The sequence below is a fragment of the Bos indicus x Bos taurus genome, chromosome 18, assembly GCF_003369695.1.
Source record: "Bos indicus x Bos taurus breed Angus x Brahman F1 hybrid chromosome 18, Bos_hybrid_MaternalHap_v2.0, whole genome shotgun sequence".
Taxonomy (NCBI): Eukaryota; Metazoa; Chordata; class Mammalia; order Artiodactyla; family Bovidae; genus Bos; species Bos indicus x Bos taurus.
The window spans coordinates 15550058-15691717 of NC_040093.1; the positions used below are offsets into that span (position 1 = coordinate 15550058).

The window sequence follows — 141660 nt, forward strand, 5'->3', positions numbered from 1 at the left end:
ATTTATGAAATTGTCATTCTTTCTTTCTTTTTTTTTAAACTTTACAGTATTGTGTTGGTTTCGCCATACATCAACATGAATCTGCCATGGGTGTACAGGTGTCCAACTCTCACATCCATACATGACTACTTGAGAAACCATAGCCTTGACTAGACAGACCTTTGTCCGTCTAGTAATGTCTCTGCCTTTTTTTTTTTTTTTTTCAAAAATCACATTTTTATTATATCATCACGGTAAACAAAGCACACAGAAGCAACACATGCAAAGCACACGTGAGAGCGAAGCAGCAACCCCCGGGAGACTTTCTAAAACGGAAAGTCACTGGTGCATAATTCTGAGGTCAGGAGCTTCTAATGAAGGGCTGTGCTGAGCTGCCCATCGCCCCCAGGCTGGCCCGAGGCGCCACTGGTGCAGGCGGGCGGGTCCACGCCCGCTCAGCTGAGCCTCATCCATCACGTGCTGCACCAACCAGGGTGGCTTCTGAGGTGTTTTAAGGCCACGCGCTGCACCAACCAGGGTGGTGCCACCCTTCCCTCTGGACAATCCCAGAGGGATTAGAAGCTTAGCTTCTATTCTTAACTTCAAACGTTTGTGGGAAAGAGGAGCACCGTCGCCACAGGTTCCCACGGTGCCCGACATGCCTTTATCACGCGCAGGAAGCACGCGCCCCCCTCCCCCAGAGTATCAGCACCACTGTGAACACTAGAGGAACCATGGAGGTAAGAAAAGGAGACAAGAATTTGGACACTATACCCTTTTCTCTCTCTTTTTTTAAGTATTAAATTCAGAAGTAAACAGAAAGAAAAAAAAACCCATGAATCCATTACATTATGAACAAATCTTAAAGAATCTTATCTTGCACTTCTACCAAAAGTTACTAAAACTCTGGAAAATCTAAATAATGGACAGATCAATCAATGTAATTCTGTGGAGGTGGGGAGCAGCAGCTCCTTGGGCCTGGCAGACAAGCTCTGGCTTTCCGGGAGTGCAGAAATGCAGATCCACATGCTGAGGGACGGGTGGAGGAGGTGCAGTGGGTTTTCCCATGTGCCTCAGGGACCTTCCATGTTTGGATGGAAGAACTGACTTGAACTCAAAGGGGAGACTCAATTAACATTCAGGATCTTGAGATGGTTCATCCAGGATGGGCACGAAGGCGTCACACGGCCCCATGGAGACTGCTGATGAGGGTGCGCCTCTTGACACCAGCTCTGCGGTGAGGCCCTTTGGGGAGGTCACCCCACAAGGCGTGGGCGGCCACTGACTGCCGGCTTCAGCAGCCCCATTGCTCTTCCTTTGATGTCCAGGGTCCATGCAAGCCTGGGCCCACCGGGGCTACGAGCAGATGCATGAAAAAGATTCTCGCTGTGATCTTTCCTCTTTAAAATAACATCTCAGCCACCACCTCGGCTGAGGATTTGTCCATCTGCTCCCTGCTCAGCTCAAAGCACCTGAGGGCGAGATGCTGCTGCCGTGGATCCTCACTCAGCATCAGCTCCCCGTAGAGGTAGATGCCCATGGCCTGATCCTCCTGAAGGAACCTCTCCACGTCTCTGTACGCTTTTGTGTATTTGTGCTTAACAATGAGTTCACACCAGCGATGGCGAACCTCGGCATCCTGCTCCGAGAGGCGGTATATCCTCTCAAGGCTCTGCAGAGTTCGTGGAGTCACAGTCTTCTGCTCCAACAGATGCTCCAGAAGCAAGACCAGTTGGTCTGGAAGAAGCTTCTCAAACACTTCTTCTCTGTCCTTTCGTTTCCGTTTTCGGGGTCTCCGGTTCACTCGGACCCATTTCGCGACCTCGGCGCTCACTTGCTGCGCGAGTCCGCACTCCGCCAGGGCCTGGAGCTCCCTCTGCAGCGGCTCGCCCGCAATAGGTGAAGGTGAGAGCCGGGCGCCGGAGCCCGCGCTCAGAGCCGTCGCCCCGCCGGCCCGGCGGAAAGCGGCGGGCGCTAGAGGCCCGCAACACCTAAGGCCTGTCTCTGCTTTTTAATATGCTGTCTCGGTTGGTCATAACTTTCCTTCCAAGGAGTAAGTGTCTTTTAATTTCATGGCTGCAGTCACCATCTGCAGTGATTTTAGAGCACAGAAACATAAAATCAGCCACTGTTTCCACTGTTTCCCCATCTATTTGCCATGAAGTGATGGGACCGGATGCCATGGTCTTAGTTTTCTGAATGTTGAGTTTTAAGCCAACTTTTTCCCTTTCCTCTTTCACTTTCATCAAGAGACTCTTTAGTTCCTTTTCACTTTCTGCCATAAGGGTGGTGTCATCTGCATATCTGAGGTTATTGATATTTCACTTTGCTCCAAACTCACTGGCTCCCTCTCTGTTTCTGAACACAGTAGGCCCATCAACCTCAGGGGCTTTGCATTCACTGGTTCTTCTGCTGGGAATGCTCTCCCCCAGTATATCCAGATGGCTCCCACTCTCATCCCATCTAGGTCTTTGCTCAAAGACTCTCCTTCTCAGGGCAGCCTCTCCTCACTTATTTAAAATTACCACCCCCTCTGCCTAGCATTTGCTTTGTCCTCTCTTTGCTCTATTTTTGACCACAGCACTTATCACCATCTGATACACCATATATTTTTGATTTGTATTTTTAAATTTTAAGTATACCTGATCTGCAGTGTTGTATTAGTTTCTACTGTACAGCAAGGGGATTCAGATATATATATATATATCTGGCTTCCCAGGTGGCACAGATGGTAAAGAATCCACCTACAATGCAGAAGATCTGGGTTATCCCTGAGTCAAGAAGATCCCCTGGAGAAGGAAATGGAAACCCACTCCAGCATTCTGGCCTGGAGAATTCCATGGACAGAGGAGTCTGGAGTACTACAGCCCATGGGATTGCAAAGATTGTGAGTGACCAACCAGCTGGCACAAGTGGTAAAGAACCCACTTGCCAATAAAGGAGACATAGGAGACACAGTTTTGACCCCTCGGTGAGGAAGATCCCCTGGAGGAGGGTATGGTAGCCCACTCCAGTACTCTTGCCTGGAAAATCCCATGGACAGAGGAGTCTAGTAGGCTGCAGTCCATGGGGTTGACTGAGCAACTTCACTTTCACTTTTCACTTGCATGCATTGGAGAAGGAAATGGCAACCCACTCCAGTGTTCTTGCCTGGAGAATCCCAGGGGCGGTGGAGCCTGGTGGGCTGACGTCCATGGGGTCACACAGAGTCGGACACGACTGAAGTGACTTAGCAGCATACCATAGATGTACCTTGAGGACATTATGGTAAGTGAAGTAAAAGGTGAAAGTCACTCAGTTGTGTCCGACTCTCTGCGACCCCATGGACTACACAGGTCATGGAATTCTCCAGACCAGAATACCAGAGAGGGTTGCCATGCCCTCCTCCAGGGGATCTTCCCAACCCAGGGATCAAATCCCAGGTCTCCCACATTACAGGCAGATTCTTTTCCAGCTGAGCCACCAGGGAAGCCCTAAATGAAGTAAGCCAGTCACAAAAGGACAAATGCTACATGATTCCTCTTATATAAGGTACCCAGAGCAGCCAAATTCATAGAGACAGGAAGTGGAAAGGTGGTTGCCAGGGGCTGGGGGGAATGGAGGATGGGGATTTGTTTTTTTAATGGATACAGTTTTGCAAGATGAAAAACACCTTTGCAGATACATGGTGGTGACAGGTGCACCAACAACATGAATGTACTTAATGCCACTGAACTTCACTCTTAAAAACGGTTTATTTTATGTTATACCACTTCCAAGTGGTAAATTTTATGGTATGCATATTTTATCACAATTAAAAATAAATTAATCAATAATTTGAAAAAACCTGATAGGGGGCTCATGATATCTACTTCACAGGCTTGTGGTAAAGCTTCAGTAAGATGGTCCATGTGAGCAGCAGATAAATAAAGGTTGTGGTTCTCATGGCTGGAGAATTCTAAATTGTGGTGGCTCTGTGATGAGAGAAACAGCATAGCACTGTGATGTGGGACATGGCAAGTCCTGGTTTTCCCACCTACCAGCTGGCGACCACAGTGGCTCAGTTTCCTCCACTGTAACATGGAGATAACAGTACCTACTCTTGAGGTCATGAGAGGATGGAATGACTTAATAACTGTAAAATATTTACAACATGTCTGGCACAGAGGGAGTGGTTAATAAAGGCCAGCTATTCTGGTTGTTTGAAGAACTCATGATTCCAACATTTATTTATGATAAATATGATAAAAATAAATATTATTTCTTTATTTCTATAGCCCCTAAATTCACCCTCCACCGCCAGATAACTGGGCTGTAGAATCACTTAAACTAGAGACCCTATAATTTATTGCTACACCCAAATTTCTTTGAGCGTGCAAGAGGTGATATTAGTAACTGAGCCAGGGACTTCCCTGGTGGTCCAGTGGTTCGGACTCCAGGCTCCCAGTGCAGGGGGCACAGGTTCCATTCCTGGCCGGGGAACCGAGAATGGCCAAAGAACATGCCACGGCCAAAAAAAAGAATGAATTAATTCAAAGAATAATTAAGCCAGGACAAGAGGCAGTTAACCGGACTATCCCCAGCCCATCCTGGGCAAGAGCCATCCTTGCATAACATCCCTCCACAGAAGGCAGCAGAGAGCATGTCTCTTGAGTGATGTTACCAAACAGGGCTCACTGGTTCACCCACCTGGCAAGTTTTCTTTGCATCCTCAGTTTACTCAAGGACTGAGAGTTAAGCCAAAGACTGGTGGAAGCACATGAGCCCTCTCCCCAGTACAGGCTGTGGCTCAGAGGCAAGAACACAGTGGGAACCCAGCCCTGGGGCCCAGCCCCTGCTGAGTCTGGGTGTTGGCTGGGAGTTGGAGAAAAGGATTGCCAGGGCCCTGCCTCTATCTGCACATGCCTCAGAGGAGATGGCACTCTGAGGACATACAGGTGTGCAGCGAGTGGGATTCTTTAAAATATGTCAGACCACATTCCCTCCTCTGCTCAAAAACCTTCCACGGCTTCCATATCTTTCATGGAAAAAACCAAAGTCCTCTGCCATCAATCCTATCACCTCTCCTGTAACTGGCAAGCTCACTCATCCTGTCAGCCACACTGGCCGCCTGGTTGCTTCTCCAAACTCCAGGCACATTCCTGCCCCAGGGCCTTTTCACTGGCTGTTCCCACGGCCTGAAACTCTTCACTCGGATATCTGCATCAGTGCTTTCTCATTTCCTTCAAATTTCTCTTCCGAAGTCCCCTTCTTAGCATGGTCTTCCAGATCACTGAGTTGAAAACCACAGCTGGCCCCATCAACTACTCCTGCCCCTCTAATTTATTCTCCCACAGCTTTTTACATCACCTTCAAACATTCCGTGTTGCTGTCGTTCAGTCACCAAGTCATGTCTGACTCTTTGTGACTGCATGGACTGCAGCACGCCAGGGTTCTCTGTCTTCCACTATCTCCTGGATTTTGCTCAAATTCATGCCCATTGACTCAGTGATGCTATCTAACCATCTCATCCTCTGTCATCCCCTTCTTTTGCCTTCAATCTTTTCCAGATTCAGCATCTTTTCTAATGAGTCAGATCTTTGCATCAGGTTGTCAAAGTATTAGAGCTGCAGCTTCAGCATCAGTCCTTCCAATGAATATTCAGGGATGATTGCCTTTAGGATTGACTGGTTTGATCTACTTGCAGTCCAAGGGACTCTCAAGAGTCTTCTCTAGCACCACAATTCGAAAGCATCCTATACCATTTAGTTATTTCTTGTCTCTTAATTATTATCTATCCCCTCTCCCTCCCTCAACACACATAAATGTCAACTCCACAAATGTAAGTACCTTTTCCTGTTTGTCCACTGTGGTATTCTCAGCACCTAGCACAGAGCTGAGAATGTAGTAGATGTTTGATAAATAATTTGTTGAATGGTCTGTGAGGTAAGTATTTTTATTACCCCACTTTACAGGTGAGGAAACTGAGGCTGTGAGGTGGAAAATCACTTGACCAAGGTCACACAGTAGAGAAAGTGTCAGAGCTGGGACTTATTTAAGAAACATATTCATTCAGGATAAAGATGTGGTACATACATACAATGGAATATTACTCAGCCATAGAAAGAAGGAAATAATGCCATTTATAGAAACAGGGATGAACCTAGAGATTGTTATTCTAAGTGGGTTAAGTCAGACAGAGAAAGACAAAACCATGTATCACTTACAGAAAGAAAGTGAAAGTGAAGTCGTGTCCGACTCTTTGCGACCCCATGGACTGTAGCCCACCAGGCTCCTTCATCCATGGGATTTTCCAGGCAAGAGTACTGGAGTGGGTTGCCATTTCCTTCTCCAGAGGATCTTCCCAACCCAGGGATCAAACCCAGGTCTCCCGCATTGCAGGCAGATGCTTTACCGTCTGAGCCACCAGGGAAGATCTAAAATATGACCACAAATGAACTTACTTCAAAACAGAAACAGATTCACAGACACAGAGAGCAGACTTGCTGTTGCCAAAGAAAGGAAGGTGGGGGAGGAAAGGAGTGGGAGTTTGGGGTTAACAGATGCAAACTATTATACATGGAATGGATAAACAACAAGGCCCTCCTAAATAGTACAGGGAATTACATTCAATATTCTTTGATCAGCCATAATTGAAAAGAAGGTATGTATAACGGAATCACTTTGAAGTACAGAAGAAATTAACACAACATTGTAAATCAACTACACTTGAATAAAGTAGATTTTAAAAATGCAAAAGCAAAGCAAAACCCCCCTGCATTAATGCAGCAAATGTTTATTGAGCACCTGCTGTATGCCAGCTGCCATTCTGGGAGCTGGGGATAGAACTCCCAGTGATTGAAGGGAGCCCCAAACCAGGGTGTCAGACCCCAGAGCCTCTTTGTGGACACTAGTGTTGTGCATGTAGGGGAACTGAGGCCAGACAATGGAAGGAAGGCACAGGGTCCCAGCCAGGGGACAGGGGCTCAGTGTTGGAAGTGGGCTTGGCTCTGCAGGAGCTGTCCTGGTTGTAGGATGAGCTGGAAAGCTGTGCTGGGTCCACAGGTCCAGAACCACAGGAGGCAGTGGAGAGGTGGGTGAGAAGAGCTGTACCAGCCACGTCAGGTGGAGAAAGAGCTCAGTCCCGGCCAGAAACTCTCTGGGGTATACTCAGCACCCAAGGGGAGCAGGGAGACTGAGGTCAGAGATGAGGAGGGAGAGACAGAGAGAAGTGGGTGGGAAGCACAGATTAGAGGTAACAGGAGACCTGGAGAGAGAGACAGGTCAGAGATGACCTCTGAGCCACTGATGGTTTAAGATTGGGATTTCAGCTCAGAAATCTTTCCTGATTTCCTCCTTGAACATTGAAACTTCATTCTCCCATAAGCCAAGATGTCACATACTCTCGTCTACCCGTGAAGGCAGGTGCATCCCAGGTGATCACCTCAATGAGTGTGGACAGCTCCATCTGAGAAGCAAAGTTGCCCCTGGGTTTGGGGAGAAGATAGACTGAGGCATTTCAGTATCTTCCCAGAGATACTGGGAAAGTGAAGTTGTGGGACTTTCAAAGACCCCAGGAATCAACCATGTTTCAAATACACTGAAAAGTCGGGTGGGAAAATGATGGATTAGCCCTGCTTAAAATCATCCTTGGGTCTGCATCCTTTCGTCAAGGAGAACCAACCAGTCCATTCTGAAGGAGATCAGCCCTGGGATTTCTTTGGAGGGAATGATGCTGAAGCTGAAACTCCAGTACTTTGGCCACCTCATGTGAAGAGTTGACTCATTGGAAAAGACTCTGATGCTGGGAGGGATTGGGGGCAGGAGGAGAAGGGGACAACAGAGGATGAGATGGCTGGATGGCATCACTGACTCGATGGACGTGAGTCTGGGTGAACTCTGGGAGTTGGTGATGGACAGAGAGGCCTGGCGTGCTGTGATTCATGGGGTCGCAAAGAGTCAGACACAACTGAGCGACTGAACTGAACTGAACTGAGCAGCCCAAAGAATCAGGCAATTACTTCTTTTTTAAAAGCAATAATTTTATCTATTTATTTTTGGCTGTGCTGGGTCTTTGTTACTGGGCAGGTCTTTGTTACTGTTTCTCTAGTTGCAGCGAGAAGAGGCTACTCTCCAGTTGAGGTGCTCGGGCTTCTCATTGCGGTGGCTTCTCTTGCTGCAGAGCATGGACTCTAGGGTGCATGGGCTTCAGTAGCTGCAGCCCGGGGGCTCAGTGGTTGTGGCTTCTGGGCACTAGAGCACAGGCTCAATAGTTGTGGCACACGGGTTTAGCTGCTCCTTGGCATGTGGGATCTTCCTGGACTAGGGCTTGAAGCTGTGTCTCCTGCATTGGCAGGCAGAATCTTTACCACTGAGCCACCAGGGAAGCCCAGGTGATAGCTTCTGTTATTGAACTGTAGTTGATTTATGGTTTGTGTTAGTTTCAGCTGTACAGAAATTGAAAGCAGTAGCTTCTTCAATGAATGCGTGTGAGTCAAGAGTTTGCTCCTAGGGACTGCTCCTTCAGTAACACTCTCTGGGCGGGCTGGAGACCCATGTAGAACAGTATACACTATAACAAACAGAAAAACTCGAAACATCATGTTGATGTTTGGCAGAAATCAAACCAATATTGTAAAGCAATTATCCTTCAGTTAAAAATAAATAAATTTTAAAAAAAGCAAACTAAAAAAAAAACAACTTGAAACAATCCACTTCAATATGGGAATGAGTGAATACATCATGGTGTCTCAACAATAGAAGCCACACAAACATTAAGAAGAAAGAGTTAGAACTCTGCATGCTGCAAAGGTATAATAACCGAGATGGATGGCTAAAGAAAGTCCACAATGGGATGCTAAGAGCACTTATTTTTGTAAAACATATACATAGATTCATATTTATGTGTGCATTTGAACAAACAAAATTTGAAGGATGTGTAAGAAATCATTAGCCATGCTTGTCACTAAGTTTATAGCTTGTGATCTAGGAATACGATGGGGAGGAGGACTTTATTTTCATTTTATTATTAATTAATAATTAATTAATTAGACCATGTCTCATGTCTTGCAGAAGCTTAGTTTCGAGACCAGGGATTCCAGAACCTGGGCCCTGGCAGTGAAGGTGCCAAGTCCTTACCATAGGACTGCCAGGGGAACTGCCATACTCTCACTTTATATACTCTCATTCTGCAGGATTAATTTTTTATTAAGTGTTTGCTTTACCTTCATAGCTCAGTTGGTAAAGAATCCACCTGCAATGCAGGAGACCCTGGTTCGATCTGCTGGATTGAAGTTCTGCTGGAGAAGGGATAGACTACCCACTCCAGTATTCTTGGGTTTCCCCTGTGGCTCAGCTGGCAAAGAATCTGCCTGCAATGTGGGAGACCTGGGTTTGATCCCTGGGTCGGGATTCCTGGGATCCCTGGGGAAGGGAAAGGCTACCCACTCCAGTATTCTTGCCTGGAGAATTCCATGGACGGTATAGGCCATGGGGTCGCAAAGAGTCGGACACAACTGAGTGACTTTCACTTTACATGTATAATTAAAAAGTAGTTTAAATAAAATGATTAGCCAGTGTTTACAAAGCTGTATAATTTTTAGATAACTCTAACAAAACTGATCATTTTAAAAGCATTTTGTATTTTGAATTAAATGTGCTGTTTATTTTACCAAGAAGTTGGAGGATTGCCGGGAGCCAGAGTGAGGAGCTCCGCCCGTGGCAAAAGTCATGAGGAAGGAGGCTCGGCATACGCAAAGGCGGGATCGAGCCTCAGGAGTCCCCCTGGATATTCTTGAGCATCTACCCCCAAAAACCACAGTCTGCCTACTTTACTGCTTTGTGCTCTCACCTCTGACTTTACTTGGGCTGTCCCCCACCACCATCTTGCTCTCTCTGATAAAGAGTTAACTTACAGCTCCAGTTAATAAAGTTCCTGGGCATTAGGAGTGTTTAAATCCAAACCCCTCAGATAGCTCTCTAACTCGCCTGACAAGTTTACCTGGACTCCTAAAGCTATGCATACAATTGTTTACAGTCTCCCAGCCTCGAGAGGCACGGGAAGCTTAAGATATTCAAATAGCTTAGAGCCTCTCAGAGAGTTAGAAACTGTCAGAATAAAACTAGTATTTCATTGATGAGCCAATGCTTGCTGCCAGGTTTCCACATCCCCTGTATTGTATCCTTGAATGTGTATTAATTAATATAGTTGGTATGTAGAAAAAATAAGTAATGGCCTTGGTGTTAGCAACTTTAGACCCTTAAGGTAATAAATTCTTTCCTTTGTTGTAAACCCACTGCACTTCTGCCCTATAGGAATGCAACTTTATCTAACACCTTCGGAGGATGGCGCCAAACCTTAAAATAATTACTCTTAGAGAAAATAAGTCTTATGGATTGACAAACTTTTGTCAAGAGTCATAAAATGTTAATAGGCCTTCTGGCCAGAAAATGATGTAAATCACCTAAACCATTTGTATATGATAAATTTGCAGGAAAGAAACCCTGGTTTTGATAAGGATCAAAGACTGCTGACTTTGCATGATTTCACACCCCCTATTATCCTCTATGTACAACTTATGGTATAAAAGCCCCTGTTGAAAATAAAGCTACGGGCCTTGCTCACCGAAGCTTGGTCTCCCCATGTCATTCTTTCTTTCACATTCTGGCTGAGTCTCCATCTGGAGCGCGGAGGTTCTCTGCAACTATTTATTTGCCTGGGCTTGTAAGAACCACTTGAGAAGGTGCCTAAGGTGGGGCACCTTCTGGTATTTGAGAGGGCGCCTGCGGCCTCCGTGGTCAGAGCTAACCTGATGTCACAGGTTATATTGATTTTCCGAGTAAACCAAGCTACTCAGCCTCTTTTCTCCGCTGAATTTTCCTACTGAGCTATCGTCATTCTATTACTCTTTATATCTTTGATGAATATTTAAATTAATTGCCAACACTGTCTCCCCTTCTAATTCCCTGGATCAGCCGGAGCTGGACCCCGGCAGAAGATTATGTTTAATTAGTTTTTATTATTATTATTATTTAGCAAATGGGAAAAAAAAAAAAAAAAAACCTTTCGGTTGTTTTCCACAGGCTTGGCACAATCTATAGTTCCTGAGTGAGAACTGACCTCAGGATTAACCGTGGCTAGGGTATCTCTGTGCTTCCCATCTACCCTTCTTGCCTGAGCCTGGTCTCCAGTATGTGTTTTCCAAACCAATGAGAAATGGAGTACTTTCTTGCCAAATTGGCAAACAAGGATGTCACAGTCATCAGCAATTGCAGCCCTCCAAATGTGAACTTCTGAGCCCTGAGGAGACCCAGGAAGGAGAACAATACCAGCGATCCCACAGCCATTAGGCTGCAGCCACTCCCTATGGTAAACTCCGAGGAACTCAGGATGTGAATAAACACAAGATACTGGCCCCCAATAGGGGAGATGCATATGAAAGGAATGATTTCAGTGAGCCCAGACTCTTGCACTTTCCCATACATAGAAAAGCACTAAATTCTTTAACTTCGGATATCTGGTTTCCTTTAATTAACAATAATCTCTTACTGTTCAGGCTACCTGCCCTTTGTTGTAAAACTTCTATATAATCCGGCTCTTCCCCTAGCTTCCTATGAGCAGTTCTCTGGGTTACTTGAGATGCTGTCTGTCGGGCTTAAGTACTAAAAATTTCTGCCAAATAAAACATAACTCTCAACTTTTAGGTTGTGTCTATACAACTTTATAGGGTGTGTTACAACTTTTAGGTTGTGTTTAAGTTGACACCAGCAATCACAAAATTACTGGTTAGTGTTAAAGAGGGAGGTGCAGAGAGAGAAGGGATTCTCCCTGGAATCACACAGCAGCCCCTGACCTGGACAAAGTCATAGACACTGACCTGCAGAGAAGGGCAGAAAGGCGGGGCTCTTCTGAAAAGCTCCGTTGGCATCCAGAAACCTCTCGGGCTGGAAGGAAGAGGGATCCTGGAACTGGTCAGGGTTGTGGAGAATGGAGTGGAGCAGTGGGAACACCGTGGTGCCCTGTGAAGGGAGTCTGTCCAGATGTTCATGGCTGCCATACCCAGAAAAGCAACCAGAGGTGGGCTTCTCACATGTTGACCCCAAACCCCTGGTCTACTCAGCCCTGGGGAATAGCAGGGTGGGGAGACTGCGGACTTTGGGGTCTGTGGAGCCCAAAACCAAGGTCACAGGTGCGAGACCTTGCACCAAGACCATAGATGTGGAGTCCTGCCTGACTGAACCCCATTGTAATGGTTGCCAAAAGCCCTCCCAATCCTTACCGGCCAGCTTCCTGACCTCATATTAGGTAAAATGCCCATCCCTGTTCTCATCCTATAGTGCCCCAATCAATCACCTAATGCCACCCTTCCAGCAGGAGTTTTCTTTATCTTGAGGCTATAAAAACTGGCTGATAGCTCACGAAAGGCATCGACTCTTCCCTTGAGCTGGCCCAGTGTTGGCTCTCTCTGTCTGTCAGAAGGATGGTCTGCTGTGCTTGCAGTGCTCTCATTATCTCTGTTCTTTGTCCTTAATAAACTCACTCCTTTCTGAAATGCTCCATGTCTGGACAGTCTTTTCCAACCTGCCATCAGACTGCTACAACATTCAACCTGGGCTCGAATCCCAGCTCTGTCACTTCCCACCTGGGAGACCCAGCAAGCAACTTCTCCCTGAACCTCAGTATCTCCATCTGCAAAATGGGCATAAGAATAGCACCTGTTCACAAGAGTCCATGAAATAGTGAGAAATCAGTTGGCACATGCTAAATCTTCAATAAATGACTATTATTACTCAGGGCTATCACATGGACTGGGCTCTCCTGGTACCTCAGTGGAAAAGAATCTGCCTGCCAAAGCAGGAGACCTGGGTTTGATCCCTGGGTGGGGAAGATTCCCTGGGGAAGGAAATGGCAACTCACTCCTGTGCCTGTATTCTTGTCAGGGAAATCCCACAGACAGAGGAGTCTGGTGGGCCACCGTCAATGGGGTTGCAAAAGAATTGGATGCAACTTAGCAGCGACTAAACAACAACAATCACATGGGTATCACCACAGCAGGACTGAAATCCCAGAAGGGCCCTTTTTCTTCATACCATGCAATCCACAGGCCACTTGCTCAGAGAAGATTTTTTTTTTTTTAATTATCACAAAGATGCACTATAAAAGCTGGTGGCTCATCTGGTGTTACTTATATGGTTTCTGACCACAAAAACAGATTTCAGCTTCTGGTGAGAATACTCACGTGTTTCAGATTGTATTTAGCTATTCTGATGGCTTTTGAGCAACATCATAGATTTCTTAACCTCTCCACCCAAGAGTACATGTGTCATTAATTCAAGCAAAGAAGCAAACATTCCAGTCAACACTAAGGACATTCGGTAACTTTCAGGCCATTGAGGACCAAGGTTCAGGCACTCCCCTGGCAGCCTCTCTCCTCCTTAGCACTACTCACCACTTGCTATTGAAGGGGGAAGAAAGTCTCCATTCCATACAATAAAAGTGGTGTATGCAGGTAGATCTATCCTCAGATTTAGGGAGATTTATTTTCAGGAATAGTTTTATTTATTTATTTTACAGTTTTTTTTTTTTAAAGTCTATGTTTGAATTTTGAAAGTCGATTGAATTTGTTACATTATTTCTTCTATTTTAAAAATTTTGTATTTATTGTTTTAGGCTGTGCTGGGTTTTCATTGCTGCCTGTGGGCATTCTCTAGGTGGGGAGAGTGAGGGCTATTCTCTAGCTGCAGTGCAAGGGCTTCTCATTGCAGTGTCTTCTCTTGTTTGCAGAGCACAGGCTCTACTTAGGGAATGCGGGCTTCAGGAGTTGTGGCTCCCGGGCTCTAGAGCACAGGCTTAATAGTTGTGGTATACAGGCTTAGTTGCTCCGAGGTATGTGGGATCTTCCTGGATCAGGGACCGAAACCCATGTCTCCTACATTGGCAGGCAGATTCTTTACTCCTGAGCCACCAGGGAAGCCACTATTGCTTCTATTTTGTTTTCTTTTTTCTTTTTTTTTTTTGGCCACAAGGCATGTGAGATCTTAACTCCCTGACCAGGAATTCAACCTGCATCCCATGCACTGAACGGCAAAGTCTTAACCAATGGACTGTCAGGGAAGCCCCTACTTATTTATTTAACACTTATTAGTGATAGCTTATGGCAATGGCACCCCACTCCAGTACTCTTGCCTGGAAAATCCCATGGACGGAGGAGCCTGGAAGGCTGCAGTCCATGGGGTTACTGAGGGTGGGAGATGACTGAGCAACTTCACTTTCACTTTTCACTTTCCTGCATTGGAGAAGGAAATGGCAACTCACTCCATTGTTCTTGCCTGGAGAATCCCAGGGACAGGGGAGCCTGGTGGGCTGCCGTCTATGGGGTCACACAGAGTCGGACACGACTGAAGTGACTTAGCAGCAACTTAGCAGCAGTGGCCCTAAAATAGAAAAGGTGGATGAGGCACTGGTTTCTGATTTGATGTCCAACTCCCTCAGATGTGTCTGACTCTTTGTGACCCTATGGACTGCAGCCCAGCAGGCTCTCTGTCCATGAAGTTTCCCAGGCAAGAATAATGGCATGGATTGCCATTTCTTCCTCCAGGGGATCTTCCCAACTAAGGGATCGAACCCAAGTCTCCTGCACTGGCAGGCAGATTCTGTACCACTGAGTCACCTGGGAACTCTATGATTTCTGACCACCCTTGTTTTCTAAAACTCTATTTTCTAATACAAGGAGGAAGTAAAGAGAAACACTTATTGATATTACTACCTATAAAAAAGTGCTTAGCGTTTCCTTATTGTTACCTTGTTTTAGACTCTATTTTAAATATTTTATTTATACCCTACTTAATATCATAAAAACTCCAAGAAGCATATACTATTGTCCTCACTTTTATACACACAAAATAATTCAGGCTCAACTATATTATGTAACTGTTCCAATGTTATGAATATTCTGAGTCATGGCCAGGATTCAGATGCAGGCATCTGGCTCTGAACTGTTGTAATACATGACAGAAACTGCAAGCTAAGTAGGTTATACATAAAGTTATTTAGTTCCTACAACAATATTTTGAAATAATTTGTTATCCATGTGTGACGAATGAAGCAACTGAGACTTAAAGCAACTTAATAAGATGGTAAGTTGAACACAGATAATTGATTTTAGAACAAGACCCAGTCTAGCTTGAACATAATGGTCTATACCACCCAGTGCCCAATTTTCCTAAAGCAAATTTCTCCTTCTAAAAAAATACAGTAATCTTGATGCCTAAAAATAATAAAATTGAAAGGATCATTGAAGCCATTAAATCCTAATTTTATCTAATTCTTTTACTATTGACGTAGTAAACTTTTTACTAGAATGTTAATGAAGTTTGCCTTTGTGCCTTAGTTGTTTTAGTTCTTTGTCATTTTTCTTTTTCTTTTTTTAACCATCAGACAGATGGGATAATTATTAGGGACATATAACCTTTCCAGGTGGTTCAGCGGCAAAGAATCTGCCTGCCAAGCAGGACTTGGGTTCAACCCCTGGGTTGGGAGGATCCCCTGGAGAAGAAAATGGCAACCCATTACAGTATTCTTGTCTGGGAAATCCCACAAACAGCGGAGCCTGGTGGGTTACAAAAGAGTCAGACACAACTTAGTGACTAAACAAAACAAATAACCATAAAAGAGAAGCAAGGATAAAGGGTTTCAATAAAGGGGTGGCTGGATATGGGTGTGGATGGAGCTTGGCTCACTCAGGCTGGGGTGTACGATGGAGCTGTAAGTGGGAAGGAAAGGAGGTAGGTGGGGGTCTGGGGCCAGAGTTAGCTCTCCCCGGAACTGTCACATTCCTTTGAGGAAGTCTGAGAATATCCAGATAAAACGTTGCTTTTCACGTCACTGGGGAGTTCTCTCCGTAAGGGAAGGAGGAGGAAGCATGCTTTACCTGATGGTTGTTAGTTCATCTCCACATACTTAGAGAAGGTTGGACTTCCCCTGGTGTCCTGCCCCACGTAGTGGACACTATGGTGGCCACCCACACCTCCTTCAGGACTGAAGCATTTAGTTCTAGCTCCTGGGGACATCTGCTGCTAACAACTCAGACCTGATTCCTTTCCAAGAATTGCCTTTGACAAAGGGAGCTTACCTTGCCCTGGTCAGAGCCCCTCCCTGCAGAAAGCCATGGCCAGCCACTGTTGATGCAGGAGTATGAAGCCAGCCCCTTGCTCTGGTTTGGGACAGCTCTGTGGGCCCCACAGTCCCAGAGCCCCCGATGGGACTGACCGGGGCCTCTATGCAGCTGTGTCCCAGTCCAATACCACCTGCTCCCCATCCTGCAACCCCAGCTTCCCCAGGGGGATCACTCCCTGGAGGCTTCCCTGGTGAAACTCCTGCATGCATATCTCCATCTTGCCATCTATTTCTAGGAAACCAACATCAGACATGCTGTGCTCACAACAGTGAAACTGTCTTCAAGACCCTGGTGCCCTTGTCTTTTGAAGCAAAATACTGACTCAAGAGTTAATGATTGGGAAAAGTGAAGCTGTAGAAACAAAGGACAGCTGTTGGGCTAAGGAACTGTAACAATTTAGATGGTAACTCAGCCATGTAAGAGAGTCACCGAACTCCCGGTTCTCTGAAAGACATAGATAAAGCCTGACACACATTCATATGTTGTTTCTGTTTTTACAGGAAGAAGACCTCCCCCCACCCCAAATGAAAAAGAAGACCCTCCGCCCAGATGAAAACTGCCGACCACAAGAACATGGACCCTAGACTGGCTGAAACCAGAAGGTTGATGATGCTTGAAACTTACCTTGATGCCAACCAATCCAAGAACTGGCCATGAGTTGATCACATCCTGCTCCCTGAACACTATAAAACTCCTTACTACCCGCTCCAGGGTGGGCCACACGGTCTTCAGGGCATTAGCCCACTGTGGCCCCCTTTGCCTGGCAAAGAAATTGAAGCTACTCTTTTCTACTTCCCTCCAAATTCCGTCTCCATGTTTCTATTCGGCACTGGTGAACACAGGCTGAGTTTCAGCAACAAGAGTAGGCGTATACCTGGGACTTCTCACTCCAGGCAATTCCAGGGCAAAACACAACTTCCCATGAGCCTCCTCTCTCCTTCACAGTGACTGAGGCAAATGCGCCGTGTGGATGAGATCAGACAGACACTTCTCTCTACACTGTGCGCTTGTTCATCTGAGGGCCAGGGAAGGCCTTCTGGAGAAGGTAACTTCTAGCAAGTTCTAGGAGAGGAGAGAGTGAGCCATGAGGGTCTCTGAGTGAAGGGCATTTCCCCGGTGCAAAGCCCTGAAATGAGAGAAGCCCCGGAACATGCAAGGACAATGAGGAGGCCAAGTGGGCTGGAGTTAGCTAGGAAGACAATGCAGGAGGTGAGCTTACAGAGGGGACTGGAGGGCATCCGATGCAGGGTCACTTGGTTTTTGCTTAGAGATGGGAGCCATGGGGGAGTTTTAAGCAGAGGAGTGCTTCATCACTCAGTTGTGTCCAACTCTTTGCAACCCTTTGGACTATAGTCCACCAGGCTCCTCTGTCCATGGGATTTCCCAGGCAAGAATACTGGAGTGGGCTACCATTTCTTTCTCCAGGGTATCTTCCTGACCCAAGGATTGAACTCGAGTCTCCTGTGGCTCTTGCATTGTAGGTGGGATTCTTTTTACACACTGAGCCATCAGGGAAGCTCTCTAAGCAGAGGAGGGATATGACTTAACAGGAGTTATGAAAGTGAAAGAGGAGAGTGAAAAAGTTGGCTTAAAGCTCAACATTCAGAAAACGAAGATCATGGCATCTGGTCCCATCACTTCATGGGAAATAGATGGGGAAACAGTGGAAACAGTGTCAGACTTTATTTTTTGGGGCTCCAAAATCACTTCAGATGGTGACTGCAGCCATGAAATTAAAAGATGCTTACTCCTTGGAAGGAAAGTTATGACCAACCTAGATAGCATATTGCAAAGCAGAGTCATTACTTTGCCAACAAAGGTCTATCTAGTCAAGGCTATGGTTTTTCCAGTGGTCATGTATGGATGTGAGCGTTGGATTGTGAAGAAAGCTGAGCACCAAAGAATGGATGATTTTGAACTGTGGTGTTAGAGAAGACTCTTGAGAGTCCCTTGGACTGCAAGGAGATCCAACCATTCCATTCTAGAGGAGATCGGTCCTGGGTGTTCTTTGGAAGGAATGATGCTAAAGCTGAAACTGCAGTACTTTGGCTACCTCATGCGAAGAGTTGACTCATTGGAAAAGACTCTGATGCTGGGAGGGGTTGGGGGCAAGAGGAGAAGGGGACGACAGAGGATAAGATGGCTGGGTGGCATTACCGACTTGATGGACGTGAGTTTGAGTGAACTCCGGGAGTTGGTGATGGACAGGGAGGCCTGGTGTGCTGCGATTCATGGAGTCGTAAAGAGTTGGACACGACTGAGTGACTGAACTGAACTGAACTTATTAGGCTACTCTGGCTTTGGTGTTGACGATAGATGGAAAAATAACCAAAATAGCAAACATGTTTGAGCATTTACTATGTACCATCAATTCACTGAAGCCTCACAACCATACAGAGTATTGTGGTAGTATTATTATATCCATTGGATCATAGAGCAGACTGAGGCTCAGAGAGGTTGAGTCACTTTCCCAGAATTGCACAGCTGGGCAGTGGAGGTGCAGGGATTCTAGGTGACTCCAGAGGCCTACTTCTCAACGGTTGTGCTTTGGTGTTCCATCAGGGAGCTGGCAATCCCAGATCCCCTTGGGTTGGGGTGGGAGGTCAAGCTGTGGATGGATCCAGGAACCTTATACTGAGAGGCCCAGTCTTGCATCTCTACCTACAAGACTGGAAACACCAGCTGAACCCAGAGGATTCATACTCAGTCTGTACCTTGGACATACGGTATCTCCAGAACTGGGTGTCCTGGGTGGTGGCACGGGGCATGCCCAGAGGTAAGATGACAGCAAACCTCAGGATCTCATGGAGGACAGCATCTGTGAGTGGCATCTGGGCCATGTACCCCTGGCAGGGCCACCTCTCTGGCCCCACCACATGGTCAATCTCTTGCTGTATGAGTTCTGCTCCATTTAGAAAAGGGTGGGAAAAAGGAAGTCCTGACCTTGGGAAGACTTGTCATCCTGGGCACCCACCCCTACCCTCAACTTCCCAGGCTTCAAGCCCAGGATTGCATTAATGGCAGTCATCTTGCATGCTCTAAAATGGATATCCAGTCTTCCCTGGGGGTCCAGTGGTTAATAATCCACCTGCCAATGCAGGGGACATGGGTTTGATTTTCCTGGTCCAAGAAGATTCCAAATGACACAGGCAACTAAGCCTGTGCACCACAACTACTACCTAGAGCCCATGCTTGGCAACAAAAGAAGCCACCACAAAGAGAAGCCCGCACACTGCAAGAAAAAGGAGCCCCTGCTTGCTGGAATTAGAGAAAACCTATGCATAGCAAGGAAGACCCAGGGCAGCCAAAAGTAAATTTAAAAAATGGGTACTCCACTCCACCCCACTCCCCCAGCCTCCAAGCAAGGTGTTATTAGAAATTGATCCAGCTTGACAACATCAGAAGAGAAAGGGCTGGTCCTAACCTGTAACCGGTAGGTACTTCAGGAGGACCAGGAGCCCATATCTGAGGGTGGTGCTGGTTGTCTCCACCCTGGCAAAAAAGATGTTGAGAGCACAATTGAGCAAATTCTTTTCACTAAATTCTGAGTGGGGGGCTCCCTTTCCTCCTACATGCAAAAACACAGAATGCTGGAATTAGAGAGGAGCCAAAAGAGACTTTTCAGATAGCCAAAAGATCTATTCAGATCCCTGATTACACTTCTTCCTGACTCTCTGACCACAGCAGGCATCACCAATGAGTCACAGAACTCTTTGATACCAAACCTCAGAATCCTTCTCAGATGAACAAAGTTGACACCCAAAATGAAGCCGTTTATAGTTCCAGACCTAGAACAAAGGCTGCCTCATCAGAACTTCTATTTTACTGATGGAAAACCAGAGGCTCAGAGATGTGGGGGGAATTGTACCCTCTCACACAGTAAACTGAAAGGCAGAGTGGGAAATCCAGGAACCAAGTCTCTTGAGTCTCATCCAAAGATGAGACCCTCAGACCCCAAGACCCTTAGCTCCAATAGATCCCAGAATGCACTGCATCTTGCTCCAAGTCTCACCTACTGCATGCGAGTGAGGAAGGCATCCATGAAATCCCGGGGACTGAGCTGGGTCCAAGGAGACCTCATGCTTCCTCAATTCTCCAGCCACAAGCTCCTTCTGTTTCTCAAAGACCTCAAAGAGACAGCTGTGTGGACCAGGAAAGTGGCTCAGAAAAGCAGGGAAAAGGCTACATATCTTGGGGGGAAAAGAGGCCCTGGAGAGAATGTGTCTTGGCACATGCTATTCCCTCTGCCTGAAATCCTGTTCCCCATCCTTCCTCTCACTCTTGCTGGCTTACTCCTGTTCATCACTGAGGTTTCATGTTGGATGTGATCTCCTCCAGAAAGCCTTCCCTGACCTCCAGACAATAACAAGCAGTTTCTCTGTGCTGCCACGGCTGCGTGAGCATCAGCTCCCCCCGCCCCCTACACTCTGACATGTCACTGTCTGGTTACTGTTCTGTCTCCCCCTCTGGGATGAGAGTTCTGTGAGGGCACGTCCCAGTGAGATTGGCTGGGATCTTGGACCCTTTCTTTACTGGAGTGCTAGCTCTTGGACAAACATCTCCGGGAGCAACAGAAAACAAAGAAACTAGCAGCTGCTGAAAATAACTGAACGCATGTGCAGTTGGGGCAATTAGGAAGAAAAAGATACAGAGAGGCCACAAACCAAGGTCCACTTCTGAGGCTCACAGCAGGGTACTGTGCATGATCCGTCCTGCCCACAGCACCACCAAGGGAGTGGGTAGACCACCTAAGCTATACCTCTTGCCCAATCCACCTATCCACCCCTATCCTCACCCCGTTTAAGAAACCAGCTTGCCGCACCTTGGAGAGAGCAAAGGAACTTGTTTCCTATTTTCACTGTTTGGTATTGCAGCCTAGTTCAGTTCAGTTCAGTTCAGTCAGTCAGTTGTGTCCGACTCTTTGTGACCCCATGAACCACAGCACGCCAGGCCTCCCTGTCCATCACCAACTCCCAGAGTTCACTCAGACCCAAGTCCATCGAGTCAGTGATGCCATCCAGCCATCTCATCCTCTGTCATCCCCTTCTCCTCCTGCCCCCAATCCCTCCCAGCATCAGAGTCTTTTCCAATGAGTCAACTCTTCACATGAGGTGGCCAAAGTACTGCAGTTTCAGCTTTAGCATTATTCCTTCCAAAGAAATCCCAGGGCTGATCTCCTTCAGAATGGACTGGTTAGATCTCCTTGCCGTCCAGGGGCTCGCAAGAGTCTTCTCCAACACCACAGTTCAAAAGCATCAACTCTTCGGCACTTGGCCTTCTTCACAGTCCAATTTTCACATCCATACATGACCACAGGAAAAACCATAGCCTTGACTAGACGGACCTTTGTTGGCAAAGTAATGTCTCTGCTTTTGAATATGCTAACTAGGTTGGTCATAACTTTCCTTCCAAGAAGTAAGCGTCTTTTAATTTCATGGCTGCAATCACCATCTGCAGTGATTTTGGAGCCCCCAAAAATAAAGTCTGACACTGTTTCCACTGTTTCCCCATCTATTTCCCATGAAGTGATGGGACCAGATGCCATGATCTTCGTTTTCTAAATGTTGAGCTTTAAGCCAACTTTTTCACTCTCCTCTTTTACTTTCATCAAGAGGCTTTTGAGTTCCTCTTCACTTTCTGCCATAAGGGTGGTGTCATCTGCATATCTGAGGTTATTGATATTTCTCCCAGCAATCTTGATTCCAGCTTGTGTTTCTTCCAGTCCAGCGTTTCTCATGATGTACTCTGCATATAAGTTAAATAAACAGGGTGACAATATACAGCCTTGACGTACTCCTTTTCCTATTTGGAACCAGTCTGTTGTTCCATGTCCAGTTCTAACTGTTGCTTCCTGACCTGCATACAGATTTCTCAAGAGGAAGGTCAGGTGGTCTGGTATTCCCATCTCTTTCAGAATTTTCCACAGTTTATTGTGATCCACACAGTCAAAGGCTTTGGCATAGTCAATAAAGCAGAAATAGATGTCTTTCTGGAACTCTCTTGCTTTTTCCATGATTCAGTGGATGTTGGCAATTTGATCTCTGGTTCCTCTGCCTTTTCTAAAACCAGCTTGATCATCAGGAAGTTCACGGTTCACATATTGCTGAAGCCTGGCTTGGAGAATTTTGAGTATTATTTTACTAGTATGTGAAATGAGTGCAATTGTGCAAATTTGGCCTTGGAATATGGAATGAAGCAGGGCAAAGACTAATAGAGTTTGCCAAGAAAATGCACTGGTCATAGCAAACACCCTCTTCCAACAACACAAGAGAAGACTCTACACATGGACATCACCAGATGGTCAACACCGAAATCAGATTGATTATATTCTTTGCAGCCAAAGATGGAGAAGCTCTATACAGTCAACAAAAACAAGACCAGGAGCTGACTGTGGCTCAGATCATGAACTCCTTATTACCAAATTCAGACTTAAATTGAAGAAAGTAGGGAAAACCACTAGACCATTCAAGTATGACCTAAATCAAATCCCTTATGATTATACAGTGGAAGGGAGAAATAGATTTAAGGGCCTAGATCTGATAGATAGAGTGCCTGATGAACTATGGAATGAGCTTCATGACATCGTACAGGAGACAGGGATCAAGACCATCCCTATGGAAAAGAAATGCAAAAAAGCAGAATGGCTGTCTGGGGAGGCCTTATAAATAGCTGTGAAAAGAAGAGAAGCGAAAAGCAAAGGAGAAAAGGAAAGATATAAGCATCTGAATGCAGAGTTTCAAAGAATAGCAAGAAGAGATAAGAAAGCCTTCCTCAGCAATCAATTCAAAGAAATAGAGGAAAACAACAGAATGGGAAAGGCTAGAGATCTCTTCAAGAAAATTAGAGATATCAAGGGAACATTTAGAAAGCATCACTACGAACAAAGCTAGTGGAGGTGATGGAATTCCAGTTGAGCTCTTTCAAATCCTGAAAGATGATGCCGTGAAAGTGCTGCACTCAATATGCCAGCAAATTTGGAAAACTCAGCAGTGGCCACAGGACTGGAAAAGGTCAGTTTTCATTCCAATCCCAAAGAAAGGCAATGCCAAAGAATGCTCAAACTACCGCAACAATTGCAGCCTAAGCCCCCCAAAAAGCCTTGCCTGAAATTCTCCTCTGGTCTCTAGTCAATTTATATTGATTAAAAAGTTCAAGGTTCTATCAATGTAGCAAAAAAAACAAAACAAAACAAAACTGATGACTGGCTGGATTTTCTATGTCAAGATATACTTTTTTATTATGTTGTCACAAAAAAATACAGTATCATTCATTTTACTTAACAAACTTGTATGTGTATAGTCAACTAATAAACCATCTACAACAATTAAAAAAAAAAAAAAAAAGTTCAAGGTTACCGGTCAGGGCCACTATGGCTATCTGGGCCACCCTTTTGTCTTCTGCAGGTTGGTCAGTGCAGGTTGGCACAGGATAGCAGGTTCAGTGAGCATGGACTGAATGATTGTTAAATCTGTCATGGTCCTGATCCCTCTGGGCTATCAGGTTTGGTGACATGTCTGTCTACCCTGCTGGACTGTGGCCCCATGATGACACAGCTAGGTATATCTTGGCTCCTGGTGTGTCACCAGTATCCAACCAAGAGCTGAACATGCATACAGGCTTATTTATGTTGGCAGATGTTTGAACTGAAAAAAGAGACTTTGGAGGAAGGGCTGTGCGAGTGGGGTTGGGGTGGCTTCAGCAGGCACCTTCACCCCAAAATTGTCCACCTGCTGCAGGTTTTCAGCAAGCAGCCCTAGGAAGTCTTCATCCTGGGAGTCAAAACAATGGTCAAAGATCATGGAACAGATGATGTTGGAGACCAAGCAGCAAATCAGGAAGGTGGGGTGAAAGGATGTATCTGTGCCAAGGTCAAGAGAGGCTAGCTGTTCTCCCAGCCACTCTCCACTTGGTAGCCAGAGCACGATCCCTTCCAAGCACACATCTGACCATCTCACTCTCCTGCTCAAAGCCATTCCATGGCTCCTAGGACCTTCCTCAGGAATTTGTTGTTGTTCAGTCGCTGAGTTGTGTCTGACTCTTTGTGACCCTGTGGACTGCAGCATGCCAGGCTTCCCTGTTTTTCACTGTCTCCTGGAGTTCGCTCGCATTCACGTCCATTGAGTTGGTGATGAGAACCAACAGGGGTCTTATGCATGAATGTCCATCTCAGGGTCACTTCCCATGGACCCAGCCTGCAAAGTCCTGTGTAGTATCTCCCCACCTTGTGCCAAGGATCTCTGTATCCTAACCTTTACAACCTGAGAATATGTTAAAATATCTTTCATTGCATAGGGGGCTTTGCAGATGGGATGACATTAAGGATCTTGAGGTGGGGAGATTAACCTGGGTTATCTGGATGGACCCAAGGTAACATTAAGAGTTTTTATAAGAGGGAGGCAGAGCAAATTCCCTGGTGGTCCAGTGGCTGGGACTCCATGCTTCCACTGCAGGAGGCACAGGTTCTATCCCTGGTTGGGAAACTAAGATCCTGCAAGCCATATGGTATGTCCCCCCTGGGGAAAAAAAAAGGAAAGAGGCAGAAAGATCAGACACAGAGAAGATTTAAGGACAGTGGCAGAGGTCAGAGAAGAAAGAAGATGCTACGCTCCTGGCTTTGAAGACTGAGGAAGGGGCTATGAACCAAGAGATGCAGCATCTAGAAACTGAAGACGTGTAAGATAATAAGAATAAATAAAAAAGTTGTAAGATGATACAGCTAAATAAACAAGCTGTAAGATAGTATGTTTGTGTTATTTGAAGGCACTGAGTTTGTGATCGTTTTTTATATCAGCCGTAGGAAACTGATATATCATGTGACTTTCCATCTGGGGTCATCCCAGTCTATATTAGTTTTCTAAGTCTGCTGTAACAAGGATCATGGAGTCATCAGAGTTGATTCTTTCTAAAAGCCATGGGAAAGAATCTATTCCAGGCCTCTCCCCTCATGTCTGGTGGTTTGCTGGCCATCTTTGATGTTCCCTGACTTCTAGAAGCATCATCCTGATCTCTGCCTTCATCTTCCCATGGTATTTTCCCTGGGATGTGTCTGTGTCCTGAACTACCCCTTTCTTAAAGACACCAGTTGAACCAGATTGGGGCCCACACTAAGGACCTCTTTTTAACTTGATTACATTTGCAATGAATGAATGCATCTTCAAATAAGGTCACATGCTGAGGTACTGGGGGTTAAGGCTTCAATTCAGTTCAGTTCGATCTCTCAGTCATGTCTGACTCTTTGCGACCCCATGGACCGCAGCACACCAGGTCTCCCTGTCCATCACCAGCTCCCATTTACTCAGACTCATGTCCATTGAGTCGGACTTCAATGTATCAATTTTGGGGGTGACAGTTAAACCCAGAAAATTGTTATTCATGTCACAATATTCTTCTGGGCCCCTGCCATGACCCAAACATCCAACTGGGCACTGGAAACACCAGACACATTCAATCTGTGCCCTACAGGGACTGGGAGTTACATATCGTAAACTCTTCTGCTTCCTGACCTTTGTTTCCTGTTGGTCTTATTGTGGTGCATTTGAACACAGGGGTGAAACATGCACTTTCCTGACCTTGGAGAGGTGCCACCATGGACTTTCCTGACCCCAGGTCATGGTTCCTACTGTGCAGTGTGACCTGTGTGATTCACTGAGTAGCCACATTCTTGATGCAGTGTGTATAAACAATTTTAAAATGCCCCATTTTAGGAATATTACTTACTCATAAAAGGAATGCATTTGAGTCAGTTCTAATGAGGTGGATGAACTTAGAGCCTATTATACAGAGTGAAGTAAGTCAGAAAGAGAAAAACAAATGTCGCATACTGGCGCATATATATGGAATCTAGAAAGATGGTACTGATGAATCTATCTGTAGGGCAGCAGTGGTGATGCAGACATAGAAATGGACTTGGGGACGTGGGGGTGGGAAGAGAAAGGTGAGGGTGGGGTGAATGGAGAGAGTAGCAAGGAAGAATATACACTACCACATGTAAAATAGATAGCCATTGGGAATTTGCTCTATGACTCGGGGAACTCAAACCTGGGCTCTGTAACAACCTAGAGGGGTGAGATGGGGGTGGGAGGTGGGAGGGAGGTTCAAGCGGGAGGGGACATAGGTATACCTATGGCTGATTCATGTTGATGTATGGTGGAAATCAACACAATATTGTAAAGCGATTATCCTTCCATTGAAAATAAATGAATTTTAAAAATGATGAGAAAAAAATAAAAACTCCCCATTTTACAGATGACAAAATGGAGGCCTAGGGAGGACAGTCACTTGTTAAAGCTAATATGTGCCAGAGACAATGTTGAAATCCAGGCTTATAGGACTCCAGGGTCTAGATTTGAAGCCTCTAGACCTGGAAGTCTTTAATTGACGTCCAGGCACCCCTAGATTTCAGGGGCCCCAGGAACTTGGATGGAAAACAAAAATTGCATCTTTTTCACTAAACTCATTCTGAAATTTAGCCTTTTTCCCAATTATGAAGGCAGACTGCAGTCATGTCAGCAGTAACAGTGGCTTTGTCACTAATGGAAACCAGACATTTTCTTTTCTTTTTGGCCACACCCTGCAACATTTGGGATCTTATTTCCCCGACCTGGAATGGAACCCATTCAGTCCTGCTGCATTCCTGCTGCAGTGCTAACCACTGGACCATCAGGGAAGTCCCCAGAAACCACAGATATTTTCACAGCACGTTTCAATTGCAGCTCTGGAAATATCATTTAGACTTGTCACCAGTCTAAGATGATGCCCCTAGACCTTGTTTTTGAACACGTTTCTGAGAAGAATGCACTATATCACACATTTGGTTTATTTTTGACTTTTAATAAAATTGATTTTTGTGGGGATCTTATGAATTAAGGTGTTTTTTTTTTATCATGGTAAAGCAAATACAACATGAGGTTTACTATTTTTAAAAGTACAATTGAGTGCATTAAGTACACACACGATGTAAAACCATACCACTGTCTAGTTCCAGACACCCCAAAGGAAAACCCTGTATATATTAGGTAGGCACAGCCCATTCTCCCCTCCCATAGTCTCTGCCAACCACTGATCTGCTTTCTGTGTCCACAGATTTGCCAGTTCCGGATATTTCATGTAAATGGAATCATGTGCAATGTGTGACTTTGTGTGATTGACTTCTTCTTTTTCTGGTTTGACATTTATTTATGCTAAAAAGACTTTATAATGGTATACAAAGAATATTAGATATCCTAAAAAGTGCCTTTTTTTTTCTTTTGAACTTTATTTTGTATTGGGATATAGCCAAAAAACCAGGAGGGCATGGAAACCCATTTCAGTATTCTTCCCTGGAGAATCCCCATGGACAGAGGAGCCTGGCAGGCTACTGTCCACGGGGTCACAAAGAGTCGGACACGACTGAGCGACTAAGCGTAGCACATAGCCGATTAACAACGATGTTGTTAATAATAATTTAACAGGTGAACAGCAAAGGGACTCAGCCACACCATGTGCTTGACTTCTTTAAGGAATTTAACCTTATGCAGTTAAAAGCATTATTCTGAAACCATTGTGCACCTTCACGTGTGAATGGGCAAAAGAGGATTTGGAGCAAACCTCTCGATGTTTCAATTGACGTTAGCAGGAAAACAAGTGTGTAATGGGTATTACGTGCTAGAATCTATCTAAGTTGCTTTTTCTTTTTTAAAAATTATTTCTACTTTTTATTTATTTGGCTGTTCTGGGTCTTAGTGGTGGCATGCAGAATCTTTAGTTTGCAGCATGGGGGATCATTAGTTGCGATATGTGGGATCTCGTTCCCTGACCAGGGATGGAACCTGGGCCCCCTGCATTGGCAGCGCAGAGTCTTAGCCACTGGACCACCAGGGTATATACCAAGTGTAGGTATAACACCTGACCGAACTCTCACAACATCCCTGGGGATGGGGTTGGACATTATCCGCATTTTACAGGTGAGGGAAGAGAGGCACAGAGGGGTTCGAGAACCAGCCAGCATATAGACAGTGCTGGTGGGGCTGGGGTTTGAACTCGGGTCCTCTGGCTCCTGACATGAAGAGCCAACTCATTAGAAAAGACCCTGATTCTAGGAAAGACTGAAGCCAGGAGGAGAAGGGGATGACAGAGGATGAGACGGTTGGATGGCATCACCGACTCAATGGACGTGAGTTTGAGCAAACTCTGGGAGATGGTGAAGGACAGGGAAGCCTGGCATGCCTCAGTCTTGGGGGCCGTAAAGAGTTGAACACGATTGAGCAACTAAACAATGACAACCTCTGACTCTAGGGCCTGAGCCCTAACTTAACGACTGGGCTGAGCTGCATCTTGCAGGCGGTCTGCTGGGTGTGAAGTGACCCCTGAGCCGGGCACCCCCACCTCACCACCAACCCATGGGGTCCTCTGGGCGATGGCTGTGCCCAGTGTGCCCAGTGAAGGCATCCACCTCTCCAGCAGGGCCTCACACTGCCTGGTAGTCATACAGCAATGACCGTGGGCATTGGGCCCAGGAGCCCCGTGAACACTGGCCCCTGCCAGGCCCTCAGCTGTGGTGACAGGGGGTGGCCCGAGAGACCACCACCCATGTGTCTGTCCATCGTGGTCTCTGGATAGGCAGCTGTCGCTGCGGCTGCCCTGGGTCCCCATTGCACAGTGTTGCCCTCTTTTCTGGGTCTCTCCGTGTCTCTGTGTTTCTATGTCTCTGATCCTGAGTGTCACCTTGCTTTACCCTCAGCCTCTCAGTCTGCCTCAGGTGGCCCCTGACTTCCCTTCAGAATCTCACCAGTTCCATCAGCTCCTCACTAGTTCTCCGAGCCCCTTGTGGGTTCCCTCAGCCCAGAGCCCCTTCTTCAGCCCCTCACTAGTCCTGCCACTAGTCCCCTCGCTGGCCCCCTCTCTAGTTCCCTCAGCTTCTCACCAGTTCTCTCAGGATACACGTCTGTCCTTTGCTGTCTCTTAGTGTGCCTTCATTTAGGGCTTCCCTGGCGGCTCTGTGGTAAAGAACCCGCCTGCCAATGCGGGAGACATGGGTTTGATCCCTTTGCCGGGAAGATCCCCTGGAGAAGGGGATGGCAACCCACTCCAGTGTTCTTACCTGGAGAATCCCATGGACAGAGAACTCTGGAGGGCTAGAGCCTATGGGGTCGCAAGGAGGTGGACATGACTCAGGAGCTAAACAGCTACAGCAACAAGTGCCTTCATTTCTCCCATGTTCATGTCTGTCTTTCTGTCCTTCTGTCTCTGGGCTTCTGTGTTTCCCTCATCATGTCTCATTATCTCTGTGCCTGCCTCTTGGCCACACCTGTTGTTTCACAATCTCAGGTATAAGCATTTCCACCTGTGTGCCTCTTTCCTGACAATAAAACTTGTCACACTCCCAGGGTGATTATCTACCCAGTGTAGATAATCTACCCAGTGGAGGTGGATGCTGATCAAACAGAATGCGCACAGGTGATAAGACAACCAGGAAGGACAGCCCAAGGCTTGATCAAGCCTGTGTATTACCTGTCACTATGTGAATTTACTGACTGTGTCACCATTTTATTGTTATCTGATCCTCCTGCTAGAATGTAAGCTCTGTGAGAGCGAAGATATCCATGTTTTGTTCACTGCTGTGTCCCCAGTGCCTAAAACAGGGCCTGGCACACAGTAGGTACCCAATAATGGCTTACTGAGTGAGTGAGTAAATGTTTGCTGTGTCCTTTGAGGTCTCACCATAGCCTTGTCTTGGGTGTCTCTCTCAGTCATGTCTCAAGTCTCTCTTTCTGGGTCTGTCTCTCTACCTTCCTCAGTCTTGGTCTCATCAGTCTCTGTGTCTCTCGCTGTGGCTACAGTGCATTCATAGAACACTTACTATGGGCCAGGCCCCCTGCACATTGGGTCTCATTTTCATTATCATAAATATCCTATAGGCTAGGTATCCACATTTCCCTGATGAGCAAACACTTGCCCAAGAGATTGTGATGTGTCCTCCAAATAGACTGGGAGCTCCTGTCAAGTCCCCTCCCCTCTTGATGAGTTATTGACAGCTCATGTTAGCAATCTAAGGGCTCTGAGAAGTCCTGTAGGAAAGAAAGCAGTTTGTTTAACCAAGCTTTTCCCTTGCTTACTTACCCAGAGAACTCTTTCCCTTAGAACGTACTGCCCTCTTCTGCCTCTCACCCTTTCTTTTTCCTTCTGCTTCTCTCTGTCTGTTATCTTGCTCTGCATCTCTGCCTCTGTCTCAGAAAGGCAGCCTAGTCAAATGGTTGGAAGAACAGACTCTGGAGCTAGACTGTCTGGGTTTGACTCCTGAGGCTACCACAGGATGGCTGTGTGACTTTGGGCAAGATCTTAACCTCTCTGTGATTCACTGCATTAACGGAGTGAGGATCAGGTGATTTCCTCTATGTAAAGCATTTCGTGTCTCCCCATCAGTGATTCCTAGGCCTGGAATAAGGACCCAAGTTCACTGCCAGTTCACACAGCACAGCAGAACCCAGGACCTGGGTTGAGGAAAGTTCATGGTGGCCTCTCTCCAAGGTCAGGAAAGTACAGGTCCCATCTCTTCAAGAGATCAAGGGACACTGGGTTGGAGGAGTCTGACTCAACTGCTGGGATCAGAGTTTTGGTTCCTCAAGAAGTTTGCCTAACATTGCAAGAAAGAGACTGCCACCCTCCGTCGAAAGAGGAGAGACAGAGAGAGGTGGAAACCCAGACCCAGGCCACGACAAGTGGACACAGACACAATCATTAGCATATTTGGTAAATACGAATGGAGCCTACCAAAAGCTCAGGGGAATTCTGGAGACAGGCAAGCTCAGTGGGCATTGATCAAACTGCATGCAGTCTCTGTGCTCCTGGAGCTCAGAGTTTAAGGAATGAAACAGAGACACAGAGACAGAGAGAGATAGCAGGAGAGAGAGACACACACACACATATAGACTATCATCGAGGGACAGAAAAAAGTTCTGCAACTGTGAAGACAGAGCAGGAGGCAGGGAGAAAACTCAGGGCAATCAGAGATCTGAAGACTCCAGAACTGTCTCTCACCCCCTATTGTTTTTCCTCTCCTGCCTCTCCCATCTACGGCTCTCACAGAAGGGAGGGTGAAGGAAGCCGGGCTGGAGAGGTAAAGGCTGAGTGTCTGCAAGCCCTGTAGTGACAGGGACTGTCTGATGCGGACACACACACACACATACACACAGACTCACACACATGGACCCACCCCACCACTACCACCATGAAAACACAGACACACCTTCAGGTGTGAGACACCACACAAATACATACAAGTCCACACACGTGCAGAGACACATGAGTAAGCACACTCACACTCATGTACAGAAACACACATGGGCATGTTCACATAAATACAAACCCTCTTTCATGTGTAAGAATCACGCAAGCAGGTATGTACCAAAGTATGTAAACACAAACCCACTAACACAGCTAAAGCAAGGAGACAACGAGTTCTCTCCATACCCACAAAGTAAACAGGCTTATGCGGACCTTGTTATTGCTACCATGGTGTCTCTGCCAGTATCTAGGGAAGGGCTGTAGAGGTATCAGGGGAGAAGGTCAGCTGACTGTCAGAGCAGGAAGTGTGTGCTCCTTCTCTTTTGAGTTCAGACTCTCGAAGGACACCAGGGAATGGATGGTGTTACATAACTGGGTGTTGGCGCAGGCTTAGTATAAAAGGCTCAGCCAGAAGCCCAGCAGGTTGGAAGACCGTCGGACTTCGGCCATGGAGCTCAGCGTGCTCCTTCTCTTTGCTCTGCTCACTGGACTCTTGGTCCTCCTGGCCAGAGGCCGCCCAAAGGCCCATGGCCGCCTCCCGCCTGGCCCCCGTCCTCTGCCCTTCCTGGGGAACCTTCTGCAGATGGACAGAAAAGGCCTGCTCAAATCCTTCCTGAGGGTGAGACTCAGGTGGGTGGGATCTGAGGGTGGATCCTTGCCTCCGTCCTTGGGGATCATTCACCAGCAGATGTGAGGCACCCTTCTAGGCTCAGGGGTGGGCTGTGGGAAGTTCGGTGAGGAAGGGATGTGGAGCTGAAGTGTGGTGGATCAGGCAGTCAGAGGTGTCCCTTGCTCATATGGAAGTGTGTGGGCACTGTCCCTGGAGAGGGTAGGCGGGCATGAAGAGGTGTCTGGGTGTGAGCCAGGGGTATAGAAATCCCTGCTCCTCTGTCCCCTTCTCCCAAGGCAGAGACTTGGGAGAGAGGGAGAAAAGAGGTGGTAGTACCTGTCAATAGGTTTCTCCTCTGGCAACAAAAGCTGACAAAGATTAGTCCCAGCCAGCGCCAGACAAAGAGGAGGAGGGAGGGAGAATGGAACGAGAGGCCAAGTCCAAAGTTCTTACTAATCATAAACATTAATGTGCAATGAGTAGCTGACACTGGAGTGTTTACCAGGTCCTGTATCACTGCTCTCTAGGCATGATTTCCTGATTGATGATCTATTCATGTATTAATAATGTAATCCGTGGGCTTCCCAGGTGGTGCAGTGGTAAAGAATCTGCCTGTCAGTGGGTTCAAATCCTCGGTTGGGAATATCCCTTGGAGTAGGAAATGGCAACCCACTCCAGTAGTCTTGCCTGGAAAATTCCATGGACAGAGGAGCCTGAGGGGCTACAGTCCATGGGGCTGCAAGGAGTCAGATGTGACCGAGCAACCGAGCACATGCACCATGTAATCTACACCTGTGAGCCCACATCCCAACAGGTTAGGCTTAGGGAACACTTGACAGTAACTTCCAGCAGCCCCAGGTGCCTCTGTCCCCTCCCCCCAAACCTGCAGTGACCACACTCCTGAGTCTTGGGCTTGTCATCTGTTTAATTTTTGTTGTTGCTGAGCTCCGCTGGTTCTTTGTTGTGGTGTGCAAACTTCTTCTAGTTGTGGTGTGCCAGGTTCACTTGCTGTAGCCCATGGGCTCTAGAGTGTGCAGGCTCAGAGCTCAAGCGCTCTCTAGTTGCAGCCCTCCAGTTTAGTTCCTCTGTGGCATGTGGGATCTTAGTTTCCCGACCAGGGATCGAAACTGTGTCCTCTGCATTGGAAACTGGATTTTTAACCACTGGACCACCCTTTGATTTTAAGGGAGAGTGTTTTATCACAGACGTGGAGCCCCCAATTGGGTATTATTTCATTTTCATCACAAGGGTAAACACCATGACTTTTGTGGAAACACCTGGACTTAGTTTCTTCACTCAGAACTATGTGGCTAGGATTTATTTGTATCGTGGAGGGAATTCATCAGGTCTCGGTTACAGCACCTCGTGGGCCAGAAGAGGTGTCGCCCTCACCTTAGAGAAATAGATAGTGAGGGCAGCCCAGGGAAGGCACTGGTCCGTACTTACACCCTGGGACTTCACAGAGGGGATGTGCGAGTCCAGATGGAGGCCTTTTCTTCTCCTTCATAGACGGAAGTGCCTAACACTTTGTTATTTTATTTATTGTTATCACATGCATACTCAGTTGTGTCCGACTCTTTGTGACCCCATGGACTGTAGACTGGCAGGCTGCTCTGTCCATGGGATTCTCCAGGCAGGAATACTGGTGTGGGTTGCCATGTTCTACTCCAGGGGATCTTCCCCACCCAGGGATCAAAACCCCTTCTCCTGGGTCTCCTGACAACTTGGGGATCACTAAATCCTTTGGGAGTTTAAGGCACAATGGATCCCCTCCCCCACAAATATTCACAGATATTTTGCATAAATTTTTGCTAGCTCCAGACCCCCTAAATCTCTTCTATAGTCCTCGCAAGGATCCTCTGTGTGTCCGTGATCCTCTTTTTTCCCGGTCCTGTCATGTGGGCATGTGGGATCTTAATTCCCCAACCAGGGATTGAACTCGTGCCCCCTACAGTGGGAGCTTGGAATTCCAACCACTGGGCCACCAGGGAATTTCCCCATGATCCTCCATTCTCATTGCGTCTTTGGAGAGAGAGAGAGAGGTTGAGAGAGACAGATGGAGGGAGGGAGAGAAAGAGGTCGTAGGTTAGTAGGTGTCATGATTTATTTCCAAATCCTCTGGAGTCAGACAGATGAGGGTTTGTGTTCCAGATTCAACTCTTACTCATTGAATCTTAGCTTCTCTTCAGCAAGATGAGGTCGTGATGATAAGAATGCCTGCCTCATAAGAGAGTTGTGAGGACTAGACAGTGCATAGAGCTTGGTATACAGCAAGTGCTCATTAATACTCAATCTATTCATTCATTCAATGGTAACTTACTGGGCACCTTCTGTGTGTCAGAAAATGTTCTGGGCATTGGTGGTGTGGCATTAGGGCACACAAACAGAGAAGGACATATTAGGTTGGTAAGAACTGTGATTAAAATAAAGCAAGGTGATATTCTCAAGAGTGGCGGGAGCTACAAACCAGGGCTCTGTGACAACCTGGAGCAGTGGGGTGGGGCGGGAGGTGGGAAGGAGGTTCAAGAGGGAGGGGACATAGGTGTACCTACGACTGATTCATGTTGACATATGGCAGAAATCAACATAATGTTGTAAAGTCATTATCCTCTGATTAAAAATAAATACATATATTTTAAAAGTGACAGGAGTTCCTTGAAGCTACTTTAGAATGAGTGGCGAAGGAAAGGCTCCATCTTGCCTTGTTGCTGATCAGACACCCTGAAAGATGCCTGTGGAAGATATCAATGAGCGACAGGTATCAGTTCCAAAACTCAGAAGCAGGAGCAAGCTCAGCATGTTTGGGGAGCCACAGGGAACCTGGATCTGTGCAATCAAAGGATCTGTGTGTGTGTGGGTGGAGATATCAGAGGGGTAATGGGGCAACATCATGGGGGCTCTGTCCACTATGGGGAAACTTCAGGTCTTACTTTCAGGGTAGTAGGAGTGCTAGATGGTTTGACACAGGTTAGGGATATTAATCAATTTACCTTTTAATCAGACAGCTCTGGTTTCAAGATAGGGTGGGGTGTGTAGTGAAAGGATTGTGGGTAACACAGGAAAGGAAGTTTGCAGAGATCACTGTGAGAGAGTTTTCAATACACTTAACCTTTTTATAATTTTAAGTCAACTTTTTAAATCAATTTTTGAAATGGCGGTATCGTTGATTTACCAAGTTTTGCTGATTTCTGCTGTAGAGCAAAGTGATTCAGTTGCACATATATATGCATTCCTTTTTAAAAATCTTCTTTTCCATTATGATTTATCTCAGGATATTGAATATAGTTCCCTGTGCTATACAATAGGACTTGATTGTCTATCCATTCCATATGTAAAAGCTTACATCTGCTATGCCCCACCTCCCACTCCATTCACATGGCCTCCCCCTTGACAACAACTGTTTCTGTTTCCTAGGGATGTTCATTTGTGTCATATTTGTTTCATTTGTGTCACTTTTTCTTTCTTTTTTACACTGTTACCTTAATTTAATTATTATTTCTTTGGCCACGTTGTGCAGCATGCAGAGTCTTAGTTCCCTGACTGTGTCATAGTTTAGATTCCACATATAAGTGATATCATATGCTGTTTGTCTTTCTTGTTCTGTAAGTCAATTTGTAATTGAAGTTTAACCTTTAGGGTAAAGTACACAAATCCTGAGTGCTCAGTTCAGTGAATTTTCTCAAATGAAGATACTAATAGAGTTGACGTACAGATACGTAAGAACTTGGCTCATGCCCAGAAACCTTCTTCAGTCCCCCTTCCAGTCACTACCCTCCTATTATTCTGACACCATAAGTTCCTGTTATCTGTTTCTGAATTTCATATAAATACAATTATGGCATAGGAACTCTTCTGGGTCTAGTTGCTTTCACTCCACATTGCATCTGTGAGTTTCATTCTTGTTGCTTGCAGCAGTGGTTTGTTTTCATTTTCATGGTTGCATAGTATCCACGATATGAATTCATCACTAGTTGTTTATTCCCTATGTTGCAGAGCATTTTATTATAAGGCATCTATGAATCTCCTTGTGTTTTATTTTGCTGAGCACTTGTATGCATTTTAGTTGAGTGTGTTTCTGGGAATGAAGTGGCTGAGTTACTCAGCATACATGCCTCCAGCTTCAACAAATACTGTTGAGCTGTTGGCCCAGTGGCAAGACTTGATGTTATGACTTTTTCAAATTTCATGATAACCCCCAGAAGGCCATCACTTTACCTTCATGCCTCCCAAGTGGTTGGGTGGTTCTCTGGGCAAATTGCCAGGAGGCAGATGGGGGCTGAAGGTGGGTCACAAGAAGGATGGTTTTTTAAAAAATATTTAATTTATTTTGCTTGTGCTAGGTCTTAGCTGCTTTTCACTGCAGCATGCAAATGCTTAGTGGGGTCCAGTTCCCTGAGCAGGGATTGAACGTGGGCCCCTGCATTGGGAGCTCGGAGTCTTAGCCAGTGGACCACCAGGGAAGTTCCAAGAAGGATGATTCTTTAGTTGAGATGCCAGGGAGATCTCACCAGATTCAACTAATATCACCTGCTGCTGCTAAGTCGCTTCAGTCGTGTCCGACTCTGTGCGACCCCATAGACGGCGGCCCACCAGGCTCCCCCGTCCCTGGGATTCTCCAGGCAAGAACACTGGAGTGGGTTGCCATTTCCTTCTCCAATGCATGAAAGTGAAAAGTGAAAGAGAAGTTGCTCAGTCCTGTCCAACTCTCAGCGACCCCATGGACTGCAGCCCACCAGGCTCCTCCGTCCATGGGATTTTCCAGGCAAGAGTACTGGAGTGGGGTGCCATTGCCTTCTCCACCTGGGCTTGGGTGAAATTAAATAGGAATATTTAACCATCTGTGCTTCTTAGGGGGCTTTCCAGGTGGTGCTAGTGGTAAAGAACCCACTTGTCAATGCAGGAGATGTAAGAGACGTTGGTTCGATCCCTGGGTCAGAAAGATCCCCTGGAGGAGAGCATGGAACCCACCCCAGTATTCTTGCCTCAAGAATCCTATGGATAGAGGAGTCTGGCGGACTATGGTCCATAGGATCGTAAAGAGTTGGACACAACTGAAGTGACTTAGCACACACACGCTGCTTAAGACACCAACCAAGCCGAACACTGTGGACTGGGCTGGATCATGGGTTAATCTTTTAATCGCTGGGTTCTGGGAAGCAAAAAGGCAGACTAGGGTGTAAGGTCTTGGGGCAGTGGCTAGTTATTAATCTATATGCAAGTGTTTAATTACCAATCTCTATATAAGTGTTTTAGGGCTTCCTTGGTGGCTCAGATGGTAAAGAGTTTGCTTGCAATACAGGAGACCCAGGTTTGATCCCTGGGTTGGGAAGATCCCCTGGAGAAGGGCATGGCAACCCATTCCAGTATTCTTGCCTGGAGAATTCCATGGATAGAGAAGTCTGGTGAGCTACAGTCTATGGGGTCACAAAGAGTCAGAAACAACTGACTAACACACACACACACACAAGTGTTTTACTGGTTTAAAACTGGAGATGGCGACAGAGGTGCATACTGACTAATAGCAACACTGGCTGTGGGTGTGCTTGGCAGTTCCAACAGAAATATGGGGATGTCTTCACGGTGTACCTGGGGCCAAGGCCAGTGGTCATAATATGTGGGACAGAGGCCATTCGGGAGGCCCTGGTGGACCAGGCCGAGGTCTTCTCTGGCCGAGCGAAGATCGCCGTTGTTGACCCAATTTTCCAGGGATATGGTAAGGACCTCAGGGCCACTGGGAAGGGACAGGGGATGGAGGATGGGGATTGGGGTGCATGAGGCTGGGAAGGGAAGGGAAAGGGTGGAGCGGGACCCAGAGTCTCCTTGAAAATTCCTCTGCAACCCAAGCCTCTCCTAAACCCCAGGTGTTATCTTTGCCAATGGGGAACGTTGGAAGGCCCTTCGGCGATTCTCTCTGGCCACCATGAGGGACTTCGGGATGGGAAAGCGGAGCGTGGAGGAGCGGATTCAGGACGAGGCTCAGTGTCTGGTGGAGGAGCTTCGGAAATCCCAGGGTGAGCCCTGGGGCGGGGGTGGGCAGGAGAGAAACACGGGAAGCTGCGAGAGGACTGTAGCCCAAAGAGAGAGGGTATAGTTGGGCAGAGAGAGAGATGTAGAGACAGAGAGGAGACAGAGCTTGGGAGACCGTCAGAGGAGCAGGGACAGAGAGAGGGGCAGAGAGAAGGGGCAGAGGTGGGTAGGTGAGAAATGCAGGGGCAGGAGAGATACAGAAGTGTAGTGTCAAGAGGAACTCGAAGATGACTCAGACAGTAAATAGCACGTTAATTGCCTGTGTTCAAGGGAACCAGTTCATGGTCTGATTGTATCTGTCAAGGGCCAAAATGTGACTTCAGTAAAAAGACAGTAAAGAGAGAAAAAGAGAAAACTACAGATTTTTTTTTCTTAAAAGGACAAACTGTGTTTTCCTTTCTTTGGGTGAACAACTGGCAGTGAGCAAGGGGGGCAGTCAGGGTTTTCTGCTCTTAGGAAGTCAGGTGGGCACTTCCGGTGGGTTTAGGATTCCTCAGAAACGTGTGTCTGAGACATAGAGGTGACAAGATGCTTTCTTAAGAGATTTTGAGACATAAATGGAGAGTTTGGGAAGAAGAGGCAGAGCCACAGGGAGCTATAGAGGTATAAGGACGGAGGGACTCAGAAGGGAGACCAGAGGAGACAGAGGGATTCGGATGGAGACACAGAGAGGAAGAAAGAGAGAGATGGAGGGACTGAGCCAAAAAGAGAAGAGACTCAGAGAGGCAGGAAGGAGCAACGGCAGAGAGAAACTGAGGCACGAAGGTTAGAGAGAGACAGACAGGCTCAGGAAAGGGTGTGCAAGGGAACAAGAGATGATGGCCAGGCGAGACCCAGGGAGAGAGACTGCACTGACCTGACACTCCTGGGTGCACAGCCCACCCTCCCTCTGACTGGGGTGAGCTTGGCACATCTAAACATCAACAATCAAGTGCAGAACAGTTCCTAAAAGACCAGAGAACTCTAGAGGTGGACAAAAAAGATGGCAGGGGGTGGGGCGCAGGGTGGACAGTTAAGGAACCAGGAGAACAGAGCTTTGTAAATGGCACATGCAATTGATTGAACACCTGTTCTGCACCTTCTTCACAGGACTGAGATGAGAATTTAATACAATAATATGTGAAGTGCTTAGAATAGGGCCTGGCACAACTTCCAGGCTAGCGAGTGTTGGCTGTTATGATGTGTGTGTGGTTTTTTTTTTTTTTTTCCCTTTATTCATTGTGACTGAGTGACAGAGGAGAGTCACACAGAGACAGCTCCCCAGGCATTTGAGTCTGTGCCCTGTCACCCACTCCTTTCCCTCTAGGAGCCCTCCAGGATCCCGTCTTCTACTTCCACTCCATCACCGCCAACATCATCTGCTCCATTGTCTTTGGAAAACGCTTTGACTACAGAGATCCTGAGTTCCTGAGGCTGCTGGAGTTGTTATTCCAATCTTTCGTGCTCATCAGCTCCCTGTCCAGCCAGGTCTGAGAGGGCAGAGCTCGAGTGGACATCCAGGCAGGGGAGAGGGGTGATTTGCTTTTGTGAACCGGAAATGCAGCTTCCAGCCAGAAGAGGGGCAAAGACAACACATAGAGAGAGAGAGAGAGACAGGGACACAGAGACCTGGGGGAAGGGAGAGATGGTGAGACAAGAACTGAGAGAGTAAGAGGAAGAAAAGGGAGTAATGGAGGAGGGAGAAACAGAAAGAGGAATCAAAGACACACACATGAACATGCTCCTCTTTTAAAACAAAATGATAAAGTTTGTCTTTCCCAATTAACCTAGAAATACCCCTATTGTGAAAAGTGAAAGTGTTAGTACCTCAGTCGTGTCTGACTCTGTGATCGCAAGGACTGTAGCCTGCCAGGCTCCTCTGTCCGTGCAGTTCTCCAGGCATGAATGCTGGAAGGGGTTGCATTTCCTCCTCCAGGGGATCTTCCCGACCCAGGGATCTAACCCAGACAGATTGTAGGCAGATTCTTTACCTTCTGGGCCACCAGGGAAGCCCCACCCCTATTGTATGTTAAGTTAAAAAGTGAAACTTCAGAAAAGTCTGCCTGGCTGTTGTTCTCAACCAAAAGTGCAGGTCAGAGTCACAGGAACGAATATCAAAAATACAAATTCCCATGACCTCCTAGTGGAGAGTCAGGCCTGGAAAATCTGGAAGGAGCTTCAGATGAGTACTTGCACAAGTCCAACATGGGGTTTCAATTTTCTCCTCTCACAGAGAACCACAGAGAGGGGAAAAGTCTGAAAGGAGATCTGCCGAACAGTTAACCATGTTATCTCTAGAAGGATAGGTGAAGGAGGAATTCCACATTATAATTTATACTATCCTGCATTTTTTGCAATTGTTGGCAACAAGTTAGATGTTACATTCTCGTTAGGCAAAGCAATAGACATATGCTCCCAAATAGTCAGCAGCTTCATTCTGTGTAAGCATCATGATATCAACGCCTGACACAGCAAGGATGATGCAACAGGTGGAAAGAGACAGAGAGAGGTTTGAGCAGAACAGATAAAATGGCTGGGGTAGGCAGGGACAGGCCAGAGGGTGGATGAGCAGGAGACCCATGGAGATGAGGAGAGGTGGAAAGGAGAGAGAGACAGGTGGGCGAGAGACTAACAAGAAGACACAAGGAGAGGGGGAAGGATGCAGAAAGAGAAAAATGTGATCTCTTACACAAAGGAGACACAGAAGCAGTGAGTGAGGGGCTCAGATACAGAGTAAGAGCCAGAGGGAGACAGAGGCTGAGAGGTGGAGAGAGAGACAGAGACAGGGAGACCAAGATACCCCAGAGAGGCAGAGAGAGATGGAGAGAGAGACAGGAAAACAGAGATCCTTGTGAAGGTACTGGGGGCCAGAAGGGCTGTCCCTCCCTGTGACTGGCTAGCTCAACCCGGCAAGGGCCTCACAGCCCTTTCTCTCCCGCAGCTGTTCGAGCTCTACTCCAGCTTCTTGAAGTACTTTCCTGGCTCACACAGGCAAATCTACAAAAACCTGCAGGAAATCAACGTCTTCATTGGCCGCAGTGTGGAGCAGCACCGTGAGACCCTCGACCCCAACGCCCCCCGGGATTTCATTGACTGCTACCTGCTCCGCATGGAAAAAGTGGGATTTGGGAGAGGCAATGGGGGTGGAAGGGAGGAGAACAAAAGATGCAGAGTGAGAAGGGACGGGAAAGGAGTAGAGCAGTGGCGGGAGGGAGAGGGAAGGGGAGATTCGGAAGGGAGCAGAGGGAGAGAGGAAAGAGCGGGGAGATGGTAGTGAGGAGACAGAGGTACGGGAAATACAGGACAAGGGGGAAAACTACAGCAGCTGGTGAAAAAGTCACAGAGGCAGAAAGAGACTGGGAGAGGAAGGGGGACAAACACACCAAAGAGATGCAAGATGATTGAAACAGAGCAAGACAGAGCAAAGAGTGATTGAGACCGAGATAGAGAGATGGTGGGACACACAGAGCATAGAGGAAAGGGGGAAGGGCCAGACGGTGTGAGACCCAGAACCAGGTGGAGGGACCCGGAGAGAAGAGGGGTGGACAGCAGGGCCCCCGGCCTCCCCTGATGTGAACCCCACCCATCTGGTTTCAGGATAAGTCCAACCCCCAAAGCCAGTTCGATCATCAGAACCTCATCATGTCTGTTCTGTCTCTCTTCTTTGCTGGCACGGAGACAACCAGCACCACGCTCCGCTATGGGTTCCTGCTCATGCTCAAATACCCCCACATCACAGGTGGGTGAGCTGGGGGCAGACACTGGGGAGGGGGTTCTGACCCCTTTGCAGGTACAGAAATGGGGCTAGAGGTCTTTGGTGAATGAGAGAGGCAGCATCCCCCTCTTATACCAGGAGCCCTGAGGGTTGTTTTGGTTTTTGTTTTTCACTTGGCCCCTGACCAGGGATGGAATTTGCACCTCATGCTGTGGCAGTGTGCAGTCTTAACCACTGGACCACCAGGGAAGTCCCCCGAGCAGTGCAGGTCTTGAATGATCTACCCAACTAAGCCAGCCCTGTTAGTAGAAGGATTAATGAAGAATCTGTCAATTTGGGGAGTTCCCTGGAGGTCCAGTGGTTAGGACTCAGTGCTTTCACTACCATGGCCCTGGGTTCAATCCCCGGTCAGGAAACTAAGATTTGGCAAGTAGTGCAGCATCACCAAAAAAAAAAAAAAAAAATCTGTCAATCTGTTTTCTCACTGTTTTTCCTATCATTTAAAGATTGACCCATCATTTATCCATCTGTCCTTTCAACTCATCAATCAACCTGTGCACTCAGATTCTTTCATCTATGACTCATCTAGGATATATATATCCATGCTTTATTTGGACAAGCTGATTCATCTGTTGATCATTTGAAATAGCAATTCATTGAATGAACTGTTTGTCACTGATTCATCTGTTCCTTCATTCATTCATCCATCCATCTGTTTTTCTAAAACTAGGTTACCTACCTTAATCCTTCCATCGCTTGTTTTTCACTTCATCCTTCATCCATCTATCTTTTCATTTATTTATTTAATAATTCACTCATTTATTCACCTTGATTTATACATCTATCATTCAGTCCATCCAACCACCCACTTATTCCTGTTTACCTGTTCCTTTAAATGTATTCATTCACAATGTTCTTCCATAAATTTAGCCATCCAACCACTCATATGAGTTATTGGTTCATCAAGTTCATTTATTTATTTGTCTATGGATCATTTAGTAATAAATTAATCTTTGATAAGTTAATAATACATCCATTCATTAGCATTCTTCCATTTACCAGTCTTTCCATTCATGAATTGATCTACTGCTTGATGTATTTATTTATTTATCCAGTTGTTCATGGGTTAATCCACTGATGTGTTTTACAATTATATTCCTGAGGACCTAGCACAGTGCCTCATCTATAATATACACACAATAAATATTAGTTCATTTTCTACTCATCTTAGAGGAGGAACTTTGATAGGTTCATAGCTTTGGGTTTTTAGTCTGAAATTCTGAGCAAAACTGGGGTTCACGTGTGTGTGTTTGCTTGTGTATGTTGGGAGAAAATCCATAATATTCATTAGATATTAAAGAGTGAAAATTCTTGTAGTTTTCCCATTGCTCCTCCCACCCCAGGCTGGTTACTCAGAGGGGTGTCAATGACCTAACCATTTCCTATATGTTTTCTGGGCTCATTGGCCTGGAAATGAACAGACCAATGTTCATAGAACATTGAACTGTGTTCCAACATAGGAATATAAATGAGGTTCACTGGCTCCATTCTTCTGTGCAGAGAGAATCCAAAAGGAGATTGACCAGGTGATTGGCTCATATCGCCCTCCAGCCCTGGATGACAGAGCCCAAATGCCATACACAGACGCAGTCATCCATGAGATTCAGAGATTTGCGGACCTCATCCCCATTGGTGTGCCCCACATGGTCACTAAAGATACTCATTTCCGAGGGTACATCCTTCCCAAGGTATAGCACCTCACTGGGCTCCCATCTCTACCTTGTGTGGGTCTCCTGGGTTCTCCTTCATCTGCCAACATTGACCTCTTTTTGGTTTTATCACTCACCCTTGGTTCATTATGTGTAGGGGTGGGTTGGGGAGGAAATGGCGATATCTTTCAATCTTGTGACCCTCCCTCAGGGCACAGAAGTCTATCCCGTCCTGAGCTCTGCTCTTCATGAATCGTGTTACTTTGAGAAACCAGATGACTTCAACCCTGACCACTTTCTGGATGCCAACGGGGTAGTGAAGAAAAATGATGCTTTTATGCCCTTCTCCATAGGTAAGCTGGGCCTGCATTCCAGACTGCAGGTGCCGTGACCTCTTGAAGACAATCCAAGAGAGGTCTTTGTTCATTGAGCAGTTTCTTTGTGCCAGTTGCTTTACCTGTATTAATTCATCTCATCTTCACACCAACACTAGAGGGGGCTTGAGAACCAAGATCACATCCCAAAGGCACAGCTCTGTAAGGGACACAATTACACCTCTCTACACACAGGCATCAAATCTGTTGAGCACCACTATGAAAGGAACATTTCATCAGAGGTTGAAGATAACGCATCAGACAAGTCATGAAGAGACACAGTTCCTGCCCCAGGAAGTTTACAGTCCAACAAAGGAGATAAGCATGGGTCATAAGGTTACAGAAAAATCTATGATTAAATGAATAAATGTTGCAGTGGGCTTAGAACTCCTTGACTAAAGTAAGTGCTCCGAGGTCAACTCTTATTCATGTAACGAATCGTAATTATGATAACTGCTGTAATGGGGGTTTGGGGAACATCAAATAGGGAATACTGACTACTCCTGGTGGGTATGTGAGGAAAAGCTTACCCTAAACAGTGTCTTCTAAGCTACGACATCATGCGGGAGTATCAACCAGCCACTGGAAGGCATGTTCTCTAAGAGGGAGAAGCAAGGGCAGAGCCTGAAGGTGGAGATGGCATGGCTCATCTGAAAAAGAACTCAGGAAGACTGGGATGTGGGTTACAGAAGAGAAGGGCAAAGAAGAGATAAGTGAAGAGGAACTAAAGAGCCACTTGATGAGGGTGAAAGAACATTTAAAATATGAAGATCATGGCATCCAGTCCTATCACTTCATGGCAAATAGATGGAGAGAAAGTGGAAACTGGTAGATTTCATTTTCTTGGGCTCCAAAATCACTGCAGATGATGATTGCAGCCATGAAATTAAAAGATGCTTGCTCCTTGGAAGAAAAGCCATGACAAACCTAGACGGTGTATTAAAAATAAGAGACATCACTTTGCAGACAAAGATCCATATAGTCAAAGCTATGGTTTTTCATTAGTCATGTATGGATGTGAGAGATGGACCATAAAGAAGGCTGAACACTGAAGAATGGATGCTTTTGAATTCTGATGCTAGAGAAGACTCTTGAGAGTCCCTTGGACTGCAAGTAGATCAAACCAGTCAATCCTAAAGGAAATCAACCCTGAATATTCATTGGAAGGGCTGATGCTGAAGCTGAAGCTCCAATACTTTGGCCACCTGATGAGAAGAACTGACTTATTTGAAAAGACCCCGATGTTGGGAAAGACTGAGGGCAGGAGGAGAGGAGGGTGACAGAGGATGAGATGGTTGGCTAGTATCACTGACTCAATGGACATGAGTTTGAGCAAACTCTCAGTGATGGTAAAGGATAGGGAAGCCTGGCATGCTGCAGTCTGTAGGGTCGCAAAGAGCTGGACACGACTTAGCAACTGAACAAGAAGGGTGAAGAGCTCAGCTGGGTGGGGCCTTGAAGACTGGAAGTCTGAATTTGTTCTGCTGGAACTAGGGAGCCAGGGAGGGTCTTGACCTGCTTTGATTTCACTCTCTCCCTATTCTCTGCTCTTTGACCCCAACCAGAGGAAATCCCAATGCCCAGGTTCTCCTCCTTGGGGAGGAAGGTGGATCCCAGCATCAAGTCCCTAGTTTTGAATCGCACCGGTGACTCCAGTGACTCAGGGCCTCTAGCTCTGCCCAGTGCAATGGCTTCCTCTCTCATTTCTTTCTAAATTTTTGGCTGCGCTGGGTGTTGTGTTGCAGGGGCTCTAGAGCATGTGGACTCAGTAGTTGCTGCACAGGCTTGATTGCGGTATGTGGGAATCTTATTACTAGTTCCCCGACCAGGGATCGAACTAGTTACCTTGCATTGGGAGCTTGGAGTCTTGTCCACTGGATCAGCAGGGGTGGCCCCTCCCTCCTTAGTTCTTCTTCAGTGAGAGCCAGGGGACCTGTGGGGTCTGGGCGGTGGGTGAGGGTCAGTTTCTCCATTAAACAGTCTTGTCCTAAGTTTTAAGAGAGGCAGAGATGTGGCAAACAAAAACAGAGACAGACAGACAGATAAAGATAGAGTGAGTGAGAAACAGAGAGAGAGAGAGACAGAGAAAGACAGGAGAGATAACACTAGGAAGAGACTTAAAGTGAATATGAGGTAATAGAGGGAGGTGGAGAAAGAAGAGGCTGAGAAAGAGTAAGACAGAGAGAGGAAAAGAGAGTGACATAAGCAGCGAGGAAGAAACACTGAAGGAGAGGAAAGGAGAGATTGTGCAGGGAGACTGAAAAAACCAAGGGCACTGAAGGGAGAATCAGACTCAAATAGACAGAGAAAGGGAGTTACATAAGATTCAAGAAGGCGGAACAGGGAAGAGAAAAAGAAAAATACAGTGCCTGGCAGAAGGTATAGACAGAGAAAAAGACTGAGGCAGACGGCCATGGGCAGAGAGAAAGAGCCAGAGGGTGTCCAGTTGCAGAGCCTGAGTAATGGGAAGGAGTGGGTTGGAGGGAGCAGGAGTCAGACTGTTCTTGGAAGAGCGTTGTTGCAGAACCAGTTACAGGAGAAGAATCAGCTGGGAGCACCACTCTGAGTATTGTTATGCTCCTGTGTCTTAACTTCTAAATGAGCCTAGAAGATGTAGACCCTTCTCCAGTTACCTCCAATGGGCATAAAGTCTAACCACTTGGAAGACTTGAGGGGGAATTCCTTGGTCATCCAGGGGTTGACTCTGGGCTTCCACAGCAGGGACTAAAGGTTCGATCATTGGTCAGGGAACTGAGGTTCTCAAAGGCCGCTCGGTGCAGCCAAAAAAAATCAAATCAAATTAAATTTTTTTAAAAAGAGAGAGGCTGTCAGGGTCTCAGCCTTTCTTCTGGCTCCTTCCGTTCTCACTTCCCTCCAAGTTCATGGTTTAGAACTGTGGTGGGGGGGGATCCATATCCCTCTGAGAATCTCGTGGAAGCTGTCCACTCACATCCCATGACCATCAGTCCTGCACACAATGTTACATACTTTTTTTTTTTTTAGAACTCCTGGAGCCCATGGCTCCCAGGCTGAGATAAGGAGAAAACACAGAGACATGTAAATATACATAGGGCCAGAGACACACCTGGCATACAAATTCCCCACTACACACACCCAGAAACCAACACAGGTACTCACTACATTTGCCTTTAGTAACAGTCCATCCTAAAGGAGATCAGTCCTGAATATTCATTGGAAGGAGTGATGCTGAAGCTGAAGTTCCAATACTTTGGCCACATGATGAGAAGAACTGACTAATATGAAAAGACCCTGATGCTGGGAAAGATTGAAGGTGGGAGGAGAAGGGGATGACAGAAGATGAGATGGTTGGATTGCATCACTGACTCGATGGACATGAGTTTGGGTAAACTCCGGGACTTGGTGATGGACAGGGAGGCCTGGCGTGCTGCAGTCTATGGGTTGCAAAGAGCTGGACACGACTGAGCGACTGAACTGAACTGAACTGAACTGGTCAGGTCTTCTAAAAATTTTAGAAAACACTAACTTCTTTATCTTCAAAAGAGCCCTACTAGATAGGTACCATTCTTCCCATATTAGGTATGACAGACATGAAAAATATTAAGTCAGAAATATGCACCAGTCTGTATGTGCAGGCAGATGAACACACACATACAGTCAAGCATGCTTCCATTCTCTGGAGCCACAGAACTCTCTGGAAATTGAACAGAAGCTTACAAACTCTGTCCCAGAAAAATGAGCAAGGTACATTCACCCCACAGTTGTCACTGGCTTTCAGAGAGTTTTGAAATCCCTTAAGAGTCTACCGTGACTACAGGTTAAAGGCTAATCCCACACAACTTTGTTGCAATGAACACAGGTGTCTGGGCTTTGGGGTGTGACAAGGCAAAGTATGTGTATCTGCTCCTGATGTACACTGTGATCCGAGATTCTGTGCCTTGTGTCCACATTGTGAACCTCTGTTCTGTCCTCACAGGGAAGCGTATCTGTCTTGGTGAAGGCATTGCCCGCATCGAATTATTCCTCTTCTTCACCACCATCCTCCAGAACTTCTCCGTGGCCAGCCCCGTGGCCCCTGAGGACATCGACCTTACTCCCCAGGAGAGTGGAGTGGGCAACGTGCCCCCAAACTATCGGATCCAGTTCCTGCCCCGTCAAAGAGGCTGAGGGAAGGTGATCAAGGATACCAGGGTCACGTGTGTCCCCACCTTTGGAGAGAGTGGCTCCTGAACTCTCTCCCTGTCTTTCTGCCTCTGGACAGGCTGTGCTCTGAGCGAGCATCCCTCCCCTCCATGGATGCCACCTCCATGGGAAAGTCGCATCTGCATCTCACCTCCTTCCGTCCTTCTGCAGCTCTTCTAAACTCAAGGAGGTGTCTTCCTTTCACCTATTAATAGAATTATACAAGTGATGTATACATACATACATATATATATATATATATTTATTATTTATATTATTTTATATTTATATTTATATTTATATAAATATATTATATTATATATTATATATTATATATTATATATTATATATTATATATTATATATTATATTATATATTATATATTATAAATATATATTTATATTTATATTATATTATTATATAATATATATATTATATATATATATTTATTTAGCCAAATATATATATATATATATATATATATATATATATATATATATATTTGGCTAAATAAATGAGGCAAAGAATGAAAACTTGCCTCAGTATCTCTCGGCATTTCTGCCTCTGAGGCCAGAGCTTACCCAAGTGACTATTCCCATCTTGAGAATAACCACAGCCTCCCTTTGTCCACACCTTGGGCTCCATAATCTGTGCATCCATGAGCTCACTTGAGTCCTTCCAGTAGCCCTATGCAGTGAGTACAATGATCATGCCCATTGTACAGATGAGTAAACAGAGGCCATGCAATGACCAGCATAGTCTGAGGTGACCTGGCTAATGAGTGGAGAAGCGAGATTCACACTCTGGGTCCCTGGCTCTTGAACCCAAACTCTTTACACAGCTCCTCTCTGTCCCTGAGATAGAGTTTAAAATGAAGATGAAGTTCATATCTTGTAACTAACCAATCTCAAGTGTGTAACAAGGTGGCACTTAGTTCATTCACAATCCTGGCCATCACCATCATCTAGTTTCAAACATTTTCATCACCCAGAGGAAAGCCTGGTACCCTTTAGTAGTCATTCCCCATTTTCCCTTATGCTCAACCCCTGGCAAAATCAAATGCTTGCTGTCTCCATGAATTTGCTATTCTGCACATTTCATATAAACGGATCATGCAATGTGTGTTCTTTCGTGTCTGGATTCTTTCACTTAGTGTGGTGTTTTTGAGGTACATCCATGTTGTAGACCATGGGTTACACAGAGTGGTCCTCCTTCTTATTTATCTTCCTGCTTCTCCCACCCCCTTCCTCCCATGAAGGACCTCAGCCCACGGCCCCTGAGCTGTGTGGCTCTATACAGGAGTCTTGGATTCCCTGACATCCCCCCTCCAATGCCCCAAGTTGCAAATAAACATCAGAAGCCTGACATCCCTGGGTCTGGTGGTGATCCCTGCCAGCTTACAGACGACTCATTGATTGTCAGATCACTGGAGATCATTCCAGAAGGTGAGAACTGCTTCATCTCAATGCCTGTTCCTTGAGGGAAAACCTATTGTCTTGTTTAACACTCCACCGTCAGCACTTGAGGCAGTGTGTGGTAGGAGACAAGTATCTACAATATTTGCTGATGGATGAATGAAAAAAGCAATGAACCCCTAAACCCAGACCACACGGAGTTAGGTCTTCCATCAGACCCCGCCTCCTCCTCTACACCTCATGCTCCACAGATGCGCAGACACACCCCCTGTCCCCAGTGGGCACAGGAGGCCCACTTCTGCTGGCCAGCTAAGCTTAATCTCTTATGTTCCAATGCAACTCACAGATAAAATGTCTGAGAGCCACCCTTGCAGGGCCACCACCCTAAGTGCAGCCCCTACAAATTCCTTCAGCTGGCACCACCCCTCTTCCGTGGGGGACGTGCTCTCTGTTCAATGGCATCGCCCACCAGGCCACAACTCCAGCCCATCAAAGGCCCGTGGGGAGCTGGCTTGGGATCTGCTGAGATGATAAAACTTCATGGCCTCTGCAACCCCTGCAAATTTTGGGCTCTGTCTTGTCTCTGGAGAGTTAGCAGGAGTTCTGCCAAGGCAGGATCCTGGCACAACCTCCACACCCATCGGGCAAAATAACAAAGAACAGAGACATCTACATTTTTAGAGGAACGTCGGATGGAAGGTAGGCATGGACCATGGCTCTCTCTGCCATCCTGCTTCTCATTCTCTTCACTGGCCTCCTGCTCCTCTGGGGCTGCCCTGCCTCCCGGGGCCACCTCCCCACTGGACCCTGGCCTATGCCCGTCCTGGGAAACATTTTGCAAATGAACCCCAAGGATTTACTCAAGTCATTGTAGGCAGTGAGATGGAAGGGGCACCAGGGGGTGGAAAGCAAGAGGTGGATGAATGGGAAAGAGCTCCCAGTTAGCAAGGGAGCTCAGGGAGGCAGGTCAACTTTGGATGGGGTTCCCCAGACTCCCTTGGGAGCTGTCTTCTTCCAGCCATGATCTGGCCCTAGATATGGGATAGAGAAGCTACCAGAATTCCTACGAGAAGGAGTGGAGGATGGGTTGAGTTAAGAAAGAAGTATCTTTGTTTTTTTTAATTAAAATAGTTTATTGGAGTATAGTGGATTTACACTCTTGTGCTAGTTTCAGATGTACAGAGAAGTGATTCAGTTAAACATATACATATATTCATTCTTTTCAAATTCTTTGCCCATATAGGTTATTACAGAATATTGAGTAGAGTTCCCTGCTATATAGAGGTCCTTGTTGATTACCTGTTTTATATTAATATATAGATGGGTGTGTATGTTAACCCCAAACTCCTAATTTATCCTGTCCTGCCTCTCTGCCTTATATTTTCTCTTCAGTAACCATAAATTTGTTTCTACATTTGTGACTCTGTTTCTTCTATTTTGGAAATAAGTTCATTTATATCATTTTTAAAAATTGTATTCCACATATTAACAACATCATAAGACACTTGTTCTCTTTCTTACTTCACTTCATTTGATAATCTAGGTCCATCCACGTTGCTGCAAATGGCATTATTTTGTTCTTTTTTATGGCTAAGTAATATTTCACTGTATACATACACCATATCTTCTTACCCAAGCCTCTGTCAATGGACATGTACTTTGCTTCTGTTTCTTCCTTATTGTGAAGAGTGCTGCAGTCAACATTAGGGTGCCAGAATCTTTTCTTTAAAAAAAAAAAAAAAAAAACTTTTAACACAGTTCCCTGTACAGTTTAATAACAAGTGCCAAATGGGTTTTCAAAAAGTAGTCATAGTAAGGATAGATAATGATCATTAGTACTTTGGAAGGTGCAGTGAAAGAGTTGCTTCTTAAGGCCTTCTTTTTTAAACAAAATTTTTAAAATTTTTGGTCGAGCTGAGTCTTTGAGGCTGCTTGTGGGTTCTCTTTAGTTGCAGAGAGCAGGGGCTACTCTCTAGTTGAGGGTGTGGGCTTCGCATTGTGGTGGCTTCTCTTGTTGAGGAGAACGGGCTCTAGGCACATGGACTTCAGTAGTTGTGGTACATGGACTTAGCTACTCTGTAGCATGTGGAATCCTCTCGGGCCAGGGATCAAACCCGTGTCCCCTGCAGTGGCAGGAGGATTCTTACCCACTGTACCACAGAGAAATCCTGTATCATTTCTCTAATTCACTTTATATTGGAGTATAGTTGATTTAGAATGTTTTGTTAGTTTCTGCTGTCTAGCAAAGTGAATCAATTATACATGTAGATATATCCACTCTTCTTATGGTCTTCCCTAATGGCTCACACAGTAAAGAATCTGCCTGCAGTGTGGGAGACCTAGGTTTAATCTCTGGGTTGAGAGATCCCCTGGAGAAGGGAATGGCAATCCACTCCAATATTCTTGCCTGGAAAATCCCACAGGCAGAGGAGCCTGGTGGGCTACAGTCCATGGGATCACAGTTGGACATGACTCAGTGACTAACACACACACACTCTTTTTAAGATTCTTTTCTCATATAAGTCACTATAGAATATTGAGTAGAGTTCCCTGTGCTGTACAGTAAATTCTTATTAGTTATCTATTTTATGTCTATTAATGTATATGTGTTAATCCCAATCTCCCAAGTAATCCCTCCCTTCTTTTATCCTTGGTTACTGTAAGTATGTTTTTTGTGTGACAATTTCTGTTTCACAATTTTAATTAATTTTTTATTGGAGAATAGTTGATTTCTAATGGCGTGTTGGTCTCTGGTGCAGCAAAGTGAATCAGCCACACACACACACACACACATATATATCCACTCTCTTTTAGACTCCATTCCCATATAGGTCATTACAGAGAACTGAGTAGACTTCTCTGTGTTATGCAGGAAGTTCATATCAGTTACCTATTTTGTATATTATCCTGAGTATATGTCAAACCAGTCTCCCACGTTTATCCTTCCCCACTTTCCCTCTAGGTAACCATAAGTTTGTTTTCTACATCTGTGACTCAGTTACTGTGTCTAGGTGTTTTAGCACCATTTTTTTTAGATTCCACGTATATGTGACACCATATATTTGCCTTTTCTATCTGCCTTACTTCACTCAGTTTGACAATCCCAGGTTCATCTGTGTCAGTGCAAATGGCATTACTTCATTCTCTTTTATGGCTGAGTAATTGTCCATTGAATATATGTGCCACACTTTTTTTATCCACTCCTCTATGGATGGACATTGCTTCCATGGCCTGGCTATTGTAAATAGTGCCGCAGTAAACACTGGACTGCATGTATCTTTTTGAATTATGGTTTTCTCCAGACATATGCCTAGGAGTGGGATGGCGGGGTCATATGGAAACTCTATTTTTAGTATTTCTGAGGAACATCCATTCTGTTCTCTACAGTGGCTGCACCATAGTGGCTACATCAGCAGTGTAGGAGGGTTTCCTTTGAAGAGAGAGATTCTGATAGACTTGAGACATTGAGCTGTGGTCCTGTGTGGGTTGAGAAGGAGAGATTCTATAGCTTGGATGTAGGAGTCTCTGTAATTCTTAAAAGCAAAGCTAGGAGGGCTCTTGGAAAAGCCAAGAGAGGAGGATACTCGGGGTCAGGTAATATATGTGAGGCTCGGAGGAGACCACAGAGTTCCAGTCTCTGCTCTTCCCTGATGGGGCTGCAGCCTGCAGGGTAGGCTAACTGGGAGGTGTGATCCAGGGGTTAGGTGGAGATCCGTCTCTTGAGTTAGAGAGTGAGACCTGGACTCTGCCCTCACAGCTCCAGGAGAAATACAGGGATGTCTTTACCGTTCACCTGGGGTTTCGGCCTGCTGTCATCCTGTAGGGGTACGAGGTGATGAGGGAGGCCCTGGTGGATCAGGCCAAGGCGTTCTCTGGCCGAGTGCAAGTCACCATCCTTGACCCTGTCTTCCAGGGATCAGGTGAGTGGGGGACGAGGGTGAGAATTAGGGAGGGGAGGAGGGAACATCCCATGCGCCTTCAAAACCTTTCTTTCATGCCCCACCATCAGGTGTGGGTTTGCCAATGGAAAGTCTTGGAAGGTTCTACAGTGATTCTCTGTAACCACCATGAAGGACTTTGGGATGGGGAAGCACAGTATTGAGGAATGAATCAAGGAGGAGTCTCGGTGTCTGGTGGAGGAGCTTCGGAAATCCCAGGGTGAGTGCGGGCTGGGTGGAGGTGGGGGTGAGATGGGGACAGAAAGAAGAAGAGAGAAATGCGGAGACAGGTTCAGGAATAGAGAGAAGGAGACATAGACAGAAAAACAGAAAATGGTAGAGAGAGAGACAAAGTGAGACTAGCAGAGACAGAGAGAGAAACAGGCAGAGAAAGCAGCCAGAAGCACAAGAGACCAGAGACAGAGAGAAAACAAAAGACAGAGATACTGAGGACACTGGCAAAATGAATCTGGGAGCAGAAACTGCAAGAAAAAGCCATACAAAGATAAAGGTAAAGAGAGATACAGAGTCAGAAGAACATGGAGTGTCAGTGAGGTCAAGGGTAGATGGGGAGTTGGAGAGAGAACGGAGAAGAAGGGGTGAGCCTGAAATAAAGAGTCAAAGATAAGACCAGAGAAAGTCGGCCCAAGACAGAGAGCAAGAAAAACTACAAGAGACACAGATGTGGACATTCCCAGAAAGAAAAATAGGAGACAGAGAGGAACAATGAAAGCAAAGAAAAAAAGAGGAAAACCATCAAACAAGCTAGGCTGGCACCAGTCAGGTCAGTCTCCTGGAAGGACAATACAGGGCACCCCCATGACAGACCTCTTCTCCTCAGGGACCTACCTGGATCCCCACTTCTTCTTGAACTCCATCCCTGCGAACATCATCTCCTCCATTGTCTTTGGCAAGCACTTTAATTACCAGGCCCCTCAATTATTACAGCTCCTACATTTAATGAATGAAGGCTCTGTCATTATCAGCTCCTTCCATAGCTAGGTGAGGCTAAAGATTCCACGGTGGGCCAGGAATCAGGGTGGGTAGACCCTGGGAAGAGGTCAGATGCTTTCTGTCCTGATCACCAAAGGCAGAAGGCATTGAGAGATCAGTTTTATGTGCACACTCCAAGCCCTGACCCCTCCCAGGTGAAGCCATCCGTCAGTCTGGGTGTCAGAATCAGGCCTTGGACAAGGATGGGCTTCGAGAGAAGAAACCTCAGCAGATGAGACAGTGACTGGGGCTGGATGCAGAGGTCCATGTAGCACTGTGTGTGTGTATGAATGTGTGTGTGAGTGTCAGTGTATGTGTGTGAGTGAGTATGCTCAGGTGGGAGGCACACCTTCCAAGTCTGCAGGGTAAATAATAGCCTTTGTTGTTGTTGCTACATGTGCAGCTCAGAATATCAACACTCACAGAACCAGTCCAGCGAGTATAATGGGTTCTGGGACCTTGTCTGCACCCTGTAGGTGTTGGAAATCTCCCCGGGCATTTTAAAGCACTTTCCTGGCACACACACATGCTTGTACAGCATGATTCAAGAGGTGAAATATTTTATCACTGAGAACAGGGAGAGGCACCAGAAGATGCTGGATCCCAGTGGCCCTAAGGACTTCAAGGATTCCATCCTGCTTTGCATGGACAAAACAAGACCTGCCCCAGATGGGCATTGGGAATGGGAAACGGAGTGATGGAAACTGTACTGACATTGAACTAATATCTTTGGATGTGATTACATGTTTTTTAAATGTTGAAATATTTCCCTAAGGATTAGCAAGAAAGCCAAGGTCCATAATCTCCCACCATTTTTTCCTATGCCTCCCCAAGCCTTCCTCCCAGCAGCCTTTAAAGAGCTGGTAATTAAGCAGTTAACATGTGTCCAGTAAGCTCTCTCTGAGACACAGCTCACTCCTTCCCCAGTTCTGACAGAGTCAAGTCTGTTCTGATTGGTCAGGCTCCACGTATATGCAGATTGATAGAGACCAGTGGCTGTTCTGCTTGGTCTGGCATGTGCCGTGTGCTGTGCTGTGTTTAGTGGCTCAGTGGTATCCAACCCTTTGTGACCCCATGGACTGCAGCCCACCAGGGTCCTCTGTCCATGGGGCTTCTCCAGGCAAGAATACTGGGGTGGGTTGCCATGCCCTCCTCCAGCGGGAATCTTCCCAACCCAGGTCTCCAGCATTGCAGGCAGATTCTTTACTGACTGAGCCACCATGAAAGCCCAAGAATACTGGAGTGGGGAACCTATCCCTTCTCCAGGGAATCTTCCCTACCCAGGAATCCAAGTGGGGTCTCCTGCATTGCAGGCAGATTCTTTACCAGCTGAGCTACCAGGGAAGCTTGGCAGTTGTTAAATGTCTTCATTCGCATCTCTGGAATGTCAGCTGCAAGGACCAAACAGGAGTGCAATGACATCCAAAGACAGAAAAACAACAACAGGAGAACAACAATCTCAACAATTTAAACTCTACATTCATTGAGCTTGAAAAGTAAAAGTGTTAGTCATTCAGTTGTGTCCAACTCTTTGTGAGCCCATGGACTGTAACCTGCCAGGCTCCTCAGATTGGAATTCTCCAGGCAAGAATACTGGAGTGGTTGCCACTTCCTTCTCCAGAGGATCTTCCTGACCCAGGGATCAAACCTGGGTCTCCTGCATTGCAGGCAGATTTTTTGCCATCTGAGCTACTAGGGAAGCCCATTGAGCTTATTATACATTATATCATGACAACCCACCTGATAAACTAAGCACATAGAATTTTTATTTCTTGCATAAAGGCACACAGTAGGACCTGTGTTTTAAATCCAGAGCTTTGGCTCCAGAGCTCACCCTTTTAGTATCTTATTGGCCTTGGCTAGAGAAAAACAGATCAGGAAAAAGAATGATGGGCACAGAGGAATGTGGTGCTGGTAGAGAGGGAAGAAGACTCTAAAAAGTGAAATCTTTGCAAGGCGAGACATTAAGAAGCATCCATCACTGTCTCTAGGAGCACTCAGATCCTGAGAGTGAGTTTCACCAGAAAAATCTCCTTAACACAGTGCTCTCACTGTTCATTGCTGGCACAGAGACCTCCAGTGCCACTCTCAGCTATGGGTTTCTACTCCTTAAAAATCCTGATGTCTTTAGGTGAGCTGGGCTTATGGGAGGTGGGGACGATGGAGGGTTGAGTGTCCCTGAGGCCATACTGGAAGGTGGTTGTCTGATGAACTAAGACAAATAAGTTTTGTCCTGAGTAGTCTGAAAAATAAAAAATCACTGCTATTTGGGCTTATAATAAAAGCACAAAGCATTTGAAGTGGATTACGCCAGTTTACGAAAGTACATGGTTTTTGACAGCTACTCTTTGAGTTTGACAAAAAAACTTGACTTTCTGAAGTATATTGCCCATTTACAATTAATTAAAGAGCCCCTCCATTCAAGTTAATGGTCTGCAGATCAGACTTGGAGATGCTCTCACCTGATCAGACACCGTTATTTCACAAGAATGAATTTAAGGCCAGAGTGGGGAATGACGTATATAAAATTACATAGCATGTGAGTGGGACAAAAAGAGATGACACCAGTTTTACCTGCAACTCATTTTTAGCTGAAAAGAAAAAAACACATCCTGAAGTGTTGAATGAATTTCCACCCACCCATCTTTATCCAAGTTATCCTTATGTTGTAACTAGAGTGGAAACATCACACAAGACTTCCCTCAAAGAAGCTTCTAACTTCCTTTTTGATGCTTTCATTAAGAAGGAATGGTAGCCTAACATCTTTAGTAAAGAATTTACAAGATCCTCCCATCAGGCTGCAGGTCATTTTTAGGTCACTTGGTTGAGTCCACTGTTATGGATATTTATTGACACACCCTCCTCCCATCCTAACAATCCTTAGAGGAAGTCCAGGCAGAAATCGACAGAGTAATTGGTGCACACCATCTCCCAGCACTGGAAGATCGGGTAAACATGCCTTATACAGATGCTGTCATCCATGAGATTCAGATTCATTGACTCTGTCCCACTTGGCTTACCCTACTCTGTCATCAGGGACACTCACTTCCGGGGATATTATTTCCCAAATAATGAGAGATAATTATTATCTCTCATTATATATATTATATAATCTGGTCTCAAATAATAATGTGAAACCAGAGGGCCACAGACTATTGGTTGGAAGGTGTTGGCCACCTCCAGTCTTATGGTTTGTGTCAGGTTCGTGACTACAAGAAGAATTCTTATTTCCAGATTTTTGTGGGAGGGAGGGAGATTTTAGAAAGAGAAAAGTCCTCTCCCTTTTGCTCTGTTGTATTTTTTTTCTTTTTTTACCTTTATAAGATGTTATGTTTGCTGAAAAAAGTACCATGTACTTATTGAAACTTGTTATACAGTTGACCACAGGAAAAACCATAGCCTTGACTAGACGAACCTTTGTTGGCAAAGTACGTCTCTGCTTTTGAATATGCTATCTAGGTTGATCATAACTTTCCTTCCAAGGAGTAAGCATATTTTAATTTCATGGCTGCAGTCACCATCTGCAGTGATTTTGGAGCCCCCCAAAATAAAGTCTGACACTATTTGCACTGTTTCCCCATCTATTCGCCATGAAGTGATGGGACCGGATGCCATGATCTTCGTTTTCTGAATGTTGAGCTTTAAGCCAACTTTTTCACTCTCCACTTGCACTTTCATCAAGAGGCTTCTTAGTTCCTCTTCAGTTTCTGCCATAAGGGTGGTGTCATCTGCATACCTGAGGTTATTGATATTTCTCCTGGCAATCTTGATTCCAGCTTGTTTCTTCCAGTCCAGCGTTTCTTATGACTGTGGTCATGTATGGATGTGAGAGTTGGACTGTGAAGAAGGCTGAGCGCCGAAGAATTGATGCTTTTGAACTGTGGTGTTGGAGAAGACTCTTGAGGGTCCCTTGGACTGCAAGGAGATCCAACCAGTCCATTCTGAAGGAGATCAGCCCTGGGATTTCTTTGGAAGGAATGATGCTAAAGCTGAAACTGCAGTACTTTGGCCACCTCATGCGAAGAGTTGACTCATTGGAAAAGACTGTGATGCTGGGAGGGATTGGGGGCAGGAGGAGAAGGGGACAACAGAGGATGAGATGGCTGGATGGCATCACTGACTCGATGGACTTGAGTCTGAGTGAACTCCGGGAGTTGGTGATGGACAGGGAGACCTGGCGTGCTGCGATTCATGGGGTCGCAAAGAGTCAGACACGACTGAGCGACTGATCTGATCTGCTCTGATACAGTTGACTGGTTTTATAATCTGTGTTATAATCTCTCCTTTATATGAACCCATATGTTTATATATACCTATAAACACAATGATTGGTTCCTACTGCATCTGTTACTTTGCAATTTATGTGTCCAGTGTTCATGTCACCTTCCCCTCTGGTCTTTATGTCCATACCAATGTAATTTGCAATTTGTGTGTGTGGCTTTCATTTTGAAATATAACCATACTCTGTAGATATATTTTTCAGGTCAATGCCTATGTTCTAACTCTTATCTTCATCCTTGATTATGTTACTGAGTATTGGTGTTTCTAGGTGTATCACCTAGATATCTAGGTGATCAGGTGCATCTAGATACACCTGATATTTGTGTATCAAGTTGATATAATGTATCAATTTGCCCAATGAACAGTATCAAATTGCCCAATGAACAGCACCCATCTGATTATATTCAGGCCCCAGTCTGAAGTCCTGGAGACAGCTTCTTACAGGGCTCTGTTGAGTCAGATGTGAACCTTTCAGTCGACAGATCATAAAGAAGACCCAGGGGTCTTGGGGATAAGGAATCAGGGTGGTTGGTGAGGATACCTGGAGGGATGGGACACTATTGACCAAATAGGGCAGAATTATTTCAACATTCCTGCCACCAACTATGGAGCCACACAGTAAGTGAAGCTCCTTATCTGCTGAAAATCCAGCCGCTCTTTGTTGATGGCCATGTGGGCCCATTTGTCTTTGACGTCCTCTTAGGGCATTACTGTGTACCCCATCCTGAGTTCTGCCGTCCACGACCCACGCCACTTTGAGAAGCCAGATGCCTTCTACCCTGGCCACTTCCTGGATGCTCAGGGGAAGTTCAAGAAGCCACAAGTCTTCATTCCATTCTCCATAAGTAAGTCATGTTCTTTCTCCCCCATGGGAATGTCTGCTCACTCCCACTCTGTATGTGACTCTCTTGATCCAACTCCAAACCCTGTGTGAACAGTTTGGGAGAAGATGAGGAGTCTAAAGGGAAGAGAAAGCAAGACATCTTCAGAGATAAGAATAGTGTGAGGGGGAAGGATAGGGATGACGTATGATGGGGAAGGAAGATGGAGACTCAGTCAGTGATAGAGATAAAGTGAGAGGCAGAGAAACATACTTGCACACAGAGAACAGACAAATAAATGATCCAATATTGAGCACCTCCTATGTGGCAAGAATGGGGAAAGGTGTTTATAATTTTTCTTTCAAAATTAAATAATGACATTTCTCTCATTTTTATACAAAAAATGAGGTATGAAGTAAAAGTGAAAATCGTCCGTAATTCATCACTAAACCTGACCTATTAGTACTACAGAGAATGTCCTTTAATGGTTTTATTAATATTTGCTCACACACAAAGGTAGGTGGTGGATAGGTAAATAGATAATAGGTAGGTAACTTAATTAAAAGTAACAAGAAAGGAAGAAAAAGAAAGAAAACTCCTTAATTTGTTTCTTGTTAGCTGATTTCATATTTAAAAATACAAGCAAGACTAGAGTGAGATATATGAGACACTTAAGGCACAGAAATGTAAGGAATATTCAGTCCTAGGTTAACCCTGATTCAAAATGCATTCCTAGGATTATTCTGTTATCATCACTTATGAAATAATTCAGTTTTGGCCACTGACTTGAAATTCATCATATTTGAAGTGGTTATTCTCCTCAGGTCTATTTCTGTTTTGGGGTTCTTTTTTTTTTTTGGTAATAATCCATATCCACACTGATTCTCTAATCTGTCTTTTTCAGCTATATAATATTCTTTGAATTATTAATATTATATCTGTACATATATTTAAATATTTTCCAGGGGACATTACTCTTCCTTTTTTTTGTAACGCATTTTATTTTTCTTGAGTGTATTTTAGAATTATTTTGTCAAAGGCCCAAAATATCCCACTGGGATTCTACTAGGATTAATCTAAATTTGTATTTTGATTCTGATGCTTTGCCAAATCTCCATTTTTGATAGTAATGGTTTAGTCACTAAGTCATGTCTGACTCTTGCGACCCTATGGACTGTAGCCTGCAAGGCTCCTCTGTCCATGGGATTCTCCAGGCAAGTAGACCTGAGTGGATTGCCATGCCATTCTCCAGATCTTCCCGACCCAGGACCCAGGGATCTAACAGGTGTCTCTTATGTTTCCTGCATTGGCAGACGGATTCTTTACCATGAGCACCACCTGAAGCCCATTTTTGATATGTCCTAAGCAGCAGCAGAAGCAGATAAAAGATAGTGTGTTCATTTAGTCCTTGTACCACTGGTGGCATCTTGAACTTTTTTAAAACTAGGTTTTGCATATTTTTTGCTAAATTTATTCCTAAGAAACACGGGAGAAGATTGTGGCTATTGTTTGTAGGGCCTCTTTGTCAGCTCAGCTGTGGGCTGCCATAACAAAATGCCGTAGACTGGGTGGCTTAAAAAAATAAATTTATTTTCTCACAGGTCTGGAAGCCACAAGTCTGCAATCAGGGAGCCAGCATGGTCAGGTTCTGGTGAGGTCTCTTCGTGGTTTGCATGCGGCCACTATCTTGCTGTGGATTCGCATGCAGCCTGGGGACCGTGGTCTTACTTCTTCTTCTAAGAACGCTCTCCTCTCAGGGAGACCCCACCCTAATGAGCTAATTTAAACCTAATTACCTCCCAGATCCCTTCTCAAGATACCGCCGTGGGCATTAGGACTGCAACATATAAATTTTGGGAAGATAGGCTTCAGTCCAGAGCACTCTTCTAAAGGCATTTCAAATTGTTTTACTAAGTATATCAGAAATCCACTCACCTTTTGGGGTGTGTATGTCTGTCGTAATTGAACAAATTCCCTATATTACTTTTATACCTTACAATGTTTCATTTTATTCTCTTGGATTTTCCTAATAACTGATGTTAGCAGCTGTAAATGATGATATTTTGAGTTAATTGTTTCTTATGTTAAGGTCACATGTCATGTTTTCCCTAATATCAAGGACTAGCACTTCTGGAATCACATGAAGCAATAGCACTGATAGTGAGCGATCTTGTCCAAGTCCTAACTTTAAGGAGAATATTTTTATTTTCTCTATGAAGCTGAATGCTGGCTATTGCCTATTCCAGATATTTTATGGCTACTCTACCATATATTTTTCTCAACTGTAAATCAAACTAAGGAAATGTTTTTTTCTCCATATTTTACAGTAAATTCTTTTTAAATTTTTAACCAAGATATTACACTGAGTATTCTCAATAATCTTTTCAGCTCTTGTCAAGAGGATCAAATTGTCTTCCTCCTTTGATCACTTAAAAAATAGTCGCTGTCTCAGTGTTGAATCATTCTCTGTTGTAGAAGTGGAACAAGAGAGGCTGGCAGGGTGAGCAGGTTACTTGCTCAAGGCCCGGTAGGAAGTCATGTTCTGCGGAGGTGAGGGCGGGGCTAGGCTGTAATAAATAATCTGAATATCTCAACAACTTAAAATTAAAAGGTTATTATTTTCCTGCTCATGCTACATGCCCATCCCTGACCATAACAGTCATGTAGAAATGGGGGCTAGTGGGGACTCTCTCCTGACATATGAAGAAACAGGGAAAAATGTATGACATGCATAAGTTTAGACCTCATTTCACCAGATAAAGGAAATCTCATCCAAGTTCAATGTGGCAGAGAAGTTTATGCACCAAGAGATGTACTGGGAATACTTAATGAATGAACAGTAATGAACTTGGCCACACACACAAGGCAGCTCTCTGGGCTCCTTTCCTTCCCATGAGACTGTGGGTCAACAAGATGCAGTTGAAACTCTTGCCCAACCCAGGAACGTGCTGGTCCCTCTCTTGGATACTCCAGTGGACACAGCCTATGCTGAAGTCGGTCAAGGATATTCAGGGTTCCACCTAGATGGACCCATTGGTGATAGTTGACCCCGTGTGGCAGGACGATGTGAGGAGTGGTCATGAGAGTCAGAAAAATGGGTGCAAATGTGGGCAGGGTGTTATTTAAAGTCTCTATCAAGCATGATGTGGGCATGACTAGACAGTACCTCCATGGGTTGGGGTGTAGGGATTGAGTCTGGGAGGCTGACTCTGTTGCCTGCTGATGGTGGGCAGAACCAGGGTGCTGGGAGGAGGGTTGAAGTGACCAGAAGAGTGTGGACACTCAGAAGCTTAGAGCAAGCACCATGTATCCACTGGGTAGAAGTAGGTCAGTATTTGATCAGCCAAGTCCCCACCTACACCAGGGTAGGCCAGAGGTTTCAGCTCCCCTCTACCCCTCTCTGGGAAGGTCCTCTGGAGGAGGAAATGGCAACCCATGCCAGTACTTGCCCGGGTCCAGCCCTGGCTGATCCAGGGTATTCGAAGGAGAGACGGCATAGGCAACCTATTTATTTAAATATTTATCAAAGATATAAAGAGTAATAGTATGAGGATAGCTCAGTGAGGAAATTCAGTGGAGAAAAGAGGTTGAGTAGCTTGGTTTACGCGGGAGACCAATAAAACTTCAAGACAAGAAGTTTGCACCACTTACGTAGGCCGCAGGCATCCTTCCGTTCTCCCGAAGGAGAGGAGACACTGAGGCCTCCCTGGTCGGATCTTAGAAGCGCAGGCATAATTAGTAAGCATGGTGGGTTCCGCGCTCCAGATGGAGACTCAGCCAGAGTGAGAGAGAGCGCGACATGGGGAGACCAAGTTTCGGTGAACAAGGCCCGCACTTTATTTTCCAAAGTAGTTTTTATACCATAAGTTATGCATAGAGGATAATGGGGGAAGGGGTGGAGTCATGCAAGGACAGAAGTTCCTGGTTCTAATTGAAGCCAGGCTTTCAAACTTATCATATGCAAAAGTTCAGGTGATTTACATCATGGCCTGTTAACATTTTAAGAAACATATTTCTCTAAAGGTGATTATTCCAAAGTCAGGCACCAGCCTCCAAAAAAGCATTGGACAAAGCTGCGTTCCTATAGGGCAATGGTGAGGTGGGCTCAATCAAGAAAAGAATTAACTCAAGGGTCCAAAGTTACAAACATTGAGGCTACTACTTACATGTCTATACACCCATTATATCAATCAATACACTGCCAAGGACACAGTAGGTAAGGGGTATGGAGACTTAGCAGCTAACATTGGCCCAGTAAGTGAAAAACCCTTCACCAATACAATTTCTAATCAATCTTTTAACTACTCAAAAGAATCTGTATTTAGACAGTTTAGAACATCTCCTGCCTCTCACAGTTGGGAGGCTCTGAACAATCACATGTGGCCGGAAAAACCTATTCAGGCAGGCTAGAGGATTTCCAAAGGAGTTTGTAGGTTGAAACACTGTCACACCCAGGAATTATTAACTGGAGCTGTAAGCTAACTCTTTTTTCAGAGAGGTAGTGGGGGACAGCCCCCCGTAAAGTCAGAGGTGTGGGTGGAAGCACAAAGCAGAAAGTAGGCAGACTCTGGTTTTGGGGGTAGATGCTCGAGAATTTCCAGGGAGACTCCTGAGGCTCGATCCCGCCTTTGCATATGCCGAGCCTCCTTCCTCATGACCTTTGTCATGTGTGGAGCTCCTCGTGCTGGCTCCCTGCAGTGATAGAATTCCAGTTGAGCTATTCCAGATCCTGAAAGATGATGCTGTGGAAAGTGCTGCACTCAATATGCAATATGCACTCAATATGCAATATGCCGGCTCCTGGCAAGTACTCTTCCCTGGAAAATCCCATGGACGGAGGACCATGGGGTTGTGAAGAGTTGGACACAACTTAGCAACTAACCATCACCAACATAGAATTAGAAGTGCTTGACATGTAAATCTATGTAAATGAGCATGCAAATATCCTTAGATTTTCACGGTGGGCAACCAAGTGCTCTGTAGGGCTCTCCTCATTGACACTGTCTCCCTTACACCCGCAGGAAAATGCCTCTGTCTGGGTGAGAGTTTGGCCCGCTCCAGCCCTTCCTCATCTTTACCTCTTGCTGCAGAATTTCTCCTTGGGGTTTCCCAAGGCCCCTGTGAACACTGACCTTACACCAGGGGTGAATGGGCTGGGGAGACTGCCCCCTGTGTTCCAGGTCAGCTTTCTACCCTGCAGGGGAGGGGGAAGGCAGGAAGAGGCTCAGATCCCCTCTGAGTCCTTGTATGCAGCCCCTCCCTCTGTCCAGAATTAACATGTGCAGGTTCCTGACTCCTCCCTACTCACTCTCTCCTGTGGAAAGTCCCTTCTGTGGTCTCCCCATCATCCAGCCTGCTGTAGTCACCCTCATCCCCAGATGGCCTGTGTTGTTGAGGATATTTCAGGGTCAAGAAATACCTACAATATATCAGTGTTACCACCCCGCTAGCACAGTCTGGATAACTGAAGCCCCAGAGGAGGACAAGATTTAGACCCAAGCTTACCCAGAGCAGCAGCAGCAGCACCAGGTTTGCTGCCTCTCTTCTTTGTCTCATTTACTCTGCTCACCCCTGCCCTCCTCCTCTCTCCTTAAACTGAAATGGCTAGTCCAGCCCTCAGTGCTGTTTTCCTGTGTGACTTCTAAATATCTCCCTCCCCTCTTTGATTTTATCCTTTAAAACCCATGAGACCAAAATAATGTTCTGTTCTCTCTGGCCAATGGCTATCTGTGCTCCCTTTGCTCTCTCTCTTTTAGATAAATTCACATATCTTAACATTAACCATAACAATTTTAAGGCGTACACCTCAATGGTATTTAGTACAATCATGTTGTGTAACCATCAATTTTATCTGTTCTGAAACATTTTCATCACCCCATAAAAACCTCCATGCCATTAACATGTCAGTCCCCAATTCTCTCCTCCAATTAACCCCTGATAACCATGACTATGCCTTTGGCTTTTATTTTTCAGATGAACTCATCAATTCTGGAAATTTAATATAAATGGCATCATACATGAAGTGATTGTTTCGGCTTTTTCATTTAGCTTAATGTTTTTAAGTTTCATTCACATTTTGGCAGGTATCAGTACTTCATATCAGTACTTCATCTCCTTCATGGCTGAATAGTATTGTGTTATGTGGAAAAACCACTTTTATGTATTCCTTCATTAGTGGACCAAATCAGTCAATCCTAAGGGAATGAAGTGAAAGTCACTCAGTCGTGTCTGACTCTTTGCGACCCCATGGACTATACAGTCCATGGAATTCTCCAGCCCAGAATACTGGAGTGGGTAGCCTTTCCCTTCTCCAGGGGATCTTCCCAACACAGGGATTGAACCCAGGTCTCCTGCATTGCAGGGGATTCTTTACTGGCTGAGCCACAAGGGAAGCCCAAGAATACTGGAATGGGTAGTCTATCCCTTCTCCAGCGGATCTTCCCGACCCAGGAATCAAACTGGGGTCTCCTGCATTGCAGGTGGATTCTTTACCAACTGAGCTATCATGGAAGCCCAATCCTAAGGGAAATCAACCCTGAAAATTCATTGGAAAGACTGATGCCGAAGCTCCAATACTTTGGCCACTTGATGCAAAGAGCCAGCTCATTGGAAAAGACCCTGATGCTGGGAAAGATTGAGGGCAAGAGGAGAAGGGGGTGTAAGAGGATGAGGTGATTAGATAGTATCATTAACTCAATGGACATGAGTTTGAACAAACTCCCAGAGATAATGAATGACAGGGAAACATGGTGTGGTGCAGTTCACGGGGTTGCAAAGATTCAGACATGACTTGGTGACTGAACAACAAATAGGTACTTTGTACTTTATTGCTGGAGGAGAGGTGTGCCCAAGTGCAAGCCCTGAGGTGAAGCATCCAGATCCCAGGTCGTCCTCATCTCCCCTGACCCATTCTAAACTGTTGTTCGTAAGGGGTCAGGGATTGACTATCTCCTCTTCTGAAACTTCTTTCTGCTGGAGAGACCCTAGCCTTCCCTAGCTTATAGAATCCCTCACTGAATATTCTCAGACCTGTAGGGACCTGGACCACTCTGCTGGAATGGGTTGATTTCCTTGAGTAATCATAAGGTTTAGTTCCAACTATTGGAGCCTGGAAGACACAAACTTAACCTAACCTTTAAACAAACAGGGGCTGAAAAGAAGAACAACAATAGCCTTGAAGGGTCTAGAAAGGAAAGGAACCACATTAACGTTGGAAGGGCTTTCTTAACCGTTGACCAGATGGGGAGGCGATGTCACCCCTTTCAAGAAGCCACTCTGCTTTGGTATATATTTTTGTTAATCTCGAGATTCAAGTTTAATATGTTTCTCTATTTTTATAATGGAAGTTCTGGACCTATTGGTCTCAGATGTCTTTATTGGACCAAAAATTCTTAGTCATAGGTTGACCACAGTAGGGTAGATAACAGAGCATGAGACATACGTAGTAATATGAATTTATATGACTGGAAAAGAAAAAGGGTTATAAGAAAATGAAAACCTGCTGCCAGCAAGTTTGTTAAACCTCATAGGATCCTGTAGAACAAAGTAGAGAATCAGTTTCTAATTTTCTCTCCTATATTAAATAACAGGATTGGTGGTTATTTGTCTGCTGAAGCCTAGCAGCTTGTTGTCAAATTTTCTCCATGTTTGTTTCTACTGATACCTGAGTCAGGAAGATCCCCTGGAGAAGGATACGGCAACCATTCCAGTATGCTTGCCTGGGAAATCCCATGGATAAGAGGAGCCTGGAAGGCTGCAGTCCATGGGGTCTCAAAGAGTTGGACATGACTCAGCAACTAAACACACGCGCGCGCACACACACACACACACATACACACATCTTTAATGGTCATCAGGTCTGTGGCTGTTTTCTTTGCCTCCCGATCTGCCATTTTTTGTTCCCCTGGGTAATTTGTGAATTTTCCTTTTGGTGTCCACAGCAGGGAATAACTACTACTAGTTTTGGCTTTTGAGCCCTTTCTATGAGCTGTAAAATCGCAGGTCCATATTTTACAGGGGAATTTTTTGCATATAAAAATCCTCTTTCTTTTCATATGGTAGCATGGGCATGTATAAGACAAGGAAGGCATATTTTGAGTCTCTGTATATATTTATAATCTTTCCTTCCCCTAAGGTTAAGGCTCAAGTTGGGGCTATTAGCTCAGCCCTTTGGGATGAAGTATTACTGATAAAGGTTTTGCTTTTACGAAGTATAAGGGTTCATAATAGCATGGCCTGCCCTCCCAATGGAGAAGGCAATGGCACCCCACTCCAGTATTCTTGCCTGGAAAATCCCACGGATGGAGGAGCCTGGTGGGCTGCAGTCCATGGGGTCGCTAAGAGTCGGACACGACTGAGCAACTTCACTTTCACTTTTCACTTTCATGCATTGGAGAAGGAAATGGCAACCCACTCCAGTGTCCTTGCCTGGAGAATCCCAGGGACGGTGGAGCCTGGTAGACTGCCCTCTATGGGGTCGCACAGAGTCGGACACGACTGAAGCGATTTAGCAGCATCAGCAGCAGCCCTCCCAACTCTATCTTTAAGGCAACTACTGACATAAGTAAACCATTCCTCCTCAGGTTTTTCTATGGCCTGGTCAGTAAGATCAGATCCATAGGCATAAACCTAGTCAAGGGTTTCAAGGCAGGAATGTCTTAGTTCTGGGGCCTGAGTAGGCGTTAGTGTTGCTGGGTTGAGGGTGTGGCAAGTTTTGAAGGTTACATCTGGGAAGTCAAGAAGTAAAGCGTGGTATTCAGTAAGGTGGCCTCCAGCTAACGAATGGTGGCCTTTAATTTCCAGAATCCCTTGTCCTCAATGAGGGGTCTGGACTTCCGGTGGCTGTCCACAGGTGGGCTTGTTTGCTTCTTCCACTAATAAAGCAGGGGCAGCTATCACCCAGATGCAGCCAGGCCACCCTCAGGCCATGGAATCCAGTTGTTTGGGAAAAATAGCCAATAGGCTTAGGAACTTCTAGCTTTCGTACAAGGACCCCCAGAGCAGTGCCCTGTTTTTCAGCTTCATACAAGATAAATGGCTTTTTAAATTGGGGAGTGCTATATCTTAAAAAAAAAAAAAATTCTCCTGGGGACTTCCCTAGTGGTCCAGTGGGTAAGACTCTGTGCTTCCACTTCAGGGCACAGGTTCAATCCATGGTCAGGGAACTAACATCCCATACAAAATTTCCTCCCAGATTACAAAGCAACATGCTCCTCTTTTAAGGCAAAATAATAGAGACTTCCCTGGTGGTCCAGTGGTTTAGAATCCACCTGCCAATGAAGGAGACATGGGTTTGATCCCTATTCTGGGAAGATTCATATGCCTTGGGGCAAAGAAGGCAGTGTGCCACAACTATGGAGCCCTTGCGCTACAACTACTGAAGCCAAGTTCCTGGAACCCGTGCTGCACAACAAGAGAGGCCAGCACAGTGAGAAGCCTGAGCACCGCAATCAGAGAGTAGCCCCAACTTCCCGCAACTAAAGAAAAGTTGGCGCACAGCATGCAAGACCCAGCATCACCAAAAATAAGTAAAGAAATAATAAAAATAAAACAGAATGATAAAGCTTCTCTTTCTCAACTAACCTGGAAATACCTCTATGGTACATTAAGCTAAAAGGTAAACTTGAAAAAGTCTGACTGGCTGTTGTTCTCAACTGGGAGTGCGGGTCAGAGTCACACGAATGAATGTTGCAAATAAAAATTCCCATGACCTCCTAGTGGAGAGTCAGATCCAGAAAAGCTGGAAGGAGGTTCAGGTGAGTATTTGCACAAGGCCAACAATGGTTTCATTTTTCTCCTCTCACAGGGAATCAAAAGTCTGGAAGGAGATCTGCCAAACAGTTAATCATGGTTATGTCTAGAAGGACAGGTGAAGGAGGAATTTTACATCAGACTTTATACAATTTTGCATTCTTTTTTTGCAATTGTTGATGTTAGGTATTACATTTCTCTGTAAGCCAAACACAGAGATATGCTCTTAAATACATAAATTGTCTTAAATAGTCAGCAAATTTATCCTGTGTAACCATTATGTTATCAACATCTGACACAGCAAAGAAGATGCGAGAGGTGGAAAGAGACAGAAAGAGGGGCAGGGCAGAGGGTGGATGAGAAGGAGACACAGGGAGATGAGGAGAGGTGGAAAGGAGAGGAAGAGAGGCGGGCAGAGACCAACAAAAAGACATGAGAAGAGGGGGAAAGATGCCCAAAGAGAAAAATGTGACAATAAGAGATCAAAGGAGACACAGAAACAGTGAGTGAGGGGCTCAGAAACACAGAGGGAAACACAGACACAGGGAGACAGACACCGAGACAGAGAGATGGAGAGAGAAACAGAGGGAGACAGATCTCTTGTGAAGGTTCTGGGGGCCAGGAGGGCTGCCTTCCCTGTGACCTGCTAGCTCAGCCCCGGGAGGACCTTACAGCCCCTTCTTTCTCACAGCGGTTCAAGCTCTACTCTGGCTTCTTGAAGCACCTTCCTGGTGCTCACAGGCAAGTCTACAAAAACCTGCAGGAAGTCAACGCCTTCATCGACCATGGTGTGGAGAAGACCCATGAAACCCTGGACCCCAATGCGCCCCCCTACTTCCACCCTGCTCCTCCCAGACCTCATCGGCTCCTGCCTGCTCTGCTTGGATACAATGGGATTCCAGAGAGGCAATGGGTGGTGGGAGGGGATGAGAAAAAGACATGGGGTGAGAAGGGAGGAGAAAGGAGTAGAAGAATCGGGTGAGGGGAGATTCTGAAGGGGAAAAACATTAGCAAGTGGTGAAAAGAGCTACAGAGGCAGAAAGAAGCTGGGAGAGGAAGGGGGACAAATACACCAAAGAGATGGAGAGACGGATTGCAACCAAGCAAGGCTGAGGCAGGAGAGAGATGGTTGAGCATAGAGGAAGGAAAAAGGGCCAGACGACGTGAGACCCAGAAAGAGGTGGAGGGACCCAGAGACATGTATGTGCAGCAGGGCCCCAGTCTCTCCTGACATGAACCCTGCACCTCTGGACCCAGGAGAAGTCCATCTTCAACAGCAAGTGCCACGAGCGCAACCTCATCGTCACTGCTCTGTTGCTCTTCTTCCCTGGCCCTGAGACCACCAGCACCACACTCCGCTATGGATTCCTGTTCATACTCACATACCTGCACGTTGCAGGTGGGCGGACTGGGGACAGCCACTTGGGGGAGGGGCGTTCTGACCCCTCTGGGGGCTGCAGAAATGGGTCTAGTGGTCTTCTGTGAACCAGAAAGGCAGTGTTCCCCTCTTATACCAGGAGCACTGTAGGGTTTCTTTCCCTCTTTGGCCGTACCCTATAGCAAGACAATCATATTTCCCCCACCAGGGATTGAACCCATGCCCCCTGCATTGGAAGCTCAAAGTCTTAACTACTGGACCACCAGGGAAGTCCTGGAGCACTGGAGGTTCTGAATGACTCCAAAACTAAGCCAGCCTAGTTGGTGGATGGATGATGAAGAATCTGCCAATGTAGGGGGTTCCTTGGTGGTCCAGTGTTTAGGACTCAGTGCTTTTACTGTCTTGGCCCCAGGTTCAATCCCTGGCAGAGGAACTAAGATCCTGGAAGCAGGACAGCATGGCTAAAAAGAGAGAAAGAGAGAGAAGCTGTCAATGTCTTTTCCTCCATCACTTAAGGATAGACCCATCCATTTATCCATCTGTCTATTCCTTGATTCACCAATTAAACTAATTCATCATCTGATTCTTTCATCTATGATTCATCTAAGGACATACACTTCCATTCTTTATTTGGATAATTGATTCCTCTGTTGATCTTTTAAAATAATTATTCACTGAATGAATTGTCATCGATACATTGGTCCCTTTATTCATTCATTCATCCACATAGTTTTCTAAAACTAGGTAACATACCCTAATCCTTCCATCATCCAGTTTTTCAATTCATCCTTCATCCAATCTATCTTTTGATTTATGTACTTAGTAATTGACTCCTTTATTCTCCCTTTGTTTATATATCTATTATTCAATCCATCTAACCACCCACTTATTCCTCTATTTATTCCTTTAAAACAATTCATTCACTTTATTCTTCCATAAATTTAACCATCCACCATTCATGTGGTTTACTGGCTAATCATGCTCATTTATTTATTTGTCTATGGATCATTTATTAATAAATGATTAATTGATCTTTGATAAGGAAATAATATATCCATTCATTAACATTCTTCTATTCATCAGCCTTTCCATTCATGAATTGACCCACTGCTTGATTGATTGATGTATTCATTTATTTTTTCCAGTTGTTTGTGGGTTAATTCACTGATCTGTTTTATTATTATATTCCTGAGGACCTAGCACATTGGCACATCTATAATACACTCACAATAAATATTAGTTCTTCTTAGAGGAGGAGTTTCTACAGGTTCATACCTTGAGTTCTCAGTCTGAAATTCTGAGCAAAACGTGGGTGCACATGTGTGTGCATGCTTGCCTGTGCATGTTGGGAGAGTATCCATAACATTCATTAGATACCAACAGGTGAGAAATTTACAATTGTTCCACTTCGCCTCCTGCTACAAGCTGGTTACTCAGAGGGGCGTCAATGATCTAACCATTTCCTATAGGTTTTTCTGGTTTCATTGGCCTGGAAATGAATGGGCTAATGTTCACAGAACACTGAACTGTGTTCCAACATAGAAAGCAGTGTTCCTGGAGAAATGTCTCTATAAACAAGTTTCACTCGTCCCACGCTTCTGTGCAGAGAGAATCCACAAGGAGATTGACCAGGTAATTGGCTCATATTGCCCTCCAGCCCTGGATGACAGAGCCCAAATGCCATACACAGACACAGTCATCCATGAAATTCAGAGATTTGCGGACCTCATCTCCATTGGCGTGTCCCACATGGATACTAAAGATGCTCATTTCTGAGGGTACATCCTCCCGAAGGTACAGCACCTTACTGGGCTCCCATATCTCCTTTGCGTGAGCCTCCTACAACAACTCTTTTGGTTGGATCACTCACTCTTGTTTCATTATGTCTGGGGGTGGGTTGGAGAGGGAACGGAAGTGTCTTTTAATCTTGTGACCCTCCCCTCAGGGCACAGCAGTCTATCCCATCCTGAGCTCTGCTCTCCATGATCCGGGTTACTTTGAAAAACCAGATGCCTTCAACCCTGACCACTTTCTGTTTGTTTGGGTTTGTTTCTTAAATTTTTGGGTCACTCTGTGGGGCATATGGGATCTTGGTTGCCTGACTAGGGATTGAAATGGCACTCCCTGCATTGGAAGTGTAGAGTCTTAACTGCCAACAAGGTCCCCAAGGTCCCCCTGACCACATTCAGGATGCCAATAAAAGTAGGCTGGACCTGCATTCCAGAGTACAGGTGCCATGGTCTCCTTGAGACAACAGAGGTCTTAGTTCATGGGGCAGTTAGCTTACACCAGTTGCTTTACCTGTATTCACCCATCCCATCTTCACTCCAAGCCTAGAGGGGGCTAGAGAAGTGAAACCACATCCTAAGGCACATCTTGGGAAGCTAGACCTTGGGCAATTACTTTTAACCTCTTGATTGGTATGTTGCCATTTTCTCTTCCAGGGTATCTTCCAGACACAAGGATCGAACCTGCGTCTCTTCTGCATTGGGCAGGCAAATTCTTCATCACTGAGCCACCTGGGAAGCTCCACACACATTGGTATCAAATATCTGTTGAGCACTATGCTGATCCCAAATATTTTATTGGGGTTTGAAGGTAGTGCAGCAGGTAAGTCACATCGAAACACAGTTTTTGCCCCAGGAAATTTACAGTCCAGTAGGGAAGATGAGCATAATTCATGGTCACAAAATAACCTATAATTAAACGACTGCTTGCAATATGTTTAAAACTGCTTGGCTAAAGTACATGCTCAGAGGGCAACTCTTTTTTTTTTTTTAACTTTTCTTTTTTTAAATAATAATTTTCTTTCTTTCTTTTTTTTTGTGGCCATGCTGGGTCTTCTGTTGATGCCCAAGCTTTTCTCCAGTTGCAGCGAGCAGGGGATAGCTGCAGTACTCGAGTTTCTCATCGTGGTGGCTTCTCTTGTTGCAGACTGCATGCTCTAAAGGTCTTCAGTAGTTGCAGCACGGTGGGCTCAGTAGCTGCGGCTCCTGGGCCATAGAGCACCGGCTCAGCAGTTGTGGTGCATGGGCTTTGTTGCTCCAAGGCATGTGGGATTGTCCCAGATCAAGGACGGAACCCATGTCTCCTGTGCTGGCAGGCAGATTCTTTACCAGTAAGCCACTAGGAAAGACCAAGGGCAACTCTTATTCAGATAATTAATCATAATTGTGATAAGTGCGCTAAAGCTGGCTTTGGGAACATAAAATAGGAAGTACTGACTCCCCCTCGTGGATCGGTGAGGAAAAGCTTACCTGAAGCAGGGGCTTCTAAGCTATGACATCATGGGGGAGTATCAACCAGCCACTGGAAGGGGTGTTCCTTCAGAGGAAGAAGCAAGGGCAGAGCCTGCAGGTGGACATGGCATGGCCCATCTTAGAAAGTAGAACTCTGGAAGACCCGGTTACAGAAGTCGTGTCCGACTCTTTGCGACCCCATGGACTATAGGCTACCAGTCTTCTCAGTCCGTCCATGAAATTTTCCAGGCAAGAATACTGTAGTGGGTTGTCATTTCCTTCTCCAGAAGATAGCAGTGAAGAGCTCAGCTGGGCGGGGCCTTGACATGGGGAGGAGTCTGGATTTGTCCGGCCTGCCAGGGATGGGCTGGAGGCGGGGAGGGGGAGCTGGAGGCGGGGTGGTGGGGATTATCGGGGGAAGTCAGGAGGATCTTGACCTGCTCTGGCTTCTCTCTCTCCCCATTCTCCACTCTTTGACCCCATCCAGAAAAAATCCCAATGCCCAGAGTCTCCTTGGGGAGAAAGGTAGACCCCAGCATCACGTCCCTAATCTTGAATCTCACAGGTGACTTCAGTGACCGGGGACTCCTAGCTCCTTGCAATGCAATGGCCTCTTCCCTCGTTTCATCTTCATGAGAATCAGGCGACACGTGGGGTCGGGGAGCTGAGGGTCAATTTCTCCATCCATGAGTCCTTTCTGAAGTTTAGAGAATGACAGAGATGTGGCAAATAAACAGACACAGACAGATAAGGACAAAGGAGTGAGGAACACAGAGAAAGACAGGAGAGATGATGGCAGAAAGAGACTGACAAATGATGGCAGAAAGAGAGTGAATATGAGATAATAAAAGAAAGTGGAGGGTGAAGTGAAGCGAAGTGAAAGTCGCTCAGTCGTATCTAACTCTTTGCAACCCCATGGACTGTATAGTCCATGGAATTCTCCAGGCCAGAATACTGGAGTGGGTAGCCTTTCCCTTCTCCAGGGGATCTTTCCAACTGAGGGATCCAACCCAGGTCTCCTGCATTGGAGGCAGATTCTTTACCAGCTGAGCTACAAGGGAAGCCCAAGGTGGAAGGTGGAGGAGGGATAAAAGGTAGAGAAACAGAGTAAGACAAAGAGAGGAAAAGAGAAAGTGATGTAAGGAGCAATGAAGAAACACTGAAGGAGAGAAGAGGGAACTGTACAGGAATACTGAAAAATGAGAGCACTGCAGAGAGAATCAGACCCGTACAGACAGACAAAGGGAGTTAAACAAGATTGGCGAGGACAAGGAAGAGGAACAAGGAAGGGAACAAGAGAAGACAGACAGAGAAACAGTGCCTGGCAGAAAGTATAGCCATATAAAAATACTGAGGAGATGGCCATCAGCAGAGAGAAAGAGCCAAAGGGTGTCCAGTTGCAAAGCCCCAGGGATGGGGAGGACTGATTAGGAGGAAGCAGAAGTCAGGCTGTTTTGGAAAAGCCTGGTTGCAGAACCAGTTACTGGAGGTGAACCAGCTGGGAGCTCCATTCCAAATATTCGTGAGCTTATGTATCCTAACCTGTAAAAGTGCCTAGAAGATGTGGGTTAAGTGTTACTCGAAAAATTTTGACAAACACTAACTTCTTTATCTTCATAATAGCCCTACAAAATAGGTGCTGTTCTTCACACATTAGACATGACAGGCATCAAAAATGTCAAGTCAGAAATATGAACCTGCCTATATGTGGAGGATTCTCAGGTGGCACAGTGGTAAAGAATCAGCCTGCAAATGCAGAAGATGCAAGGGATGCAGGTTTATCCCTGGGTTGGGAAGATACCCTGGAGTAGAAAATGCAACCTGCCATTTTCTTTTTTTTTTTAATTTATTTATTTATTTTAATTGGAGGCTAATTTCTTTACAATATTGTAGTGGTTTTTGCCGTACATTGACATGAATCAGCCATGGGTGTACCTGTGCTCCCCATTCTGAACGCCCCTCCCACCTCCCTCCCCATGCCATCCCTCTGGGTCATCCCAGTGCACCAGCCCTGAGCACCCTGTCTCATGCATCGAACCCGGACTGATGATCTGTTTCACATATGGTAATATACATGTTTCAATGCTATTCTCTCAAATCATCCCACCCTCGCCTTCTCCCACAGAGTCCAAAAGTCTGTTCTTTACATCTGTGTCTCTTTTGTTGTCTCACATATAGGGTCATTGTTACCATCTTTCTAAATTCCATATATATGCGTTAATACTCTATTGGTGTTTTTCTTTCTGACTTACTTCACTCTGTATAATAGGCTCCAGTTTCATCTACCTGATTAGAACTGATTCAAATGCATTCTTTTTAATAGCTGAGTAATATTCCATTGTGTATATGTACCACAGCTTTCTTATCCATTCATCTTCCAATGGACATTTAGGTTGCTTCCATGTCCTGGCTATTATAAACAGTGCTGCGATGAACATCGGGGTACACATGTCTCTTTCAAGTCTGGTTTCCTCGCTGTGTATGCCCAGCAGTGGGATTGCTGGGTCATATGGCAGTTCTATTTCCAGTTTTTTAAGGAATCTCCACACTGTTCTCCATAGTTGCTGTACTAGTTTGCATTCCCACCAACAGTGTAAGAGGGTTCCCTTTTCTCCACACCCTCTCCAGCATTTATTGTTTGTAGATTTTTGGATAGTAGCCATTCTGAGTGGTGTGAGATGGTACCTTATTGTGGTTTTGATTTGCATTTTTCTGGTGCTGGAGAAGACTCTTGAGAGTCCCTTGGACTGCAAGGAGATCCAACCAGTCCATTCTGAAGGAGATCAGCCCTGGGTGTTCTTTGGAAGGAATGATGCTAAAGCTGAAACTCCAATACTTTGGCCACCTCATGAGAAGAGTTGACTCATTGGAAAAGACTCTGATGCTGGGAGGGATTGGGGGCAGGAGGAGAAGGGGACGACAGAGGATGAGATGGCTGGATGGCTTCACCGACTCGATGGACATGAGTTTGAGTGAACTCCAGGAGTTGGTGATGGACAGAGAGGCCTGGTGTGCTGCAATTCATGGGGTTGCAAAGAGTCGGACACGACTGAGTGACTGAACTGAACTGAACTGATAATGAGTGATGTTGAGGATCTTTTCATGTGTTTGTTAGCCATCTGTATGTCTTCCTTGGAGAAATGTCTATTTAGTTCTTTGGCCCATTTTTTGATTGGGTCATTTATTTTTGTGGAATTGAGCTACACGAGCTGCTTGTATATTTTTGAGATTAATTCTTTGTCCGTTGCTTCATTTGCTATTATTTTCTCCCATTGTGAAGGCTGTCTTTTCACCTTGCTTATAGTTTCCTTCGTTGTGCAAAAGCTTTTAAGTTTAATTAGGTCCCATTTGTTTATTTTTGCTTTTATTTCCATTACTCTGGGAGGTGGGTCATAGAGGACCTTGCTGCGATTTATGTCAGAGAGTGTTTTGCCTATGTTTTCCTCTAGGAGTTTTATAGTTTCTGGTCTTACTATAAAGAAACTGGTCTTACTGTAAAGAAACTGGTCTTTCTGGTCTGATCTGTTTAGATCTTTAATCCATTATGAGTTTATTTTTGTGTATGGTGTTAGAAAATGTTCTAGTTTCATTCTTTTACAAGTGGTTGACCAGTTTTCCCAGCACCACTTGTTAAAGAGATTGTCTTTTCTCCATTGTATATTCTTGCCTCCTTTGTCAAAGATAAGATGTCCATGGGTGCGTGGATTTATCTCTGGGCTTTCTATTTTGTTCCATTGATCTCTATTTCTGTCTTTGTGCCAGTACCATACTGTCTTGATGACTGTAGCTTTGTAGTATATTCTGAAGTTAGGCAGCAACCTGCCACTTTCTAATGATATTCATGCCTGGAAATGAAATGGTATTCATGCCTGGAAAATCCCATGGAGAGAGGAGCTTAGTGGGCTACAGTCCATGGGGCTGTGAAGAGTTGGACATGACAGAGTGCACACACATACCTATGTGCAGGCAGATGCGTGTGCATGCGCATGCACACACACACACACACACAAGCAGCAATATCTTCTTATGTTCTGTGGGGCCACAGAACTCTTCAAAAATTGAACAGAAGTTACAAACTCTGTTACAAATAAGCAAGGTGCATCACCCAATGACTTGCAACTGCTTTCAAAGGATTTGGTAGTCTTCTACCAGTCTACTGTAACTGCGAGTTAAAGGCTAATCCCATACAAATCTATTGCAATGGACAGAGGTGTCTGGGTTTTGGGGTGTGACAGGGCAAAGAATGTGCATGCATCCTGTGTCCACATTGTGAACTTCTGTTCTGTGCTAGTGAAGGCATTGCTTGCACAGATTTATTCCTCTTCTTCACCATCACCCTCCAGAACTTCTCCATGGCCAGTCCCATGATCTCTGAGGACATCAACCAGACTCTCCAGGAGAGTGGAGTGGGCAAAGTGTCCTCAGTCTACCAGATCCAGTTCCTGCCCCGTCAAAGAGGCTGAAGGAAGGTGATCAAGGATACCAGGGTCATGTGTGTCCCCACCTCTGCAGAGAGTGGCCGCTGGACTCTCTCCCTGTCTTCCTGCCTCTGAGGAGACTGTGCTGTGATTCAGCATGCCTCCCCTCCATGGATGACACCTCCATGGTGAAATCCCATCTACGTCTCACCTCCTTCTGTCTTTCTGCAACTTGGCTCAGGATCTCTCTGTACTTCTGTCTCCAAGGCTACAGTTCACCCTGAGTGACTTCTCCCCTCTTGAGAATAGCCACAGCCTCCCTTTCTCAACTCTTGGGCTCCATGATCTGTGCATCCATGAGCTCACTTGAGTCCTTTCAGTAGCCCCATTCAGTGGGTAAAGTGATCATGCCCATCATATAGATGAGTAAACAGATGCTAGTAAACTGGTAAACTAGCCAGAGGTCATCTGGCTAGTAAGTGGAGATGCGAGATTCACACTCTGGGTCCCTGGCTGTTGAACTCAAACTCTTCACACAACTCCTTTCTGTGCCCAAGATAGAGTTTAAAATGAAGATGAAGTTCACTTCTGGTAACAAACCAGTTTAAAGTGCATAATGAAGTGGCATTTAGTTCATTCACAATCCTGGCCATCACCAGCCCTATCTAGTTCCAAACACTTTCATCACCCAGAAGAAGACTCAGTACCCATTAGTAGTCAATCCCCAGTTGCCCTTGCGCTTAGCCCCTGCCAACACCAAATGCTTGCTATCTCCATGGATTTGCTATTCTGCACATTTCATATAAGTAGATCATAAAATGTTTGGTCTTTCATGTCTGGCTTCTTTCACTTAGTGTGGTGTTTTTGCGGTACATTGACACTGTAGACCATAGGTGTACACAGAGTGGACCCCCCACTTATTCATCTTCCTGCTTCTCCCACCTCCTTCCATCCATCAAGGCCCCATCAGCCCATGCCCCCTGAGCTGTGTAGCTCTATATAGGGATCTTGAGTCCCTGTCAGTTCAGTTCAGTCGCTCAAACTCATATCCATTGAATCAGTGATGCCATCCAGCCATCGCATCCTCTATTGTCCCCTTCTCCTCCTGCCTTCAATCTTTATCATCAGGGTCTTTTCCAATGAGTTAGTTCTTCGCATCAGGTGGCCAAAGTATTGGAGCTTCAGCTTCAGCATCAGTCCTTCCAATGAATATTCAGGACTGATTTCCTTTAGGATTGACTGGTTTGACCTCCTTGCCTATATTTCCCTCCTAATGCCCTGCCACCCAAATAATCTGAAGCCTGACATCCCTGGGGCAGGTGATGATCCCTGCCAGCTTAGTTGTGAACCGTTTATTGTCAGGTCACTAAAGAGCCTCAAAAAAGTGAGAATTCTCTTTCACACCTCCATGCCTGTTCCTTGAGGGAAAATCTGTTGTCTTGGTCATCACTATACTCTCAGGACCTAGAGTAGTGTGTATCAGATGACAGGCATCTAAAATATTTGCTGAGTGGGCTTCCATGGTGATCCAGTGGTTAAGATTCTATGCTTCCACTCTAAGGGACTGGGTTACACCCCTGGCTGGGGAAAATCCCACATGCCGTGATGTGTGGCAAAATAACATAAGATAAAATAAAATTTTCCATGGGGAAAAATGAATGAGTCAAGAAACCCATTGGGGCTTCCCTGGTCCCTCAGTGGTAAAAGAATCTGCCTCCCAATGCAGGAGATGTGGGTTCGATCCCTGGTCCAAGGAGACCCCACAATCTCCTTGGTGGAGCAATAAGCCTGTGCACCACAGCTACTGAGCCTGCATTCTAGAGCCCAGGAGCTGCGGCTACTGAACCCACGTATCACTGCTACTGAAGCCTGCATGCCTCAAACCCGAGTTCCCCAATAAGAGAGGACACTGCAGTGAGAAGACCCTTGAACTGCCACCTCTGCCCCTCAACCCTTGCTCCTGCTCGCTGCAACTAGAGAAAAGAAGTGCAGCAATGGATCCAGCACAGCCAAAAATAAATAAATAAATAAAATTATATATATATTAAAAAATACAACCCTCCAAACCCAGACCACACAGAGTTAGGTCTCCCATCAGACCCTACCTCCTCCTCCACACCTCACTCTTCACAGATGCCCATCCTCAGCGGGCACAGGACACCCCACTTCTGCTGGCCAGCTAACCTCCATCCCTCATGATGCAATGCCACAAGCCCATAAAACTCTCTGAGAGCTGCCCTTGTGGTGCCACCACACTGTACCCAGCCTCCACATGTTCTTGGAGCTGACACTGCCTCCCACCATCTTGGGGGATGTGCTCTCTGTTCAAGGGCATCACCCACCAAGACACTTCCAGCCTGTTAGGGGCCCGTGGGGAGCTGGCTTAGGATCTGCTGAGATGATAAACTTCATGGCCTCTGCAGCTCCTGCAAACTTTGGGCTCCCTCTTGTCTCTGGAGAGTTAGCAGGACCTCTGCCAAGGTAGGATCCTGGCACACCTTCCCCACCCATAGGGCAAAATAACAAACAGTGGAGCAGACTACCTTTAAGAGAGACAGCAGGATCGAAGGCAGGCACGGACCATGGCTCTCTCCACCATCCTGCTCCTCATTCTCTTCATTGGCCTCCTGCTCCTCTGGGGCCGCCCTGCCTCCCAGGGCCACCTCCCCCCTGGACCCTGACCTCTGCCCTTCCCGGGAAACGTCTTGCAAATGGATCAGAAGGGCCTCCTCAAGTCATTGCAGATGGTAGATGGAAAGGGCAGGTGGGGGTGGGGGGAAAAGGAGGTGGGTGGATGGAAAACAGCTGAGGCAGCAAGGGACCTGGGGGTCAAGTTCGGGTGTGACTTCCCAGGCCCCCTTGGGGACTGTCTTCTTCCAGCCATGATCTGGCCCTAGATACACGATAGAGAAGCCACCAGAATTCTTATGAGAAGGAGTGAAGACAAGGTTGGGTGGAGAGAGAAATTAAAAAAAAATTTTCTTTAATTATTTATTTTTGTTTGGAGGATAACTGGTTTACAATATTGTACTGGTTTTATTTTACAAATTTATTGGAGTATAATTGATTTACAGTGTTGCATTAGTCAGGTGTACAGAAAAGTGATCCAGTTTATATATATATATATATATCATATATTTATTCTTTTTCAGATTCTTTATCCATATAGGTTATTACAGAATACTGAGTCGAGTTCCCTGTATTATACAAGTAGGTCTTTGTTGGTGATCTACTTTGTATATAGTAGTGTGTATGAAAGTATTTTTTAGTGTGTGTATATTAATCCCAAGCTCCTGATTTATCCTATCCCACCACCCATGTTTCCTCTTCAGTAACCATAAATTTGTTTTCTATATCTGTGACTCTGTTACTGTTTGTAAATAAGTTCATCTGTATGATTTGTTAAAAAAATGAGATTCTATAGAGTGCTATTATACATTTGTCTTACTGTATCTAACTTCACTTACTATGATAATCTCTAGGTTCAACCATGTTGTTGCAAATGGCATTATTTCTTTTTTTTTTTTAATGGCTGGGTAATATTCCTCTGTATATAAGTAACATATCTTCTTTACCAATCCTCCGTCAATACACATTTAGGTTACTTCCCCGTCTTGGCTATTGCAAATATTGCTACAATCACATTGGGGTGCATGTATCTTGTTCTTTTTTTAAAAAAAAAGACTTTTAATATAGTCCCTAGTACAGTTTAATAATACATGCCAAATGAGTGTTCAAAAGTAGTCATAATAAAGATTGACAATAATAATTATCAATACTTTGAATGGTCTGGTGGAAGAACTCATCCTTAATGCCTCTTGTGCAGTATTTTGTAATTAATTTTTATTGACGTATAATTGATTTACAATGTTGTGTTAGTTTCTGCTGTACAGCAAAATGAATCACTTATGCGTACACATATATCCACTCTTTTTAAGATTTTTTTCCAAATAGGTTAGGTTATTATGGAGTATTGAGTCGAGATCCCCGTGCTCTACAGTAGTTTCTTATTAGTTATCTATTGTTGGGGGCCAGCGTGAGGCACTCCGCCCGTGGCAAAGGTCATGAGGAAGGAGGCTCGACATACGCAAAGGCGGGATCGAGCCTCAGGAGTCCCCCTGGAAATTCTCGAGCATCTACCCCCATAACCAGAGCCTGCCTACTTTACTACTTTGTGCTCTCACCTACACCTCTGACTTTACGGGGGGCTGTCCCTCACCACCTCTTTCGGAGAAGGAGTTAACTTAGAGCTCCAGTTAATAATAATTCCTGGGCGTGACAGGAGTGTTTCAACCTACAAACTCCTCTGAAGGTTCTCTAGCCTGCCTCACAGGCTTGTCCAGCCACATGTGATTGCTCACAGCCTCCCAACCGTGAGAGGCATGAGATGCTTTAAACCTTCTAAAAACAGGTTCCTTAGAAAAGTTAGAGATTAGAGATTGTATTGGTGAAGGGTTTTTCATTTGTTGAGCCAATGTTTACTGCTAAGTCTCCACATCCCCTGCCCTTATATACATTAATGAATATATAGAAGAAATAAGTATTAACCTTTGATATTAATCACGTTAGACCTTAGGCTAAGCAAATTCTTTCCTTAATTAAAACCCACTACACCCTCACCCTATAGGAATGTAACTTTATCTGGTACCTTTGGAAGGTGGCGTCTGTTTTAAGAATAATCACCCTTGGAGAAATAAGTGTTCTGGTTGACTGACCGCTGTCACAAGGAGAGGGTCATAAATTGTCAGCAGGCCCCCTGGCCAGAAGATGATGTCACACCCCTAAGACCTCTGTATACAATTGTATGAAGCACCTGACTTTAATAAAAGTCAGGACTGCTGTCCCCGCGTGACTTTTGTATAACACCTCAGTGTATAAAAACAGACCCTGGAAAATAAAGAGTTGGGATCAGTTCCTCGAAAGACTGGTCTCCCCATGTCGCTCTCTCTCTCAAACTCTGGCTGAGTCTCCATCTGGAGCGTGGAACCCGCCATGCTTACTAATTATGCCTGCGCTTCTAAGATCCGACCAGGGAGGCCTCAGTGTCTCCTCTCCTTCGGGAGAACAGAAGGATGCCTGCGGCCTACGTAAGTGGTGCAAACTTCTTGTCTTGAAGTTTTATTGGTCTCCCGCGTAAACCAAGCTACTCAGCCTCTTTTCTCCACTGAATTTTCATACTGAGCTATCCTCATTCTATTACTCTTTATATCTCTAATTAATATCTAATTGAAGCTATTGTATCCTGATCCTCGCTGACGCCGTCTCCCCTTTGAATACCCTGGATCAGCTGGGGCTGGACCCCAGCAATCTATTTTTATACTAATGTGTATATGTTATATTTTATTGAGGTATAGTGGACTTACAATGTTTCAGGTGCACAGCAAAGTGATTCAGTTATACAGATACACATATACTGCTTTTGAAATTATTTTTCATCATTGGTTATTACAAAATATTGACTATAGTTCCCTATGCTATACAGTAAACTTTTGTTGCTTCTTGCAATCTATTTTTTAATTAGAAATCTAGCATTCTATTCATATTAAGTCAAACAAGTAGAATCAAATGCCATAATTTTTAACTTAGGCAAAAAGTCACAAGTTTTCAAAAATAAATATAGTATACATATTATACAGATATACATACACATACAAAAGCTTTTCTACTACACTTGATAAGCTTTGAGAAAAAAGATAAAAAAGCAGATGGAGAAATTGAAGAACATAAACGAAATGAAATGGGGGCACTGGATATGAAATAGAAAAAGTGAAACAAATTAGATAAAAGTAGATCATCATATAGTCCAGTTGTTTTTAAACATGACTGCTCATTAGAAGCATATCTAGAGTGGTGTGTATATGTTAATCCTAGTCTCAATTTATCCCTCCCACCTGTTATTCCTTGGTAAACATATGTTTGTTTTGTTCTGTAACTCTATTTTTGTTTTTCAATTTTAGGATTATGTCAAGGCTGTATATTGTCACCCTGCTTATTTAACTTATATGCAGAGTACATTATGAGAAACGCTGGACTGGAAGAAGTACACGCTGGAATCAAGATTTCCGGGAGAAATATCAATAACCTCAGATATGCAGATGACACCACCCTTATGGCAGAAAGGGTGGCCAAAGTATTGGAGGCCAAAGTATTGGAGTTTCAGCTTTAGCATCAGTCTTTCCAATGAACACCTGGGACTGATCTCCTTTAGAATGGACTGGTTGGATCTCCTTGCAGTCCAAGGGACTCTCAAGAGTCTTCTCCAACACCACAGTTCAAAAGCATCAAGTCTTCTTTATACCCTTGGGGGTATAAATTTGGGGAAGACACATTTCAGTACAGAGCACTCTTCTAATGTATTTTAAATTGTTTTAATATGTATATCAGAAATCCACTGAAGTTTTGGGGTACATATTTCTGTCTTAACTGAACAAATTCCTTATATTATGTTTATGATTAACAGTTTTTCATTTATTCTCTTTTCTTTTCCTAATAAATGGTGTTAACATCTGTAAATGATGATATTTTGACTTAAATGTTTCTTAGGCTAAAGTCACATGTCATGCTTTCCTAACACTTCTGGATCATGTGAAGAAATAGTACTGATAGTGAGCAATCTCCTCTAATTCCTAACTTTAAGGAGAATGTTTTTATTTTCTCTATTAAGTTTAATGCTGGCTATGATGTATTCTAAATATTTTATAGCTATTCTACCATATGTTTTTATCAATTGTAAATCAAATTAAGGAAATACCTTGTTTCTATTTTACAAGTTCTTCCTTGTAAAATTTTTTTACCAGGATGTTATACTGAGTATTAACAATGATTTTCTTAGCTCCTATCAAATGATCAAATTATATTTTCCTTTGACCACTTAAATAAATAGTCAATGTCTTCATGTTGAATCATTCTCTTTCTTGTAGAACTGGAACAAGAGAGACCTCAGGGGACAGGGGACTGGCTTAAAGCCCTGTAGGAAGCCATGGTCTATGGAGGTCAGGGCAGGGCTAAGGTGTGATAAATACTCTGAACATCTCAGTGACTTAATATCAAAAGGTTATTTTCCTGCACATGCAGCATGCTCATCCCAGGCCATGAGAGTCTTGTAGAATGGGAGCTAATGAAGGCTCTATCTTACATATTAGACACAGAAAACAGCATGACATGCAAAACTGAGCCCTCACTTCACTGGACAAAGCAAATACCATCCAAATTCAATGTGGCAGAGATGTTTATGCACTCAGAGATGAGCTATGAATACTAATGAGCAGTAATTAACTTTGCCACACACATGCACAAGGCAACTCTTTGGGCTCCCTTCCTTCCCATGAGACTGTGGGTCAACAGGATGCAGTCGAAATTTTAGCCCAGCCCAAGGACACATTGCTCTCACCCTTGGTTACTCCGGTGGACAGTCAACTGAGATACTAAGGGCTCCACCTGCATGGATGCTTTTGTGGGAGTTGAACCCATCTTACAGGGAGATATGAGAGGTGGTTTTGACAGTCAGAACTGTGGCAGATTCATGTCAATGTATGGCAAAACCACTACAATATTGTAAAGTAATTAGCCTCCAATTAAAATAAATCAATTTATTAAAAAAAGAAAGAAAAATGGGGGCAAGAGTGGATGTGGTCCTAGTCAAAGTTTTTAAAGCATGATGTGGGCATGAGCAGTCAGACTCTCCACAGATTGGGGTGTGGGCATGGGTCTGGGAGGCTTATTTGGTTGATTGCTGATTGTGGGCAGGACCAGGGGGCTGAGAGGAGGGTCAAGGTGACCAGAAGAGTGTGGACACTCAGAAACTTAGAGCAAGGCTGTGCATCCACTGATCAGAAGTAGGTCACCAGGACAGACCAGAGGTTTCATCTCTCCTCTACCTCTCTCCCATTGTCCTCATACCCAGGGCATGCTGCCACAGATTTCTCCATTGTTTTCCCATATTCTCATAAATTGGCTTAGTTGAGATTATAGTTAACACATAAAGGCACATGAGAACTCCAGACGGGAAAAAACTAGGTTCCAGGAGGAATAGAGGAGGGCACCATATGAGATAGGCTGAGAAGAGGAAGGACTTAGAACATATAGATACCCCTCCAGCACGGAGGCAAACACACACACACAGAGGTTTGTTAGTACTGAGAACAAGAACAGGATCAGAAGTACCTCACCTGTTATGCTATGCTATGCTAAGTCACTTCAGTCGTGTCCGACTCTGTGTGACCCCATAGACGGTAGCCTACCAGGCTCCCCCGTCCCTGGGATTCTCCAGGCAAGAACACTAGAGTGGGTTGCCATTTCCTTCTCCAATGCATGAAAGTGAAAAGTGAAAGTGAAGTCGCTCAGCCGTGTCTGACTCTTAGCGACCCCATGGACTGCAGCCTACCAGGTTCCTCCATCCATGGGATTTTCCAGGCAAGAGTACTGGGGTGGGGTGCCATTGTGGGGGTGGAGCAACCAAGTACTCTGCAGGACTCCGCCCACTGACTCTCCCTACACTACACCTCTCCCTCCCTCCCGCTCAGAGCTCTTCCTCTGCTTGACCGTCTCTTCTGTAGAACTTCTCCTTGGATTCTCCCAAGACCCCAGAAGACAACGATCTCATGCTGTGAGCAAATGTGGCAGGGAGGCCACCCCCTGTGTTCCAGGTCTGCTTCCTGACCTGCAGGGGAGGGGGATGGTGAGAAGCGGAGCAGTTGCCCTCGGAGTCCTTCCATCCAGCCCCTGCCTCTGTCCAAAATTAACATGTGCAGGTTCCTGACTCCTCTCTGCTCCCTCTCTTGGTGGAAGTCTTTTCTCTGGTCTCTCCTTCATCCGGCCTGCTATAGTCACCACTCATCCCCAGATGGCCCGCTCTGTTGACTGACAGTATTTCAGGGTCAAGAAATATCTTCAAAAACTTAGTGTTACCACTACCCTTGGGCTTCCCAGGCGGCACAAGTGGTAAAGAACCCACCTGCCAATGCAGAAGACATAAAATCCTAAGTTTGATCCCTGGGTTGAGAAGATCCCCTGAAGGAAGTCATGGCATTCCATGGCAGTATTCTTGCCTGGAGAATCCCATGGACAGAGGAGCCTGGTGGGCTACATTATTTAGGGCTGCAAAGAGTTTGACATGCTGAAGCAACTCAGCATGCAAGCACTACCGCCCCTAACACAGTTAGGGTAACTGAGGCACCAAAGGAGGGCAAGATTTAGATCCAAGCTTACTGGAGAAGGAAATGGCAACCCACTACAGTACTCTTGCCGGGAGAATCCCATGGACAGAGGGGCTTGGTACGCTATAGTCCATGGGGCTGCAAAGAGTCAGACATGACTGAACTACTTCACTTTACCCAGAACAGCAGCATCAGCACCAGGTCCTGTGCTTCCCTCCCTTGTCTCCTTCTACTCTGCACATCCGTGCCCTTCTCCTCCCTCCTTGAATTGAATTGTCTTGTTCAGCCCTCAACTGCTGTGCTACGTGACTTAATACTTCCGTTATTTCTCTGACTTGACACATGACAACCAGTGAACCATTGTCTTTATGGACAATGGTTATGTCTGCTGCCTTGTTTCCCTGTCTCTTATTTAGGTAAAATACACATATTGTAAAATTAACCATAAGCATTTTAAGGTGTCCATTTCCATGGCATTTTGTACAATCATAATGTTGTGTAACCATCAATTTTATCTATTCCAAACTGTTTTCATAACCTCTTAAAAAAACTCCATCCCACACATCAATATAAACTAGCCATCACAATAAAGTAATTATCCTCCAGTTAAAATAAATAAATAATTTTTTCAAAAAACTCCATCCCATTAAGATGTCAGGTCCTGATTCTTTTTTCCCATAGGCCCCTGACAACCATCAGAATGCTTTTTTTTTTTTTTGGTATGAATTTACCTATTCTGGAAATTTCATATAAATGGCATTATACAATAAGTGACTATCTCTGGCTCTTTCATTTACCATAATGTTTTCAAGGTTCATCCACATTGTAGCAGATATTAGTATGTCATTTGTTTAATGGCTGACTAGTATTCCATTGTGTGGAAATACATTTTGTGTCTTCTTTCATCAGTTAATTGACATGTTGATTGTTCCACCTTTTGTCTACTGTGGAGCGGTATGTCCATATGCAAGCGTTGTAGCACTGCAGTGAAGGGGCCCAGGTTCCACATCTGTTTCATTTCCTTACTGAAACACTTTCTACCCTTACTCTTTTTTTTAACTTTTTACTTTGTATTGAGGTATCCCTGGTGACTCACAAGATGAGGAATCTTCCTGCAGTGTGGGAGACCCAAGTTCAATACCTGAGTTTGGAAGATCCCCTGGAGAAGGGAATGGCCACTCACTCCAGTATTCTTGCCTGGAGAATTCCACGGGCAGAGGAGCCTGGAGGGCTACAGTCCACAGAGTTGCAAAGAGTCGGACATGACTGAGTGACTAACACTTACAATTTCACATAGCCAATTAACAAACAAGATTGTGATTGTTTCAAGTGAACAGTGAAGTGATTCAGCCATATGTGTACATGTATCCATTCTCCTCCAAATTTCTGTGCCATCCAGGCTGCCACATAACATTGAGCAGGGTTCCTTGTGCTATACAGCAGGTCCTTGTTGGTTATCCATTTTAAGTATAGCAGTGTGTACACATCGGTCCCAAACTCCCTAAATATCCCTTCCCTGCATCCTCCTCCTCAACCATAAATTTGTTCTCTAAGTCTGTGAGTCTCTTTTTGTTTTGTAAGTTCATTTGTATCATTTCTTTTTAGACTCCACGTATGAGGGGTGTCATCTGATATTTCTCCTTCTCTGACTAACTCCAGTCAGTATGACAATCTCTAGATCCACCCATGTTGCTGCAAATGGCATTATTTCATTCTTTTTAAAGGCTAAGTAATATTCTATTGTATATATATACCATATATTTCTGGGGTTTTATCTTGTTCATTCATCTGAGGCATAATCCTCTGCCTTTTCATTTTGTTTAGTTTTCTGTGATTGTGGTTTTCATTATCATTAAGTCCCTAGTCTTGAATTGTACCAGTGACTTCACTGACCCAGGAACCCTAGCTCTGCCCAGTGCAGTGGCCTCCTCCTTCAATTTATCTTCAGCTGGGGGCACATGTGGGTTGATGCATGAGAGTCAGTTTATCCATTCAACAGTCCTCTTCTAAGCTTAGAGAGAGGCAAAGATGTAGCAAGTAAAGAGAGAGACAGACAGATCAGGATATAGTGAGAGAAAGACAGAGAGACAAGACAGAGACAGAGAAAGACAGGAGAAATACTGGCAGAAAGATTGAGAGAGATGTGAGGTAACACAAGTAGATGGAGGAGAAGGATGAAGAGGAAGAGGAGGACGAAGAAGGAGAGAAACAGGGTAAGACAGAGAGAGGAAAAGAGAGATTGACATAAATAGCAAAGAAGAAACACTGAAGCAGAGAAAAGGGAACTCAATAGGGAGACTGCAAAATGAGAAAGCATTGCAGATAGAATCAGACTGGCATAGACAGAGAAGGTGAGTTAAATAAGATTGAAGAAGGCAGAACAAGGAAGAGGAAAAGAGTATAGAAAGAAACAGTGCCCGACGGGAGGTATAGACAGGAAAAAGGATTGAGGCAGATGACCACGGGCAGAGAGAGCCCAAGGGTGTCTGGTTGCAGAGCCCAAGGGATGGGGAGGACCGGGTGGGAGGGAGCAGAAATCAGGCTCTTTTGAAAGAGCCTGGTTGCAGAACCAGTTACAGAATAATCACATGGGAGCTCTTCCCTGAGTATTGCTAAGTTCATGTGTCCTAATTTCTAAATGGGCCTAGATGTGGGTCAGGTGTTATTCTAAGAATTTTAACAGACATTAACCTCTTTTACTTCATAATAGCCCTACAAGATAGGTACTGTTCTTCCCATATCAGACATGAAAGACAGTAAAACTGTCAAGTCAGAAATATGCCCATACCTCCATGTGGAAGCACACACACACTCACACACACATCCGAGCAGAAGTATCTCCTTACATTCTGTGGAACCACTGAACTCTTTGGAAATCAAACAAATGCTACAAACAGTGACATGGAAAGATGAGAAAGTTACATCCACCCAACAAAACACACCTACTTTCACAGGGTCTGGGACTTCTCTAGGAGTCAACTTTGAATGGCAGGTTAAAAGTCAATCTCACACAAATATATTGCACTGGACACAGGTGTCTGAGCTTTGGGAGGTGACAGGGCAAAGAATGTGGAAGCACCTGTTGTCCACATTGTGAACCTCTGAGCTCACAGGAAAGCCTATTTGTCTAAGCGAAGGCATCTCCCACACAAAATTACTCCTCTTCTTCACTGCCATCCTCCAGAACTTCTCCATGGCCAGCCCCTAAACCTCTGAAGACATTGACCTCACTCCCCAGGACAGTGGGGTGGGCAAAGTTTCCTTGATGTTCCAGATCCACTTCCTGCCCATCAAAGAGGCTGAGGGAAGGTGATCAAGGATGCCAGGGTCACGTGTGTCCCCACCTCTGCAGAGAACTGCCCCTGGACTCTCTCCCTATCTTCCTGCCTCTGATCAGGCTGTGTTGTGAGCCAGCATCTCTCCCCTCCATGGATGCCACCTCCATGAGAAAGTCCCATCTGCAGTCTCACCTCCTTCCATCCTTCCACAGCTCTTCTAAACTCAAGGAAGTCTTTTTCTTCCCCCATTTACAGAATTTCAGCCATGTTCTATGTGTAGAAAATAGGGCTAAATGGGAAAACATGGCTAGTATCTCTCTCCACTTCTGCCTCTGAGACCACAACTCACCCCAAGTGACTTCTCCCCTCTTCAGCACAACCACAGCTTCCTTTTCTCATCACCTTGTGCTCCTTAATCTGTGCATCCATGAGCTTCCTTGAGTCCTCCTTCCAGTAACCCCTTGAAGTGGGTTCAATTGATTTTGCACACCTTACAGATGAGTAAACAGGAGCTAGGCAATGGCCAGAGTGCTCCAAGATCACCTGGTTAGTGAGTGGAGAAGCGAGATTCACACTCTGGGTCCCTGGCTCTTGAGCTCAAACTTTTCACTCAGCTCCTTTCTGCCCACGAGATAGTTTAAAATGAGGCTGAAGTTCACATCATGTAACTAACTAGTTTAAAGTGTATAATTTGGTGGCATTTAGTTCATTCACAAACCTGACCATCACCACTACTCTCTCTAGTTCCAAACATTTTCATCACCCAGAGGAAATTCTGGTATCCATTAGTAGTCATTCCCCATTTGCCCTTCCCCTCAGCCCCTGGTAACACCAAATGCTTGCTGTCTCCAGGGATTTACCAGTTCAGTACATTTCATATAAATGAGTTATACAATCTTGGTCTTTCGTGTCTGGCTTCTTTTACTTAATGTGGTGTTGTCCAGTTACATCCATGTTGGAGATCATAGTTGTACAGAGTGGTCCTCCCTCATCTTCATCTTCTTGCCTCTCCCTCCTCCTTCCCTTCATGAAGGGGCCCATCAGCCCATGGCCCCTGAGCTGTGTGGTTCTATAATGGGGTCTTGGATTCCCTGATATTCTCCTTCCAGTACCCTGAGCCACAAATAAACATCCTATATCTGTCATCCCTGGGGCAGGTGATCCTAGCAGGTTACATATTTATTGTCTAATCACTAGAGGTCTTTTGAGAGGTGAGAATTCTCCTTCCATTTTTGCATGAAATGTTCCCTTGGTATATGTAATTTTCTTGAAGAGATCTCTAGTCTTTCCCATTCTATTGTTTTTCTATATTTCTTTACAATGTTTACTTAGGAAGGCTTTCTTATCTCTCCTTGCTTTACTTTGGAACTCTGCATTCAAATGGGTATACTTTTCCTTTTCTCCTTTGCCTTTAGCTTCTCTTTTGCCTTTATTTCAAAGCTTTCTGCTTTGTCCTTGCACTCATCTCACACCCTAGCAAAGTAATGCCCAAGCCAGGCTTCAACAGTATGTGAACTGTGAACTTTCAGATGTTCAAGCTGGATTTAGAAAAGGCAGAGGAACCAGAGATCAAATTGCCAACATCTGTTGGATCATCAAAAAAAAGCAAGAGAATACCAGAAAAACATCTACTTCTATTTTACTGACTATGCCAAGTCTTTGACTGTGTAGATCACAACAAACTGTGGAAAACTCTTCAAGAGATGGAAATACCAGACCACCTTACCTGTTTCCTGAGAAATCAGTATGAAGGTCAAGAAGCAACATAGAACTGGACATGGAACAACAGACTGGTTCCAAACTGGGAAAGGAGTATGTCAAGGCTGTATATTATCACCCTGCTTATTTAACTTATATAATGCAGAGTACATCATGCAAAATGCCAGGCTGGATGAAGCACAAGCTGGAATCAAGATTGCCAGGAGAGATATCAGTAACCTCAGATATGCAGATAACACCACCTTTTTGGCAGAAAGCGAACAGGAACTAAAGAGCCTCTTGATGAAAGTAAAAGAGAAAAGTGAAAAAGCTGGCTTAAAATTCACCATTCACAAAACTAACATCATGGCATCTGGTTCCATCACTTCATGGCAAATAGATGGGGAAACAATGGAAACAGTGAGAGACTTTATTTTGGGGGGCTCCAAAATCACTGCAGATGGTGACTGCAGCCATGAAATTAAAAGATGCTTGCTCCTTGGAAGAAAAGGTACGACTAACCTAGACAGTATATTAAAAAGCAGAGACATTACTTAGCCAACAAATGTCCATCTACTCAAAGCTATGGTTTTTCCAGTAGTCATGTATGAATGTGAGAGTTGGCCTATAAAGAAAGCTGAGCACCAAAGAATTGATGCTTTTGAACTGTGGTGTTGGCCCATTTCTGCTGGCCAGCTAACCTCAGTCCCTCATGATGCAATGCCACTCACTGATAAAACTGTCTGAGAGCTGCCCTTGTGGTGCCAACACTCTAAACACAGCCTCCACAAGTTCCTGGAGCTGACACCACTCCTCTTCCTTGGGGGACATTCTCTCTGTTCAAGGGAATCACCCACCAAGACAACTCCAACCCACAAGGGTTTATCGGAAGCTGCTTGGGATCCACTGAGATGATAAACATTGTGGCCTCTGCAGCACCTGGTCCTTTATGCTCCCTCTTGTCTCTGGAGAGTTAGCAGGAGCTCTGCCAAGGGAGGATCCTGGCACACCTTCCCCAACCATAAGGCAAAATAACAAACAACAGAGTAAGCTGCCTTTAAGAGGGACAGCAGGATCAAAGGCAGGCACAGACCATGGCTCTCTTCACCATCCTGTTCCTCATTCTCTTCATTGGCCTCCTGCTCCTCTGGGGCCGCCCTGCCTCCCGGGGCTGCCTCCCTCCTGGACCCTGGCCTCTGCCCTTCCTGGGGAATGTCTTGCAAATGGACCAGAAGGGTCTCCTCAAGTCTTTCCAGGCGGTGAGATGAAAAGGGCAAAGGGGGTGGAATCATTAAAGAAGGGATTGGCTACCCACTCCAGTATTCTTGTCTGGAGATTTCCAGGGACAGAGGAGCCTGGCTGGCTACACTCCCTGAGATCACAAAGAGCTGGACACAACAGAATGACTAACACTTTCATTTTATATATAGTAGTGTATATATGTTAATCCAAATTCCCCAATTTATCACACTCCCTTTCCCCACTAGGTAACTGTAAGTTTGTTTTCTATATCTGTAACTCAATTTCTGTTTTGTAAACAGGCCCGTTGTACCATTATTTTAAAGATTCAATGTATATGTGACACCATATATTTGTTTTTCTGTGTCTGACTTACTTTGCTCAGGATGACAATTTTGAGGTCCATCTATGTTGCTGAAAATGACATTACTTCATTGTTTTTTATGGCTGAGTAATATACCACTGTATATATGTATCACATCTTTTTTACCCACTCCTCTATCTATGGGCATTTACGTTGTCTCCATGTCCTGGCTATTGTAGACAGTGCTGCAGTAAACACTGGGGGCCATTTATCTTTTCAACTTATGGTTTTCTTTGGATGTATGCCCAAGACTGGGATTCCTGGGTCATAAGGCAACTTTATTTTTAGTTTTCAGAAGAACATCCATAGTGTTCCCCATACTGGCTAGACCAATTTACATTCTTACCAACAGTGTGGGAGGTTTCCCTTTGGAGAGAGACATTTGAATAGACATGAGACTTTGAGCTGTGATACTGTGTGGGTTGGGAGGGAGAGATTCTATAGCTTGGATGTGGGGAGTCTCTGTAATTCTTTTTTTTTTTTAATTTATTTATTTTAATTGGAGGCTAATTACTTTACAATATTGTAGTGGTTTTTGCCCTACATTGACATGAATCAGCCATGGGTGTACCTGTGTTCCCCATCATGAACCCCCTCCCACCTCCCTCCCCATCCCATCCCTCTGGGTCATCCCAGTGCACCAGCCCTGAGCACCCTGTCTCATGCATCGAACCTGGACTAGTGATCTGTTTCACATATGATATTATACACGTTTCAGTGCTATTCTCTCAGATCATCCCAGCCTCGTCTTCTCCTACAGAGTCCAAAAGACTGTTATATACATCTGTGTCTCTTTTGCTGTCTCGCATATAGGGTTATCGTTACCATCTTCCTAAATTCCATATATATGTGTTAGTATACTGTATTGGTGTTTTTCTTTCTGACTTACTTCACTCTGTATAATAGGCTCCAGTTTCATCTACCTCATTAGAACTGATTCAAATGCATTCTTTTTAATAGCTGAGTAGAGACATTACTCTGCCAACAAAGGTCCGTCTAGTCAAGGCTATGGTTTTTCCTGTGGTCATGTATGGATGTGAGAGTTGGACTGTGAAGAAGGCTGAGCGCCAAAGAATTGATGCTTTTGAACTGTGGTGTTGGAGAAGACTCTTGAGAGTCCCTTGGACTGCAAGGAGATCCAACCAGTCCATTCTGAAGGAGATCAGCCCTGGGATTTCTTTGGAAGGAATGATGCTAAAGCTGAAACTCCAGTACTTTGGCCACCTCATGCGAAGAGTTGACTCATTGGAAAAGACTCTGATGCTGGGAGGGTTTGGGGGCAGGAGAAGAAGGGGATGACAGAGGATGAGATGGCTGGATGGCATCACTGACTCGATGGACGTGAGTCTCAGTGAACTCTGGGAGTTGGTGTTGGACAGGGAGGCCTGGCGTGCTGCGATTCATGGGGTCGCAAAGAGTCGGACACGACTGAGCGACTGATCTGATCTGATCTCAATATTCCATTGTGTATATGTACCACAGCTTTCTTATCCATTCATCTTCCGATGGACATCTAGGTTGCTCCCATGTCCTGGCTATTACAAACAGTGCTGCGATGAACATCGGGGTACACATGTCTCTTTGAAGTCTGGTTTCCTCACTGTGTATGCCCAGCAGTGGGACTGCTGGGTCATATGGCAGTTCTATTTCCAGTTTTTTAATGAATCTCTACACTGTTCTCCATAGTTGCTGTACTAGTTTCCATCCCCACCAACAGTGTAAGAGGGTTCCCTTTTCTCCACATCCTCTCCAGCATTTATTGTTTGTAGATTTTTGGATAGCAGCTATTCTGAGTGGTGTGAGATGGTACCTCATTGTGATTTTGATTTGTATTTCTCTGATAATGAGTGATGTTGAGCATCTTTTCATGTGCTTGTTAGCCATCTGTATGTTTTCCTTGGATGTCTGTTTAGTTCTTTGGCCCATTTTTTGATCAGGTGGTTTATTTTTGTGGAATTGAGCTGCACAAGCTGCTTGTATATTTTTGAGATTAATTCTTTGTCAGTTACTTCGTTTGCTATTATTTTCTCCCATTCTTAAGGCTGTCTTTTCATCTTACTTAGTTTCCTTTGTTGTGCAAAAGCTTTTAAGTTTAATTAGGTCCCATTTGTTTATTTTTGCTTTTATTTCCATTACTCTGGGAGGTGGGTCATAGAGGACCCTGCTGCGATTTATGTCAGAGAGTGTTTTGCCTATGATTTCCTCTAGCAGTTTTATAGTTTCTGGTCTTACATTTAGATCTTTAATCCATTATGAGTTTATTTTTGTGTATGATGTTAGAAAGTGTTCTAGTTTCATTCTTTTACAAGTGGTTGACCAGTTTTCCCAGCACCACTTGTTAAAGAGATTGTCTTTTCTCCATTGTATATTCTTGCCTCCTTTGTCAAAGATAAGGTGTCCATAGGTGCATGGATTTATCTCTGGGCTTTCTATTTTTTTCCATTGATCTCTATTTCTGTCTTTGTGCCAGTACCATACTGTCTTGATGACTGTAGCTTTATAGTATAGGTTGATTCCTCCAGTTCCATTCTTCTTTCTCAGGATTGTTTTGGCTATTCAAGGTTTTTTGTATTTCCATACAAATTGTGAAATTATTTGTTCTAGTTCTGTGAAAAAATACCACTGGTAGCTTGATAGGGATTGCATTGAATCTATAGATTGCTTTGGGTAGTATACTCATTTTCACTATATTGATTCTTCCAATCTATGGACATGGTATATTTCTCCATCTATTACTGTCCTCTGTGATTTCTTTCATTAGTGTTTTATAGTTTTCTATATATAGGTCTTTTGTTTCTTTAGGTAGATATATTCGTAAGTATTTTATTCTTTTCATTGCAATGGTGAATGGAATTGTTTCCTTAATTTCTCTCTCTGTTTTCTCATTGTTAGTGCATAGGAATGCAAGGGATTTCTCTATGTTAATTTATATCCTGCAACTTTACTGTATTCATTGATTAGCTCTAGTAGTTTTCTGGTGGAATCTTTAGGGTTTTCTATGTAAAGGATCATGTCATCTGCAAACAGTGAGAGTTTTACTTCTTCTTTTCCAATCTGGATTCCTTTTATTTCTTTTTATGCTCTGATTGCTGTGGCCAAAACTTCCAAAACTATGTTGAATAATAGTGGTGAGAGTGGGCACCCTTTTCTTGTTCCTGACTTTAGGGGAAATGCTTTCAATTTTTCACCATTGAGGATAATGTTTGCTGTGGGTTTGTGATATATAGCTTTTATTATGTTGAGGTATGTTCCTTCTATTCCTGCTTTCTGGAGGTTTTTTTTTTTTTTTATCATAAATGGATGTTGAATTTTGTCAAAGGCATTCTCTGCATCTATTGAGATAATCATATGGTTTTTATATTTCAATTTGTTAATGTGGTGTATTACATTGATTGATTTGAAGATATTAAAGAATCCTTGCATCCCTGGGATAAAGCCCAGTTGATCATGATGTATGATCTTTTTAATATGTTGTTGGATTCTGTTTGCTAAATTCTGTTAAGGATTTTTGCATCTATGTTCATCAGTGATATTGCCTGTAATTTTCTTTTTTTGTGGCATCTTTGTCAGGTTTTGGTATTAGGGTGATGGTGGCCTCATAGAATGAGTTTGGAAGTTTACCTTCCTCTACAATTTTCTGGAAGAGTTTGAGTAGGATAGGTGTTAGCTCTTCTCTAAATTTTTGATAAAATTCAGCTGTGAAGCTGTCTGGTCCTGGGCTTTTTTTTTTTTGCTGGAAGATTTCTGATTACAGTTTTGATTTTCATGCTTGTGATGGGTCTGTTAAGATTTTCTATTTTTTCCTGGTTCAGTTTTGGAAAGTTAATTTTCTTAGAATTTGTCCATTTCTTTCAAGTTGTCCATTTTATTGGCATATAGTTGCTGATAGTAGTCTCTTATGATCCTTTGTATTTCTGTGTTGTCTGTTGTGATATCTCCATTTTCATTTCTAATTTTGTTGATTTGATTCTTCTCCCTTTGTTGCTTGATGAGCCTGGCTAATGGTTTGTCAATTTTATTTATCTTCTCAAAGAACCAGCTTTTAGCTTTGTTGATTTTTGCTATGGTCTCTTTTGTTTCTTTTGCACTTATTTCTGCCCTAATTTTAAAGATTTCTTTTCTTCTACTAACCCTGGGGTTCTTCATTTCTTCCTTTTTTAGTTGCTTTAGGTGTAGAGTTAGGTTATTTATTTGACTTTTTTCTTGTTTCTTGAGGTAAGTCTGTACTGCTATGAACCTTCCCCTTAGCACTGCTTTTACAGTGTCCCATAGGTTTTGTGTTGTAGTGTTTTCATTTTCATTCATTTCTATGAATATTTTGATTTCTTTTTTGATTTCTTCTGTGATTTGTTGGTTATTCAGAAGCGTGTTGTTTAGCCTCCATATGTTGGAATTTTTAATAGTTTTTATCCTGTAATTGACATCTAATCTTACTGCTTGTGGTCAGAAAAGATTCTTGGAATGATTTCAATTTTTTTGAATTTATCAAGGCTAGATTTATGGCCCAGGATGTGATCTATCCTGGAGAAGGTTCTGTGTGCACTTGAGAAAAAGGTGAAATTCATTGTTTTGTGGTGAAATGTCCTATAGATATCAATTAGGTCTAACTGGTCCGTTGTATCATTTACAGTTTGTGTTTCCTTGTTAATTTTCTGTTTAGTTGGTCTATTCATAAGTGTGAGTGGGGTATTAAAGTCTCCCACTATTATTGGGTTATTGTTAATTTCCCCTTTCATACTTCTTAGCACTTGCCTTACATATTGCAGTGCTCTTATGTTGGGTGCCTATATATTTATAATTGTTATATCTTCTTCTTGGATTGATCCTTGATCATTATGTAGTGACCTTCTTTGTCTCTTTTCACAGCCTTTATTTTAAAGTCTATTTTATCTGATATAAGTATTGCTACTTCTGCTTTCTTTTGGTCTCCATTTGCATGAAATATCTTCTTCCAGCCTTTCACTTTCAGCCTGTATGTGTGCCTTGTTTTGAGGTGGGTCTCTTGTAGACAGCATATATAGGGGTCTTGTTTTGCATCCATTCAGCCAGTCTTTGTCTTTTGGTTGAGGCATTCAACCCATTTACATTTAAGGTAATTATTGATAAGTATGATCCCATTGTCATTTACTTTGTTGTTTTGGGTTTGAGTTTATACACCCTTTCTGTGTTTCCTATCTAGAGAAGATCCTTTAGCATTTGTTGAAGAGCTGGTTTGGTGGTGCTGAATTCTCTGAGCTTTTGCTTGTCTGTAATGCTTTTGATTTCTCCTTCATATTTGAATAAGATCCTTACTGGGTACAGTAATCTGGGTTGTAGGTTTTTCTCTTTCATCACTTTAAGTATGTCCTGCCATTCCCTTCTGGCCTAAAGAGTTTCTTTTTTTTGGGGGGGGGGGGTCGAGAGGCTCAGACATGTCTCCACGAAGGGACGCAGTCTGACACCAACTTTATTCAGCATCTTATATTTATACAGAAAAGCGTGAGAAAGACAAGACAGTTGACATTTTTTCTTGGTTGGCCTATACATCTTACAAACAGTCACAAGAAATCTTGAGAGCATGGGAATGGCTCCCTGTTATTATTTATTACACCAGATAACATTTCCCTGTGCGTGAGAAGTTTGCACAGAACTCCAGGTGCCTGCAGTAAATAAGGGCCTAATCTCTGGGGTGGTGGGACAGAGAGCTATGTTTGCAAGCAAACCCTCAAGAACTGAGGCAGCTCCCAGAGCTGTGTCCTTCGGACAAAGGACCCCGTTCTCACGGGTAACTCCCCGCATCTCCCCCTTTCTTTTTATATAGGCTCATGCTTATGTTCCTTTAACCGCAGACCATTTCCATAGATGGAAGCCTTTATCATCCATAGATCATCAATCAGTTTTTTAATTAAACAAGGTGCAAGAAATAAAACAGTTAAAATTATTAAGAATAGTCCTCCTATGGCTGCTCCCAAGTACCAAATACTATTGACAGTAGGTACATGTCGAAAAAGTTCTTTAACAAAAGACTCAGCTCTTTTTGCAACATCCAAATCAGGTCTGGGTGCATTTTCAATGTTCATTATTTCCTGATGTAGATGCAGCAAATCTAAGGAAATATTTTCATTATGCCAAATACCTTCTAAATGAGCTTTCACCTTATCCCAAGCAGTTATACTACCATTATATTTTTGGGGAGTAACACAGATCCATTGAAAATAAGCATGACATTGTACTCGTAATCTCAACTTTATACTTTGAACCTCTTTACCTAAAAATTTTACAACATCATAAAGGGCATTCAATCAATCCTCTAGCTTTTTGTCAATATCTTCTTGAGTCCCCAGGGCAACGGATGCATTTTGTGCCAGATTATTAACATAAGTTGCAGTTTGCACTGATTGTGCCAAGGACAGGGCTGCAGTAATCGAGGAAGCAATAAGAGTTACCAAAGCTACAAATTCCAGAATTATTAACCCTATTCCCCTGTGATAACGCATTAAACCACCCTCTACTTCTCTCCAAAGTTCAAGTCCCCTTTCATCATACCAAGACCCATTAATCTTTACAGGAACCATAACAAAAGCAGGGTGTCTTAAGACTAGAACCCTAGTTTGATTAGTAATTCCCCTAACACAGTTAGTCAAAGTACAATTGTTACAAGTTACATTATAATTTCGTAACCAGGTTGTATTTTTACAGATCCTACTAGTAAAGCATAAGGGTGAGGCACACATGCACGAGGGTATCTCATGGTGAGATTCCACAAATAACCGTGTCTCACTTTTGATCCCACCTGAAGGTAGGAACCCTCACATCCAAGGGTGGCAGCTAGTTTCCAGATTTCTGTTTGGAACACTTTAGAGCCACCCAAGTTCCAAATACGGGATGCAAAGTTCCTATTATCTTGAGCTCCAGGGTTTCAGGCCGAGTCTGGAGACCAGTCCCACAATGACTCATTTGTCCCAAATATGTTATAAACCATAGCAGTTCCATCTCGACACAGTTTCCATGGTGCAGCAGTGACCCTTCCTCTTGTTCCAAGGTCGCAGAAAGGGATATCTAAAGGACCAGTTCCATTACGACGTTGAGGAATTCCAGATTCTTTCGTTACTCCAGGAATATACAGGCTCCAACCATTGTCATAATCAGCATATCCGGACTCCCCAACAAAAAGACATCCTGTTGAATTAAAATATCTTTCCGGCAGCCAGCGCGGCACTTCGGCATCCTCAATCTTGGCGGGCAGCAGCCGTCGTCGCGCTCCGATTCTCGAGTCCCTGTTTTGGGCGCCGGCCTGAAGAGTTTCTATTGAAAGATCAGCTGTTATCCTTATGGGAATCCCCTTGTGTGTTATTTGTTGCTTTTCCCTCACTGCTTTTAATATTTGTTCTTTGTGTTTGATCTTTGTTAATTTGATTAATATGTGTCTTGGAGGTGTTCACCTTGGGTTTATCCTGTTTGGGACTCTCTGGGTTTCTTGGGCCTGGGTGACTATTTCCTTTCCCATTTTAGGGAAGTTTTCAACTATTATCTCCTCAAGTATTTTCTCATGGCCTTTCTTTTTGTCTTCTTCTTCTGGGACACCTACGATTCGAATATTGGGGCATTTAACATTGTCCCAGAGGTCCCTGAGGTTGTCCTCATTTCTTTTAATTCTTTTTTTTCTTTTTTCCTCTTTGCTTCATTTATTTCTACCATTCTATCTTCTACCTCACTTATCTTATCTTCTGCCTCCATTATTCTACTGTTGGTTCCCTCCAGAGTGTTTTTGATCTCATTTGTTGCATTATTCATTATTGATTGACTCTCTTTAATTTTTCTAGGTCCTTGTTAAACATTTCTTGCATCTTCTCAATCCTTGTCTCCAGGCTATTTATCTGTAACTCCATTTTGTTTTCAAGATTTTGGATCATTTTTACTATCATTATTCTGAATTATTTTTTAGGTAGACTCCCTTTCTCCTCCTCTTTTGTTTGGTTTGGTGGGTATTTATCCTGTTCCTTTACCTGCTGAGTATTTCTCTGCCTTTTCATCTTGTTTAGATTGCTGTGTTTGGGATGGCCTTTCTGTATTCTGGCAGTTTGTGGTTCCTCTTTACTGTGGAGATTCCTCCCTGTGGTGGGGTTGGGCGAGTGGTTTGTCAAGGTTTCCTGGTTAGGGAAGCTTGCATCAGTGTTCTGGTGGGTGGAGCTGGATTTCTTCTCTCTGGAGTGCATTGAAGTGTCCAGTAGTGAGTTTTGAGATGTTTATGGGTTTGGTGTGACTTTGGGCAGCCTGTATATTGAAGCTCAGGGCTATGTTCCTGCATTGTGGTAGAATTTGCATGTTATGTCTTGCTCTGGAACTTGTTGGCTCTTGGGTGGTGCTTGGTGATAAGGCTTTTGGATGAGCTCTTATCGATTGATGTTCCCTGAGTCAGAGTTCTCTGGTGTTCTCGGGTTTTAGGCTTAAGCCTCCTGCCTCTGGTATCAGTCTTATTCTTACAGTAGCCTCAAGACTTCTCCATGCATACAGCACTGATGATAAAACATCTAGGTTAATGGTGAAAGGATTCTCCACAGTGAGGAACACCCAGAAAGGTTCACAGACTTACCATGGAGAAGAGAAGAGGGAGGAGGGAGATAGAGGTGACCAGGAGGAGAAGAGGGGAATCAAAAGGGGAGAGAGCAATCTAGCCAGTAATCAATTTCCTATGTGCTCTCCACAGTCTGGAACCCTCAGAGAGGTTCACAGAGTTACATAGAAAAGAGAAGAGGGAGGAAGGAGATAGAGGTGACCAGGAGGAGAAGAGGGGGAATCAAAAGGAGAGAGACAGATCTAGGCAGTAATCAGTTCCCTAAGTGTTTTCCACAGCCCAGAACACACAAAGAGATTCACAGAGTTGGGTAGAGAAGAGGAGGAGGGAGGAGATAGAGGTAACCTGGGAGAGAAAAAGAGAGTCAAAAGGGGGAGAGAGTAATCAAGCCATTAATCACACTCCTAAGTAAACAAGGGTGCTGAAGATTGGATTCTTAAAGGTACAAAATTGACAACAAATACCAAAAAGCAAAGATTAAAAATCCAGAGTAGAGGTTAGACTCTCAAAAATACAATATTAAAAAAACAAAACAAAATCACAAAAATTATTAAAAATATATATGAAGTTTGCTTCAAAAATAGGGTCTTTTTTTTTAAGGTAATAGTAGGTTATAAAAATGAAAATTAAAGGAGCAATAGAGGACTTTAAAATTTTTTTTAATTTAAAAAAATTTAAAAAATGATAATAGTAAAAATATATCTAGGATTTTCTCTGGAGCTGTTGCAGGCAGTGTGGGGTCAGTTCAGTCTCAGATAGTTTCTTGCTTCAGCTTATACTTCTCAAGATCTATAGGCCCCTTCCAATGTAGTCGGTGCTAACTACAGGGCTTTAATCTGTTGCACCTGTCACTTCCAAAGCAGTTCCCTCTGTTTATTTTGGCTTCTTCTGTTTGCAGGTCTCTTTAGTGTCTAATTTCTGCCCTGACACAAGGGGGCGAAGGTGGTCACTTATTTAGGCTCACTTGTTCAATCGTGCTGTGGGGAGGGAGGAACACTGCAAACAAATATCACTGGCATGTGTGGGGAGTGCTCACAGTCTCGGCCACACTGCGTTTGCCCCCACTCATGGCATGTGTGCTTTCCCAGTCTACACTGCTCAGGCTCCAGTCTACACTTTAGCTACACTAAAGAGCTCAGGCTTTTCAGGGGAACTGTCTAAAGTGCGCCCTGGGTTGTGCGCACTTCCCAGGTCTAAGCCGCTCAGGTTCAGGTTCTCAGGTACTCCACAAAGGTGCAGACTCGATTCGGCCTGTGTTTTGTGCCCTTCCCAGGTCTGAGCAGCTCGGGGACCAGGTGCTTGGAGAGCGCACTCTCCCCAGGTAGTGGGTGTGTCTTATCACCTCCCCTGCCCCAGCCACTCGGTTTCCTGGGTACACAGCAGGCACGCCATCTCAGGTGTACTGTGTGTCTCTTCTGGGGAGCTGATCTCTGGCTGCGACCCTCCCGGCGGATGTCAACTGTCCAGAATCCCAGGAAGTCTTGGTTAGCAACTGGGAGCCTGCTTGCAGTTTGGTAGAGGATGCCATCTCTGGGGCCAAGATTGCCCCTTTCCAGCTCTGGCTGCCACCTGCCTGCCTCCCTGCCTCCGGCAGGGGATGGGCCGGTCCGCAGCTGGCTAGGTCTCCTCTGGTATTAGCTTAGTCCTTTGTTCTGTGAGCGGGCCCTGCAGTGCCTTATGTTAGGGCTTTTTTGTGGGATAGTTCTCTCTCTCTCTTTTTTCCCCCTCACTCTCTCTCTGGCTATTTCACAGTTCGGGTTGCTATCTCACATTAGCTCCCTCAGATTGCCCTCAGGGCATTCAGGCCCGTTCCTTACCCTAAGCAATGCAGCCCGTGCCTCCCTGTTCAGCCCCTGCTTGCTGGTGGTAGATGCGAGTGTCTGGGCTACTTCTCTGCTGGGAGTTGCCGTTAGGCACGTAATCTGTGGGGTTTATTTATTTATTTATTTATTTTTCCTCCTGGTTATGTTGCCCTCTGAGATTCCAAAACTCCCCACAGACCCGCTGGTGAGACGGTTTCCTGGTGCTTGGAAACTTCTCCTCTTTTAAGACTCCCTTCCTGGGATGGATCTCATCCCTAACTCTTTTGTCTCTCTTTTTATCTTTTATATTTTGTCCTACCTCCTTTTGAAGACAATGGGCTGCCTTTCAGGGTGCCTGATGTCTTCTGCCAGTGTTCAGAAATTTTCTCAGCGTTCAAATGTTCTTTTGATGAACTTGTCAAGGAGAAAGTGGTCTCCCTGTCCTATTCCTCCACCATCTTAGGACCATGCCCTCTGTAATTCTTAAAAGCAAGGCTGGGAGGGCTCAGGGTAAAGTCAACAGAGGCAGATGCTTGGGATCAGGTGATATATGTGAGGTTCGGAGGAAACCATAGAGTTCTAGTCTTTGCTCTTCCCTAATGGGGCTGCAGCCTGCAGGGTAGGCTAACTGGGAGGTGTGATCCAGGGGTGAGGTGGAGATCCTTCTCTTGAGTCAGAGAGTGAGACCTGGACTCTGCCCCCACAGCTGCGGGAGAAATATGGGGATGTCTTTACCATCTATCTGGGGTCTCGGCCTGCTGTCATCCTGTGGTGGTACGAAGCAATGAAGGAGGCTCTGGTGGATCAGGCCGAGGCATTCTCTGGCCGAGGGCACATCGCCATCATTGACCCTGTCTTCCAGGGAACAGGTGAGTGGGGGATGAGGGTGAGGATTAGGGAGGGGAGGAGGGAACATCCAATGTGTCTTCTCAACCTTCCCTCCACACCCCACCATCAGGTGTGGTCTTTGCCAATGGAAAGTCATGGAAGGTTCTACGGCGATTCTCTGTGACCACGATGAAGGACTTTGGGATGGGGAAGCAGAGTATTGAGGAAAGAATCAAGGAGGAGGCTCAGTGTCTGGTGGAGGAGCTTCAGAAGTCCCAGGGTGAGTGCAGGCTGGGTGGAGGTGGGGATGAGATGGGGTAAGAGAGAGGGAGAGGGCATGTGACTGATAAAGAGAGATCCAGAGACAAAGACAAAGAGAGGCAGAAACAGCTTCAGATAAAGAGAGGAGAAGGAGATAGAGACAGAAAAAGAGAAAGAGAATGAGGAAAAACAGAGACAGAGACTAGCAAAGAGAGAGGGAGAGGCAGAGAAAGTAGACAGAAGCACAGAGAGCACAGAGAGAAACACAGCAAAAGCAAGACAGAGAGATATGGAGAAGGTGACACAATAAATCTAGGAACAGAAGCTGCAAGGAAAAGTGAAAGCAAAAAGTAAAGGGAGTAGGGAGTTATTAAAGTCAGGGGAACACAGAATGTCAATGAGGTTAAGGAGAGGGGCTACAAAGATGTGGCAAGAGAACAGAGAAGGAGTGAGTCTGAAAGGAAGAGTGAATGAAAAGGCCAGAGAAAGTCAGCCCAAGACATAGAACAAGAAAAGCAACAAGAGACTCAGAGGTGAAGACTTTCAGAAAGAAAATCTTAGATACCCAATGAAAACCCAGTCAGCCAAGACAAAGACAAAGAAACTAATCAAAGAAGCTAGGATGAGATGGCACCAGTCAGGTCAGAGCCAACCAGGACTGTGCAGGGGACCCCTCCCCCCATGACAGACCTCTCTCCTCAGGGGCCTACCTGGATCCTCATTTCCTCTTTAACGCCATCACCGCCAACATAATCTGCTCCATTGTCTTTGGTGAGCGCTTTAATTACCAGGACCCTAGACTATTACAGCTGCTACATTTACTTAATGAAATCTTCATCATTATCTGCTCCTTCTATACCCAGGTGAGTCATCAACTGCATAGTGGGCCAGCAATTAGGGTGGTGGACCCCAGGAAGAGATCAGATACTTTCTGTCCTGAACACTAAACATGGAAGGTTTAGTGGCCCTCCCAGGTGAGACCATCCGTCAGTTTGGGGGTCTGAATCAGGCCTTGGACAGGACGGGCTTCGAGAGAAGGAACCTCAGTAGATGTGAGAGTGACTGGGGCTGGGTGCAGAGGTCCATGCACCACTGTTTGTGTGTGTGTTTGTGTGAGTGTGTGTGTGTGTGTGTGTATGAGTGTGCGCATGCACATTCAGTTGGGAGGCACACCCTCCAAGTCCACAGGGTGAACGATGCCCTTTAGATGTTGCTACGTGTGCAGCTCAGAGCATCAACACTCACAGAACCAGCCAAGTGAATACAATGGGTTCTGCACCTTGTCTGCTGCCTTGTAGATGTTTGAAATCTTCCCGGGCATCTTGAAACACTTTCCTGGCACACACACCCGCTTGTACAGCATGATTGAAGAAGTGAAAGATTTTATCACTGAGAACATGGAGAGGCACCAGAAGATGCTGGATCCCAGTGGCCCTAAGGACTTCATTGATTCCTTCCTGCTTCGCATGGACAAGGCAAGACCTGCACAGGATATGCGTTGGGGATGGGAAACAGAGCGATGGAAACTGTACTGACATTGAACTAATATCTTTGGGTGTGATGTATGTGTTCTTTAAACGTTGAAGTAGTTCCCTAAGGATTAGCAAGAAAGCCAAGATCCATAATCCCCCACCATTTTCCCCTATGCCTCTCCAAGTCTTCCTCCCAACAGCCTTTAAAGAGCTGGTAACTAAGCAGTTAACATGTGTCCAGTAAGCTTTCTCTGAGACACAGCTCAGGCCTTCCCCGAGCTGTGACAGAGTCAAGTCTGTTCTGATTGGTCAAGCTCCATGTATATTCAGATTGATAAAGACCAATGTCTGTTCTGATTAGTGCAGGCCAATGTCTGTTCTGATTGGTCTGGCAAGAGCCATACCAGTTGTTAAATATGGACAAGGTGAGGGCTGCCCTGGGGGAGCCCGAAAGAGAGTGATAGACACACTACTGACATTGAGCTAGTATCTTTGTGTGGGATGTATGTGTTCTTTAAATGTTGAAATACTTCCCTAAGGATTAGCAAGCAGTCCATGGTCCAGTCCCTCCCCTCTATTCCTTTCTAATCCTCTCCAAGCCTTCCTTCTGGAATGCTTTTAAAGAGATTAACACCAAGCAGTTAACATGTGGCCCAGTAAGCTTACTCTGAGATGGATCTCACTCCTTCCCTCAATTCTGAGACACAGAAATGAGTCTGTTCTGATTAGTCAGAAGCCCACATCTGTTCTAACTGATTGAGACCAATGTCTGTTCTGGAAAGTGCCTACTAGTTGTTAAATATGTTCAGCAATATCCCTGGAATGTAAGCTGCAAAGGCCAATCGGGAGTGCAATGACACCCAAGGACAGAGAAAATCAACAACAGCAGTGACATCAACAAATTAACCTCTAACTTGCATTGAGCTTATCATACATTATCAAAGTAACTCCATAAGGATGTGCTAAGGCACCAAGAGGTTATATTCCTTGCCCAAATACACACAGCTGGTAAATGTTAGGGCCAGAATTTGAAGTCCAGGCACTTTTACTCTGGAGCTCACCCTTTTGGTACCTTTTTGGCCTTGATTAGAGAAAAAAAGTTTCAAGAAAAAGAATAACTGGCACAGAGGAACATGGTGTTGGTAGGGAGACAAGAAGACTCAGAAACTGGGAATTTCTGCAGGGGGAAAATGTTAAGAATCACCCATCTCCATCTCTAGGAGCGCTTAGATCCTGAGAGTGAGTTTCACCAGAAGAATCTCGTTCACACGGTGCTCTCACTGTTCTTTGCTGGTACAGAGACCTCCAGCTCCACACTCTGCTTTGGGTTTCTACTCCTTCTTAAGAACCCTGGTGTCTTAGGTGAGCTGGGCTTATGGCAGGTGGGGGCAGGGGAGGAATGAGGGTCTCTAAGGCCATGCTGGAAGGCTGATAGGCTAAGACAGATAACTTCTGTCCTGAGGATCTGGGGGGAAAAAAAAAAAAACAAAAACAAACAAACAAAAACACCCCAAGGGCTTTCCTCGTAGCTCAGCTGGTAAAGAATCCTCCTGCAATGGGGGAGACCTGGGTTGGATCCCTGTGTTGGGAAGATCCTCTGGAGGAGGGCATAGCAACCCACTCCAATATTCTTGCCTGGAGAATCCTCATGAACAGAGGAGTCTGGTGGGCTATAGTACATGGGATTGCAAGGAGTCATACGTGACTGAGCAACTAAGCACAGCACATAGGCATTTGTAACTTGTAATAAAAGTTTGCTAGAGACAAAGCTCTTTAAAGTTGACAAAGCACTTTAGGATTTACTTTACAAAGAATTTTTCATTCAGGCAAACACTGTCTGGTGTAGAAGGTGTTTGTACTTATGAAGTGTTTTGCAATCTGCCCTGAGTGATGGTGGGGTGCCTTCTGGTTTTCAAAGACTGGTCCTGACATAAAGCATTACCTTTTACAGTGCATTTTGCTGTCTACTAAAGTACAGGATTCTTGCCAACTACTCTTTGAGGTGGACTAAGAACTTGACTTTTTAATATATATTGCCAAATTACAACTAATTAAAAAGCACCTTCATTGGTTCTCATGTTGATGTCTGCAGATCAGACTTGGAGAAACTCTCACCTCATCAAACTCCATTGTTTCATAAGAATGAATTTAAGGCCAGCCTGAGGAAATGACTTATCTAAAATCATATAGTGCGTGAGTGAGACAAAAGGAGATGACACCAGTTTCAGCTACAACTCATTTTTAGTTGGAAAAGCAAAAAACACCATTAAGTGTTGAATGAATTTCCACCCACCCATCCTTACCCAAGTTACCCCCTGTCACAACTCATAACTAGAGTAGAAATAACAGATAAGACTTCTTCACAAACAAGATTCTAACTTTCTTTTTTGATGCTTTCATTGAGAGGAATGATAACCCAATATCTTAGAAAAGAATTTACAAGACCCTCTCATCAGTCTGCAGGTCATTTTCAGGTCACTTGGTTGAGTCCACTGTTATGGGCATTTATTGACATATGCTCCTCCCACCTGAACTGTTCTCAGAGAAAGTCCAGGCAGAAATTGACAGAGTGATTGGTGCACACTGCCTCCCAACTCTGGAAGATCGGGCAAAAATGCCTTATACAGATGCCGTCATCCACGAGATTCAGAGATTCAGTGACCTAGTCCCTGTTGGTGTCCCCCACTCTGTCATCAAGGACACTCACTTCCGAGGATATTACCTCCCCAAGGTGAGACCAGCAGGGTCACAAATCTTGATTGTAGGTGCTGTCTGCCTCCAATCCTATGGTTTATATCTGGTTGTTGGACTGTGATAAGAATTTTCATTTCCAGATTTCTATGGAAGAGAAGAGATTTTACAAATATACTGAAGTCTTCTTTCTTTTGTTCAGTCATATTTATTACCTTTACAGGGTATTAGGTTTGCTGGAAAAAATAGAATATACTTTTGAAGCTTGTTATACAGTAGAGTTGGTTTTTTTAAATCTTTTAAAATAATTTCTTCTTAATGTTTATATGAATCCATGTGTTTATATATATCCATACACACAACAATTGGCTCATACTGTGGCAGTCACTTTGCAACTGAGTGACCTTGTCTTTCTATGCATCTAGCACAATTTGCAATGTGTGTGTGTGTGTGTGTGTATGTGTGTGTGTATGTGAGTGTGCCTTTCTTTTTTTAATATAACAGTTTGCTGTGGATACATTGTTCAGGTCAATGCCTATGGTTATAACTCTTTTTTTTTTTTTTTTTTTTGTGGGAGCTTACATTGCTGAGCATAGGTGTACCTAGAGGTGATATCCACAGTTTTGAATCACCCAATGAACAGCACCCATCAGGTTATATTCTGGCCCCAGTCTTGGAGTCACCTCTTTATAGGGCTCTGCTGTTAGATGTGAACCTTTTAGTTGATGGATCATAAAGTAGACCAAGGGGTCTTGGGGATGAGGGATCAGGGTGGTTGGTAAGGATACCTGGAAGGATGGGACACTAGCAACCAAATGGGGGAGAGTCATTTAAACATTCCTGCCACCAACTATAGAGCCACACAGAGGATGAAGCTCATTATCAGCTGCGGAGGCACATTAATAGATTCAGCCACTCTTTGTTAATGGTCATTTGGGTCCAAGGTCAGAGAAACACCAGTAAGATGGTACGTGCTGGGAAAGGGCATTAGAGGGCAGACAGACTGAAACCACAATCACAGAAAAGTAACCAATCTAATCACATGGACCACAGTCTTGTGTAACTCAATGAAACTATGAGCCATGCCGTCTATGGCCACCCTAGATGGATGGGTCGTGGTGGAGAGTTCTAACAAAACAAAGTCCACTGGAGAAGGGAATGGTAAACCACTTATTCTTGCCTTGAGAGCCCAATAAACAGTATGAAAAGGCAAAAAGATAGAACACTGTAAGATGAACTCCCCAGGTCGATAGGTGCCCAATATGCTACTAAAGATCAGTAGAGAAATAACCCGAAAAGAATGAAGAGACAGAACCAAAGCAAAAACAACAACCAGTTGTAGATGTGACTGGTGATGGAAGCAAGGTCCGATGTTGTAAAGAGCAATATTGCATCAGCTCAGTTCAGTTCAGTTCACTCGCTCAGTCGTATCTGATTCTTTGCGACCCCACTAACTGCAGCACACCAGGCCTCCCTGTCCATCACCAACTCCCGGAGTCCACCCAAATCATGTACCTTGAGTCGGTGATGCCATCCAACCATCTCATCCTCTGTTGTCCCCTTCTCCTCCTGCTCTCAATCTTTGCCAGCATCAGGATCTTTTGCAATGAGTCAGCTCTTCGCATCAGGTGGCCAAAGTATTGGAGTTTCAGCTTCAACATCAGTCCTTCCAATGAACACCCAGAACTGATCTCCTTTAGGATGGACTGGTTGGATCTCCTCGCAGTCCAAGGGACTCTCAAGAGTCTTCTCCAATACCACAGTTCAAAAGCATCAATTCTTTGGTGCTCAGCTTTCTTAATAGTCCAACTCTCACATCCATACATGACTACTGGAAAAACCATAGCCTTGACTAGACAGACCTTTGTTGGCAAAGTAATGTCTCTGTTTTTTAATATGCTGTCTAGGTTGGTCATAACTTTCCTTCCAAGGAGTAAGTGTCTTTTAATTTCATGGCTGCTCTCACCATCTGCAGTAATTTTGGAGCCCAGAAAAATAAAGTCTGACACTGTTTCCACTGTTTCCCCATCTATTTCCCATGAAGTGATGGGACCGGATGCCATGATCTTCGTTTTCTGAATATTGAGCTTTAAGCCAACTTTTTCACTGTCCTCTTTCACTTTCATCAAGAAGCTTTTTAGTTCTTCTTTGCTTTCTGCCATAAGGGTGGTGTCATCTGCATATCTGAGGTTATTGATATTTATCTGAGCAATCTTGATTCCAGCTTGTGCTTCCTCCACCCCAGCGTTTCTCATGATGTATTCTGCATATAAGTTAAATAAACAGGGTGACAATATACAGCCTTGACATACTCCTTACCCTGTTTGGAACCAGTCTGTTGTTCCATGTCCAGTTCTAACTGTTGCTTCCTAACCTGCATACAGATTTCTCAAGAGGAAGGTCAGGTGGTCTGGTATTCCCATCTCTTTCAGAATTTCCCACAGTTTATTGTGATCCACACAGTCAAAGGCTTTGGCATAGTCAATAAAGCAGAAATAGATATTTTTCTGGAACTCTCTTGCTTTTTCAATGATCCAGCAGATGTTGGCAATTTGATCTCTGGTTCCTCTGCCTTTTCTAAAACCAGCATGAACATCTGGAAGTTCACGGTTCATGTATTGCTGAAGCCTGGCTTGGAGAATTTTAAGCATTACTTTACTAGCATGTGAGATGAGTGCAATTGTGCGGTAGTTTGAGCCTTCTTTGGCATTGTCTTTCTTTAGGATTGTAATGAAAACTGACCTTTTCCAGTCCTGTGGCCACTGCTGAGTTTTCCAAATTTGCTGGCATATTGAGTGCAACACTTTCACAGCATCATCTTTTAGGATTTGAAAGAGCTCAACTGGAATTCCATCACCTCCACTAGGAACTTGGAATGTTAGGTCCATGAATCAAGGCAAATTGCAAGTGATCAAACAGGAGATGGCAAGAGTGAACGTTGACGTTTTAGGAATCAGCAAACTAAAATGGACTGGAATGGGTGAATTTGACTCAGATGACCGTTATATCTACTACTGTGGGCAAGAATCCCTTAGAAGAAATCGAGCAGCCATCATGGCCAACAAAAGAGTCCGAAATGCAGTACTTGGATGCAGTCTCAAAAAGACAGAATGATCTCTGTTCATTTCCAATGCAAACCATTCAATATCACAGTAATCCAAGCCTATGCCCCAACCAGCAATGCTGAAGAAGCGGAAGTTGAACGGTTCTATGAAGACCTACAAGACCTTCTAGAACTAACACACAAAAAAGATGTCCTTTTCATTATAGAGGACTGGAATGCAAAAGCAGGAAATCAAGAAACACCTGGAGTAACAGGCAAATTTGTCTTTGGAGTACAGAATGAAGCAGGGCAAAGGCTCATAGAGTTTTGCCAAGAGAATGCAAACACCCTCTTCAAACAACACAAGAGAAGACTCTATACATGGACATTGCCAGATTGTCAACACTGAAATCAGATTGATTATATTCTTTGCCATCAAAGATGGAGAAGCTTTATACAGTCAGCAAAAAGAAGACTGAGAGCTGACTGTAGCTCAGATCATGAACTCTTTATTGCCAAATTCAGACTGAAATTGAAGAAAGTAGGGAAAACCACTAGACATTCAGATATGACCTAAATCAAGTCCCTAATGATTACACAATGGAAGTGAGAAATAGATTTAAGTGACTGGATCTTGTAGACAGAGTGCCTGATGAACTATGGATGGAGGTTTGTGACATTGTACAGGAGACCCCATGGAAAAGAAATGCAAAAAAGAAAAATGGCTGTCTAGGGAGGCCTTAAAAATAGCTGTGAAAAGAAGAGAAGTGAAAAGCAAAGGGGAAAAGGAAAGATATTCCCATTTGAATGCAGAGTTCCAAAGAATAGCAAGGAGAGATAAGAAAGCCTCCTTCAGTGATCACTGCAAAGAAATAGAGGAAAACAATAGAATGGGAAAGACTAGAGATCTCTTCAAGAAAAGTAGAGATACCAAGGGAACACTCAGGCAAATATGGGCTCAATAAAGGACAGAAATGGTATGGACCCAACAGAAACAGAACATATTAAGAAAAGGTGGCAAGAATACACAGAAGAACTGTCCAAAAAAGATCTTCACAATGCAGATAATCACGATGGTGTGATCACTCACCTAGAGCCAGACATCTTGGAATGTGAAGTCAAGTGGGCCTTAGACAGCATCACTACGAACAAAGCTAGTGGAGGTGATGGAATTCCAGTTGAGCTCTTTCAAATCCTAAAAGATGATGCTGTGAAATGCTGCACTCAATATGCCAGCAAATTTGGAAAACTCAGCAGTGGCCTCAGAACTGGAAAAGGTCAGTTTTCATTACAATCCTAAAGAAAGGCAATGCCAAAGAATGCTCACACTACTGCACAATTACACTCATCTCACATGCTAGTAAAGTAATGCTCAACATTTTCCAAGCCAGGCTTCAACAATATGTGAACCATGAACTTCCAGATGTTCAAGCTGGTTTTAGAAAAGGCAGAGGAACCAGAGATCAAATTGCCAACATCCGCTGGATCATCAAAAAAGCAAGAGAGTTCCAGAAAAACTTCTATTTCTGCTTTATTGACTTTGACTGTGTGGATCACAATAAACTGTAGAAAATTCTGAAAGAGATAGGAATACCAGACCACCTGACCTGCCTCTTTGAGAAATCTGTATGCAGGTTAGGAAGCAACAGTTAGAACTGGACATGGAACAACAGACTGGTTCCAAATAGGATAAGGAGTATGTCAAGGCTGTATATTGTCACCCTGATTATTTAACTTATATGCAGAATACATCATGAGAAACGCTGGGGTGGAGGAAGCACAAGCTGGAATCAAGATTGCTCGGATAAATATCAATAACCTCAGGTATGCAGATGACACCACCCTTATGGCAGAAAGCAAAGAAGAACTAAAGAGCCTCTTGATGAAAGTCAAAGAAGAAAGTGAAAAAGTTGGCTTAAAGCTCAACATTCAGAAAACTAAGATCATGGTATCTGGTCCCATCACTTCATGGCGAATAGATGGGGAAACAGTGGAAACAGTGTCAGACTTTATTTTTCTGGGCTCCAAAATTACTGTGGATGGTGATTGCAGCCATGAAATTAAAAGACACTTGCTCCTTGAAAGAAAAGCTATGACTAACCTAGATAGCATATTAAAAAGCAGAGACATTACTTTGTCAACAAAGGTCTGTCTAGTCAAAGCTACAGTTTTTCCAGTAGTCATGTATGGATGTGAGAGTTGGACTATTAAGAAAGCTGAGCGCCAAAGAATTGATGCTTTTGAACTGTGGTGTTGGAGAAGACTCTTGAGAGTCCCTTGGACTGCAAGGCGATTCAACCAGTCCATCCTAATGGAAATCAGTTCTGAGTGTTCATTGGAAGGACTGATGTTGAAGCTGAAACTCCAATACTTTGGCCACCTGATGCGAAGAGCTGACTCATTATAAAAGACCATGATGCTGGGAAAGAGTGAGGGCAGGAGGAGAAGAGGATGACAGAAGATGAGATGGTTGAAAAGCATCACCAACTTAGTGGAGATGAGTTTGAGTAAACTCTGGGGTTGGTGATGGACAAGGAGGCCCTAATGTCCATGGGGTCGCAAAGAGTAGGACGCCACTGAGCAACTGAACTGATGAACTGACGGTTCCACTTGTTTTTAACATCCTCTTAAGGCATTACCGTGTACCCCGTCTTGAGCTCTGCCCTCCAAGACCCACGCCACTTTGAGAAGCCAAATACCTTCTATCCTGGCCACTTCCTGGATGCGCAGGGCAACTTCAGGAAGCCGGAAGTCTTCATCCCATTCTCCATGGGTAAGTCCTGCTCTTTCTTCCCCATGAAAATGCCTGCTTGCTCACGCTCTGTGTGTAACTCTCTTTCTTGATCCAACTCCAAACACTAGGTGAACGTTTTTGGGAAAATATGACAATTCTGAAGGATATAGAAAGACATCTACAGAGACAAAGATAGTGTGAAGGGGACAAGAAAGGATGAGGTACAATGGAGGAGGAAGATGGAGACTCAGTGATAGAGATAAAGTGACAGCACAGACACACATGTGCAGGCTCAAAATAACAGACAAGTAAATGATCCATTACCAAGCACCTGTTTTGTGCCAAAATCAGGGAAAGGCATTTTTCACATTTTCTCTGAAAATGAAAATAATCATTATTTTTCTAATTTATACAAAGCAAGAAAGAATAAAATTCAATTTGAAAATCACCTGTAACTTACCACTCAACCACACTTATTAATAACAGAGGATGTCCTTTTATTAGTATGTATACAAACACAAAGGTTTAGATGGATAGATGGATAGATAGGTAGATAAATAGCTACATACATGGATACACAGATAGATACATAGACAATAGGTAAGAAAATGAAAGAAGAGTAAAAAGAAAGGAAGAGAAAAGAAGGAAGATTCGGTGATTTATTTCTTGTTTGTCAATTGTTAATCCAAGCCATGGACTAGTGTGAAGTTCAGAAGGCACTTAAAGAACAGAGATTTAAGGAATATTCGTTCTTGGATTTGCATGTGTGCCCTGATTCAATCAGATTTCCCATGTGGTTCAGTGGTAAGAAATCCACCTGCCAATGCAGGAGACACAGGTTAGATCCCTGGGTCAGGAATATCCCCTGGAGAAGGAAAGGGCAACTCACTCCAGTATTGTTGCCTGGGAAATCCCAAGGACAGAGGAGCCTGGTGAGCTACAGGCCATGGGGTCGTAAAAGAGTCAGACACGACTGAGCAACTATAGAACAACCTAATTCAACCATCTATAAAATAATTCAACTTTTAGTCACTGACTTGAAATTTATCATATTTAAAAAATTTCAATCTGAGTAGATCTAAATCTGGTTCATTTACTGGTCTGTCTTTCTAGCTATATAATACTGCTTGACTATTTCTACCCAAGAAATATGTACTCTTCTTCTATAGATAGTTTTATGTTTTTTTTTTTTTTAACATATTTTGTTTTCCTTCCAAGTATACTTTGGAATTATTCTGTCAAAGTCTCAAAAACTCCCCCTGAAATTTTATTAAGATTAACCTGAATTTGTAGTTTACATTGAATAACTTTGACAGCTTTACAAATTCAAATAACTTTGACAGCCCAGTCTAGAAGGGCTTCCCAGGTTGCTCAGTAGTAAAGAATATGCCTTCCAATGCAGGAGACATGGGTTCGAGTCCTTGGTTGGGAAGATCCCCTGGAAGAAGAGATGGTAACCCACTCCAGTATTCTTGCCAGGGAAACTCCATGGACAGAAGAGCCTGGCAGGCTACAGTCTGTGGGCTCGCACAGAGTTGGACAGGACTGAGCACACACACAGTCAAGAAGATAGCATTTCCTTTGAATCACCTCTATATTAGTTGAATTTTTTTTAAACTAGGTTTTGAATACTTCTAGCTAGATTTATTCCTAAGAAACATGAGAAGAGATTGTTGCTATTGCTGATAGAACCTCTTTGTCAGCTCAGGCTGCCATAATAAAGGGCTATAGATTGGGTGGCTTACACTACAGAAATTCATCTGCTCATATTTCTGGAGCCTGGAGCTCTGCTCTCAGAGAGCCAGCATGGTCAAGTTCTCATGGGGTCTGTCTTCCGGCTCACACATGGCCGCCGTCTTGCTGTGACCTCACGAGGTACAGTGAGGGCTCTGTTATCACTTCCTCTTCTTATAGAACTCAATCCCTTGGAATTGTTTTTACCACATGAGAGCATTCTTCCTCCTTGCCTCCCTCCTTTCCTTCCTTCCTTTCTTCCTCTTTAGTAGCTTTTTCTTCTGATTATAAAGCTAATGTATTGTTGAAAGTTTAGAGAATACAAAACGGTATAATTTTTAAACAAACAAACAAAAAAGAACACTATTCCCTCATGGAGGCCTAAGGAGCTTTTCTAATGAGCTTATCTAAACCTTAAGGGCTTCTCAGGTGGTGCTAGTGGTAAAGAAGTTGCCTGCCAATGCAGGAGAGGTAAAAGACACAGATAGATTCGATCCTTGGGTTGGGAAGATCCCTAGGAGGAGGGCATGGCAACCCACTCCAGTATTCTTGCCTGGTGAATCCCGTGGACAGAGGAGCCTGGTAGGCTACAGTCCATAGGTCACAAACAGTCCAACACAACTGAAGTGACTTAGCAAGCATGCATGCAAACCTAATAACCAGACTTTGCTGGTGGTCGAGTGGCTAAGACCCCAGACTCGCACTGCAGCGGGCATGGGTTCCATCCCTGGTTAGGGAGCTAAGAACTCACATGCCATGAGGGGCGGCCAAAAAGAAAAGATCAACCCAATTACTTTCTAAGATCCTTTCTCCAAATACCATTGCACTGGGAGTTAGGGCTGCAACATATAAATTCTGAAAGGACACGATTAAGTTCACAGCAATTTTTTGATGTAGTATTTTAAATTTTTAGAATAGGTATATCAGAAATCCACTGGTATTTTGAAATGTATATTTCTGTCATAATCAGACAATTTCCTTATATTACTTATACAACTAACCATTTTTCATTCTCTTGGGTTTTCCAAATAATTGGCATTCGCATCTGCAAATGATATTTTGACTTTTTTGTTTCTTGTGTTAAAGTCACATGTTTTCCCTAATATCATGAGCTAACACCTCTGGAATCATGGGAAGTAATAGTAATGACAGTAAAAGTAGTGACTTCTAATTTTAAGGAGAATATTTTTCTTTTCTCTCTTAAGCTTAATGATGGCTATGATCTATTCCAGATATTTTATGGCTATTCTAACATATTTTGTTGTTCAGTCAATAAGTCATGTCTGACTTTTTGTGACCCCATGAACTGTATCATGCCAGGCTTCCCTGTCCTTCACTATCTCCCAGAGTTTGCTCAAACTCATGTCCATTGAGTCAGTGATCCTACCATATATTTTTCTCAGTTCTATTCTCTTTTTTTGGCCACGGCGCATATTTTGTGGGCTCTGAGATCTCTGACTGGGAATTGAACATGTGTCCCCTTCAGTGAAAATGCAGAGTATTAACCCCTGGACTGCCAGAGAAGGTCCCAATTTTCCTCAACTCTAAATGAAATTAAGGAAAGATCTTTTTAATCTCTATTTTACAACAAGATTTTATTTCTTGAAAAATTTGATCAGGATGTTATATTGAGTATTAATCTTTTCAGCTCCTGTCAAGACGATCAAATTGCTTTGCTCCTTTGATGTCTGAGTGTTGACTCATTCTCTCTCTTGTAGAATTGGAAAAAGAGAGGCTCAGGGTTCAGGGGACTTGCCCAAGCCCCTGTAGAAAGTCATGATCTATGGAGGTCAGGGCAGGGCTAAGCTGTTATCTCAGCAACTGAGAGCCAAAAGATTGTTTTCCTGATCATGCAACATGCCCATCCCAAACCATGACAGTCATGTAGAAAAGGTAGTTAACGGAGACTCTATCCTGAAACATGAAGACACAGGGAAAACAGTGTGACATGTATAAGTTTAGCCCTCACTTCATGGGACTAAGAAAATCCCATTCAAGTTCAATGTAGCTGAGATGTTATACACCCAGAGATGATCTTTGAATACTTATGAAGCATAGCGAACTTAGCCACACACACAAGGCAGCTCTCTGGGCTCCTTTCCTTCCCATGAGACTGCGGGTCAACAGGATATAATGGAAACTCTAGCTCAGCCCAGGGACATGCTGGCCTCACCCTTGGTTATCCCAGTGGACACAGCCTGTGCTGAAGTCAGTGGATACTTAGGGCTCCACCACAATGGGACAATTTGTGGTGGTCAAACTCATCGTGCAGGGAGACATGAGTAGGTGTTACGAGAGTCAGAAAAATGGGGGCAAAGATGGACAGAGTGCTAGTCAAGTCTTTATAAGCGTGAAGTGGGCATGACCAGTCAGAACCTCCACAGGTTGGGGTGTGGGGATTGGGTCTGGGAGGCTGACTTTGTTGGCTGCTGATTGTGGGCAGGGCCAAGGAGCTGAGAGGAGGGTCAAGGTGGCCAGAAGAGTGGGGACACTGAGAAGTTTAGACCAAATGATCAGATATAGCTCAATATTTGATCAGCCAGGTGCCTGCCTACTCCAGGGTAGGCCAAAAGTTTCAGCTCCCCTGAACTCCTCTCTCATGGTCCTCATAACTAGAGCATACTGCCACAGATTTCTCCAGAATTTTCACATTTTTTTTTTCTCATAAATTGGCTTAGTTGACAGTATACTTAACCAGAGACACACAAAAAAATGAGACACGAAAGGACTTGGTACCAGGAGGGACAGAGGAGGGCACTGTACTAGATAATCCCAGAGGAGGCAGAACTGAAATATAACTGAGATAGAAATGTGCGAACACTGTTCACCCTATGCCTGCCCCCACTCTCAGCCCCTACTAATGTTGTTGGTGTTGTTGGTACTGAGGACAAGAATAGGATCAGAACACCTCACATGTAAATCTATGTAAATGAACATGCAAATATCCTGGGGTTTTGGGGAATGGGGTAACCAAGTGTTCTCAAATTCAGCTTCATGTTGATAAACTTTTACTTTTTGCTTGTCATCATCTTCTCTGCATACCCCTGCCCTCCTCCTTCTTCAAGCTGAAATAGCTAATTCAGCCCTCAACTTCTGTGCTATGTGACTCCAAAATAGCTCCCTTTTACCTCTCCGATCTTATCCTCCAATCGTACTCCCTCCCTTACACCCACAGGAAAACGCCTCTGTCTGGGTGAGAGCTTGGCCCGCTCAGAGCTCTTCCTCTTCTTGACCACTCTGCTGCAGAACTTCTCTTTGGGGTCTCCCAAGGCCCCTGAAGACATCGACCTCACACCCAGGGAGAATGGGCTGGGGAGACCACCCACTTTGTTCCAGGTCCGCTTCCTGCCCCGCAGATGAGGGGGAGGGCAAGAAGAAGCACAGATGTCCTCTGAGTCCTTGCATCCAGCCCCTGCCTCCGTCCAGAATTAACATGTGCAGGCTCCACCCTGCTCACTTTCTCCTGTGGAAAGTTCCTTTTGTGGTCTCTCCATCCATCCTGCTGTAATCACCACTTATCCCTAGATGGCCTGCACTGTTGACTGAGGATATTTCAGGGTCAAGAAATACGGGCTGGACTTCCCTGGTGATCCAGTGGTAGAGAATCCGTCTACCAGTGCAGAGGACATAGATTCACTTCCTAATTTGGAAAGATTCCACATGCCACGAGGCAACTGGGCCTGTGTGTCACAACTGCTGAAGCCCTTGCTCTAGAGCCTGGCTCCGCAACAAGAGAGGCCACCTCAATGAGAAACTCGAGCAGCGCAATTAGAGAGTAGTCTCCAATTGCCACAACTAAAGAGAAAGCCCACGTGCTGCAACAAAGATCCAAGTGCAGCCAAAAACAAATAAATAAAAATTTTTAAAAAATAATTACCTTCAATAACTTAGTGTTACCACCATCCCTAGAACAGTTAGGGTAACTAAGGCCCCAGAGGAGGGCAAGATTTAGAGCCAAGCTTACCCAGAACAGCAGCATCAGCACCAGGTCTCCTGCCTGCCTCCCCTTGTCTCCATCTACTCTGCATACCCCTGCCCCCCTCCTCCGTTGAATTGAAAGGGCTAATTCAGCCCTCAACTTTTGCACTACATGACTCCAAAATAGCTCTCTTACCTCTCTGATCTTATCCTCCAAAATCAGTGAAACCAAAATAAAGTTCTGTTCTTTCCAGACAATGGCTATCTGTGCTGCCTGTCTCTCTTTTTAGATAAAATTTGCATGTTGTAACATTAACCACAGCTATTTTAAGGTGTACATTTCAATGGCACTTAGTCCAATCATAATGTTGTGTAAGGATCAATTCCATCTATTTCAAAACATTTTCATCATCCCATAACAAAACTCCATCCTGCTAAAATATGTCAGTCTCCAGTTCTCTCCTCCCACTGACCCCCAACAACCGTTAGTGTGATTTTTTTTCATGTGAATTTACCTATTCTGGAAATTTCATATAAATAGCATCATACAGTAAGTGATTGTCTCTGGGTCTTTCATTTAGCTTGCCACTTCATGCGAAGAGTCGACTCATTGGGAAAGACTCTGATGCTGGGAGGGATTGGGGGCAGGAGGAGAAGGGGATGACAGAGGATGAGATGGCTGGATGGCATCACTGACTCGATGGACGTGAGTCTGAGTGAACTCTGGGAGTTGGTGATGGACAGGGAGGCCTGGCGTGCTGCTATTCATGGGGTCGCAAAGAGTCGGACACGACTGAGCGACTGAAATGAACTGAACTGAACTGAACTATCAGGATTGAGTCATATTGTAGCAGGTATCAATACATCATTCGTTTTATGGCCAAATAGTATTCCATCGTGTGGAAATACCACACAATGTGTATTTTGTGTATTCATTCATCAGTTGATTGACATGTGGGTTGCTTCCACCTTTTGGGTGTTGTGAATGGAGCTGCTAGGAACAGTCGAGAACAGGGATGCCCTATTTTTGTTTTACTCTCTATCAGGGTAATGGAAGGAAGGTGTTCTTCACCTTTCAGTCTCTTCCCTTTTGGTTTAATGATTTTCTTTTGGGTTGTGCTTATATTCCTTTCTTTCCAGGCTTTTTTTTTTTTTTTGTATATAATATAGACTTTTAACTTATTGTTATCATGGAGTTCCTATATGTTGACTTATATCTATATGTACTTATTTCAAACTGATAATTAAGTTTATTTATATTTACATTTTAAAAATGACTTAAATATTTATATTTAAGTCATTTAAGTCCCTTTGCAGTCTAAAAAAAATCTACCTTTTTTACTCCCTTCCTTCACATCTTACATTTTTCATGCCATATTTTTACATCTTGATATCTATCTCTTAACTGTTTATTGTAGTTAGAGTTAATTTTACAGATTTTGTCTTCTAACGTTTTTATAATACTAGCTTACTTAAGTGGTTGATCCACAGCTTTTACCAGTCAGATTTTTTCCTTCCTTTTATATTCTTACTTCCTCTAAAAAGTTACTCTGTTGTAACCTTTTCTTTTTCACTTAAGACCCTTTAAGCTTCTTGTAAGTTCAGTTTAGTATTGATGAACTCTTACTTTTTTGCTTGTCTGCAACACTCTTTATCTCTCCTTCAACTCTGAATGATTAACCTTACTGGGCAGAGTATCCTAGGTTGCAGTGTTTTCCCTCTCAGCACTTTGACCGTATCATGTCGCTTCCTTCTGGCCTGCAAAGAATCTGCAGAAAAATCAACTGATAGTCTTAAAGTCTCTTGTGACTTTTTGTTCTTCTCTTGCTGCCTTGAAAATTCTTTAATTTTGCCATTTTAACTATGATACATCTTGGTGTGGATCTTTTTGGGTTCATCTTCTTTGGGATTCTCCGTGCTTCCTGTACTTGGAAATCTGTTTCCTTCTTCAACTTCTGGAAGTTTTCCACTACAATGCTATCAAAGACATTCTACCCCTTTCTCTCTCTCTTCTCCTTATGGGACCTCTATTATGTGAATATTAGCATGCTTGATGTCCCAGAGCTATCTTAAACTATCCTCTTTTTAAAAAATTTGTTTTTCTAATTACTGTCCAGATCGGATGCTTTCCATTATTCTATCTTCCAGATAGCTTCTGCATTCTTCCATATCACCTAGTGCTGTGATTAGGAGTAAGCAATCCAACCATGCACGCTCTTTAAGACCAAAGTCTTATAGCCCTCTGGTAAGCCCTGCTGGCTTTCAAACCAGCTAAGGGGACTTGCCTTCCCTGTGTTGGACCCCAGGGCTGGGGTGCCCTTACTCCCCCTACAGATAGACTATATTTCACATGCTACAGATGTCCAGCTTGGACAGATGACTTACTTTGGCCAATGGAATACAAGGAGAAGTGCTGAGTGTTATCACAGTGAAAGCTGTAAGAGCCATTGCATAGTCTGCCATCATCCCTCTTTTAACGCTGTTGCTAGACAAGCAAAATCCCCAACGGAGCCTGTCTCTTCAGCTGAGTCCCCAAATGAAGAAGAAGTGCAATAGAATATCTTGCTGACTTCCCATAAAAATAAAAGTGACCAAGAAATATGCTTAGCTCTTGTAAGCAATTGAGATTCTGGCATTCTTTGTTCAGTCAGTCAGTTCAGTCGCTCAGTCGTGTCCAACTCTTTGCAACCCCATGAATCGCAGCACGCCTGGCATCCCTGTCCATCACCAACTCCCAGAGTTCACTCAAACTCATGTCCATAGAGTCGGTGATGCCATCCAGCCATCTCATCCTCTATTGTCCCCTTCTCCTCCTGCCCCCAATCCCTCCCAGCATCAGGGTCTTTTCCAATGAGTGAACTCTTCGCATGAGGTGGCCAAACTACTGGAGTTTCAGCTTTAGCATCAGTCCTTTCAATGAACACCCAGGACTGATCTCCTTTAGGATGGACTGGTTGGACCTGCTTTCAGTCCAGGGTACTCTCAAGAGTCTTCTCCAACACCACAGTTCAAAAGCATCAATTCTTCGGCACTCAGCTTTCTTTATAGTCTAACTCTCACATTACCACTGGAAAAACCATAGCCTTGACTAGACAGACTTTTGTTGGCAAAGTAATGTCTCTGCTTTTTAATATGCTACCTAGGTTGGTCATAACTTTCCTTCCAAGGAGTAAGTGCCTTTTAATTTCATGACTGCAATCACCATCTGCAGTGATTTTGGAGCCCAGAAAAATAAAGTTAGTGACTGTTTCCACTGTTTCCCCATCCATTTCCCATGAAGTGATGGGACCAGATGCCATGATCTTGGTTTTCTGAATGTTGAGCTTTAAGCCAACTTTTTCACTCTCCTCTTTCACTTTGATCAAAAGGCTCTTTAGCTCCTCTTCACTTTCTGCCATAAAGGTAGTGTCATCTGCATATCTGAGGTTATTGATATTTCTCCTGGCAATCTTGATTCCAGCTTGTGCTTCTTCCAGCCCAGCGTTACTCATGATGTACTCTGCATATAAGTTAAATAAGCACAGTGACAACATACAGCCTTGACGTACTCCTTTTCCTATTTGGAACCAGTCTGTTGTTCCATGTCCAGTTCTAACTGTTGCTTCCTGACCTGTATATAGGTTTCTCAAGAGGCAGGTTAGACGGTCTGGTATTCCCATCTCTTTTAGAATTTTCCACAGTTTATTGTGATCCACACAGTCAAAGGCTTTGGCACAGTCAATAAAGCAGAAATAGATATTTTTCTGGAACTCTCTTGCTTTTTCGATGATCCAGCGGATGTTGGCAATTTGATCTCTGGTTCCTCTGCCTTTTCTAAAACCAGCTTGAACATCTGGAAGTTCACTGTTCATGTATTGCTGAAGCCTGTCTTGGGGAATTTTGAGCATGACTTTACTAGTGTGTGAGATGAGTGCAATTGTGCAGTCATGCACAATTGTTTGAGCATTCTTTGGGATTGGAATGAAAACTGACCTTTTCCAGTCCTGTGGCCATTGCTGAGTTTTCCAAATTTGCTGGCATATTGAGTGCAGCACTTTCACAGCATCATCTTTCAGGATTTGAAATAGCTTAGCTGGAATTCCATCACCTCCATTAGCTTTGTTCGTAGTGATGCTTCCTAAGCCCCACTTGACTTCACATTCCAGGATGTCTGGCTCTAGGTGAGTGATCACACCATCGTGATTATCTGGGTTGTGAAGATCTTTTTTGTACAGTTCTTCTGTGTATTCTTGCCACCTCTTCTTAATATCTTCTGCTTCTGTTAGGTCCATACCATTTCTGTCCTTTATCAAGCCCATCTTTGCATGAAATGTTCCCTTGGTATCTCTGATTTTCTTGAAGAGATCTCTTGTCTTTCCCATTCTGTTGTTTTCCTCTATTTCTTTGCATTGATCACTGAGGAAGGCTTTCTTATCTGTCCTTGCTATTCTTTGGAACTCTGCATTCAAATGGGAATATCTTTCCTTTTCTCCTTTGCTTTTCACTTCTCTTCTTTTCACAGCTATTTGTAAGCCCTCCCCAGACAGCCATTTTGCTTTTTTGCATTTCTTTTCCATGGGGATGGCCTTGATCCCTGTCTCCTGTTGTCACGAACCTCCATAGATAGTTCATCAGGCACTCTGTCTATCAGATCCAGTCACTTAAATCTATTTCTCACTTCCACTGTGTAATCATTAGAGATTTGATTTAGGTCATACCTGAATGGTCTAGTGGTTTTCCCTACTTTCTTCAATTTCAGTCTGAATTTGGCAATAAGGAGTTCATGATCTGAGCCACAGTCAGCTCCCAGTCTTGTTTTTGTTGACTGTATAGAGCTTCTCCATCTTTGGCTGCAAAGACTATAATCACTCTGATTTTGGTGTTGACCATCTGGTGATGTCCATGTGTAGAGTCTTCTCTTGTGTTGTTGGAAGAGGGTGTTTGCTATGACCAGTGTGTTCTCTTGGCAAAATGCTATGAGCCTTTGCCCTGCTTCATTCCATACTCCAAGGCCAAATTTGCCTGTTACTCCAGGTGTTTCTTGACTTCCTACTTTTGCATTCCAGTCCCCTATAATGAAATGGACATGTTTTTGGGGTGTTAGTTCTAAAAGCTCTTGTAGATCTTCATAGAACAGTTCAACTTCAGCTTCTTCAGTGTTACTGGTTGGAGCATAGGCTTGGATTACTGTGATATTGAATGGTTTGCCTTTGAAATGAACAAAGATCATTCTGTCGTTTTTGAGATTGCATCCAAGTACTGCATTTTGGACTCTTTTGTTGACCATGATGGCTACTCCATTTTCTAAGGGATTCCTGCCCACAGTAGTAGATATAATGGTCATCTGAGTTAAATTCACCCATTCCAGTCCATCTTAGTTCGCCGATTCCTAGAATGTCGATGTTCACTCTTGCCATCTCCTGTTGACCACTTCCAATTTGCCTTGAATCATGGACCTAATATTCCAGGTTCCTATGCAATACTGCTCTTTTTTTAATTTAAATTTATTTATTTTAATTGGAGGCTAATTACTTTACAATATTGTGTTGCAGCATCAGACCTTGCTTCTATCACCAGTCACATCCAAAACTGGGTATTGTTTTTGTTTTGGCTCCATCCCTTCATTCTTTCTGGAGTTATTTCTCCACTGATCTCCAGTAGCATATTGGGCACCTACCGACCTGGGGAGTTCCTCTTTCAGTATCCTATCAGTTTGCCTTTTCACACTGTTCATGGGGTTCTCAAGGCAAGAATACTGAAGTGGTTTGCCATTCCCTTCTCCAGTGGACCACATTCTGTCAGACCTCTCCACCATGACCCGTCCATCTTGGGTGGCCCCACATGGCATGGCTTAGTTTCATTGAGTTAGACAGGCTGTGGTCCATGTGATCAGATTGGCTAGTTTTCTGTGATTATGGTTTCAGTGTGTCTGCCCTCTGATGCCCTCTCGCAACACCTACCATCTTACTTGGGTTTCTCTTACTTTGGATGTGGGGTATCTCTTCACGGCTGCTCCAGCAAAGCGCAGCTGCTGCTCCTTACCTTGGACGAGGGGATTGTTTGTTACTACAGCATAATTAGGCCAGGAGAAATATCAATAACCTCAGATATGCAGATGACACCACCCTTATGGCAGAAAGTGAAGAAGAACTAAAAAGCCTCTTGATGAAAGTGAAAGAGGACAGTGATAAAGTTGGCTTAAAGCTCAACATTCAGAAAACGAAGATCATGGCATCCGGTCCCATCACTTCATGGGAAATAGATGGGGAAACAGTGCAAACAGTGTCAGACCTTATTTTTTGGGGCTCCAAAATCACTGCAGATGGTGACTGCAGCCATGAAATTAAAAGATGCTTACTCTTTGGAAGGAAAGTTATGACCAATCTAGACAGCATATTGAAAAGCAGAGACATTACTTTGGCAACAAAGGTCCGTCTAGTAAAGGCTATGGTTTTTCCAGTAGTCATGTATGGATGTGAGAGTTGGACTGTGAAGAAAGCTGAGCGCTGAAGAATTGATGCTTTTGAACTGTGGTGTTGGAGAAGACTCTTGAGAGTCCCTTGGACTGCAAGGAGATCCAACCAGTCCATCCTAAAGGAGATCAGTCCTGGGAGTTCATTGGAAGGACTGATGCTGAAGGTGAAACTCCAATACTTTGGCCACCTGATGCGAAGAGTTGACTCATTGGAAAAGACCCTGATGCTGGGAGGGATTGGGGGCAGGAGTAGAAGGGATGACAGAGGATGAGATGGCTGGATGGCATCACCGACTCGATGGACATGAGTTTGGGTAAACTCCGAGAGTTGGTGATGGACAGGGAGGCCTGGTGTGCTGCGATTAATAATGTCACAAAGCATCAGACACGATTGAGCGACTGAACTGACTGACTGACTAGAAAAAAAGATTGCTTTGAGGACCTTTGTCGGCAAAGTGGTGTCTCTGCTTTTTAAAACCTACCTGTCTAGGTTTGTCGTAGCTTTCCTTCCAGGAGCATCTTTTAATTTCATGGCTGACGTTACTGTCTGCAGCGATTTTCCACACACACAACAATTGACTGATACCTTGTTTGTCACTTTGCAACTTGTGTCCAGTGTGCGTGTCACCTTCCCCTCTGGCCTTTAAGCCCATATCAGTACAATTCGCAGCTTGTTGGTGTGTGTCTGGTGTGTATGTGAGTGTGGCTTTCCTTTTTTAATATAACAGTACACTGTAGAGATAGGGGTTTCCTGGGTGACTTCCCAGGTGGCCCAGTAGTAAAGAATCCACCTGCCAATGCAGGAGGTGCTGGGGCTGCAGGTTCAATCCCTGGGTTGGGAAGATCCCCTGGAGAAAGAAATGGCAACCAACTCCAGTATTCTTGCCTGGAGAATCCCTATGGACAGAGGAGCCTGCCAGGCTACAGTCCATGGGTCACAAAGAGTCAGACATGACTGAGCACAGATAGCAACATAACATATAGATATATTATTCAGGTCGATGCCTATGGCTCTAACATTTTTTTCATGGTAGCTTATGTTGCTGAGTATAGGTGCACCTAGGGGTGATATTCACAGTGTCGATCACCCAGTGGTTGATTGACACCAGCACCCATCAGATTATTTTCTGGCCCTAGTCCTGGAGTCAGCTTCTTATAAGGCTCTGTTGAGTTAGATGTGAGCCTTTAGTTGGTGGATCATAAAGAAGACCAAGGGGTCCTGGGGATGAGGGATCAGGGTGGTTGGTGAGGATACCTGGAGGGATAGGACACTAGCAACCAAATGGGGGAGAGTCATTTCAACATTCCTGCCACCAACTATAGAGCCACACAGTGAGTGAAGCTAATTATCAGCTGTGGAGGCATCATAATGGATTCAGTCACTCTTTGTTGATGGTCATTTGGGTCCACTCGTCTTTAACATCCTTTTAGGGCATTACCATGTATCCCATCCTGAGTTCTGCCCTCCATGATCCACACCACTTTGAGAAGCCAGATGCCTTCTACCCTGGCCATTTCCTGGATGCTCAGGGCAACTTTAGAAAGTTAGAAGTCTTCATTCCATTCTCCATGGGTAAGCCATGCTCTTTCTCCCCCAAGGGAATACCTCTTCACTCCCGCTCTGTGTGTCTTTCTGACTCAGTTCAGGCCCAAACACGTTTCAGCAAAAGATGAGATTTTGAAAGACAGAGAAAGCAAGACATCTAAAGAGACAAGGATAGCGGGGGGTGGTGAGGGGGCGGGGGAAGAAAGGGATGAGGTATGATGAGGGAGAAAGATGGAGACTCAGTGATAGAGATAAAGTGAGAGACACAGACACACAGTTGAACACACAGAACAGACAAATAAATGATCCATTATCAAGCACCTGCTATGTCCCAACAATGAGGAAAAGTGTTTACAGTTTTTCTTTCAAAATTAAAATAGCCATTTTTCTTCTAACTTACACAAATAAGGATGTAAAGTAAAAAGTTGGCATTAAAAATAGCCTTTAAGTCACTGCTAAATCAGACCTATTAATACTACAGAGAATGTCCTTTAAAAATATTTTCAATATTTACACATATGCAAGGTACGTGATCTGGGTTCAATCCCTGGATTGGGAAGATCCCCTGGAGAAGGGAACGGCTACCCACTCCAGTATTTTGGCCTGGAGAATTATATGGGCTGTATAGTCCATGAGGTTGCAGAGTCAGACACCACGGAGTGACTTTCACTTTTAAGGTATGTGAGATAGATAGATAGATAATGGGTAAGTAGCTGAAAGAACAGTTAAAAGAAACAAAGGGACAGAAAGGAAAAGAAAGAAGAAAAATTGATTGATTTACTTCTTGTTAGCTAGTTTCATATTTAAAATACAAGCCAGTTTAGAATGAGATCCAGGAGTAATTAAGGAATATTTACTCCCAGAACTTTGCAGTTACCCGCAATCCATCACCTATCAAATGATTCAATTTTTAGCTACTATTTGAAATTTATATTTAAAATGTTTAATCTCCTTAGGTCTATTTCTGTTTGTTTTTTATGATGATGCATATTCACATTGACTGTCTAATCTGCCTTTTCCAGCTATACAATATTATTTGAATTATTCTATCTGTACAATGTGTTTTAATATTTTACAGGTACCATTGCTCTTCTTTGTTCCTGTAACATGTTTTATTTTTTTCCAAGCATAGTTTAGAATCATTTTGTCAAAGTCTCAAACAAAATTCCACTGGGATTTTATTAAGGTTAACCTAAACTTGTAATTTGATTCACATAGCTTTGACAAGTCTACATGTTGAATATATCCTAGACAAAAGATAGTGCGTCCATTTAGTCCTTCTCATATCATTGGAGGCATCTTGAACTTTTTAGCTAGGTTTTGTGTATTTCTTGCTAAATTTATTGCTAGGAAACATGGGAGGAGATTGTGGCTATTGTTTGTAGAGCCTCTTTGTCAGGTTGGGCTATGGACTGCTGTAACAAAATGCCATAGACTGGATGGTTTAACAAAAAAATTATTTTCTCATGGTTCTGGAAGCCACAAGTCCGCGATCAGAGTGCCAGCATGGTCAGGTTCTGGTCTTCCTGGCTTGCACACGGCCGCCATCTTGCTGTGGCCTCACATGGCAGAGTGAGGGCTCTGGTATCACTTCCTCTTCTTACAAGAATCCTCTCCTCTCAAGGAAGCCCCACCCTAACCAGCTCACTTAAACTTAGTTATCTTCCAAGGTCCCTTCAGAAAATATCACCGTGGGTGTTAGGACTGTAACAAATAAATTTTGGGAGCACACACTTCAGTCCAGAAACACTCTTTTAAGAACATTTTAATTGTTTTAATAAGTATATCAGAAATCCACTGAGCTTTTGGGGTGTTTATTTCTGTCATAACTGAACAAATTCTTTGTATTACTTTCATAACGAACAGTGTTTCCTTTATTCTCTTGGGTTTTTCTAATAACTGGTGTTAGCATCTGTAAATGATAATGTTATGACTTAATTATTTCTTATGCTAAAGCCATATGTCATGTCATGTTTTCCCTAATATCAGGGGCTAGCACTTCTGGAATCATGTAATGTAATAGCACTGATAGTGAGCAATCTTGTCCAAGTCCTAACTTTGAGAGTATTTTTATTTTCTCTATGAAGCTGAATGCTGGCTATTGCCTATTCCAGATATTTTATGACTACTCTACCAAAGGAAATATCTTTCTTCTCCCCATTTTACAAGTTCTTCTTAAAATTTTAATTTAATACTCGCATTGAGTATTCTCGATAATTTTTTCAGCTCCTGTCAAGTGATCAAATTGTTTTTCTCCTTTGACCTCTTAAAGAAACAGTCAGTGCCTGAGTCTTGAATCTCTCTCTCTCGTAGAATTGGAACAGAGAGGCCCAGGAGGGCAGAGGGCTTGCTGAAGACCCAGTAGGAAGTCATGGTCTATGTAGGTCAGGGCACAGCTAAGCTATGATAAATATGCTTAATATCTCAAGAACTAAAAGTCAAAAGTTTATTTTTCTGCTCAGGCAATATGCTCCCCATCCCAGGTCATCACAATCGTGTAGAAATGGAGCTAGTGGGAACTCTATCCAGACACACATAGAAACAAGGAAAACAGAATAACATGCACCTGTTTAGTCCTCAGGTCACTGGACAAAGCAAGTCCCATCCAAGTTCAATGTGCCAGAGACGTCTATGCCTCCAGAGATGTGCTGTGACTACTTATGAGCTGTGATGAACTTGGCCACACACACAAGGCAGCTCTCTGGGATCCCTTCCTTCCCACTGAGACTGCGGGTCAACAGGATACAATCCAAACTGTGGCCCGGCCCAAGCACACACTGGTCCCTCTCTTGGTTATTCCAGTGGACACAGCCTGTGCTGAAGTCAGTTGTGGATATTCAGGGCCCCACCTACATGGACACTTTTGTGATGGTTGACTTCACCTTCCAGGAAGACATGAGTGAGTGTTATGATAGAAAATGAGGCTCAAGAGTGAGCAGGGCACTATTCAAGGGTACTTATCAAGCATGATGTGGGCATGAGCAGTCAGAAGCTCCATGGGTTGGGATGTGGGGACTGGGTCTGGGAGGCTGACTGTTGCCTGCTGATGTTGGGCAGGACCAGGGGGCTGGGAGGAGGGTTGAAGTGACCAGAAGAGTGCGGACACTAAGAAGCTTAGAGCAAAGGCAGTTTATCCACTGATTAGAAGTAGGTCACCATTTGTACAGCCAAGTGCCCACCCACTTCAGGACAGGCCAGAGATTTCAGTTCCCCTGTACCTCATAGCCAGGGCACGCTGCCAGAGATTTCTCCACTGTTTTCCCATTTTCTCATAAATTGGCTTAGTTGAGATTATAATTAATATATAGAGGCACACAACTTTCTAGATCTGTATGGGATAGGCTGAGAAGAGGCAGAACTGAAGTAGAACTTACAGACACACCCCTGCATGCACTGGCACATACACCCCCACTCCCCCCGCCGCAACACACACTGGTGTTGGTACTGAGGACAAGGATAGGATCGCAAGTACTTTGCCTGCAAATCTATGTAAATGAGCATGCACATATTTCAGGACTGTGGAGGTGGGGCAGCCACATGTTTTCCAGGGATCCCCCTCCATTGACACCCTCTCCCTTACACCTTCAGGAAAACGCCTCTGTCTAGGTGAGAGCTTGGCCCGCTCAGAGCTCTTCCTCTTCTTGACCTCTCTGCTGCAGAACTTCTCCTTGGGGTCTCCCAAGGCCTGGAAGACATCAACCTCATGCCGAGAGATAGGGGCAGTGCGACCACCCCCTGTGTTCCAGCTCAGCTTCCTGCCTTGCAGGGGAGGGGGAAGGCAAGAAGAGGCTCAGATCCCCTTGGAGTCTTTGCCTCCAGCCCCTCCCTCTGTCCAGAATTAAGGCGTGCAGGCTCCTGACTCCTCCCTGCTCACTCTCTCCTGTGGAAAGTCCCTTCTGTGGTCTCCCCATCACCTCCAACCTGCTTAGTCACCCTCATCCCCAGATGGTCTGCACTGTTAACTGAGGATATTTCAGCGTCAAGAAATACCTGCAATATCTTAGTGTCACCACCAAACCCCCCAGCACAGTTAGGAAAACTGAGGCCCAAAAGGAAGACAACAAGATTTAGACCCAAGCTTGCCCAGAACAGCAGCATCAGTACCAGATCTCCTGCCTCCCATCCTTGTCTCCATCTGCTCCGCACACCCCTGCCCTCCTCCTCCTACCTTGAATTGACATGGCTAGTTCAGCCCTCAACTTCTATGCTGTGTATCTTCCTCCCCTCTCTGATTTTATCCTCCAAAACCAGTGAGACCAAAATAAAATTCTGTTCTTTCTGGCCAATGGCTATCTGTGCTCCCTTGCTCTCTCTCTCTCTCTCTCTTAGGTAAAATTCATGTATTATAAAATTAATGTTTAACCACTTTAAACAGTTCCATGGCCTTGAGTCCAATCACTATGCTCTGCACCATCATCTTTTTCTTCCAAAACATTTTAATCACCCCAAAAGGAAACTTTGTCCCCTTATCAGGTAACTCACCACTCTTCCTTCCCTCTAGCCACTGGTGTGTTTTTTTGTCTATTCTGGAAGTTTCCTATAAATGGAATCCTACTGCACATGTATTACAAACTGTTCCGTTATAAAATACTTTATAAGAGGACTTCCCTGATGGCACAGTGGATGAGAATCTGCCTGCCAACAGAGGGGACATGGGTTTGATGCCTGGTCTGGGAAACTTCTACATGCCGCGGTGCAACTAAGCCTGTACATCACAACTACTGAGCCTGTGTGCTACAACTACTGAAGTTCAAGTGCCCAAAGCCTGTCCACAAGAGAAGCCACCACAATGAGAAGCCTGGACACTACAAGAGAGCAGCTCCAGCTCTCCGCAACCAGAGAAAGCTCACATGCAGCAACGAAGACCCATCGAAGCCCCCAATAATTAATTACATTATGAAAAATACTTTAAAGGGATGCAGTAATTTGCAGTTCAAATCACAGTTTTTCGTATACAAAATACTTTATTATTTTGAAGGCATTATTAAAATAAGTTTGTCTTTTCCAAGTACATGTCAGCATACCATGTATCTTAAAATGTCAAGCATTACAGCAAAGGTCCATCTAGTCAAAGCTATGGTTTTTCCAGTAGTCATGTATGGATGTGAGAGTTGGACCATAAAGAAGGCTGAACACTTAAGAATTGATGCTTTTGAACTGTGGTGTTGGAGAAGACTCTTGAGAGTCCCTTGGATAGCAAGGAGATCCAACCAGTCAATCTTAAAGGAAATCAGTCCTGAATATTCATTGGAAGGACTGATGCTGAAGCTGAAGCTCCAATACTTTGGCCACCTAATGCAAAGAGCAGCCAACTCATTGGAAAAGACCCTGATGCTGGGAAAGATTGAAGGCAGGAGGAGAAGGGGATGACAGGATGAGATGGTTGGATGGCATCACCAACTCGATGGACATGAGTTTGAGCAAGCTCTGGGAGATGGTGAAGGACAGGGAAGCCTGGCGTGCTACAGACCATGGGTCACAAAGAGTCAGACACGACTGATCAACTGAAAAATGAACAACGAACAACAAGCACTGCCTTGTAGATATCCAACTGCGTTAAAAAATAACCAAATGCCTTACAATCTACAGTTTGCTGATTATCGAAACATCATACTTTATAATCTATGTACTTTATGGTGTAATATTTAAAATCGTTCTGCTGCTGCTAAGTTGCTTCAGTCGTGTCTGACTCTGTGCGACCCCACAGACGGCAGCCCACCAGGCCCTGCCATCCCTGGGATTCTCCAGGCAAGAATACTGGAGTGGGTTGCCATTTCCTCCTCCAACGCATGAAAGTGAAAAGTGAAAGTGAAGTCGCTCAGTCGTGTCCGACTCTTAGCGACCCCATGGACTGCAGCCTACCAGGCTCCTCCATCCATGGCATTTTCCAGGCAAGAGTACTGGAGTGGGGTGCCATTGCCTTCTCCCTAAAATCGTTCTAGTGTTTGCAAAATACTTTAAAGTTTACAAAATATTCATTCACCTCTGAAACACTTGTTGAGCCTCTGGTGTGTACCAAGCATGTTCTAGACACCTGGGGTCAAATGCTTCAAAGTAGTTAAGACCATTTCTGTGGTGGTCATGTCCTTCAAAAGCTATCCCATTTCAAATTATTTGATTTTTTAAAGTATTTGTTTAATTTTTAAAAAACTTTGGCCACCCTGCGAGGCAAGTGGGATATTTGTTCCCTGACCAGGAATTGAACCCATGCCCTCCTGCAGTGGAAGTGTAGAGTTTTATCTACTGGACCGCCAGGGAAGTCACAAATTATTTTATAAAGAACAAATCCTATATTAATAAACCAGTTATCACTGACAAACACACTGCTGTCTACACATTACTTTGTTATTTAGTGAGCTCAGTACTTTACAATATGCAAAAGACTTTGCCTCTTATAAATAATCTGATTATTCAAAAGCATACAGCAATTTACATCTTTCCAATTATAAAGTATTTTACAGTTTTAAGAGCACTTGATGATTACAAAACAATTCAACTTGTATGGATCACTTCACATTAAAAAAAAATTTGCCTTTAGAAAACCTATGTAATGTTTACAGAGTATATTGCAGTACACAGAATTTCTTGCTGTTTACAGAACATTTTGTACTTTTTAAAGTACTTCTAAACTTACAAAGCACTTTAACATTTACAAAGATTCTACTTATGTACGTAGGATACAGCATAGATAAACACTGGGTGGTTTACAAAGTATTTCATAACAGATAGCAATATTTCTGTCTACAAAATACTTCAGCAGAGTACATTACTGCAAAGTGATTTTTCATTTTACAAAGTACATATGTCAATAATTCTTTTGTATTGCTCACAAAGAAGTTGCCATTCACAAAGGGCTTTATTTCTGAAATGGAGTGGGACTCTATGGTCATTCCCCATGATGTCCTCTGACTGCCTTTTGTCTCTGGAAAAAAACTTTCACCAAAGAATAAGTTTAATCGGAAAGTGAGAAAATGCAGAAGCAGAGAAAAGCAGTCAAACAGGACAAAACAATAATAGTTTAGTCATTAAGCAAAATCAAGGACTTAGTTCCTACTCAAGGGCTATAGATAACATTCTAAGCCATATTCTGTGAACTGTCTTACAGATATTAAAACCTGCACTGCGTGGACGAAGTTAACTACACGATGACCAGACTGTGGCCATGACTTAAACTGCCATGATTCCAAGAACAGACCTCAAGAAAATGGGAACAAACTCACCCTGGAACTGAAGATTAATTGTACTTGAAAGAATCAAGACGATGCTGGTCTGATCACTGATGACCAATTTCAAGATGACTATGAGAGGACTTCTCTGGTGGTACAGTAGGTAAGAATCCACCCGCCAGTGCTGAAGACTCCACGTGCTGTGGAGCAAGCAACCCTGTGCGCCACAACTGCTGAGCCTGTGTGCCTAGACCCTGTGTTCCAAATTAAGAGAAGCCACCAGTGAGGGGCCCGCCCACCACAAGGAAGAGTAGCACCCACTCGCCACAACTAGAGAAAGCCCGTGCAAAGCAACGGAGACCCACACAACCAAAAATAAATAAATAAACGTAGTGTTAAAAAACCTTAAAAAAAGACTGTCAGAGCTGACTGTGTTTTTCTGCACGCAGCCCCCTCTCTCAATCTATAAAAGCTCTTGCCCACAGATTGTTGAGGGGGAGGGGGACAGGAGGTTAGCCTCCCCCTATTCCCAGTTGCTAGCATGCAAAATAAAGCCAACTTGCCTTCCAACCAACTTTACTTCTTTATTGGCTTTTGAGCAGCAAGCAGCCAGACCCCACTTTCAGTTACATTTCTACCTACAGACACATGGACACAGAACAGTAACTTGATGATAAATAGGACTTCCCTTTCGTTCAAACGGTAAAGAATCTGCCTACAATGCAGGAGACCAGGGTTCGATCCCTGGGTCAGGAAGATCCTCTGGAGGAGAGAATGGCAATCCACTCCCTTGGAGAATCCCGTAGATAAGAGAAGCCTGGCAAGCTACAGCCTGTGCGGTCGCAAAGAGATGGATATGACTGAGCAATTAACACACACAACTTGATGACAGCAAAAATTTCCGAAACACTTAAACAGGCATGGTGCTGAGGCTGGAATTAGGCAAGCCAGCAGGGAGATGTCCCTGCCTCATTGGAACGTCCACCAACTTGGGGAGAAAAGAAATAAATAAGATGCTGGCAGCCAGTGATGTGAGCTATGACAAGAAGCCCAAATGGCTAGGATAGGAAGTAAATAAGTGGGGGGAGTTCATTTGGAGCAAAGCTTTTCAGTGACCAAGAGCTGAAAAACTCCTTTCCCAAGCAACTGGACACGTATAACCTTTCTGCTGACACAGTCATCATGCTTGGCTCTTAAAATAACTTTGGGAGGTGAGCAGGTATCATAAACTAGTCTTGACTCTGGGAGATGTTATCCAGTCCATTTCAGATGTTAGAAGACTGAGAACTAAAACATGAGGTGGACATCTAATGTCTTAAAGAAGACCAATTTGGAGCTTTGGATTCAGATTCCTTACCAAAATGAGCTAGAATTAAACATCCAAGGAATGTCCACGTAGGACTTTTATTTCCATGACACTTAATGTGTTCTCTAAGAAGTGGGTATCTGTGCTCATTAAGTAGTGGTATCTGGGACATGACTTTTGGTCCATTTAATTAGCCTGTGGCATAGAAATGAGTCAACTCTTTTTTTTTTTTTTGGCTGTGCCACCTAGCATGCAGGATCTTAGTTCCCCAGCTAGGAATCAAGTGGAAGTGTGGAGTCTTAACAAGTGGACCACCAGGGAAGAACCAGAAATGACTCTACTACAAATGTTCCAACTCACTAGCTTTTCTAAGGACTTCTTGGAAGGCTGCTCCTTGTCACTGAGGTTTTTTGAGACTTACCTCATCCAGAGAAGTGAAACCAGTCACCTCAGATTGGGACTTGAACCTGGCCAAAATCCAGTTGGGACTTGAACACCCACAGCAGGAACTCAAACCTGGCCAAAACCTGGTTTTCCATGCATTTGATTTCAGGACTTAATGAAGCTCAGGTTCTTTGTGTTTCAGCATAGAAGGAATTCAGCTAGAAGCAAGGTGATAGGCAAGAAGTAGATTTATTAATATAGGACACCTGTAAGAGATGCAAGCAGGAAGGTGAGGTGGCTCTGCCCCAAAGATTAAGTGGGCTACAATTTAAAGTCAAAGGAAAGTGGGGAGGGGAAAGGACTGCCTTCTTTGAACTGACATCAGGCTTACATCACTAGCTCCTTTTTCATGTTGGGCAGGAGAGTGTCTGACCCTCCAAGGTCAAACTAGGATTATCATAGCACTTATTCAAATCAGTAGAAGGCTGATGATATTTTTCGTTCACCTAATGGCCTGGGACATAGCTCATGCTTTTATTTATGGCTTTATAGTTAAGCAAGCCTGCTTTGTACCATGACATTCTGATAGCTTTCTAGTGTGAGTGTGTGCTTTGTCGCTTAGTCATGTCCAACTCTTTGCAACCCCGTGGACTGTATCCCTCCAAGTTCCTCTGTCCGTGGAATTTTCCAGGCAAGAATACTGGAGCAGGTTGCCATTTCCTACTCTAGGGGATCTTCCCAACCCAAGGATTGAACCTGCATCTTTTGGGTCTGCATTTTTGTGTCTGCACTAGCAGGCCGATTCTTTACCCTGTGCCACTTGGGAAGCTTTCTTGAGGATATCTTTTACTTACAGTGGTCTCCCAGAATGTCCTAGGATTGACTGGTTTGATCTCTTTGCTGTCCAAGGGAGTCTCAAGAGTCCTGCAACACCATCAGTTCAGTTCAGTTCAGTCGCTCAGTTGCGTCTGACTCTTTGCAACCCCATGAACCGCAGCACACCAGGCCTCCCTGTCCATCACCAACTCCCGGAGTCCACCCAAACTCATGTCCATTGTGTCAATGATGCCATCCAACCATCTCATCTTCTGTCGTCCCCTTCTCCTCCTGCCCTCAATCTTTCCCAGCATCAGGGTCTTTTCAAATGAGTCAGCTCTTCGCATCAGGTGGCCAAAATATTGGAGTTTCAGCTTCAACATCAGTACCTCCAATGAACACCCAGGACTGATCTCCTTTAGGATGGACTAGTTGGATCTCCTCGCTGTCCAAGGGACTCTCAAGAGTCTTCTCCAACACCACAGTTCAAAAGCATCAATTCCTTGAAGCTCAGCTTTCTTTATATTCCAACTCTCAAATCCATACATGACCACTGGAAAAACCATAGCCTTGACTAGATGGACCTTTGTTGGCAAAGGAATGTCTCTGCTTTTTAATATGCTATCTAGGTTGGTCATAACCTTCCTTCCAAGGAGCAAGTGTCTTTTAATTTCATGGCTGCAGTCACCATCTGCAGTGATTTTGGAGCCCAAAAAAATAAAGTCAGCCACTGTTTCCCCATCTATTTGCCATGAAGTGATGGGACTGGATACCATGATCTTCGTTTTCTGAATGTTGAGCTTTGAGCCAACTTTTTCAGTCTCCTCTTTCACTTTCATCAAGAGGCTCTTTAGTTCTTCTTCACTTTCTGCCATAAGGGTGGTGTCATCTGCATATCTGAGGTTATTGATATTTCTCCCAGCGATCTTGATTCCAGCTTGTGCTTCTTCCAGCCCAGCGTTTCTCATGATGTACTCTGTATATAAGTTAAATAAACAGGGTAACAATATACAGCCTTGACATACTCCTTTTCCTATTTGGAACCAGTCTGTTGTTCCATGTCCAGTTCTAACTGTTGCTTCCTGACCTGCATACAGATTTCTCAAGAGGCAGGTCAGGTGGTCTGGTATCCCTATCTCTTTCAGAATTTTCCAGTTTATTGTGATCCACACAGTCAAAGGCTTTGGCATAGTCAAGAAAGCAGAAATAGATGTTTTTCTGGAACTCTCTTGCTTTTTCAATGATCCAGCAGATGTTGGCAATTTGATCTCTGGTTCCTCTGCCTTTTCTAAAACCAGCTTGAACATCTGGAAGTTCATGGTTCACATATTGCTGAAGCCTGGCTTGGAGAATTTTGAGCATTACTTTACTAGCGTGTGAGATGAGTGCAATTGTGCGGTAGTTTGAGCATTCTTTGGTGTTATCTTTCTTTGGGATTGGAATGAAAATGGACCTTTTCCAGTCCTGAGGCCACTGCTGAGTTTTCCAAATTTGCTGCCATATTGCACGCAGCACTTCCACAGCATCATCTTTTAGGGTTTGAAATAGCTCAACTGGAACTCCATCACCTCCACCACAGTTGGAAAAAAAAACTTCTCCAACACCATAGCTCTCGGTTCAGATACTGCTGAAGCCTAGCCTGGAGGATTTTGAGGATAACCTTGCTAGCATGTGAACTGTGTGCAATTGCATGGCAGTTTGAACATTCAGTTCATTCAAGGACACCTGGGTTTTCTCCCAGGCTTTCTTTTAGAAGGAAACTTGGGGTAACTCTCCTAGAATCTTCTCTCTACCCCAAGCTCAGTCCTTCATGACATCCCTACTGTGAGAAGTTAAACATCTTCTCCCTCCGCCACTCCCTGGATGAGGAAGAGACATGTGAGGCAGATTCCGATTTTAGTCTCACCTCTGGAGTTGTGCTGATCACATCTACCTTCCACACCACCAAGGGGGTGGGCAGACCACCTAAGCCACCCCTCCAGTCCAATTCCTGTATGCCACAACGAAAGATCCCGCACAGGGCAAGTAAGGCCAGATGCAATAAGGTCAAATAAATAATTAAAATGTAACCGCAAACAAGTACAATTGTACAGGTTCATTCATTAAACATTTTTTTCCCAGTTTTCCTTTGCTCTTTTCAAAAAAAAAAACACCCCCCCCCCCACCATAAAGTCAACAGCTTACCAAGCCCAGGTGAGCATGCCCTCTTTGTTAAAAGACTCTTTCTGTTGAGCTGAGGTGGACTCTGAAAGAGGCTGACGACCATCCCACAAGGGTGAAGGCAATGCATGTTGTTCACCAAGAACGGATCACACCTAGGGAGTAAATCTAATAATACCATGCAGCACATTTCCTCCTCATTGGCTTAAATGTTTTTGATCCTAAATAAGTCCTTGGCTTTCCTTTTACAAACCTGAAGCCTCTGCTGAAGCTTCCCTCCCACCCCGAAGAGAGAGAGGAAGGGAGGGAGAGAGGGCTGGGGAAGGTGAGAGGCTCAAAGATGAGACAGAGAGCCCCTGATCCTAAGAGTCTGAGATCGAGTATGGGTCTTCTAGAACGTTCTAGAACAGGTCAGCTAAGATGGTAGCCCCTCTTCAGGGCAATACTTTGGCCACCTGATGCGAAGAGCTGACTCACTGGAAAAGACCTTGATGCTGGGAAAGATTGAAGGCAGGAGGAGAAGGGGACGACAGAGGATGAGATGGTTGGATGGCATCACCGACTCAGTGGACATGAATTTGGGTAAACTCCGGGAGTTGGTGATGGACAGGGAGGCCTGGCGTGCTGTGGTTCATAGGGTCTCAAAGAGTCGGACACGACTGAGCGACTGAACTGAACTGAACTTTAGAGCAAATCGTGACAGCCGTAGAGGCGCAGAAAGGCCAGAAGGATGTGTCTGGAGCCCCGCCCTCTCATCCCACCCCCGCGCGCCCCGGGTCCCTCATCTGCCGCCAGTCGGCCTTGCACTTGCAGCCCTTGTCCCGCAGGGGGAGCACCAGCCCCAAAGGTGACCAGCTCTGGGAGCAGAGCCGCGCG

At 44.4% G+C, this 141660-nt stretch overlaps 2 protein-coding genes and 1 pseudogene across 3 annotated transcripts; all 3 read left to right on the top strand.

The window, feature by feature from the left end:
- Positions 1–31699: 31699 nt before the first annotated feature.
- Positions 31700–48183, top strand: LOC113876479 (cytochrome P450 2B4-like). Its single transcript, XM_027515749.1, has 9 exons — positions 31700–31992; positions 37534–37696; positions 37845–37994; positions 39317–39477; positions 40931–41107; positions 41587–41728; positions 43265–43452; positions 43625–43766; positions 47743–48183. The coding sequence occupies exons 1-9, from the start codon at positions 31822–31824 to the stop codon at positions 47931–47933; spliced, it is 1485 nt and encodes a 494-aa protein (XP_027371550.1). The 5' UTR covers positions 31700–31821; the 3' UTR covers positions 47934–48183.
- A 1892-nt stretch (positions 48184–50075) lies between these two features.
- LOC113875307 lies at positions 50076–78226 on the top strand (annotated as a pseudogene).
- Positions 78227–93406: 15180 nt separating this feature from the next.
- On the top strand, positions 93407–120394 carry LOC113876480 (cytochrome P450 2B4-like). Of its 2 annotated transcripts, none has more exons than XM_027515751.1 (10): positions 93407–93571; positions 104978–105140; positions 105230–105379; positions 106063–106223; positions 106659–106835; positions 108053–108194; positions 109376–109563; position 109747; positions 115199–115339; positions 120210–120394. In XM_027515751.1, exons 1-10 carry the CDS (start codon positions 93407–93409, stop codon positions 120392–120394), a joined length of 1473 nt encoding a protein of 490 aa, XP_027371552.1. The 2 variants fall into 2 exon arrangements, with proteins under 2 accessions (XP_027371552.1, XP_027371551.1); XM_027515750.1 differs by lacking the exon at position 109747 and adding an exon at positions 114312–114319 and having other exon boundaries at positions 115206–115339.
- The last annotated feature ends 21266 nt before the right edge of the window (positions 120395–141660 follow it).

What these genes read in the sequence shown, in the direction of transcription:
- LOC113876479 (XM_027515749.1), top strand. Translation starts at nt 31,822, where the DNA reads ATGGAGCTCAGCGTGCTCCTTCTCTTTGCTCTGCTCACTGGACTCTTG. An exon ending in ACCTGCTCCGCATGGAAAAA is followed by an intron (nt 41,108 to 41,586) that starts GTGGGATTTGGG and finishes ATCTGGTTTCAG; the next exon opens with GATAAGTCCAACCCCCAAAG. An exon ending in GAGGGTACATCCTTCCCAAG is followed by an intron (nt 43,453 to 43,624) that starts GTATAGCACCTC and finishes ACCCTCCCTCAG; the next exon opens with GGCACAGAAGTCTATCCCGT.
- LOC113876480 (XM_027515751.1), top strand. Translation starts at nt 93,407, where the DNA reads ATGGCTCTCTTCACCATCCTGTTCCTCATTCTCTTCATTGGCCTCCTG. An exon ending in GGAGCTTCAGAAGTCCCAGG is followed by an intron (nt 105,380 to 106,062) that starts GTGAGTGCAGGC and finishes CTCTCTCCTCAG; the next exon opens with GGGCCTACCTGGATCCTCAT. An exon ending in CTTCATCCCATTCTCCATGG is followed by an intron (nt 115,340 to 120,209) that starts GTAAGTCCTGCT and finishes TTACACCCACAG; the next exon opens with GAAAACGCCTCTGTCTGGGT.